The sequence below is a fragment of the Arctopsyche grandis genome, chromosome 8 (assembly GCF_051622035.1).
Source record: "Arctopsyche grandis isolate Sample6627 chromosome 8, ASM5162203v2, whole genome shotgun sequence".
Classification (NCBI taxonomy): domain Eukaryota; kingdom Metazoa; phylum Arthropoda; class Insecta; order Trichoptera; family Hydropsychidae; genus Arctopsyche; species Arctopsyche grandis.
Window position 1 is genome coordinate 1,562,818 of NC_135362.1, and position 121,498 is coordinate 1,684,315.

A 121,498-nucleotide genomic window follows, 5' to 3' on the forward strand; every position below is an offset into this window, starting at 1 on the left:
ATCACTTACATATGTTAGATGAAGTTTGCTCGTTCGTACTTTATCTACATACACACATATATATGTATGTATATCTTACAGTGAAAGCATATTTCAAGTGAAAATATATTTACACCAATTCAAGCAGTGAAAATGTATCAAAAAATGAATTTACAACGTTTAACTCTATAAATTTAACCCTAAATAACCCTTAAATAACACCAATCCTAACAATCTTATCTTAAATTAATAAAACCAACCCTGAAAATGTAACTGGTTATGATTTCACTGAAACGTCAGTGAAATAAGAACCAGCAGTGTGGCACGTTTTTTTAGCACCAAGTGATCAGTGGGTTCGATCCGCTTTACTGCTGGTTAGATTTGGGGGTATTTGTGACTCTAAATAGATCGTTTCTTATCAGATTTTGCCAATTTTATCTGATCATTGTTGTAACGGTTCCTCAAAATTGTCAAAAAATCATATTTTCTGTTGTCACAAATCTTCTGTATTTATTGTGCGTATAATTTGTAAAAAATATGTACAAAATCTAAGCCCATAGATGTCACAATGGATTAATTCTGTAATTAATTAATTAATCAATTGTTATTTCGTGTTCTTCAGCTTCTGGAAATACAGTGATTTATGTAATAATAAAATGCTGCATTGTTTGTAATTGTCCAGGAAGGCGCATTGGGGTATTTCTGTCAAGACTTACTGTTATATATATATATATATATATATATATATATATATATATATATATATATATATATATATATATATATATATATATATATATATATATATATATATGTGTATGTATATGTAAAAATAAAATGTGTCTAAATTTGTATATGTGTACACATATTTTATTTTATTTATATGTAAATTATACCATATATGCACATATATAACCAGTAGCGTGGACTAGTACTTAGCATATTATGCTTTCGAGCAGAGTTGTCACGGTTCGATTCCCACTAGTAGCTGTTGGTTGGACTTTGGTTTATAACTACAGGTCAATCGTTTCCTATCAGAGTTTGCCAATTTTTCTGATTTTAATTGAAACGGTTCCTGTATAATGGCATCTCTTTTCCAATATCTTGCAAGTCTCACGTTATTCAGCGTCTGAAGGTGTGGAAGTTTTTATAATAAAATTCTGCAAATTTCATAGATGTCACTGTGACTGATATTTGTTTGAATTTGCATTGTAAAAATGCCCGTATTGATTGTATTATTGTATTGCATCTGTATTAGTACACTCGTCGCTTTGGAGCGATCTGTAAAGGCGAGTGTACATGTTCGATTTAAATAAAAATAAAATATCTAAGCACATTATATTATACAAGGTAGGTATACAGATATTAATTACAAATTGCAAGCATATGTACTGCACGCAACAATCAGTAAATTCGTACTAGCCTAATTCACAAAAGAGGGTAGGGAGTTCAATCCACGACCTCTCTACTGATAACCATTAAGTTCTTTAAAAATCTTGTTCTTAAAAGGAGTCCATGCTGTAATTTTGGCTGCGAAAAGGTCTATAGAACAAAAAAAAAGGCTAAGAATCTGTCAAAGGGCGCGTCACACAAATAGATTGTTACTTCGTAAGTAGCGTAAGGTTACGCCCTTTCGTTCACAGAAGGAGTAACAGGATTTCCTACGTCTCACATCTCATTTTTTTTCTCCCATCTAAAAAACGACGGATATAAAAGTAAGGGAGTGCCGTCATATCCGATTCCGCTGATGTTCCGAAAAAATATAAAATATATTGTATAACAAAAAAAAAAGATTTTTTATCATTTTTATACTTAATACGATTATACTATCCTTTATTTTTTCGGAGACACTTTACGAGGGGACATTATTGCTGAAGTGTGGACCGCACATAAAAGGATTACCTAGGTAGATAAAAGTTTTTATCTGCCGATATTCGCAAGTTTATACACTCGAGAGTGACAAAAGTTTATTTTCGCGTCGAGTTGGTCCTTTTGTCGTCGCCATTCGTTAGCAAAACTGAAATTTAACCTTTTATATGTATGTATATATATGTACATATGTGTAATAAAACTCGAGGTGAATAGTGTTATAAATTATTTAAGGTCTAATGCGTCGCTCCTGTGAAAGTAAAAGCTGTCACCGCTCCACTAATATGATCGATAGTGTATAGGTGATGTGAATCACCTAATTGTGAATGTTTTTTATTACAAGGCCTCTTCTTAACTTCACTTCGCAATCGATTCAGTACCTTTTGAAACGTCATATTGTGCGGTTTGGTCAACGATGAAAATTTAAATAGTTTCTGATTGTTCGATGATGAAAAATAATCGTAGTAGACCTTATGTGATCGAATCGTGATCTATATAAATGATTTTATCTTTTGGGATGGGCAAAGTCCGGCATTCCTGGCTATGGAAAAGTCCGGCACTCCTGTCTAAAAATGTTTAAAAATGCTAAAGTTGTGACCATCTTGATGTTTACTGGTAAGTAGACTTATATATTTGCTTTTTCGCCACTCTCTCGTTTTGTCAGACTTTAATTGATTAAACGACTATAACTTTATCTATTTCACGCTATGTCTGATATGTGTAATTTGCATTATAGGTTTTCATTATTTATTTTTACTTCACTCATAGGTTATATATTGAATGTTAAAATGTTTATATTATAATGGTGATTCGATATGTTTGTTATGGCCAAATACCCCATATAACAGTGTAACGTTTGTAACTGACATCTCGCTGTACGAATCGGTCGATCTTTTTGTTGTTGTTTTTAATCCTCATTAAAACTATTAAGGCATAGACATATAGAGCTAGATGCTAGGTAACTGTAAGTTATGGATTCTCAAGCCATAGGGTGTCGACCGAATTTACCGGCCAGAGTGTACATGTTCATATATGTAAATATGTATGTGCATGAAAACGATAGTACTAATGTCTCTCTGATATTCATTACTGTCATTTCCCAGTCAACGCTGTCGTAAAATATAGGTTGAAACGCAGCATAAAGCCATCAACTTTTTTGATGGACGATCAGCGTTTGATTTATTTACATCCGCAACCCTATTTGAAAATGCCTATACATTACGTCAACCGCTGTTTGTTTGCGCTCGTAGTAATATACATATACAAGTACATATGGTTCAATTTATGAAGGGACACGTGGTAAGGATGACCGCGGTGTTACGCAGAATACCAACTTTAGCATATATGTACTCGATCCAAGCATGCCAACTTCTGCATTTGAATGCTAAATTCTACATACCGTCATGTTCCAAAACGCAGTTTATATATTTTTTAAATTACTTGGTTAACAAACCAAGATTTCTTTATTATCATAAAAAGGGTACATTAATGTTATTGGTAGATATATTCGAAAACTGCAGATTTAATTATGAAACGATGATGAATTTAAAATGAGATACGTCGAACTATGTTTCACTAATTAAATTTTGATTCACTTTGTTCTGCTCCTGTGCTGACCGTCACTTGCGGGATCGATATTAACAAACCTAATTTTAGCTTCACTTACGAAAAAAATCTGAAAAAAAAAATTGCTTCTTATCCGATCGTTTTCATACTTTGCCATATTGCTCATTTTGGTCATCAATATAAGTAAATGGATCCTTCACCATTACGATGGTGCAAAAATATCGAGTTAGACGCGTTTGAAACTTCTCCCACGAAAAAGTGCCTGACTTTTATCCAGCGTTTGTTTATACTCTTCTCACTTTTCGCCATGTCAGATTTCAATTGTTTAAACGCCTATAACTTTTTATTTTTTCACTCTACATTTTTTACAAACATCTTTTTAAATATGAAGTGAAAGTCGCAATTAAAACTTGACGAACCATTAATCTCTCTTAGTGTGGCGAGTTTCCTCAGTAATTAATAATAATCGGTTGCCATGTAACTACTTATGTATAAGTATAATTATATATAGGGTGGTTTATACGCGTGATCGATAATCGCGGGTGTGAGTTGGGCCTTTAGCCCTCCGGTATCTCATTAATAACCCGATAAATTACTATATACGAGGTCTTTACCGGATGATGTTTGTTTAATCGCTCGTTTCGAATCTCATACCCGATCGCATCGCTTTTCCCATTCACGCTCCCCATTGCTTATTTCATTCAATTCTTGATGAATACATATAATTATATTTCTAAAAAAAGTTTTACAATTTTAATACACGTTTCGTAAAAAAAAGAGTAAAAAGTCTTTCTTTGAAATGGAATTATTGAATATAAATGATGATGCTTGAAACATCTATATATGTTATACATATTTTATTTTTATTTTACATAAATATACATATATCAGGAAGGCTTGACAGGAAGACTCCAATGCACCTTCCTAGACAATTAATTACGAACAATGGAGCATTTTTATTACATAAATCACTGTATTTCGAGAAGCTTAAGTACACGAAATTAACAATTAATTACAGAATTAATCCATTGAGACATCTATGGATTTTAGATATGTGCATAATTTTTACAAATTGTACATACAATAAATACAAATGATTTGTGACAACAGGAAAGATGATTTTATAAAATTGAAATGATCATATAAAATTGGTAAACTCTGATAAGAAACTATCGACTTTGATTCACAAATACTAACCAGCGGGATCGAACTCAATAATAACTTGGTGCTTAACATACACGCCACCACTGACCCATTCTGCTGGCTTTTATATAACATATAAGAGTTAAAATTGAAAATGTTAGCTTTCCCAATATGGATGTTTTGTATGTTATTTAAATTCAATTGTACAATGGCTAACTTTGTAAATATCAAAACACGTTATATATTTACATAGATATTAATTATAAACCGCAAACTTGTGTATTGAATGCAACAATCAACAAATTCAGACGAGTTGAGTCTGCGATGCCGAGAAGGGATGTCGATTACTTTGTTAAAATAATAATTATATTAGATGAATTGACAAAATCGAGCTGAAGATGGCCAATCAGGAGAAAACTTTTAAAATTTTAAAATACACGGCCTTTTACTGGTAAGCAATCGCTTAACCGCTTAGCTGCCCAAAGTGCCTTAAGGCGCAAACAGCCGTATCTATTATACGCTCAGCGCGTCGGCTGGGCGTCTAAGCGGTTAAAGAGTGAGTTGGCTAGTAAAAAAAATACAGAAGAAAAGTTCAATAGCATCAAGGTGAAGTTAAAAAAAAATTGATTTAAAACTTGTCCTATGTCTCCTACCAAGTGATTTACTTCGAAAAACAGAAAGAAAAGAAAAAGAAAAACGAAATGAAGATTTATTGAACTTTTTTGACCAATGTACCTAGGACTGACGAGAGAAGGGGGGAAAGGAGAAATTTCTGGGGCCAGTGGTATTTGAAAGGCTTCGATTATGGAGAAAATCATAACAAGAATATATTAAAAAAACTTATTAAAAACTCGCTGAGTATTTCAAATGAAAACCTATATAATTTTATAAATGTTTATTTTTATCAAAAAAATTTTTTTTTGTATACAGTGATGCGTTTACACATAATTATTTAACAGGTCAAAATCACACAAAAATTGTAAAATTATTGCTTTGCTCTCAACTGCCCAGAATCTACCTAATACGCAAGATTTTAAAATTATTAATTACTTACAGTGTTAGTCTTAAAATTAGTATTAAAACTGATTTTGTAAGTCCTTTTAATAGACACATCACTGAAATTGTGAATCAAAAGCAGGACTTTGGAGTCGGATCAAAATTTACCGACTCCAACACCGCTCCGTCTTTTATTTTATGATTCGACTGCCACTCCAACTTCGACTCCGACTCTGACTCCAACTCCAACTTGAACGATTTTAATAAGATGGGCTTTTCTTGCCAACGTATACAATTATAAGCAGTAAAAATAATAGCGATTTTCAAAATATTAAAAAATTAAAGGAATATAAAATTCATTAAAAATTGACACGTAACCCAATTTATATAGTAACCCAATAGTTATAAATAAAAAGTAAGTACATTCATAGTATACATATGTGTATGAATTTCATACGAAACAAATTAATTTAATAAAATAAAATGTATGAGACGGAGGAAACATCGGTTTTAGTTAGAACTCATCAAAATATATGCAAGTCGGCGATTTTATTTATAATGTTATTTAAATTCATGATTTTTAAAAGAAATTATTAAATTTCAATCTGATATCAAAAGATTTAATTGAATAAAATTAGAGGCTCAAGTTAACGCATACCGTAATTATATTAATTAAATAAAAATAATTAAAAGGTCTCAGTTGATTAATTTTTTACGACTCCGACTCCACAGCCCTGATTAAAAGGTTTCCGACGTTTCTAAAATTGCTAATTCAATAGCGGAAATTCTTCACGACATCGAAAATTGTAAAATATTATATATTTTGGATTTTCAAAATGACATCCTTAAAATCGAACATTATCATTTGGAATCAAGTTGGCCATAAAAAGTACTCTCTGTTGATAAAAGAGCTAATAAAATTAAATCCTGTTTCAGTTCCAAATATTTGTGCGAATTTTTCTTTTCCAGGTTTTCTTTTCTTGCACATAATAAAATCAAAAACCAGATCTCGACTTATCAATACCAACCTTGATTTTTTTTTTACGATTGGAATTAATTTTAATTCATTTATTTATTTATAGTTTTGGACCATTGCAGCATTACAGGAAGTACCTAAAGCGCCACAATGGCCTACATTTTAAAAAGAGAAGAAAAAAAAATTAAATACAGTAACATGCATAAAATAAAAAGAATAAAGCAAAAGCAGATAAACATGATAAAAAAAATTGATAAAAACGAAAAAAGACAAAAGAAAAATAATCAAATAAAGTGAAAAAAATGAAATAAAAGAATAAATAAAATCCTCAAATCCTACTCTTAGTATCACATTGAATATAAAGTGAGTATAATATTTATTTAAACATTAGTTTGGACCATTGTGGCATTACAGGAAGAACCAAATGCGCCACAATGGCGTCCATAAGAAAAAAAGAGAGAAAAATAAAATTCATAATAATAATAGTAATAATTCATAGATTAAAAAGAAATAAAAGGTAAAAGCAGAAAAAAACTATAAAACAATAGAAAAATAGTACATACGCGAGGCAGATGGAAGAGAATAGATTAAGATTCCGCTCATACATCACATTCAAATTAAGAAAATAATGATGAGCGCAGCAATTATCATCTTAAACTCCTTAAGTCTAGGAAACAATGATATACATATAATATATTAGATATGATATACATACATATATTACAGCTTAAGCTTCTGCCTAACATCGAAAGGTGCCAGGTTCGATCCCATGAGCTGAATTTTTATATCTGTAGTTCTGCTGGTCATATTTGGATATTTTTTATAATATATAATTTTTCTGAGTATATACATATGTAGTGCAGCTGGTCAAACTTGGATATTTGTGACTCCAGGTCGATCGTTTCCTATCAGAGTGTGCCAATTTTTTCTGATTTCATTATTTAAACGGTTCCCGATTGAAAATTGGCTAAAATCCTTCCTACCTACTATGTCACCACTATTTGAGTATGATTAATGTACACTAAAATGTATGTACAATTCATAGATGTCTGGTTAATTTGCGAGTTTTCAGCGTCTCGTAATTCAGCTACTTGAATAATAAAAATGCTGAATTGTAAGGCCTTCCTGGTACAAAATGTAATGTAATAGAATAAAATATGTAGACATTATTCTCCTAAATTCCGGAACCGCACCGAATGATTTTTTTTAAATATGCCTTTGTAAGTGGTGTACATATGTCAGCTAGTCGTTTCGCTTTTTGCTAGATCGTCGTACGTTAACAAGTAATCCGAAAAGCGGTCATGTCCGTGCAAATTACGGCGTATAACGGGCTAACGTTGGGTCACCGTTGCCAGCTCACAGTCGAGGGGGGCTTGCCAGACCCCAGTCCGAAGTACTAAATTCCAGTCGACGTGAAAGCTTTGCTTTTGTGGCACACACGTAGCCTTAATGTTTATTAAACCGTAAAGAGCCTCCTCGCTTACAATACGCTCACGATTTTCAACCCCTTCACCGCTACAGGCTGCAAATTGTCCACAAAAATGTTACACTAGTGTCGGCCCCGATGACATATCATCTCATGGGTGTCGGCAAAAAATCCTGAAAGTTCCACCGTAATGGGTCGAGTGGTTTAGGAGCCTATACGAGACAGACAGACAAACAAACGCATGCAATAGCGCATGCAATTCCCGTTCCCATTACCATTTCTCGGAAAAACGCAGGCAGCGAACACATTTGTTGCGCTGCAATGACACTCATTCCCGTTTTTTTTCACAGTAATCTTCCCGGACATGCATACAACAAATCCTGAAAGTTCCATCGTAATCGGTTCAGTGGTTTAGGAGCCTATTCGAGACACACAGACAGACAGACATTCATTTTTATATATAATATAATATATAGATATATAGATTTAATTGTTTAATATGAAAAAAAATGATTAAAATTACCTACCTACCTACCTATGTACATATAAACAATATAAAACAGAGATAGAAAAATGAATTAATTAAATAAATTTTCAATAGATGGCGGTAAATTCTCTGCCAAGCGGAAAAAAATAGTAGCGATCAGTATATATAGAAGTTTTTTCTTTTGTTATTGTATTCGTATTTCGGCCTTTACGAACAAATAATTGCTGTCAATATTACGCAGAAAATCTCTATAAATACGTTACAACGCACGGAATACAATCGGATCAATTTACTTATAAAAATGTATCCCATGTTGTTTATTGTGTGTTTTTGAATGCATTGTGCAATTTTTACCGATGCTTCTCTGGGTATAGCAGTTACGTACATACATACATATGTATGTCGAATCGAAACGATTATTATAGAACGGTGAGCGTTATCTCAGACAGACAGACAGAATAGACTGATATTATATATGTTTATATATATATACAATTTTCGTATTACAAGAAATGTAAGATGATGAAGTATCGGAAAGTTCTCCTACATTTTTTACATACCTCCTTTTAGCTTCACTTACGATTACAATTCAGGAAAAAATTTGCCTCCTATCCGATCGTTGTCATACTTTGCCATATTGCTCATTTTGGTCATCAATATAAATAAATGTATCCTCCGCCATTACGATGGAGAAAAAATTTCGTTTTAGACGCGTTTGAAATTTGAATTTCTGAAAAGTACCTGAAGTTTATCCAGTTTTTAGTTTTAAACATACATAGGTGGCGGTAGTAAAATAAAATTATTGGTATTTTTATTCAAAATAATAAAATAATAATTTTATATACAAATTATAGAAGAGGTTTGTTTTTAAAAAACTTTTTTTTATTACGATATTTTTCAAATATGGGATACACCGTTATGGGTTTGGTGCATCCGCTCTAAAATTGCCAGATTAACAGAACGGCAGCTTTAAACGTAATTCTCGTTTTCTCGAATGATAGATTTCGATGTGCACAGATGCAATTATTAAAATTGAGTTGGATCTTTCTGGCGAGTTTAATATGGCAAGATTCGGAAATAATCGAATCTTGCCTTATTAAACTCGCCTGAAAGATCCAACTCAATTTTAATAATTACCATTTTAATATTTGCATCTGTGCACATCGAAAGGTTACCCGTCATCTGATGTGCAATCTATCATTCGAGAAGACGAGAATTGCATTTAAAGCAGCCGTCCGTTAATCTGTCATTCAATTTGTCTGGCGATTTTAGAGCGGATGCACCGCATCCACCGTTATCGATCACTGTCAAGAAAGGATAAACACTACATATTATACAATTTCAACGAAACAGCTCGAATGTGTCGTTTTGAAAAGAATATCCCATGAATGCCATATTTTTTTCTATATGTCCACATCCCACGCTGTGTGATTTCGCCCTTATAGTTCGGGTATGTTACAAGTTTGTAACATGCAACAGCAATTCACAAGTATACAACAAGACAACCTAAATGCATTTTAAAAAGTACAATGTCTGGTTTTTTTTTTTTTAAGGAATATAATTGTTTCGACTCTCATTTCATTCGGCCGCCTTTATATTCCGGCCGCCTGTGTGTGTTGCACATTTGTACACATGGTAGGTGCGGCCCTGATTGTGTGGTACATTTAACTATGAATGTACTTGAGAAACGCCTGGCATATTTTCTAGAATCCTTACGCACACATAGAAAGCGTTTCCCACGCTCGAATAATAATCCCCTGAATACATATAACTCGAATTGCGTAGTCCGGAAAATTTGCATACCCAGAAATTGTGGATAAAGTGACTGAATAATATACTCTGGAGCGACTAACTGGATTTTGCGCATGCAAAATTACCTCTGAATAATCTTTACATATTTAATAAATCTCTAATATGCAAGTGTGTTTCGACCGAAATGAAATGTACGATTTTGTGATATTGGATATTTTAATCTGAGAGGGGGGGAGGGATGACGAACATCAATACTGTTAACTGTTTCACCACCGATGTGATGTTGCATTAATTAAATAACGAAAAGCCTCTCTGGGTTTCGGTTATGACCGCAAGCGAGTCGGTGGATTTAATCGCCCGAATTTTATTAGGGATTCTGCCTCATTGTTGCTGCTTTTAATCCCCTCCCTTTTGGCTCCCTCATATTATGCTTAGGTACTTATACTGAAAATTTAATTTGAAATTATTCCACGATGAAAACGGTCTATTGTTCCGCAGCTGAACAAACGCTATGAAAATATTGTATATTTTTTTGAAGTGTTAACTTCAATTCGGAAGCTATGTATATATGTATATCTACCTGGTCGGCGAACAGTTGTTTAAGACACAATTCAAAAGTTTCACTTCTTCCGTGTGCTATTTGATTTTATTCAACTTGGATGCAATATATTTATGAATAAAAATTCATTCATTTATATCGATATAAAGTCGATTTCCCCTTTTATCCATTTCTTCGGTTGGTGGTTGCTTGAGTACCACTGCAATATTTGGGTGCTATTTTAGTATGCGGTCTACCTTAGCATGAAATCTACATTTGAATCGCAGTCGACTATTTTTTTTTATTTATATCGTAGCAACGACCTATGTATTTATTATAATTTTTTATTTTTTCTTGCCGCCCCATAATGTTGTCAAGGTATTTCTATCAAAATATCGTCAGCAGCGAAGAAAATACAGATCCTAACAACCTAATCTTAAATTAAAAGGGCCAACCCTAACTTAACCTAACCTTACCTGACCCTTAAATAAATAGGTGATCAAATTTTCACAAAAAAAACATACCTTAGCAGCCAACACCTATTTATTTAAGGGTCAGGTTAGGTTAGGTTAAGTTAGGTTTGGCCCTATTAATTTAATATTAGGTTGTTAGGGTCGGTATTATTCAGTCTCAGTATCACACGCGAGAACTGAGGCCGCATATTAAAGTAAAAAGTGAAGGCAGATCGCATACTAAAGTAGATATGTGAATGTAGACCGCATACTAAAGTGGCAGCAATATATGTATGTATTTATATACTCGATTTTATTCCGTACGGTACTAGACTCTTCCGCCAGCATCATACATATACATCTCAACAAACCATTTCGTTAGAATTTAGTAGAAATCATTCGTTCGCACGAATCGAAAGGGTTAAATATACGCACTACGTAACAACAAAACCCCACCTTTGCTGGCTCGATCGTCGGAAAACCTTTTCCCATCGTACGTTTTTCCATCAGGTCCGAATAGCGAAAGTAACGTAATTTAACAGCCATTGTTTGATTAGAGCCACCGCGGAGGTGGCTCGGGGTGGGTATGGGTGGAAAAGCGTACATTTCCCAAGATTAGATTGAAAAGTTTGACTTGAATGGACAAACGCGTCGGAAAACTCTCCGCTGAAGAAAAGCGATATTTTTCGCAGCGAGTAAACAAACGCAGGTAAACACATAAATTTATAACGGGGGCCGTTAAGGGGGAGGTGAAAAGACAAACAGAAGCGGAAGTTGGGTCCATCCAGTATATACTATGTACATATACATACGTATACACATATCCATGCTTAGTTGCGAGATTTGCAGAAGCTGCACGCCAAACAAACAGGGGTGTGCACTGTCTTTGAAACTTGCGAGTTTCAATTTTGTGTGATTTAATCCTACAAAGGAGTTACAAAGGATTCCCTCTCGTGTGTAAACTTGGAAGCCGCCGAGTTTTTTTTCAATCTAATTAAACGCGAGCTAGTTTCAAATGGCTCTCGTTTTAATTGAATTTCTAATCTCAATTATATTATATGTACATATATATATATATATATATATATATATATATATATATATATATATATATATATATATATATATATATATATATATATATATATATATACAGATACTCGAGTGCTAGCTCTAATTGCCAATTACGATCGGTTATATATACATATGTAGTTATATATCTAATTTATAATTTCGAAAGACACTTTGTAAGTATGTAAGTAAATACATATTTTATTTTATTGTTACAATCAATATACACTCGTCATTACAGATTGCTCCAATGCGACGAGTGTACGTTTTAACGGTCAGAAATACAATCAGAATACATAGCATATAACAATTAATCAGAAATAATAATCATAGAGACATCTATGGATTATTTTTAGATTTAGTGCACAATTTTATATATATAATTTTTATTTATTTTTATTTTTTATTTTTTTATTTAATTTACACCAAGAAGTCCTAACAGGTAAACCCAATGCACCTTCCTGGCCAAAGACAATTATATAAACATATATGTACACCATCCATATATACACAAATACTTACACGTATACACAAATTAACATACATACATACATAAATATAAAAATACACATATATACATATACATACATACACACCTACACATATATATATATATATATATATATATATATATATATATATATATATATATATATATATATATTCACATAAACATACATACACATATACATATACATATACACATACACATACATTACATACATCCATAAACATACAAACATTATACATGCATATACACATAAACACATAAATACACATAAATAAAGATAAATTACTCATATATATATAAAAATAAAAAATAGCATACATATATAAATAAAGATAAAACCGACATACATACACATTATGCTAAATAATAAAATTACAAAATGAAAACAACATGTGTAAATATGTATGTAGCTAGAAGTCATTTAAAATATGCTGCCTGATAGAACTGTATGATGAAGTAAAAACATCAAGGCTCCCAGAAAGCAGGTTAAATAGTCGAATGGCTCTTGAAAGGGGTGAGTCATCAAGCACATTAGTTCTGGTCCGAATAGGCAGGAATAGAGTTCTGGAGCAAGATTCTCTCAGTTTCTCAGGTACTCTAAGTTTAAAATTACACAGAACTTCAGGAATATGACCCCATGTATATGAATATTCACCCCTTAGAATTTTTAGAAAAAGCTTACCAAGATGATTGTTTCTACGTGAAGCTAAGGAGTCAAAGCCCAAGGAGCCCATGACAAACTTACTGGGAAATAAGTAAATACGAAATTATAGAGATGCCTATAGAGATATCTATAGATTTCAGATTACTGTGCATAATTTTTACAAATTATACACAGACAGATTTTTTTGTGACAACAGGAAATGATCTAATACCAATTTTTCAGGAAATGTTTCAGCAATGATCAGATAAAATTGGCAAACTCTGATAGAGAAACGATCGATTTGGAGTCACAAAACCCCCAAACCTAACGAGCAGTTTGACGATGACTCGAACCTTCGGTCTCAGTGGTGCTAATTATATACGCTACCATTAAGCCAAACTGCTGGCTATGTATGTGTTGGTTCGTAAATCCGTGACGTCATCGAACAAATGAATATTCAAATAAATTTAATAAAATGTTTACTAGATTGGCCATGTTTAAGCGGTTTCTATTACAAATACCGAGCGAAGCCGGGTAAAACAACTAGTATACTAAGTAGTAACACATTTTCTGTGAATGGAAACTACATGTATTAATTAATATGCATGTATGTATGTATGTATATAATTGAAAGGCGGATTGGCGGAAAATAAATTACACGACAAATGTCAAAACGACATTTAATGTCAAATTAACATCCCGACAGAATCGGCGTTCTCCCGGCAAATCAAACGTCAAACGAGTTGCCTGTAACAAAAACAAAATTTGACGTTTCAGTGAAATCATTACCAGTTACATTTTCACTGGGTAATCGTAATATCTTAATAGTCAATATTTATTTATTTAAGGGTTACGTTAGGTTAGGATAGGTTGTGTTACATTAAATGTCCGATTAAACCGATTAAGATGGAACTTTCAGGAGTTGTTGTATGCGTGTCCGGGAAGCTTTCTGTGAAAAAAAAACGGAATAAACCTCTTAATAATAATATTCGTAATTACGATTTCACGGACGCGAAAGTTTGAAGCGCCATTGTCCAGTCAAGGAAATGTGTTTGTTGGTAACCACGTTACCAGTTGGTTTATGACTACACGGCATTGAATAGACTTTAGTAGAGGTGCAACCATCACTTGAAACGGGAATGGCATGCCTTATTCTGGCATATCCATGTTCAGCGAGTAATAAATAAATAATAATATTACTTATTTTCGGTTGTGTTCGTATGTTGAGCCCACAGTGCGCCGTGGAGAATCCCATCAGAGCAATTATTCATTAAATTCAAGCGAAACAGTAACGGTCGTGTGCGGATCGCTTTAGAATTTCACATTAACCCAGATAGTAGAACTCGTTAGGGAAAATATCAGCGATGAGGGAAGTATCACGAAAAATGAATTTGTTTCACCGCAGAGGTTATCATATACATACTATATGTATGGATGTATGTATGTATGTACATATGTTTGTATGTAACGCGCTAGAACACATATAAAACTATCTTCCGCGTGTGAAACAATGAGTGGCCATTCAACCGCAAAGGGGGAGGCTTGGTTGTAAACGACCCCCCCCCCCCTTAACCAACCCCAACCCTGTCGGTGACGCTGTGTAGGGGTTTCGAATAATGGCATCATTATTACCCCGGGGGCGCAGTGGCTTCAAAAGTTATCTCGTCCGCTTTAACCTCATGGCTGCGGGACAGGGACACCTTCAAAGGGTTCTGGATGTCGTTCACTGTCTGGATAAAGAGAAAAAAAAGTGGAAAAAGTCCACGATAACACAAAAAAAATTATCGAGTTCACCTTGAAAATATATTGTGAAAAGTTTCCATGGAGCTAATATAAAATTTTATATATATACATTTATCTTTGGCTATCTTTTATATATTACAGCTTTAACTCGAAAAAAACTTTTTTTTGGTAATTCATAAGGTACTGTATACATATAATAGTACTATTAGTATCTATAAGTACAGTTTCAAAAGTTGTCAGGGCTGTACAAAAACAAGTATTAATTTTTTATTTAACCCTTTGAATGCCGACCAACGCCGATTGGCGTTTTGCCCACATGTCTATGGGCCTGAAAAACGCCGATAGGCGTTGGTTATTTTGAGCATGTACGAAGTAAACAAGTAAACGAGAATAAAAGTTAATAATAATAAAAAAAGTTGAAGGTTTTAGAAACTACAAGTTGAAGACTTTAACCCTTTGAATGCTGATGGGTTTGTTTCGCCAACAAGCCCATCAGCCTGAAAAATGCCGATAGGCGCTGTATTTTGAGAATGTACGAAGTAAATAAGAATACTACCCACTAAGCCTTTCCAGGTAGCATTGAAAAAAATGCATTGAACATAGGTCGTATAATCCGTGTCATTAATTTGTCAAAATAGAAGTAGAATGCATAGAATCGCTCTCAGCCTCCAAAAATGTTGCCACAAAAACTCGTTGTTTGCTAAACTTCGTCTCTCTCTCTCTTGTCTCTCTTCTGACATTCCGTCTCTCTCTTCGATGGCTCGCTTTTAGACGAAACTTTTATTAACAATGACCATTCTATGCATTCTACTTCTATGTTTGTCAACGTTTATAAAGACTGGTTTACACCGGAATTTCTGAATTTATAACCACAGTAGAATTTTCCGATGGAAATCCCTAACTGCTTAGTACTTTAGATTGTGGCTTCACATTTAGATTGTGAGCATTACATTTTAACAACAATTAAGAAGATGAAATTAGTTTTGGAAAAATACATTCATTAAGCCTTTGAATGCTGACCAACGCCGATCGGCGTTTTGTCAACAAGTTGGGGTTGTTTTTTGAGTTGGGGTTGTTTCTTGTAAAAAATAAACAAGAATACTATTTGCTAAGCCTTTCCAGGTGATTGTAAATAGGTTTTTGAGCTCTTTTTCCTATTATTCTTTAGATTAACATTAGAATAATATAATACTGTGATTACTAACCAAATTAAATTAAAATTGTAAAATAGAAAATGATCAGTAGATCAGTAGCTATTAAAATAGATATAAGATGTGTTGTGAACATAATTTCGTAATAATAAAAAGCATTTAAAAATCAAAAAATCAAGCCTTTCCAGGTAGCATTGAAAAAATGCATTGAACACGGGTCGTGTAATCCGTGTCAGTGTTTATAAAGACTGGTTGACAGCGGAATTTCTGAATTTTTTAACCATAGCAGTTGACTGAGTATTTTAGATTGTGGCTTGGCATTTAAATTATGAGCACTAAAAAAATATAAACTTCCAATATTATAAAATATATACGCATTCCATAAATAAATTTAAAATATCAACGTATTTGATATTAAAACTTTTATTTTAATTTTATTTTAAAATTTTATTAATGTAAATATTTCAAAACACGAAACACGAACTCATAACTAACAAAAAAAAAACTTGTTACTACGTACATAGATAAAGTAAAAAAAGTAAAAAAAAAAAAGCGAAACTGAAACGAAATGTAATTTGCCATCGCGGGTAGAGTTGGGGATGAATGCAATAGCATGTGCATTTTACGTAAGTCTCATGCTAGATCGGTTCGGATATATTATAAAAACTATTTCCAGTGACTAAACAATAATATGTAATATTTAAATATTAATATAATATTTAAATTTGAAAAATCTATACATACATATGTACATATGTATTGTTATTAAAGCCGTTCAAAGGTCAATGAAGTCAACCCCAAACAGGAGACCTCCCCCCACTCCCCCTCTCCCCCGACGAATACAGTCTGAGAGAGCCGTTCGTTTTAAATATTATTATATCCAAAACTAGAGAAAAATATACAATATATTCAACGGAACCCCTACCAACTACATATTTTCGCTTGCAAAAATCGTTTTATTCAGTATGCGGTCCCTGCAAATAATCCCATTTGATATTCTCTCACGTCTACGTATCGATCTTTATTTTTCTTCCCTTCGACACAAAAAAAACAGCACACACAAAAGTCGAATTGAAAATTCCCAAAAAGGCAATCATAACGGACGAAAACACATTCAAAGCCGGACATTCTATCGAACGCGTTTTTTACGCCGCATTAAGTTACATCAACGTTCAATTTTTGGACACTTTTTTACAACTCTTTTTACGATCCTCGAGTGGAATTATTATGGTATGGTTTTATTGTGTCGCAAAATCGTCAAATTATCGCCGAGAGATCACAGTTTGCGAATCGTACTCCCCCCCGTTCCATTCGTTCGGAGAGGGGTTTGGGGCCTTGGCAAAGTCCCAAAATCCCCCCCATAACACCCCCCCTTTGGCTCCCGAACCCCTTAATCCCCCTGTATTCCCAGATATAATGAGTGGGACCCCAGAGCGGCAGTTATTGCTGGCGATAAGCGAACACACCGCGTCATAACTCACCCTCTAACAAGATTGATGAGTCCGGTTGCTGATGCTGTAACGATGACTATTTTCTCGCCAATACAAAAGTCGCTGTGGAACTCCTTTGAGGAAATGATGATGATTTTGGAGGCTCTAATGAACGATGTACAATGAAATTAAATTACAATAGTTATTAACAAGTGTTTTTCTCGTTGATATTTTATACCAGGAAGGTCTAACAGGTACATTTGATACAAATATTATCAGTATTTTACAAAGTACATAAATATAGGTACATATCAATTAATATAAATATTATACATACTTTATATTCAATGTGGAACTAAGAATAGGATTTGATGATTTTATTTATTCTTTTATTTGATTTTTTTCATCTTTGTTCATTTTTTTATGTATTATTTTTCTTTTGTTATTTTTTTATCATTTTTTTCTTGTTCTTCCTGTAATGCCACAATGGTCCAAAACTAAAAATAAATAAATAAGTATTAAAAATAAATACCCACACAGACATCTATGGTCAAATTTGTAAATTTGCAGCATTTTAAACAATTTAGCGAAAAACATCTCGAGATTTTGGGAGAAAATGGGTAAGGTTGCGAGATTTTTTGGAACCGTTTCAATAAAAATCAGATAAATTGGCAAACTCTAATAGGAAACGATCGACCTAGAGTCACAAATGCAAGGTCTGGCTAGAAGAAACCAGTGGGATTTTAACCCGTGACCACTCTGTTCAAAGCATTATTTGCTAACCACTAGTCTATTCTGCTGGTTATTATATATAAATATGTCGTTTTGGAATTTAATTGATGTAAGATGTTTGTATTATATGTATGTATAATAAGGTAAATATTTTGTTTTCTAAATTTCAAAATAAATCCCCACCCCCCTCTCCAAATGTAAATTACATAGTATCAATTTTTAAATAACATCGACATTTGATGTGGCTACAGAAAATTTACATACATATGTACATATATAAGACTGATCATGCCAATTATGTAGTCACAGTGAAATTTCACATGAGAACAACTGGTATTATATAAACTTTATTCTATTTACTGACCATTAACCACAACAACTGTCCTAAATTATTTTAATATACTGACCGATTAAAGTCAGGCTATATGTTTTTATTGGTAAACGAAAACAAATTTGCTCATGTCGATCCATGAAATATCTGGCACTCGAATTCTCGTTAGGGTGAAAGTTCGCGTGGATGACTCTCGGTGGGTAGAGTTTTTGAGATTTTAGTAATGTGTGTGAGATCACCAACTCACAACATTTTCCATACAAATGTTCAGGAGTTTTACTTTGTTTTGTGATCGTATTGTATCGACAGCATTTCCTCATTTTCTTGATAACCAACAGCGTAGACTAGTGATTAGCATAATTTGCTTTCGAGCGCAGTGGTCACGGTTCGATTCCCACTAGTAGCTGTTGGCTAGACCTTGGTTTGTGACTCCAGGTCGATCGTTTCCTATCAATTTGCCAATTTTTCTGATTTTCATTGAAACGGTCCCTGTAAATTGCCATCTCCTTTCCAATATCTCTTAGTAAATCTCAAGTTATTCAGCGTTTTGAGGTTCGCCAATTTAAATAATGTCTGTGGACGATGTTTGTATGAATTTGCATTGTATAAAAATGCTTGTATCAATTGTATTGTATTTGTATTAGTACACTCGTCGCTTTGCAGCGACGAGTGTACTAATACAAAAAAAATAAAACAATAAAAAAATATGTATTATGTTCGCATTAAATAAATTGGAAAATTGTTGAAAATTTCTTTTAATACCGATGTATTATAAAAAATTAATTTTCTTGAAAATCATTTTATCAAATATGTTTGTACATATTATTACAGAATCACACAAACTTTTTCACATAAAATACTTATTTCTTTCTTACATAAATATGTACATATGTTGGAATGAAATACACAAATAATACATATTTGCACAAGAGAAAAACATTACCGGGGAATCTGAATAGATAACGATATTGCGAAACGAGTTTCCTTTATTGTCTCTTTTGTCTCGGCGTTGCGATGATTGTTTGAAATTTGAAAAGTTTTCCTGTTATGAGAATCGTAAGTGTTTTCCCGAAGTTTAATTGAGACGAAGGATTCTAAGACTCATCCCGCTTGCCTCTTAATTAACAAAATCACTGAATCGATAAATTTTAACTTCACGAATTTCCAATAATACACACACACACATAAACCGAAATATATAGAAAACGAAATATACATATTATATATATGCTATACGTTTGATTTTAGTATACATGTGTGGTTTTACGTGCGGCCCTGCTCGTGACAGCCGAGAAAACTTTCCCATCTCGAGAAAATATGACAATAATCCCTAATGGCCTCCACTTTCTGCACGAGCGAGATATTTCCCATTGTTGTACCGGATATTCGGAGACGTTACGGTTTCCGGTCTGCGGTTTCCGGTCGAATGGTCTATGGTTTTGCTCAACTTTTTCCACGGAAACACCTGAACTTTGTAGTGTAAATTGCGCAACGTGAAATACGAGCGCTTTGATTTCAGTAAAGTGGGGATGCTATGTGGCAACTCAAAATCTCTTTTTCTATGTAATGTTTTTGCCGAATCTTTTCACATCGGTCTTTCAGGCCGATTTCACACGGGAGCATGTACAAGCGCGGATCTACATATAATACAATTCGTCTTCTCGAGTGAGTGTGTCCGTTCTTGGGGTCACATTTTGTATACCTGTACGCGATGATAAATATATGATACCCATTCTTCGGTTGTGGATTTTTCTTATTTGTTGGCGTTCAAAAGTGCTGAGATCGAAAAGGGTCGCATCCGGTCCGCGATTTACGAGCTGACCGCCCCTGGCGCTAGCATGATTTATCAGTTGCACCCGAACGCGTAACGGTGCGGTCCAAAAACCAACGCACTTTACGATCCAATAAAAATGCAAATTGAAAACTCGACTGAGTTATGCACGGAGATTTTTCCGCAGGGGAAAAATCACGACGTTTCTTCCCACAAGCTCTAAAACAATTGGTTCTTTTTACGCATTACTTACATATATATATATATGTATAATATAATGTATGTATATCTGGAGTATACACTTTTTGGAATATTAGCATTTCATGATGCTCTTTATTTAATTTTTATTATATTACATTTCATATATTTTTTTGCAATAATAACAATTTTTACTAGCCTCTTCTTACTTGGCTTTCGATTTTTTCGTCTGATTTCGTATGAAGAAATTTGAGTTTTATCCGATCGTTTTCAAACTTTGCCATTTTGCCCGGTTTGGTCATCAATATATTTGGAAATCAAGATGGTGAAAAATAATCGTAATAGACACGTTTGAAAATACTCCATTATTGTTCTCGGTGATGTCTATTAGTATTAATCCACAATCTTCCGATCGATTCCCTTTTGGCCATCCTCTCGCTCTTAATTGTTTAAACGCCTATAACTTTTCTTTTTTCACTCTATCTACATATATATATATATATAAAATTTAATGTCTGCCTGTGTGTCTCTAATAGGCTCCTAAGCCACTGAACCGATTACGATGGAACTTTCAGGATTTGTTGTATGCATGTCCGGGAAGATTACTGTGAAAAAAAAGGGAAAAAAACCTCTTAATAATAAAATTCGTAATTAAGATTTTACTGACGCGAAAGTATAAAGCCTACCTCGCACTTGAATGTACTGACCATTCAGGGCTGTACCACAAACACACAGCGGATGGCCCACGTCAGCAAAAATATCTATACCTACATATATATAAAATTGAATGTCTGTGGAACGGGAACAGGATTTGCACGCGTTATTGTGGCATTTCAACGCATGCCGGGTTCAGCTAGTATTTTATAAAATATTTAGTTTTCTATTTCGAATCACAGAATTTGATGATAGATTCACACAATTAATTTTCACTTAACACCCGTGACTTCTATCCATGCCAATATTTTCAAAGGAAGAGCCTTCCAGCTTCTATAGTATACATATAATATATTTAACCAGTAGCATAGATCAATGGCTAGCATAGATGTGATGCCTTCAACTGAATGGTCACTCGTTCAATCCTTAGCCCGGTGTTACTGGGCCACACCTTGGATATATAACTCCAGATCGATTTTTTCCTATCAGAGTTTGCCAATTAATCGGATTTCATTGAAAAGGTTCCAACAAATTGGCAACCTTGTCCTATTTCTCGCAAAATTCAAGTTTTCAGTATATCAAATTTACCCATTTATAAAATTCTACAAAAATGTTTGTCAAATGTATCCATAGATGTATCTATAATGCTATATAAATTGCTTATCGATGTTTGTAATCATTGGGGTTTACCTTTCAGGCCTTTCTGGTACACATATTATATGGTACATACATAGATTTGGTGGTATTTGTAACTCCAAATCGATCGTTTCTTACCCGAGTTTGCCAATTTTATCTGATTGGCAAAAAATCACCTTTCCTGTTGTCACAAATCTTCTGTATTGATTGTGTTTATAATTTGTAAAAATTATGTATAAAATCTAAATCCATAGATGTCTCAATGGATTAATTCTGCAATTAATTTTTATTTCGTGTTCTTCAGCTTCTGGAAATACAGTGATTTATGTAATAATAAAATGCTGCATTGTTTGTAATTAATTGACCAGGAAGGCGCATTGGGGTCAACTTGTCAAGCCTTCCGGGTATATATCTATGTGAAAGTAAAATAAAATATATATATACATATTTATAATAAATTTCCCTTGCAAAATTTAAGAGTTGATTGATTGCTTCTTGTGATACTTTTGATGGACTTTAAACCGCAAAGTTTTCATGAAATGTTCCAGTTTTGACTTTTTTTCTAATCGCACCACCATTAGTTTTATCCCAATAACAGAACAAAAGGTATGAAAGCAACATATCAAACAATATTTCATCACCTCTAAATAAGTACCCCATATAACTTCCATATCATATCATGTAAACGTGGCGGGAAGTAACCAGACAAAATTTTGGTATTTTACATACGGAAGGAAGACTATCTAGAAATCAATAGAGGGAAAATTTCACATGTTAACTTGAGGAAAGCTGTTTCAAAAAATATATTTTTCATTATTATTATGTACATATACGAGTATAGTATACCCCGTACAACTTGGCACGTGTGTGCCTTAATAAATGGACCGAACGTGCGTTCGTAAAACCGCTCGTATATACTAACAATATATTAAGTACATATATACCGTGCGAATGTACATATGTACGTACTTTCGGTCGTTTATTTTCATTTCGGGTATTATGCGAATATAGATTTATGAGAGTTCGCTTTTCGCTAAATTCGCCCGGTATTTAAAACTGTCCGATTCGAGTGTTTGAAAGATTCCAAGGGAATATTATTGAAAATATCCTCTTGAAGATGGAGGAGGGGTGGGGGGGGGGGGGTTTCATTTGAATGGAAAATTCCCAAAAGATGGCCCATTTGAATGAAAAGTCTGTGTGTATTGCCATTGACAATCCTTTTCTGTGGATAAGTGGCTATTCTGTGCAGTGGCTTGGTTTTGAAAAAAAGGTTTTTAAAATGCTCTTTTATTATTCGTCCTGTTGTCGGGCAGGATTGAGGATTGTAAGTCGTGTCCAGGACTATGATGACTTTCTAAAAAAGTCTAAATCAAATATTGAATGCGTATTGAGTTCATTTTTAAAAATCAATTTTACATTTTATAACCCAATGGAGTGTTGTGTCTTGAGTATGCGGTCTTGAAATGACAATATCACAATGAGAAACTATGCCAATATTTAATTTTGCAAAGCAATATAGTAAAGAGATTGCCTGGAAAGATTTTCCTTGGATGTATTGCCAAGGATAGAAGCCCCCCAGACACAAGTGTTAGTAAAGATGAATTAACTAGCTAGAACTATTAAATATTTTTTACGAACTTTATTTTAATTTTAAATCTGAAATATATTTGTGTAGCAAACAATGCACTTAATACTAAATATAATTCTATAAATACATACATACATATTTCACACAAAGTCATGGAAAATTTAGTTTTTCACAAATGGTAGATGTTTTTAATTATGAGGTTTGGTTCTTCTCAATCATATTTTTAAAATATTTAAGGAAATTTGTAAAATTTTCATAAGCCCGTGCTACTGATGATGAATAAACTTCCCTTGCCAACAAGTTAATGTGTTTGTTGATTTATTTAGCATGTCATATCTTCGATAACCATTTTTTTGGAGAAAATAAAGGGCATACATATAAAGAACCGCTTTATGACATAAAAAATTCTTAAAATTTATTACGCTCATATATTAATATAAGCGTACAATATTTAGAATTTTAAACAATCATATTTATTACAGACTAGTTGTTTTACACGGCTTCGCTCAGTATTTGCAATATAAACAGCTTAAACATGGCGAATTTAATGGTAAATAATCATTTGTTTTTTTATTAAATTTATTTCAATCGAATCGTCGTCTTAAAATATACTTACATACAAAATCTCTTTTGAAATTATATATTAGATTATTAAAATTGAAAATATTTACCGCTAAAATTAATACGTTCAGATAAAAAAAAAACATTGAGATAGAAAACCAATTCTTATAAACGTGGTTAACTGTAAAATTAGCAAAATAAACTCTTTGAATCACGGAAAAAAGGATATTTTTGACTTTTATAATTCGCTAGATAATCAGTTATGAGTATTTTAAAACATTGGAAAATCGCAATCAATAGGAAAATAATTTTTACTGTCGGTTTCAATACTCACTTTGACATAGTATGCAATACTAGATTTTGAGCTAGAGATTGTAAAAGCCAAAAAACTATAAAAATTGCACATTTTTTCAAACACTCATGTCTCTCATATATAAAAATAAATCAACATGAATCATTGTCATATTTAAATTCAACGGATGAAACTTAGTAAATATAGATCAGTGTAATCAATACAAGTTTGGATTGCATCTTTAAATATTTCAGCGCTAATATTTTGAGCGATAGTCAATTTTAGAAAATAAATAAGTCTAAAGGAGAGAGCAGTGAAATAAATAACTGTCCTCTCAAATAAAGGACGTAAATATGATCAGTGTAGTCTTAAATCTTTTGAAAATTTTATTTATTGTTATAAATTTATGCTCGTTTCACATGTTATATGTATATTATTTTATTACATAATAGTAGTTAGTTAGTTTAGATAGCTTTCAGATGCTAACACAATTTATTACTCGGATAATGGATAGCTGTGCTTACATACTTTACTTTTAATTGATTTATCGTCAGTATAATGCGCCCCTGACACGAACACAACTTATACATACATATACGTATATATATGTACGTACATATTTATGAACATACATACATACTACATAATTTGATTATTTTTTTTTTTTGAAGCTGTGTACGTGCGAGTTGAGAATAATTATTAACCAAGTTAAATGAGAGACATGTACAATAACCCTAGCATAATTTAAAGAAATTGTAGCTCTGCAAAAAAGATCTAATCTACTTTGATACTATCATGAATCATGTAAATGGAATAATTAAAGAGTGCAAAAAGAGCACGACGCGACACAACAGAAAGCGTATAAACGAAAGTGTATAAATGAAATGATAAGATTTTAAAATAAATAATCAATTATTAAATGAAACGATCAGTTTTACGCACTCTGACAGATGAAGTCGAGCCAATGTTGTCATATAGGATAATTTTTGGTAGTGTAAAGAAATATTGTCACTAGCATCATCCTCTCCACCCGCGTTCGTTTCTTTGTATACGCCGGATCACGCGTTGATAAAATCTGACATTCACTGCTGTTTTGATTTCTCGCTTTTCTCCTGGATTCGTCGAATCCATTTTTCAACTGGTTTTCTTTCACTTGCTGATGCTACTGGCTTCCTGATTTTTGTTGTTTTCCCTTGGACTGATTTTTCTCGGATATGTGTTCGACCCGGCTATAACAACTTGACCATCGTTCATAAACAAATATTGGACCCCCTTTCCGTTTTCAACCCCCTCGCTCCAGGTTAATTTCAGTCTCACTGTCTCAGTTCTCGCTTGGCTGTTAAATTAATAAATACCGACCCTAACAACCTAATCTTAAATGAATAGGGCCAACCCTAACTTAACCTAACCTAACCTGACCCGTAAATAATTAAGTGTTGGCTGCTAAAATCTAAGATGGGCGACGTGCTATCATCCAACTGTCAAAAATTATATTTTATTTGTATTATTTATATGATCACTTATTTAATTAATTACTAATAGAAAAATCGTTATTTACTGATCGACAAATGAATATTTGCTGATCATTTATATTAAGTAACTGATAACTTATTTAATAAATTACTGATCATTAATCTTATTTTTAACTGATCATTTTAGTTATTTTTAACCTACCAAATAATTAGTCTCTCAATTTAAAGTCCATTTGATGTATGCAGAAGTTCGTAGCATGAAAAGAGTGAAAATTCTCTTTTTTTGTTATGTGCTTTAAGCTTTCAAAGCCCTTCCGCCGGAAAAGCTCCGAAATTTTCCAACTTTTCCGTTTTCCGTTCGAGACTCCTCCTGCCTTATCTACTTATATTCAACTCTAAGCGAGGCGTGCTGAAGTGGCGGAATAACAAATTTAACCCACTAGGCTCCAGTTATTTAAACTCCCCTGTGCTGAATAAATGCACAGTGGGCTGAAATTTCAGCGCGCTTCGCAATAATTAAAAGAGTACCGCGCACAGTACTTTATGAGGCGAAATAAGATTTTTTTTCAAGACTCGGTCTTTTGAAGCTTCCGCCGCGAATGCGGTTTCGCGAGGGAGAGAAAGACGAAAAATAAAAAAAAGTGAAAAATGTGGAGTTTAAATTAAAAAAATTCGTCGCAAAGTTCGCATTCTCGATGTAAACTCGAGTCTGCATAGCAGTCGTAAGAAACTTTACGAGTGGGGAAACTCGAAGCGTATTTTAAATTTACAACGCGAAATCTGTGTGTTGGCAAAGTTTTACGTTTCGCAAAGCGGACCAGTATATGGCCGATTATTCCGCCTTTATATTACACTGACGTAAAAATTATTACTTAAGTTGCAATAAACTGGATTACGTTTTTAAAAAAGTTTGCTTGTTGAATTGATTCCGACTTTTATAAGCTCTTCTATTATTAGATGGGAAATTGTGTTTTGAACGATAGTCAAACCAATTATTTTAAATAAAATCAATTCCTTTTCAAAAAGGTATCCATTAGCCCATCAATGGGTAAAAAATTTGCTTACTAAAAGTTTTGAAAGACCTAATAGTTCTAACCTAACAATTCTTATAAATGCTCATAATACATCTAATACATAACATTAATTAAAGACTCTCTAAATTCGACAATCTAAATCAGATTGCGTTTAGGTAATCTGTGTGTTATACCTGAAGGGTATAGACATTTTGTTGTAATCACCGAGACTCTTCACAAGTGTGTTAGTATGGTTATTAGTGATTCTATCATAGAATCTACTGGGCAGTTTGTTAGTAATGTCTGTAACAAATCGAATATTATTTATGGCATGTAGTTTTTTCAAGTTAGTATATATGGGTGTATTATAAATTATTTTCAGGGATTTATTTACACATACATATAAAGTATTTGAATTGTATGAAATATTTCAAATAAAAAATTCACCTTTTTTCATTTTAAGCAACCATTGGAATTTTCAGCATTGCAAGTGAAGTTGAATCGTCAGCTTGAAAGAGGGCAATTTGGTACATTTTAATACGTTAGCAGATTCGTTTAATCTCTTTGGTTCTTTGTTAACTCTTTGGCAGCGGACGTCCGCTCCCGGGGCCTGAGAGGGAAAATGGGTATTTTTCAGCGATTTTCAGCGAGAAGCGCCACTCTGAATGAAAAGACTACCCTTTTGTGCGCATCGAATGGAAAAATGTTCAGCATTTCAAACAACGACGTTTGCAATTTCTCCACTTGTTGTAGCCGACGATTTTCAACTCTCGAGTGGTACAAATCTGACGAAATATTGCGCTCCAATGGTCGTTCACAAAAACCCACACTTTGAGATTTTTTTTCTGGTCTTGACAAATCGACCGAAATGCAGACGAGTTTTGTACGCTGAAAAAGTTGTTGATAAACTTTCCAACTTGAACTCTCAAGGGGGGGTGTACTTACAAAAGTGCTAATAGCCCTCGAGCATTTGAACTTTCAGCATCGTCTCAACACATGCTTGATTTCGTTTCAAATGTTTCCATATGTGTAATGAAAAGTTTTCGCATGTAAACATTTTCAATAATAAAATGTGTATTACAAAGTCAAAGATTGGTGACTGTTGATTAGTGACATGTATCGAATACGGTGCTACATTTAAACAGATAATGAAATATTATTGTGTTTTTTACATTATCCATGTACGTAGTAGGGATCCCAAATATTCGTCGACTTCAACTATTCGAATATCAAATAGTGAATCAAGAGCTATTCGAATATTCGAATATATTCGAAAATTAAAAAAAAAGGTAACATTGAACCAAACATAAATTTGAATGAATCGTCTTATCATAGTTGCCATTGAATTCCTTCTCGGTTTTACAGTCAATATTAATTTTTTATTTTCTTTTTTCATTAAGATTTCTTGTAAAAATGTATATTTCGCCGGTGACTTCTTAAATATTCGTATTATTTTTCTGATGTTTTCTAAAATTTCGTAGAGATTATTATTGATCGAAAAGTGATTTTCTTCAAACATTTCCGTATTTATTGAATAACAATCCGTTTCTTCACATGCAGAAATTTCATCTTCTTTATTATCTTCATTTTTATCACATTTATCCCCATTATATACTTCATAATCGTCGGCTTTTCATGTTGATTTTGTGTATTTAGTTTATAAAAAATAAATACACGAATAATATTCGAATAGTTGATGAAATATTCGAATAACGAATGGCTGAAAAATCAGACGAATAATTCGAATACTTGAATATTCTGATTGGGATCCCTAGTACGTAGTAACAATAGATGAAGTTTTGTGATAATGCGAAAATTCGTACTTGAGATTTTGACTGATTCGAACTCAGAATCGATCACTGATCACGTTTTCATGATCTAGAAAAAATGCGTGTGTGTGTCTATGAATTTTTAACACCGTTAGTCCTATCGAACTGAAACTTAGTATCAATACAACGTAAATTGAAACTAACATCAATATTATAGCCAGCAGCGTGGCTCGGTCGTTAAGCTTCTGCTTAACACTGAGAGGCCCCGAGTTCGATCCCTTGAGCTGACCTCGATTGAAAAGAATTTTTCTGAGTATATCTGTAATGCTGCTGGTCAGACCAGGATTTGTGACTCCTGGTTGATCGTTTCCTATCAGAGTTTGCCAATTTTCTCTGATTTCATTGTTGAAACGATTCCCAATTAAAAATTGGCTAAAAATCCTTCCTACCCACTATGTCACCACTATTTGAGTATGATTAATGTAAATATTACAATAAAAATGTATGTAAATTCATAGATGTCTCGTTAATTGTCGAGTTTAAGTCAGTGTCTCGTAATTTAGCGACTTATATAATAAAAAATGCTGTATTGTTTGTAATTTGGCCAGGAAGGCGCATTGGGGTTTACCTGTAATGCCTTCCTGGTATGAAATAAAATAAAAATAAAATAAAACAATTATGTAAATTTTTAAGTTGACCTGAAATGGTACCTCCTATTATGGGCGTCCTCTTTTTTATTAAGTTTTTGTATTAAATTACCTCCCAAACCGCTCAACGGATCAGACTGAATTTATTTACATTTAATATAAATTATAAGTTTCATACACCATAATTTTTTTAATATTTTTACCTCAACCGGAAGTAATACTTTTACTCTAGAGAATCAAGGTTTTATGTTTTTTTCCCAAAAACCTTTTAGCGTATCGAACTGAAATTTCATATCTAGAAGTTTTAACTTAATACCAAGTTATATATAAAATTTAGTGAACACCCGTCAACCCGAAAGTGTCAGTATAATCTTGTTCGATTTTTCTTCCACTATATTTTTCGACCCTTTAAATATGTATGCTCTTCACGAGAAAATTCAATTATAATTCTTGTATCAATGTGATGAAAATAAAAATAAAAATTGACGATTTTTTCCACACAACTAAACCTATAAATCTGAAAATTTATATTTGTATTCTTTGTGTACTAACTTAGAGTTGCTAAAGTTTTGGTCAGAATTCGTAAACCGGAAGTAGTATTTCTTTTTAAAACAATATTTCATTATGTTATTTTCACCTTTTAAATTATTTTTATTTTCTTGATATTGTTGCGTAGGGGTGGGTGGAGGATCCAAGTAAAAGGCCAAAGTCGTTTCACAGTATTTATTGATGATTAAGGAGATATACACACTGGCAGTGCTCCGTCCAGAATGTCTTGATGTCGCCTAAGTATGTGCCTCCTTATAACTAACAGGTCGCTCAGGACATCTTCGACGTCCGGCTACTTCCCCATTGTTTAGTCACGTACTCGGATGTGCAGTCCCACGTTTTGGCGTTGTCAGTTCTAAGAACTCCACGGAAATGCGACCGATTGCCGCTATTATCGCCGCTAAGTGCATTTAGGGGTTTCTTATTGTTTAGCCGACTTGCACTTAAGCCTGGAGATAATCCTTGAAACCAATTATAACGGCGGCTCCTTTTAGCATACGCTACAATATTTAATGTGTATAAAAATTATAGTGATTTAATTATAGTGAAGTAATGAAAAATTTTGAACAAAATCCGACAGCCGGAAGTAGAATTTTTGTGTTGTGTAAGTTTCCCTACATTTGCGCTCAATTTGTATCGAAAACGCTCTCATAACTAGCATGTGTGAACGTGTATGTATGTTTAATTATTGATTTTTGTTTTTAATCCTTTTTATATTCCTCAAATACATAGATAAAATCGTGGGTTGGTCACATCCAAAATTTTTTATAGTATGTATGTTAAGCTTGACGGAGATTCATTGACCAAATTTTTCTCCTTTAAGAAGCTAAATAACCCACAGTGCTATTTCCTACAATTTCAAGAAGCAACTTGGTTAAATAAATCCATTCTTAACGTTATATAGTACTTAAAAACATGCTTCAAATATACCGCACGTTACAGTTCTTCAACGAAACCACAATGGGTACTAAATTACGACCATTTCCAACAAACTAATCCCTCTTCTTTTTCGCTTTAAATTGTCATTATTTGCTTTGTGCCCCGAATGGAATTGTGAGTCGAGTTATGATAAAATTTTTCGCCCCCATTGGTTAAGTTGTCATCAATCAAGAAGCGTTTCCAAGCAAGGAAGAGCGAAAGGAGGCGAGGGTGAAAATAAGAGGGAATGGAATAAATAAGGATTATTTTTGCGGTAGGGGAAGGTTTCGCCAACCCTCGTGGCCTCTGGTGGCGTAAGTAAATAGAAAATGCTCGGTAAACGTTTGTAGAGAGTCGCCATTATTATGCCCTCAAGATTGGCTATTTAACAAACACCAACTGAAACTCTGCAAATTTTTGTTTCGCCGTAATATTTTCTATGCTTCTCAAAGTTTTCAATTTGTTTTAATTCAATTTTTCAATCAATCATCAATTCATTTCCGAATTCACCCGTTAACATATCAACAGGCAAAACACTATTTCACAATCATAGTTCTTTCTATAGTAAAATGTGTTGGAATTTGTAAATCCAAATTGGAATTGGAAACGCTCCATCGTCTTCTCCTTTCCTCTCCCTTCGCCTCCTCTCTTATATCACAAGCCTAACCCATTTTTTATTTGATATGTGTGTGTAATATATTTTGCGCTTGGAATTCTCACTTCTCACTTTACATTATCACCTTATTAAATAGATAATTTCTAATGATTTTTTAACAATCAACAATTTTAAACTAATACTAACAACTATAATATAACATAGTTAACAAACGACACGACACGAAAAATGGTTCAGAGACAAGGTTCGTTTGTTTTATCAGATTTATTTAGAAAATTGACAGATTTTGAGACATCGACCGAACAACACCAAGATATAGAAAAATCGCGCGATTTAAAAAACACATATATCTCCGAATCTCGAGCTAATCAACATTTTTTATTACCAGATTCGTGTTCACTGGGCATAGATCTATGTATAAGAAAAGTCATATCTCGTCTCTGAGCCAAAAAAAAGTCGTCATTTGTCGAACAGTGTAATTAGTAACCCTAAAATAATATAATATAATTCCAAACATAGCATTTTATTAAACTTACATATATAATTACGTCATCTTCCACAGAAGTATCCATTAACACCCCTTAAAAAAGCAACAATCTTACTAGCACCTCCAATGTTCTCAGGAAGGGCATTATATATTTGAACACCCCTGTGAAAAAAACCTCCTGCAGTTTTTGCTTTATTAACTCTGCCTATAATTAATTTATTCCTATGTCTAGTTTTATAATTATGTATATTCCTTACTATGTGATTACTAAAATATTTGGGTAATAGATTCTTATCTAGCTTATATAAACATTTTAAAGTGCCTAATTTAAGACCCATTATCCAACCATTTCAATTCATCTAACATACTTCTAACATTCTTACGTTTCCTCACATTCGAAATTGCACGCATTGCTCTATTCTGCACTTTCTGCAATTTATCAATGCACAATCCTCTAAATAGATTAAGCACTGTAGCGCAATATACAGTATGAGGCCGTGCAATACAATTATATATTAATATTTTACTTTTTATACTTAATAAATTTCTTAACCTATAAAGCCATTTTTTTGATAATATAATAATATGTACTTAAACTGGTGCATAATTTTTTTTGGAAGGTTTCTTTGCCCTGGATTGAAGCAACAATCAATTCAGCTCCCATATAAAAATGCGAGTACAAAGAACCTTCAATTTTGGTATGCTAACCTTTCTCTCCCAAGGTTATTTTTATAACTTTAAACCACCCGAGCAACGCTGGGCACATATTGTACGTATATAAAACTACTACCAGAATGAATCAGATAGTAGTAGCACTTCGTTGAGTATATACAGTGAGCACTCTATTATCTCCAGTGGAGCTGATGTTATTGGTGAACATCCCCTCTTATAATGCCTGCTCGTTTGTTCCAGGATACGGATGGGCTTTTTTTGGAGCTGTAGCGCTCTTACCACCCGTCCTGCTCGTTTTCGGGACAGCCTCTCCAGGACCTCCGTTAGCAGCAGCTTCCGGTACTGACAGTCGGTGCAAGTTGTCAGAGTACCCCTGCTCCAACAGGAGATGCATCCCCATCAACAGGTACTGCGACAACGTCAACGACTGCGGAGACTCTTCAGACGAGCCCAGACACTGCACACGTAAGTACCTGCTTAGTGCTATATGCATTTTTTTGGATGAAACTGTAGCTACATGTAATTTGAAACATTATGGTAATATATTTTAATAGTGAAGCTAAGCGGTGATGTAGAGTGGTGAGAGCTCAACCCTTTGAATGCTGACCAACGCCGATCGGCATTTTTTCCAACAGGTCCATGGGCCTGAAAAACGCAGACAGGCGTTGTATTTTGAGCATGTGCAAAGTACACAAGAATATTACCCGCTAAGCCTTTCCAGGTAGCATTGAAAAAAAATACATTGAAAATGGGTCGTGTAATCTGTGTTATTAATTTGTCAACGTTTATAAAGACTGGTTTTCATCGGAATTTTTGAATTTATAACCATGGAAATCCTTAACTGTTTAGTATTTTAGATTGTGGCTTCGAATTTAGATTGCGAGCATTTCATTTTAACAACAATGAAGGAGATGAAACTAATTCTGGAAAAATATATTCAGTAATAGACTTTTTTTGTTCATTTTATGTTGTTGCAAGATATATTAGAGAGTCTAAACACAACTTTATAGAACTCGAAATCCTCACCGGTAGTATTGGAAAAATACATTATTTAACCCTTTGAATGCTGACCAACGCCGATCGGCGTTTTGCCAACAAGCTTACGAACCTGAATTACGCCGATAGGCGTTATTTTTTGAGTATGTATTAAAATAAACAAGAATACTACTCGCTAAGCCTTTCCAGGTAGCATTGAAAAACAATGCATTGAACATGGATCGTGTAATCCGTGTCAATGTTTATAAAGGTTGGTTGACACCGGACTTTCTGAATTTATAACCATAGCAGGATTTCCATCGGGAACTGTTTAGTATTTTAGATTGTAGCTTCGCAAATAGATTGTGAGCATTGCATTTTAACAATAATGAAGGAGATGGAACTAGTCTTGGAAAAATACATTCGTTAACTCTTTGAATGCTGACCAACGCCGATCGACGTTTTGCCAACAAGTTCATGAACCCGAAATACGCCGATATGTGTTGTTTTTTGAGTATGTAAAAAATAAATAAGAATACTACCCGCTAAGCCTTTCCATGTAGCATTGAAACAAAAATGCATTGAACATGGGTCATATAATCCGTGTCAATGTTTATATAGACTGGTTGACACCGAATTTATAACCATAGCAGGATTTCCCGATGGAAATCCCTAACTGCTGACTATTTTAGATTTTGGCTTGACATTTAAATTGTTAACATAACATTTTAACAACAATGAAGAAGATGGAACTACATAGTTTTGGATAAATATATTCAGCAACTTGTTTTGTTTATTTTATTACTAACCTCTTATACGTTTCACATGGTTTTCGTGGAAGCGGTCATTTTTTATATCCCTTATCTCTTATCCGATCGTTTTCATACTTTGCCATATTTCTCATTTTGGTCATCAATATAAGTTAAGGTATCATCCGCAATTACGATGGTGAAAAAATATCGTATTAGACACGTTTGAAAATACTGCATCGTATTACACGGTGACGTTTATCTGTCACATTCATCATTCACATCGGTAGTTTCATTACTTTTCGCCCTGCCATCTCGCTGTCAAATTTTAATTATTTAAACACCTATAACTTTTTCTTGTTTCACTCTATATTTTATAAAATTTGCTTTATAGTTTATCTCTAATAGCCAACGGTCTTGGGTGTTGCCACACCGGCCTTTATGCAGGGTGGCAACACTGTTCGGTGAATCTGACAGAATGACGTTTAACCCATAACCTCAAATCAAAACAAACTTTCTAACCAATACAGGCTTAATATATGTACACAGATCAAACAGTGATAGTTTTATTTTTAGTTATTAGTTATCAGCTGATTTAAAAGTTCTACTCCGGTTATATAACTAGTAAACTATAAATTTTAAAATAAAAACCCTGGTAAAAAAACTTTTTTAAATACTAACCTTTTAGTTTTATATATAATATAAAGATATATAAAATTATATTGTTGCACGATATATTAGAGAGCCTAAACACACCTTTACAAAACTCGACATCCTCAGTGGTAGTTATCTAGCATTTGTTTGGATTAGCTACAATTTTTATACCTGCTTTCTATTGTATTTCTGAATAATTCTAGTTGGAAATTTTGGTGAAATTTTCAGCGTGGCGGGCTTTCAACAGAACATATGTACGTCAGCACTGAAAGGGTTAAAGAAATGATCGCGGGCAAAGACGAGTGCTCGTTCTAAGGTGCTATATGGAGCAAAAGAATTTAACGTAATTGGAATAAATCCTCTTTGCGGTGAAGAGGTGTTTACAATGAAATACAATAGTCGAGACATTCATAGCGTAACTTACGCCCACACTCGGCGTAACAATCGAGCGCGTTCAGTGTGGCGTAACAGCGTCATCACATTTCGTGCTCCCACAAGTGAAATTATCCCCGGGGATGTACATATGGGATGTATAGGGATGTATATGCATACAAGTATGTATGTATAATATGTATGTGCGATTTGTGCACACTGGCACTTGAAAGCCCTGCATTAGTTCCGCTAATAGGACGAGAGCTGCGAGCATTGTTCTAACTGGATTACTCTCGCGGGACCAACTCCTACTACATTCTACAGATGTACGTACACATACATACATCCATATGTATATTGTATGTGCAATCCAAATGTATTCTTTTATTTATCAGAATTTTTACTGTATGGTAACACTGTGTGAAAATTTTAATTTTGCAATGTAGCATTTTCTATTTTCAACCCACTAAGAATGGTTCATCTAAAGCAGTGGTTTTTAACTCCATGGGGTGCGAGAAGGCATATCAGGGGGTGCGGGAGGCGTTTCTAACAATATAAATTTAGTTGTGTGATATTTGAAAACTATTTTAATTTTCGATGTTATCGGCCAATTTTTTTCGTGACGAAAGCGCTTAGGTAGCTGTCACTGAAATAATATAATTTATGTCAGGATATCGCGTCAAGCTCTCTCCCCGTTTCTTGCAAATAATAACAACAGTTTTTCAGAATTTGCATACCGTCGTCTCCATTGGTGTACTGTTATAGTAGTATAGCAAAAAACTTCTTGAGACTAGCATGTGTACACACACAAAGGTTCGATTGCAAACGTTATCTAGCATTTTAAAGCAGATCTTGTATCAGGTACTAGATCTGCAGATCTAGATTACCTGATACTAGATCAGCAGATCAGCAGATCTAGTATCAGGTAATATATGTAGAAGCTAGTACAAAAAAAAGTCAAATAACTGTATCGTTTTTCTTGATAATATGCAATTAAAAGGGATGTAATGAAAGAGTAGCATCCCTATAGACTTTCAAGACTTTCAATTTCAGTCGACAGTTCGAATCGAAGTCCACTAACTTCTCAAGTTCGAATATTTCGAGCTTAGACAAGGTACATGATCTGGTTTCGCGACAACTGGCTCACAGACCTTTCACTCAACGGCGTTGCGTGCACGAAATTTCACTCACGCGACAACTGACTCACGACAGTTATTTTGACAAATCTGCAGATTTTAAAAATAATTTATTTAATTTGTAGTACCGGTAGTTTCAAAGGCTTGTTTTCGGTCAAATACTGATACCACCAGTATCGGTATTTTTGGTAATGCCCGTGAGCCAGTTGTCACGTGAGTGAAATTTCGTGCGCGTAACGCCGTTGAGTGAAAGGTCCGTGAACCAGTTTTCAACTTTCGATGTTAATATTATATATGGAAACGCTCCTTACTTAATTTTTTTAAAAATGCAAATTCTTATATGTGCAATATTAATATTGTTTGTATTATAATGCAATTTAAAGTTTGATTTTGATTTTGAATAAAATAAGATAAATTCCCACGAACTACCGGAAAATTATGCCGGATGAGTGAGAAAATAAACAGCGAGCGATAACGGCAACTCGTGCTTGTATTCTTAAAATGTGTATGTTTTACATTTCGCTTTATACTATCCGGTTTAAATCGAAAACAATGAGCAGCCTCATTTTTAATGTATAAAGCGAATGTTATCAAGAAGCGATTACGCGCTCGGAAAATGCGATTTTCCGTTTTGTAACGACCGTTACATTTCCGTCTCGTTCAAATTTAAACCCACTCCCTCCTTCTCCCACAGACTCCGTATATGTTCAATATAATATACGTGTGTATATACATATCTTTTCAATTTTACCAAAATACTAAAAAAATACTGAAAAAAAATCATCGAGCTTCTGTTAATACATTAAACAATGTCAGGTTTCTAAAAAACAAAACTATTCCTTTAACATTAATATTTGATTTTGTACCTGCCACAGATGGATTGAATAGTTCACTCAATGTTTGGAGGAATATATTTGTCTCATTTAGTCTTGAGTGCGAGTCTAGTTTTAAGACGCTTTTTTGAGCAGTCTTTTGGATACACAGCTCCAACTGTCTTCTTTTGTTCAGTTCAGCAGTAGACAAAAGCAGTTGCTTGGTTTCAACAGGAAAAACACCGTCTATAGTAAACTCCAAGCTCCGTTTTATCCCCTCGATTTCTTCACATAATAAATGGGCAAAGGAATAGGAAGACCCTTCTAAATTTTCTATTAATTTTAGAAATTTTATGAAAATTTCACTTTTGTTTGTTATTTTAGCATCTATTCGCATATTTTATGAAATTAGCATCTATTCCGAATTTTAGCATTAATAGCAAAATACCCTAAATACGTGTCTCTAGAATAACTCATGTGATGATATTTCATCGGCCACAAAGACATACAAAGTCTCTTTCGAAATTAAATATTAGATATAAAGTCAGGATTCAGTCAAGTTAAATAGTCAGGATTCAGTCAAGTTCATAAAAAACGTTAATTCATTCAAGTTAATAAGTGAGGCTAGCCTTTTGAGTAAATGAAAGGCATATTTAGGAAATAATGTTAATTTGAGACCTATTCACTTGTACGGTCTGTGTTTAAGTTGACGTCGTAATCCGAAGTGACGTTCTTGCGCCCTCGACTCAGGCACAAAAACGTGATACGGTCATTAATTAATTCTGAGCCCACTGCTGGGCCTTTACAACCGAGCCGGACGAAGGAAAATCAGGTGACGTGCGAAAACTCGGAAAACCAGTGCTCGACCAATGCACGATGGAAAAATGATTGATCGTTGAAGAAATGCGGTTTAGTTGCTATATAGTTGTAAGGAATAGTTAATAATGAAGCTAATAAAAAGCCTGTGAAATTTTTCAGCACCAAATTAAATTATAATATACTATCAATAAAAAAATAATTGTGAAATAACTAAAATACGAGAAAGCGTATTGTACACGTGCGCACTACTTGTGTATGTTGCGCAGTGAATAATGAATCATAATTTAAAAACTGGAAAATTAAATAATACACATACAATGTTATATAAAACAAATTTATTAAGATTGATTTCATTTATACATTGAATAACCTGTTGATAGACAGGAATGAAAATAAAAAAAACATTGGCCTTTGTTTTTTATTATTTTATTGCCTCTCGTTTACTTTGACTTCATCTTCAGATTTTTCTGTGACGTTTTGATATGTGATATCCTCATCATTTCCATTGTAGATTCCTTTGAATAGAAAAAATATCATTTATAAATAAAATTCATCGTTTCCTTAATACAAAATACATATTAAATCAAGAACCTCTTCCATAGCTTGTAACTGGATTATACTCTTGTTTTTCTTCAACCATTTTTGCATCAGTAAAATCTGTTGTAACTTCGATTGGTGCTTCGTCTGGAGTATGGTCAATCATTTTGTTTACTTCTGTTGATGCCATTCCTGTTTCGTTGTCGGGAAACGATTTGAGATTGCAGTTTCCATTTTCACAGATCAGCCTCACATTTTTGCCGTCCAAACCTCGTCTGGAGTTTTTATCGATGTTTGAATAGGTTTCAAATGGCATTGCCAAAACCATTGATACTAAAGCAATCTAAAATAATAATGATTTCAATGAGTAAAAATTTTGTTATGAGAAATCAAACATATGTAGGTAATAGTTTGTAGTTGTATGTAAGAAAGCTTAAGTTTTGATATTAGGACGTGGCATATTGCCTCTACGCATTTTAAACAAATATAAAGAGAGAAACGTTTGATAATAGGTTTGTTAACTGAAATAAATAACTGAAGTGGTAGGAAATTTAATAAGATTTGTATGAATGATCATTTAGGTTAGAAAAGAAAGTATAAAAATTCTTACTAGTAGTATTGTAGTCTTCATTTTAAAAGTGGTTGATTGTTTGGATCTATGTAGTACCTATCTCGAACTGCTGTTGAGACCGAAGTAACTTGCTTTTGATCATTACCACAGTTTTATATGCAACAATCGAGATGTGGGAAAAAATCAAAAGCGTCCTAGTTGGTATTCAAAGCGTACAAACTTGTGGCTAAGTTTACCATATTTCAGCGAAGTTATAATAAGTCATTGTTAAATTATCCATGTTTGATTTTTTGCTGATGGACCACCAAGAGACAGAGGTATTGTACTTATGTACAATTTCAGATAAAACAAAATCTTAGAATGAAAAAAAACTGAAGTAGTAATTCCTATATTAGTCACTAAATTTTGTACGTATTCTTCTCATCGGAGACCGGCGGACAAGTTTGCTTTGACTAAAAAATTATTTCACTATTGTCAACCTTTTTTTTTCTTTCGCTTTGTAGGACAATAGTGAACCATTTTTTATGGGCAAAGGAAACTTGTCCGGCGATCTCTGCTCATCATCAATTCAGTTAATCGAAAATTATCTGTCGTAGGGTCTCTAGTTACAAAATATATATCGCCAAATCAAGAGACAAATCTGTCTACATACTTTATTTTTAAGAATATTTTGTCAAGCAACTATTGATCTGTAGACAAATCTGCCGACCAGATCATTGGTCTTTGTGAAAGATCTACGAGAGACTGATCTGCTGACCAATTTGCTTTTTATCTGTGGGGTGCTAGATTGTAGGACTGCTATAGTTCCATGTAAGTTCTGGGTTATTATAGAAAAACCTTCTTGGAATTTGTCTTATTTTGAATAATGAATTAAAAATGACATACACTTGGTTAGTATACATATATTTTTTAGATTGTATCAGTGAAAAAAAGGTTATTGACAGCTTAAATTGAATAATCTACGTCATTGGAAACGTTTGTCAAAATAAATAAGTGCTACTGAAAATAGAAATTTGTCCTGTTTGTCATTGTGTGCAAGTAATACTAATGTTAATCTCAATGTCGAGTCGAATACAAGCGAAACAGTGACGTATGTAAAATTTTTGGAATGGGTATAAATTGCGGCATTTTAATCATAGAATTGTCTTGGTTCGCTTTTACGTTTCATTGGTTCGAATTTAAATAAGGTCTTGTAAGGATATAGTCGTCCTTATGGAGGTATTTCTTTTGTTCGATGCAAGGATTTCTAATCTGATCCCCAATAAACCCGACTATTGACCCGAATACCTATGTTTATCCGGAATTCATTCAATACTACCCAGCGTACGAAACTCGTAAAATATAATATAAAAGTCCCTCAAATAATACATAGTTTTTAAATACACGTTTTTGTGATCCTTTTAGATATTGTTACATTTCCTATCTGTTGATGAATAATTAAGCACGTAATTCAATTTGCTGTCTTTTCTGTATATTCCGCAAACTCTTCAAACATTTCCCTCTCGTATGTTTTTAGAATATGTCATTCATGAAAGAGACTTTGGAGGCAAATGGGATTTTGAAATAAAATTATACGGCGAAAAAAAGAGGCGACTTGCCACTGTGTACTTACGTATAAATAGAAAGTGGGACTGTTAGAATTATTTTCTTTTCATAATTGTCCATTTATTTTCAAAGTATACTTTTCGCGTCTAATAACTCTTCAGTCGTTGTGCAAAAAAAGTTTTTTTATTACTTTTTCAAAGTACGCAAAAGCTTATAAAACATTTCTGGCGTTTGAAGAGTTCATCCAGGGCGTAATTCAATAATCTCTTCGGAGATAAAAGGAAGAACTCCATTAGCCGCAGGGAGAGAATCCCAATGGCTATCTTCAAACAAAATCTCACACAGCCAGCTCTATATTTATTACACTAATTTTTCTCGCATATTATCCAATACCAACGTATTTGGGTATGCTTTATTGCGTAAATATTATATTTCCACAGCTCGCTGCCAAAATTGAATTATCTGTCAAATACGCTTTCTATAAATATCTATGTACTTTCGTATATTAAAATGCTAACATCAAAAGTGGATTCTCACAATATGAAACAATATGCACAATATCACAGTTATCTCCGTACATATGTGTATATATATATTTTTTTTAAATGCTTTTTATTATTACGAAATTATGTTCACAATATATCTTATATCTATTTTAATAGCTACTGATCTACTGATCATTTTCTATTTTACAATTTAATTTAATTTGGTTGGTAATCATAGTATTATATTATTCTAATGTTAATCTACAGCATAATAGGAAAAAGAGCTGAAAAATCTATTTATAATCCTTATAAATGCTCATAATACATCTAATACATAATATTAATTAAATACTCTCTAAAGTCGATGACCTAAAGCAGATTGTGTTTGGGTAATCTGTGTGTTATACCTGAAGGGTATATACATTTTGTTGTAATCACCGAGACTCTTCACAAGTGTGTTAGTATGATTATATGTTATTTACCTATACATATATTCAAGCTAGGTAAAGTGTACTCCCGATTATCCGGGCTTATGACAGGGAAGGATAGCACGGATAGCAAAAATCAATAAAAAAATCGGTTAATTCGCATATACTCGTATGTACATATTTATTTTATTTATTTTTATTTCAATCGAACATCTTTTAAGACGAGTGCACTAATACAGATACAATACAATAACACGATTAATACAAGCACTTTTATACAATGCAAATTCATACAATCACCATCCACAGTGACATCTATGGAGAAATTTTTGCAGCATTTTATTATAAAAATTGGCATACCTCAAGACGCTAAATAACTTGAGATTTGCATGAGCGATTGGGAAGGAAATGCCAATTTACAGGAACAGTTTTAATGAAAATCAGAAAAATTGGCAAACTCTGAAAGGAAAAGATCGACTAGGAGTCACAAACCTAGGTCTGACCAACAGCTACTAGTGGGAATCGAACCTTAATCACTCCACTCGAAAGTATAATATGCTAACCACTAGTCCACGCTGCTGGTATATATACATATATGAACTGACTCAACTGTTGATCTTGGCATATTGCTTAGGAGTGACTTCAAATTTCCGACTTATATTTCAGATATGTGCTGTAGGGCTACCAAAATGCTTGGATTTGTTTTGCGCAATGCTCACTACTTCCTTGAGATAGGAAAGGAAATGCCAATTTATAGGAACCACTTTAATGAAAATAAGAAAAAATCTACAATCCTTATGTACATCCCTTACGTTTTTTATACATATTGTTATGAACAATGCAATATATCATCATCATCAAATTCTCGCGTTCTAGATAAAATTACATATATGAGACTTATACAAATCGATGAATATCATACATCGCTATTCCGTCGCTTTTTAGTTCTTACTATCTACATAAAACGTGGATGTCAGCATACCATTGCTATTTAAGCCGTACCCTTAGTACGACTCAGACTAAGCCAGTCAATACATCGATTTACCTACTACTCATTTCTCCAAGTTCATCGTTCCAAGTTAGACTTTCAAGATCGAGTTCAAAAGTGCTTAAAAAAATAATGGATCAAGTGCTGAAGGTAAGCCAGCTATCAATAGAATTTTTGTTATTAATCCACAAGAACAGTCGAAATATGATTTTTCTACGTGGAATTTTATTTAATTCTCATATAAGGACAATTACTATATTATCCCTATTAATTCAATTCAGATTCGTTTAAATACCAGTAAATACTAGTACGAGTTTTTGCTCGCAATTTTAACGATTTAAAATTCAACACACTTCCAATTAACCCTTTTAAACGAAAACAAAAAATAGTGTGGCCAGAACACTATCCCAATAAACATGTTTCAACAGAAAATACTCAATATAAAATAGTATTAACAGTGGGAAAAAATCCCAAGTGAAAATATGTACTTTTGATTTTCGATTTGAACTGGACGACCACTTGAGACATCGACCGAACAACACCAAGATATATGTATGTAGAAAAATCGTGTGATTTAAAAAACACACATCTCCGAATCTCGAGCCAATCAACATTTTTATTATCAGATTCGTGTTTACTGGGCATAGATCTATACGAAAAGTCATATCTCGTCTCTGAACCATTTTTCATGTCGAACAGTGTTATTAATGAAATTAATAAGAAATTATATGAATTATATAATTTCCGATTACTGTAATCGGAAATTTATTATTATAATCGCAATATTATTATAATTAATTTATTAGTCGATTCGATTCGTTGATAATAAATTTATTATTATAATCGGAAATTTATTTATTTATCGAGTTGTGGTTTGCCAGCCTTCGATCAATTGTCGGTTCCACTCACCGCAACAGTCGAAACTGTTGCAGACCATTGAATAAACAATAATCTATAAGGGTTTCATTCAAAGCATATATATGTAAAAAGTATATATATGTATATACTTTTTAGGAACTACTCGTTTATGCAGGTCATTTTGTTTTCAACTGTTGATTTATGTTACCCACTTACTTAATCGCCATAAGCGCACCGGTGCGCGCTCTTTCGTGTTTAAGACTATGACTCGTTATTAATTTTGGTTTCTTCACAGCGACATATGAAATATCTTGTGATACTAATGAAATTAACAAAATCCAATATTTTTACTAATTCCTTAGTTTGTTATACATACATACATATATTGCTTAGGATTGTAAATATGTTTTTGAGCTCTTTTTCCTATTATGCTTTAGATTAACATTAGAATAATATAATACTGTGATTACTAACCAAATTAAATTAAAATTGTAAAATAGAAAATGATCAGTAGATCAGTAGCTATTAAAATAGATATAAGATGTATTGTGAACATAATTTCGTAATAATAAAAAGCATTTAAAAATCAAAAAATACATATATTGCTTGGGTATAATTCCCTTGAACTTCGGAGAAACTTCTCGTTAATTCGTTTCGTTCTCCAGCTATTGCGTGATAATACGTCATGCCCGTTGTTGCTGGAACAGTTGGGACTTTATGTCCCTAATAATTATGTGCGTGGTAGACATCATCATTTGATGGTTGTACCTGCTGCTCGCACAGTTCTTTTTCGAATGGCTCCTATTCCAAGAGCTATTCGACTTCTCAATGAAATCGTTGCTGCTGTCCCTGAATGTGATATTTTCCACCTTGGGGAGCGTAGATTATCGGATATTATTTTAACATATTTATCTGGTAACCTGCGCTCATCATTACTTTCTTAATTTGAATGTGATGTATGAGTGGAATCTTAATCTACTCGCTGTGATTTTATTTTTTATTCATATTTTGTTTTATTTTTTCATTCTCCTTTGTACATTTTTATATACTGAAGAGTATTCAGAGGTAAGTGGAGTCAGGTCGAGGTACAAGAAAACACGCAGGCAGGTTCCAAGTCTTTATTAGCTGCTCGTCAGGTGGAGGCCAGGATCCGAATGCCACCGATCAAGAGCGTACCATACTTATATCATAGAGCGCTCAGCGCATACACGTATTATCATTGGTCAAGGAGTCTGGCGCAGCCATTGGCCGCAACGCCCGACTCCACCATTGGTCGGGGTCACCATGACGTCATCGGTCTACGGGCGTCTCTCTATGTAACGTTACAATACTATTTTAATTTTGTTCAGTGTAAACAAAGAATGGGATTTATGGATTTTGTTTTTGATTTTTACACTTTTGTTATTTTTTTTTCTCTCTGAATGATGTATTATTTTCCTTTTGTTACTTTTTTTATTATTTTATTTTACCATGTTTTCTGCTTTTGCTTTTTTCCTTTATTTACAGTTTACTTGTTTTTATATCATGTTTTTATATATTTTTCAAATGTAGGCCATTGTGGCGCATTAGGCTCTTCCTGTAATGCCACAATGGTCCAAAACTATTAAATAAATAAATAAATATTCAAGAGGTAGAGTCAAGGGTTGGCACTAAGCACAAACATAAATATTAGAAACGCGTGGCGATTAAGCGGTAAATAATAAAAGTAGGCGAAATCCAAAAATAAGAGATCTCAACCAATTTCTATCATACTTACTTCTTATGACAGTTTTAATAAGCAATTATTTTTATTCATAACTAGCTGAATGCCATGCGTTGCAATGCCAGAATAAGGCATTCAATTTCCATTCCCGTTTCAAGTAATGGTTGGAGCTCAACTAACGTCTCTTCAACGCCATGTCGTCATAAACCAACTGGTAATGTGGTTACCAACGAACACATTTCTTTGACTACACAATGGCGCTTCAAACTTTCGCGTCAGTAAAATCGTAATTATTAAGAGGTTTTTCGTATTAAGAGGTTTTTTCCCGTTATTTTTCACAGTAAGCTTCCCGGACATGCAAACAAAAAATCTTGAAAGTTGGGACTTCTAAGTTTTCATAGTTATCAAGTGGTCAAATTTGTATTTTATTTTTATTACATTTTATACCAGGAAGGCCTTACAGGTAAACCCCAATGCGCCTTCCTGGCCAATTACAAACAATACAGAATTTATATTATACAAGTTGGTGAATTACGAGACACTGAAAACTCGCAAATTAACGAGTCATCTATGAATTGTACATAAATTTTATTGTACATTCTTCTTCTTGTTAATGCCTTGTCCGCATCCGGACGTTGGCGACCACCTCGTCGATTATTTGAATATATCCGCATCGGTCTTCAGCGGCTCGGAACAGCTCTTCGGCACTCATATCGGTCCACATGCGCATGTTTCGAAGCCAAGATAACTTTTTCCTGCCAATCCATTTTTTCCTTCTATTTTCCCCATGGTTATCAAACGGAGAAATTCGTATTTTGGACCCCGTATCATGTGTCCGAGGTACTCCATCTTTCTCCGCTTGATGACAGAAACAAGTTCCCTGCCTCTCCCCATCATGCCGAGGACAGCTTCGTTTGATATCTTTTTGGTCCACGGAATCTTCAGCATACGCCTATAGACCCACATCTCAAAGGCTTCAATGCGGCTGATCATCTTGGTTTTCAGAGTCCACATCTCACATCCGTGTAGTAATACTGTCCAGACGTAGCTCTTCGCGAATCTCAACCGCGTATGAAGATTGAGATGCTTGTTTGTAAGCGCCGCCTTCATTTTTACAAATGCTGTTTTAGCCATCTCGATGCGGATTCTTAGATCATCATCTGGGTCCATTTCTTCATTCAGTCAGGTACCCAGGTATTTGAATCTTTTTACTCTTTCTATCACCTCTCCATCCAAGGTTAGATTCCCGGTGTCTGTTTGCATTCTATCTACTATCATAAATTTTGTCTTCTTTAGATGTATGCGCAGACCTCTTCGATTGCTTTCTTGATGTACACGGTCTAGAGATCTTTGCAGGTCTGCTAAATTTTCAGCGACTAGTGCCGTGTCATCAGCATATCTTATATTGGTGATCGTCTCGCCGCCCACCTTGATGCCCTCCGCCTCTTGGAGAGGATCGTGGAAGATCGATTCGGTGTAGGTGTTAAAAAGAGTAGGTGATAGGATGCATCCTTGCCTGACGCCCCGTTCTATAGGAATCTCATCAGACACGTACTACTGCAGTCTGATTCCAATAAATATTTCGTAGCAATCTGACATCTCTGTCATCCAGGCCAATATTTTTTAATGTTTCCATCAGGCGAGCGTGTTGGACACGGTCAAAGGCCTTTTCAAAGTCTATAAAGCAGATTTACACAGGTTTACGGACTTCTCTGCATCTTTGGAGTAGTGTTTCCATACAAAAAAGGGCCTCTCGGGTACCCAAGCCTTGTCTGAACCCAAACTGCTCTCTGCTAATCGCCTCTTTACACCGTGAGTAAATTCTGCTATTGTACATTAATCATACTCAAATAGTGGTGACATAGTAGGTAGGAAGGATTTTAGTCAATTTTTAATCGGGAACCGTTTCAACAATTCAATCAGAGAAAATTGGCAAACTCTGATAGGAAACGATCGACTTGAAGTCACAAATAACCAGGTCTGACCAGCAGCACTGCAGATATACTGAGAAAAAATCTTTTCAATCAAGGTCAGCTCATGGTGTTAGGCATAAGCTTAACAAGCGAGCTATGCTGCTGGCTAAAATGATGAAAGCTACTTTACAACTAGTATCAAATTTGCAAAGGGCTAAATTAATCAGGCAATAGCTATACCCAATAGTCCAACGCCGGTCCCTAATTCAATATCAAATATTGAATTCAATATCCAGTGGCAGACCTTGGGGGGTTGTAATGTTTACGAGAGTTTTGCTGGGTCGAATCGGTGTTTTCTCCACGTCTCGGCAAAACGATAACGCGAACGAGTTTCCGGAACAGAACCGGACTCGCTGGACCGGAATTAGATCTCGTTCGTTACCGGACCCGGTTTTCCTTCGCATACTGTACTTTGCTCTTCCGTTCGACGCTAATGCTTCGCGATTTAAGATTTCTGCTAAATTACCATCGCGTTCTCTAACCTGTATGGGTTAGCTCTTACTTACGAGATTAGATATAATAAATACTGTTCGATCTACTTAAGGTAATTGATGGCTACAAAATGTGCTCTAATGGTACCCAAGAGCTGAGCTGAGCTGAGACATTAATTTTACATTGGATGAATTAATGTTATGTATAGTAGTTTTGTCTCGAGAAAACGCTCCATATTGTCGGTGCGTCAGTGAGCGCCTTGCGTGTTCGGCGAACACTGTTCGTGCGCGCTTAATCTGGACGTGGCTTTAAAGTTGTTCTTCCTTTACTAAAAAAATGATTTTTTTTCAATAAGAACAATTTAGGGATGTATGTACATATCTAATATGAAATATCGAAAGAGACTTCTATAATAGATAAAGAGAAATATATAATGGTGACCAAAGAAATGCACTAGTGATAGTTTAACTTTCAAAGATGCTCATACAGAACTAACGCAATAGAATTCTAAAAAAATGTGTCGAGGGGTATTTTGTATGTTATCCGAGGGTGCTAACCTTTTTTTGTGGAATTCTATTGCGTAAGTTCTTTTTGAGCGCCTTTGAAAATTATGATTTCTCGAAACTGCGCTACTATTCAGTGCAATTTAGTGCATCTTTCCGGGAACCAAATATAATATAAAAAGAGACTTGTAACTATGTATGTATGTAAGGTTTGTTGGGAACTTCGAAAACAAATCAAAGTTTCTATAACGACAATATCGATATGATTGAATATTATTTTTTTTAGATTCAAATAAATTTAATAAAACAAACAAATTAATGTTTACTGTTAGATTGTTTTGCCATGTTCAAGCTGTTTCTATTACAAATACCGAGCGAAGCCGGGTAAAACTACTACATAGTAGGTTATATAGTTTATATCATATAATCATGACGCGACCCAAGGTTTTAAGTAATTGTATATGTAATTACATTAGTTTTTGTATATGATTACATTAATTATGATTCGTAAAAAAATGGTGATATTACCAGCAGCGTCGGCTAGTGGTTAGCATACAATGCATTCGATCGGAGTGGTCACGGTTCGATTCCAGCCAGTAGCTGTTGGCCAGACCTTGTTTTGTGACTCCAGATCGATTGTTTCCTTTCAGAGTTTGCCAATTTTTCAGACTTACATTGAAACGGTTCCTGTAAATTGTCATTTCCTTTCCAATCTCTCTTGAAAATTATTCAGCGTCTTGAGGTTCGCCAATTTCTATAATAAAATACTGCAAAATTTCTCCATAGATTTCACTGTGGATGATGTTTGTATGGATTTGCATTGTGTAAAAAATCTTGTATTAATTATATTATTGTATTGTATCTGTATTAGTACACTAGTCACTAAAGCCCGGACCCTGAGGGGGGCTGTATATTGTTCAAATGTTGTAAATGCATTGTTAAAGGTTTGCCGAACCTTTTTTACAAATGATTTACAACAATTGAACAATAAACGGCACGCTTCAGGTCCTACCTCTACTCGTCGCTTTGCAGTGATTTTTAAAGGCGAGTGTACATGTTCGATTGAAATAAGATAAAATAAAATGATTTGTTGCCTTTTGAAAACAAGATCGCCGATTTTGCCGAAACTTTTCATTCCCTCTATTTAAAGCATAAAAAATCCAATGAAATAGTTCTTGATCTTGCGAAAAATAATTTAGTGCGTAAAATTATCTTTGTGATTTTGATATTTTGCATCATAAGTAATACTGGATACAAGCTGTACGGTTCACTAGCTATTGGATGCAAAACACTATCACGTTTACACAAAAAGGCTTTTAAATCATCCCATTATTAATCACCTACATATATGTGTTTATAGAGCAAAGTTCGGTGTTTCGATTGTATATTTAGCATAGGCATAATATTTTAAAATACAATATGTATAATGTGAAGATGATATATGTATGTAATATACAAAAGTGGAACAAATCTAATATAATATTAAAGCTATGAATATTTTACACGGTTTTTGGTTTACCGACATTAAGGCCGGGTACATCTCCCTTGTAATCATATTACATATTATATTATACGTGTATAATATGTATATAACATGAGGGCAATTTCGTTTGAGAATTTTCGCAAGAAACGAATCCATCTTGATGTCAATACCAGATAGCTTCGTTTGATGGATCACATCCACGAGAAAAAGTGACTCGAATTTAATTTTGACCGGGAATTCGACTTTATGATGATTTATTTTACACACGGTCGTTGTCGATGCCTGCGGGATTGTATCGACTTTGCCAGTTTCAAATTTGGGTCAAATCTGCCCTGGGATACGCCGCAGAATCCGGGTGCGTAATTTACGGTCAAAGTGCGTAATTTACCTACGCGAAAAGTTCACTCGATCGAATCCGACACGGACAGGTGTGATTTCAACAAATATTCCAGGGTATTCTAATCACGAACAGATTCCTCTCGACTTTGTTTGTATTTGGAATCACTCCCGTCTCTTATTGGGACGGTCTTAGTCAAATAAAACAATCTGAACTATCCCCTTCGAGATAAGACGTGTTTACAATTGCCAAGTGGCGCTTATATTATGTGTAATTGTATATATTGACCGTACTTTGTGGTCGAGATCAGATAGTATTAGATCTGTGGTGTAAAATTTCAGTAACCCAGGAGTTTATACTTGCCTTTCATATGTATTATATGTAGGTTTGTAACAAGCTAAAGTTTAATCAGATGCATGTTTTGGTGTGGCGCAGCGTTGATTAAACTTTGCCCGAGGTACACTTTCGTGCATAGCTAATATATGTAATATAATATCAGGTTGACGTTTATTACGGTATTATATTAAAATTAAATTATGACTGAGAAATATTGTCTCAAATGAAAGGAATTATGTGTATGTAAAATCTAAACCTAAATCTATATATGTAATTATACCTATCTAACTGACAAATCGGCTTTTGAGTACTTGAAATCACATGTGACCAACACGTGACTTTATCTATGTAATTGAGGTATATAAGAAGATTACAAAAAAAAAATCGATATTTAAATATACTTACACGTTCACACATACCGGTTATTAGAGTATTTTCGATACAAATTGAGCGCAAATGTAGGGAAACTTCCACAAGACAAAAGTTTTACTTCCGGTTGTCGGCTTTTGTTCGAAGTTTTTTTATTACTTAAAATCACTATAAATATTATACACATGAAATACCAAGAAGATTAAAATAATTTAAAAGGTCAAAATAAAATAATGAAATATTGTTTTAAAAAAAAATACTACTTTCCGTTCACAAATTCAAACCAAAACCGTGTCAACTCTAAGTTAGTACATAAAGAATATAAATTTAAATTTTCAGCTTGATACATTTAGAGGTGTGGAAAGAATCGTGGCCTCAACATTTTTGACCTTTCTAAGAGGAAAAATCCCACTTCCGGATTATTAAATTTAGTGATTTTTTTTTATTTTCATCACATTGATACAATGATTATACTTGAAGTTTTTCGTGAAGAGCACACATGTTTAAGGGGTCGCAAAATATAGTGAAAGAAAAATTGAACAAGAGTAAACTGTCACTTCCGGTTGACGGATGTTTACCAAATTTTATACATAACTTGTTATTGAGCCTAAAATTCTATATATGAAATTTCAGTTCAATAAACTAAAAGGTTTCTGAGAAAAACATAAAAAACCTCGATTCTCTATAATAAAAGTACTACTTCCGGTTCAGGTAAAAATATTCAAAAAATATTGCGGTATAAAATTTATAATTTCTATAACATATAAAAAATCTCAGTTTGATTGGTTCAGAGGTTTGGGAGATAATTGAATTCAAAAACTTAAAAAAGAGGAAACCTTTATATAAGGTGTGGTACCATTTCCGGTCAACTTAAAATTTAAAAAAAAATGTATGTCGTATCGATAAGAATTTCAGCAGCCAATACTAAGGTTCAAAAAATCCCAAAATACAAAACACACCCACACATTTTTTCTAGATCATGAACACATGATCGGTGATCGATTCTGAGTTCGAATCAGTGAAAATCTCGAGTTAGAATTTTCACAGGATCACAAAACTAATACGTAACATATTGTTAATACGTATATGCATGCATATGTAGATGAAGTAAAATTATATAAAAATAATATATATTAAAGAATTTATAATCAAGTGGCTTAAGAGGGCCGTACACCCGAAACCTTAATTTTGTTACCGTTCCTTTCTTCGATATATATATATTGAGTGTATGTATATATTGAGTGAATGTGACAATATATATATACATATATCAATATATATATTGAGTGATTGTGACAGTTGCGCTTCGACCAGATAAAACGTATTTTAAATTGACAAAATCGAGGTTTCGTATTCTCCTATTTTCTCCTCCAAAACTGGACCAATTTTTAAAAAAATTTCATCATCGGTATGAGAAAGATACTTTCTGTGCATCTATCGGCGTATTTTTTTTTAAATCGATCGTTAAATAAGCACGCTGGACTCGTTTCGTGGGTGTAAAAAAGAGGCGATTTTAAAGATGTTTGGCGGTTCCTAGCTCCTATAAAAAATAATTAATCAAAAAAATAAAACGATAGATGCACCCCAATGGTGGATATCCATAGCATATTAAAAAATAATTTCTCTAGTGCCATAATTGAGGAAGGGAGAAGTATAGTACGTTTGTATGGACAAGGCGCTGCTGTCCAGCCCTCTTAAGACTCTTACTTTCATTGGTGTGCTTTAAAGATTTAACTCAATTAAAGGAAATTTTCTTTGAACTTTCCAATAGTTTCTAATATTGTAAGCGTAAATATATTTCTATGGCGTCAAAATTTTTATTGGAATCAAAATAGAATTCTATTTCAGTTCAGGTATGCATATTTTCAATAGATTAAAGGTTTTGATTCACTTTTGCAAACAAACTACCTATAGAATTGCTTTCAAATGCAAAACAAAGAGAACTTCAATAGCTCAGATTTGGTAGAATCGAGAGTGAAAAAGTTTGAATAACACGCTCCGAAATATACATGCTTTTCAAATACTATTTATATTATTTATACAAGTTAATGTGTTTTCGCGCGTAAAGCGATAAAAACAAACTCGGAAAAGCTCGCCGTTATGTCTCCTCGGGGAAATATTGAAATTTACGTTTTCCAAAAGGATTATTTTTCCCGACAAATTTTCAATATTGACCGCGTCTTGCGAAGTTTGTCCAGATATATGTAATGCACAAGTCGATAAAATTTATTTCGCAAAACGAAAACTCGGCTATGTATTTTGACAAAAATGCGATTGAAATGTGCAACTCGGTTCCAAATATAACAAAAAAGTACAATAAAAGAATTTTGTACACCAATTTGGTTTTAATCATGTGAAGTTTCTACATCCACCATCAAAACCACCTTTGCGACTAGGAGGGTTCCAATCTCGGATTGAATCTTCTTCCCAAGGTTGGAATCTGTAAAATCATTGTCTAAAATCAAACAGCCTTAGTAATATACATATAGGTTATATGTACATTCCAAGCTTTTATAATTGGTAATTATCAATTAGCCAGCAGTATGGCTCGGTGGTTGCATTTATGTTTAGCACTGAAAGATTACCGGGCTCGATCCCAATATTTAATACTGCTGGTCAGACTTGGATATTTGTGACTCCAAGTCAATCGTTTCTTATCAGGGTTTGCCAATTTATGTGATTTTATTCTCCTCCATCAAATTGGCAAACACCATCCTACCCGCTATGTCACAAATATACCTTTTTTGCTATACATATATTTAAAACTATCTAAAAAAACCCATTTGCCACATTCATCGCTGCCTGATTTCGCCCTAAAAGTGAATGAATTTTTTTTCATAAATATATTCAGAATTTTAATTGAAATCTGTATAATTTTAAAAAGTATTCTTTACTTTTCCAATGTATTTGGTTATTATCGGTGGTTGCGTTTATGTTAAGCACAGAGAGTTTGCCGGGTTCGATCCCGTGCTAATCTTTAATGCTGCTGGTCAGACTTGTACATGTGTGACTCCAAGTCGGTCGTTTCTTATCAGAGTTTGCTAATTTATCTGATTTCATTATTGAAACGGTTCCTCCTTCAAATTGGCAAACACCACCGTACACAAATATCTGAATTGGATTTATTTACAATATGTTAAAATTTATATAGTCTAAGTCTAATTCCATAGATGTCTCTATAGATTAAGTCATTAATTAATTAATTGTTAATTTCGTGTTCTTTAGCCTCTCGAAATACAGCGATTTATGTAATAAAAATGCTGCAATGTTTGTACCTAATTATCTAGAAATGTGAATTGGGGTCAACCTGTTAGGCCTTTCTGGTATATATCTATGTAAAAATAAAGAAATTCTTCTAAGACTACTTTTTACTATTCAATATTTATGCCGAAAACCAGAATACATATGTGCTTATTATTTACATACATATATGTTTCATAATCTAATTTAAAAGAGACTTTATAAGTATGTATGTAATGTTGGTTGGTAAGATCAAAAACAATTTTGTTGGTTGGTAACGATTCGATTGGTTCAATATTTTTTTTTCCATTGAAATAAATTTAATAAAACACAAATGAATATGTACTATAAGATTCGCCATGTTTAAGCTATTTATATTACAAATACTGAGCGAAGCCGGGTAAAACAACTAGTTTCATATATGTATGTATATTTACGAGAACTAAGCTGCTGTCACATTCGTGCAATGTGTTTCAACATTGATAGGACGTAAAATAATTTCTTTATTTTTATTAAATTATTTCTATATAATATTACACCAATATAATTGAATGCATGGTCTTTAATAATATTACTGTAAGTTTTGCTGTTCATAACATGAATTTGACAATAACTTTTATCATCTACAAAATATAAATTTCCATTAATATAAAATATAAATTATATAATACATTCGTATTCCATGAATAAATTTATAATATTGTAGCATATGCTAAAATGAGTCGCCGTTATAATTGGTTTTTGAGGATTATCTCCAGGCTTAAGTGCTGTCGGCTAACAATGGAGACCCCCGAATGGACTTAGTGGTCGCTTCCCGCTAGAGTTCTCAGAACTGATACCGCGAGACCGTTGGGCTGCATATCTGGTACGTGACTATAACAATAGGTAAACAAACGCGTCAAGGAAGATGCAGTGAGTGACCTGCCGTTTATAAGCAGGTACTTAGGCCATATGAAGGCATTCTGGACGGAGCACTGGCAGTGCGTAGATCTCCTTAATCACCCAATAAATGCTGTGAAGCGACTTTGGCTTTTAATTTGGATCCTCCACCCACCAACAATATCAACAACTGCCGTATTTTATATTAAAATTTTATTTATGTAATAAGATAATACCACTCTATAGTAATTTAATTACTATAGAGCGGTATTATAGTTTTTTTTTTATTTTACATTTTAGTATTTTTTTATTAAATTATACTATTATCTTATTTTTAGTACAATTTTTATTTATTTTTTTACATATACCTATAATATAATAAATTTGCGGTGGGTGTCGAGATATCGGTTATGTGTCACCGATTCATAACGTCTGATGTCGATTCATAACGATGGGGTGTAAAGGGGAGGCAGGTGTTGTTGAGGCGGGGGGGTGGGTGGGGGTGGGAGTATCTGAAGGGTGTCTCACGAAATCGAACCGAAATGCATTAATCAAATGGGAGAAGAGAAGGTATTGTTATGAGTGTGAAATATAGGGCGGTTCCGTTCCAGATTCCGCTCGCGACCCATTTTCCGAGTTTCCCGAAGCTTCGGAAAACTCTCGTCCCGGACGCTCTCAAGCCTCTCGAATCGGTCGGGTAATCCTCTTCGGTGAGCCTTTTGGACGACAGACCAATTATAGGATTTTAAGCCACACATCAAACGAATATGTAATTCAAACGCATATATACGATTTTATATTCAAAATGTTTGTATAATTGAACCTTATGCAAGTTAATTGTTTTTAACACATGTTAAGGAATCAAGTCGAGCGTATGACGTCACTTTATTGATGAGGATTATAACTTAGGACGAGTAAATCGCGCGCACAGTCATTGGCTTGATTGATGCCGCAGGTCAACTTTTAAAAGTGACTACTAATTCCTATTAAAATATATATATATATATGTAAATATATAATATATAAAAATTTATGTCTGTTTGTCTGTCTATCTCGTATAGGCTTCTAAACCACTCAACCGATTACAATGGAATTTTCAGGATTTGTGGTATGCATGTCCGGGAAGCTTACTGTAAAAAAAATCGCCCAAAAACGGGAACGGGAACGGGAAAAACGGTAATGAGTGGCATTGCAACGCAATAATTTCAAATGTTTTCGCGTCGCGACCTGCGTTGTTAGGGTAAAATAAACAAAAAATTGAACTGTTTCAAATGTGTTCGCTGCCTGTATTTTTCCGACAAATGAACAATGGGAACGGGAACGAGAACGAGAACGGGAACGGTAACAGGAACGGGAATGGTAATTGCATGCGTTATTGTGGCATTGCAACGCATGCCGGGTTCAGCTGGTGGCTTATAAAATCTAGTATGATAAAAGGTTCGTAAAATATCGCAGTATAAATACATAGGTATAATAAAATCAAGCCAGAGAGAGCCGAGCTCTCAGAAGTAATATGTTAAAAATTTGGCCGTAACACGTACATTTGTATGTACAAATATCGGAATTATAATATAAACATTTTAACATTTATTATGAGTGGTGTATTTATATATGTATATGAGATATAATGAGAGCCTATAATGCAAATGTTATAAGATATTGTTTTAAAAAGATAAAGTTATAGGCGCTTAGGGCGGCAGAAAGGCAGATAAATACGGCAACTTACCATTAGACGTCAAATTGCTCAAAATTGTAGCATTTTTTAAACTTGTCTATTGCGATTATTTTTCACCATCGTACTGGTGGATTTGATTTGAATATACATTGTTGACCAAACCGCGCAAAATGGCAAAGTTTCAAAACGATCGGAAGAACGTAGGATATCAAAACCAAAATATTGTCAGACGAAAGAAAGGAGTGAGGCTTAGAAGAGGCTTGTAATAAAAATAGATTGGTTTTGTTCGGTTTGTAAAATAATCGGTCTTTTGAGCACTCTGAAAATTGCACAGTGTGCCTGAATCGCAAAGGGGAGAGCAGAAAGTGAACAATCGCGACAAAGTAAATGGGGGAAAGACATTGTCAACAGTATCTGTTGACACATTCAATATCCGCCATCTCCATCTCCACCATCTCCATCTCCTACCCCTACTCCCCCCCCCCCCTTCTTTTGACATAATGAAATGTTCGAAGTCACACGTCTCACAATCATATTGTAGGTGTTGTATTTTTATCGCAGTATTTCTTTTCTTGTTTCAGCTTGCAACAGGACTTACTACGGAGACGTGGGTAGGACTTACGAGCTGGAATTACACAGGCCAAAAGAAGATAGACTGCCATTCATTTGCCACATCACTCTCACGGCTGGGGGTGGAATGCATGGAGATTTAATTCAAGTAAGACACACTGGGTTCATTATTCAATTTGGAGATACATACATTCTGTAACTCAATTCTATAAGTCCAGTTCCAGCAGCAGAGATCAATAGTTAACGTAGAATGCTTTTAATTGTGTAGTCACGTGTTCAATCCCTGGCTGTGCTGCTGGCCAGACCTTGGATATGTGACTCCATGGTCGATCATTTCGATCAAGGTTGATCGGAGTGTGCGAATTTATCTGATTTCATTAACACGGTTTTTAAAAATTGACAACCCCGTCCTGTTCGCTAATTTAAAAAATGCTGCAAAAATGCAAATTTATCCATAGATGTCTTTATGATACTCTGTAAAATTAAACTATAAACTGTTTATCGATGATTGCAATTGACCAAAAAGACGCATCGGGGTTAACCCGTTAGGCCTTCCTTATTTGCATTTATAAAAACATAAAAAACCTTGATTCTATAGAGTAAAAGTACTACGTTAAGTATTGGGTTATAAAATTTATAATTTCTGACACCGATACTAAGTTTCAGTTTGATAGGACTAACGATGCTCAAAAAATCCCCAAAATACACACACACACACATTTTTTCTAGATCATGAAAACGTGATCAGTGATTGATTCCGAGTTCGAATTCGTCAAAATCTCGAGTTCGAATTTTTGCACGATCATAAAACTTCATCTATTGTTACTTCGTATATACATATGTATTCTATTGGATCCGTATTGTTGAAGCGCGTGGAATCAATGGTCGACTTGGGTATCACTTTTGATCCTCAATTCACCTTTCACAACCACATCAAGACAATCGCTGACGTTTCCTTTCGTCGACTTGGATTTGTCTTGAGATATGCTAGATTATTCTCCAACCCCTTGTCTTCTCGCTTGCTTTTCAACTCGCTTGTTAGAAGTAAGCTAGAGTATAATGCAATTGTGTGGAATCCGCATGAAGCAAACTACTCTCTTATTATAGAAAAAGTGCAAAAAGCATTTCTTCGTTTTCTTTATAAGAAAGAGTATGGGTACTACCCATATCTCTATCCTACTCCTTTCCTTTTGGGCATGCTTGGGTATAATTCCCTTGAACTTCGGAGAAACTTCTCATTAATTCGTTTCGTTCTCCAGCTATTGCGTGGTAATACGTCATGCCCGTTGTTGCTGGAACAGTTGGGACTTTATGTCCCTAATAATTATGTGCGTGGTAGACATCATCATTTAATGGTTGTACCTGCTGCTCGCACAGTTCTTTTTCGAATGGCTCCTATTCCAAGAGCTATTCGACTTCTCAATGAAATCGTTGCTGCTGTCCCTGAATGTGATATTTTCCACCTTGGGGAGCGTAGATTTTCGGATATTATCTTAACATATTTATCTGGTAACCTGCGCTCATCATTACTTTCTTAATTTGAATGTGATGAATGAGTGGAATCTTAATCTACTCTCTTCCATTTGGGCCTCGCTGTGATTTTATTTTTTATTCATATTTTGTTTTATTTTATTTTATTTTTTCTTTCTCTTTTGTACATTTTTATATACTATTTTAATTTTGCTCAGTGTAAACAAAGAATGGGATTTATGGATTTTATTTTTAATTTTTACACTTTTGTTATTTTTTTTTCTCTCTGAATGATGTATTATTTTCCTTTTGTTACTTTTTTTTATTATTTTATTTTACCATGTTTTCTGCTTTTGCTTTTTTCCTTTATTTACAGTTTACTTGTTTTTATATCTTTTTCAAATGTAGGCCATTGTGGCGCATTAGGTTCTTCCTGTAATGCCACAATGGTCCAAAACTATTAAATAAATAATATGTTAAATAAATAAATGTATGTATGTACATATAATAATAAAGTAATAAAATAAAATTGTAAAATAGAAAATGATCAGTAGCTATTAAAATATATATAAGATGCATTGTGAACAAAATTTAATAATAAAGTAAACCGATTCCTATTTTATCATTTATATATGAAGTATATATTTATATATCCAGTTGCAGAGATGTCATTGATCAAAAATATTTTAAGAACACTAGTTTTCTCGGGACCCGCAGTCCAAGCGCAGACTACGTAAACACGAGAATTCTCGTGACCCGCTGCAAAGTGTTAAAAATTTGAAAAGTGGTACCAGTTACTCTTTCAATCCTTAATTTAATTTCCCATAAAAGAAAATTTGAAACAATTTATGGGAAAAACTGTTTCCTTACTATTACTAGTCTTTCACGTGACTGATTGCAATCGATAAGTCGTACGAGTAGTTGAAAGACTAGTCTTTCACTTTGCGAAATATTATAGATATAAAGCCTCGACAGGTGCGAACGTACCCAACGTTGACAAAGGACTATTCATCATCAAACATGAATTTAAAATGATTTTGCCTTCACGCAAAGTTGACGAGATCGTTCCATCACAAAAGGGACGGGAAAAATGACGAAATGCAAGCAAAGGATTGCGACAGAGAGGTGGTCGCTTTTGTGTATCGTGTTATTAATCGCACCTGTCCACGAAAATGGATCCTTGATTATTGTGTCCTGAAGAGATGGGAGACTGCAAAGGTAGACGACCTGGCGACGCCAAAACAAAGGGAAAAACATGCTTAAAGTACTTTAAGCGAACGAAACGCTTTGAAGCTAAATTTCAAAACAACTTTTACAACTCTTCTACAAACGTCCTATAGGAAACTCTGCGATGCTTAATTTTCAATAAATTATTTAAATGAAACTTCTTTACGCATGGTTGTGTGAATTAAATTTATGTGGCACTGGACGTTTTACGAAACGTTGCACCTTCACTTTTTCACATGAAGTTTCATTTTTATAGTGTTGTCGCGTATGTGTGGGTAGAGGATCCAAATAAAATGCCAAAGTCGCTTCACAGCGTTTAGTGGGTGATTCAGGAGATCCACGCACAGCCAGTTCTCCGTCCAAAATGCCTTGGAATGGCCTAAGTACCTGCTTATATAGGGCAGGTCACTCAGTGCATCTTCCTCGACACGTTTGTTTACCTATTGTTATAGTCACGTACCAGATATACAGTCCCACGCTTTCGCGCTGTCAGTTCCCAGAGCTCTAGCGGGAGTGCCGTTACCGACCACTAAGTCAATTCGGGGAGTCTTCATTGTTAGCCGACTGCACTAAAGCCTGAAGATAATCCTCGAAAACCAATTATAACGGCGGCTCCTTTTAGCATATGCTAGAATATTATAAATTTATTTATGGAATACATATATATTTTATAATAATGGAAATTTATATTTTGTAGATGGTTAAAGTTATTGTCAATTATAATTATAACGGCGGCTCCTTTTAACATATGCTACAGTGTAAAAAACACGCTCAATTTTTTTTCACAATATGGCCATTCACTGGTGTTGCTCATTAATAATGCAATTTCCATTCGAATATAATGGCGAATTTAATGCTATTTTATTCAGTTTATATACGCATAGTTGGGTTACGCGCTCGTTCCCTTTAAATAGTAAATTTTATTGCGTTGGCAAATCGGAGTGCACTCGAAACGTAACCCGCAAAAGTTATTTTCCTGTCCCTTTTATATACATATGTATATATGTATGTAATATAATGCGTATACCCTCGAGTGATATTAGTTCCGGAATATTGAGCACACGAGGGTCAATTTGACCCCATCGATTTCCATGCGTGACGCAATCCGTAATCCCAGGATATCTTGACGTAAAGTGAATAAAAATATAAAATTTGGGGTTTGTTTTTATTTAGAAATATGCATGTTTTAAAAAAAGATATGTACATACATATATTGAATGTAAGATATGGTTGTTAGAAGACATGGTTTGATTCTCGGAGCGCCACAGCGAACTGAGATCGCTCGCACGTCACATGACAAGATGACAACTAAACCATTCTTCAACTCACGCATGCCAACCTAATTAATTGTACATGCATTCTTCTATACTATAAACTAAATCCTCGCTTAGTCCCCTTGTGTCTGCACACACTGTGCGATAAAAACAGGAAGATTTACACGGTACGCAACTGATATATACATATAAATATAATATAAGTAAAATTGAGGAACCGTTTCAATAATGAAATTAGATAAATTGACAAACTTTGTTAGGAAATGATTAACTTGGAGTCACAAATATCCAAGTCTGACCAGCAGCACTGTATAAATACTTCGAATAAATTATTTTTAATCGGTCAAACCAGGGCTTGAACCCGGACCTCTCATGGGTTAGCATTAACGCAACTACCGAACTATGTTACTGCCTGTGTTAATGTGAGTTTGGTTTTCATATTTCTACTCGCACGCACGCAATCAATCTATACAGTTTGCATTCTGCTCGCACACAACTTGTATGTGCATAATTAATGTAAAATCGTTTATGTAGTTTTTGAGAAAAAAATTGGCAATTATAATATTTATATATACAATTATGATACGTCTATATATGTATGTATTATATTATAAATTGTTTCTTTGGTTTAAAATAAAACTCAATCTTGTTTTGAAGAGAACGTGTGACGTAAGAAGAACAAGACAACTTAATGTCCCCTTTGGGAAATCATGGAAAATCTCACAAGCAGTCTCTTACATTGTCGTTTCTATTCTATCGCGATTTTAATTTTTCTTTTTTATTTTCATGACATTAATATTACACGTAACGGAAAATTTTGTGAATACTGAACAATATTGAAGTCATTAAAAATATTATTTTCGTATCACGGCTTTAGAAAAGAAAATGACCCAATTGTAAATTAAAGCAATGGGAACAAAATATTAAAAATTCCAATAAAATTTTCTTCTGGATATCCAAATTAAAAAAAAAAAGTTTGACGTTAACACATGGTCTTGACCATATGTAGTTTGTCAAATATAATATATCGCGAAAACATTTTTAAAATGAGATTTTTACAAATTTCATTCAGCCTTCACGGGATACCCCAATATGACACTGTAGCCAGATAATACATAAATCTCATTTTATATAAACATACATACATATATATGTATAAAAACACATTTAATTTTATATAACAAACATTCACATGCTACCCAAAAATTTTAAAGAAAAATAAATAAATAAAGAAGAAAAAAAAAATACAAATTTAAAATATGTTCATATGTACATATTCATAGCTCATTTCTTAGCGTATAATGCTTTCAACTGAGGAGGGTTCAATCAATTGACAAGAATCAAATTTCAATTGACTAGACCTTGGATATATAAATGTGACTCCAGGTCGATTGTTTCCTATCAGAGTTTGCCAATTTATCTGATTTCATTATTGATACGGTTTCAAATAAATTGGAAACTTATCCTCATTTGTCAAATTTAAAATTTTCAAATTTATTTCTCGCAAATTTCGTTGCATATCAAATGTATTGATATTTAAAATATGCTTACCTACATTGTATGTTTCTTGCTAATTATACGAGTGTATCCATAGATGACGCTATTGTATTGTAATATTATGTTTATACAAAAATTTGACCATGTGTCGCCTTGGGGCAACCTGTCATGGCACCTATTGTATAAATATATGTAAAATTAAAAAAAAAAAATAATGTATAATAATTATCTTGGGGATTTGTTTGCAAATAAGTCTCTCGCAGGTTTACCTAGCCACGATATGCATCGTTGTTACAGACACTACGACATATCAAAAGATAGATCTTATCTGCGCGAGTGGCTCGCCTTAATTTGACGCGTATGACCTTTTGGAAGTGATCCATACGAATATTGTTTTTATTTTTGTCACACTCCAATTGCTTTCCTTTGTATGTTTTCTATATACAATATACATTTTTTTCTCGTAGTACATTTCACTTTGCAGCTTTTTCATAAAGGCGAACCCTTTTTTTCAGTACCCCGCTGCCACCAGTTTTAATTACTTCGGAGTATTTATCGCCTCTCGGCACCCTACCACCCCCTCCTCTCTCCCACCATATTTAAAAGGTTTAAACGAAGCAGTTTCATTAAATTTTATATTGTTTTGCGGAGAAAATAACAAATGACACTCCGCGAACCCGGTAATTTGTCTCGTAAAACTAATAACGAACGACCGGACGAATTAACCGGCTCCCCTTCAACTCGTTACTTGCATATTTAAAATGGAACATGTTGTAGAAATTCAAATTTTCGTTCCGAACAGTTAGCACTGCAGCCCGTTCATAAGTGTACTAAAAATTCATTGTTTCAGATATCTGTATGGTTTATTGCATACAATCCCGAAGCACGTTGGCTTACACGCCCCCTGGATATATGTACATTTACATCCTGGGATATATGTGCTTACATACAATATTCCCGCAGGAGAAATATTCCAAGGCAAAAAAAAAAAGCTCCGCGTTATAAATTATACGGGTGAGGAAACATGTACACACCCGTAGGTGCCGCGTGTAATAAAAGTTGAGAGCCGCTGTTTTGTATAATATTATATATATGTACATATGTATAAGGATAGGAACATTTTGTCGAAGTGACGCAATGCGAGTAAACAATGGTTCGGAAGTAACGCGGAACTTTATCCTTTCCATCGTAAAATCCATTAGTTTACCGACCGGAAATACATTTTACATTTCCCTCGTCGCTGCTAGTTGGGTTTTTGCGAAATGTTCAAAATTTTATCCAGATTTGCAGAATTGACAAGTTATATTTTAACCTGAAAAAATTGTACATACATATGTACATATATGCAGTGGTGTAGTCGGGCCAGGTCGTCGAGCTGGTACTTCTTTTTCAGCCAGGTCGCCGCCCTGGCACTTTGATTGATATAAACATTGTTTTTCGAGTACAATTAAAAAATATTTTGACTAAAATTTCATATAAAATTTTGTATTCCAAATATTGTGAGCATCCTCTCGCTCTAACACTCGATGACCACAATCGAATAGTAATCTGAGCACGTTCAAAACTTAAAAGACATTTAATTAACTTTATTGGATTTTTTATCTAAAACCACCCAAAACTTCGAAAGGAAACATTCTTTGAACTATTGACCATACGCACTTGAGGATAGATAAAATTAGAGGACTCAGCTTAAATGAATAGTCATCTCTAAATTCACATGTTAAAATTTGATAGTTTTTTGACATATGTACATGGTTTTAGCATTGCTAAAAGCAAATGTTGCTGTTGACACACAAACACGGGTTTTGCAAAATCAAAGATGTTGAAGAGGGTGCATTATGGAAATTTTTATAAAATATTAAAAAATACATCATAATTTCAACAAGTAAGAATATCTGTTACTTATTATTTGATTTTTTTTTATAAATATTTCAACTACCAATATTAGGATACAACTTTTTTTTAGTAAGGAAGAAAGCGGGGGGGGTCATAAAAATTGAACACTGACCTGGTTCTTTTTTATTTAGCACTACACCACTGCATATATGTATCATATACAATACAATCTCGATTTTCCGGGATAATGCTGGGGAGGAAGGTCACGGATAATTGAAAAACACGGATAATCCGAATCATCAAATTTTGACTTCGTTTCAAAAATAATATAATGTCATATTTACAACACAAATTATTTATTAAGAAAAACGCTCATAGTTAAGCAGATAAGTGGTCGTTAGTAGTTATGTAGTACTAGTGTTGTACCGTTTTATGACTAATGTAACCACTGGTATCTTCTTAACTTGTAGTGTCACTCTCATTTTCTTCCTCTTGAGAATTTTTTCCACTTCAATCATGATTGAGCCACTCCTGGATGTTTTCCTTATCCACGTTTTCAAAACATTTTCAATTTTCCAATAATCCACATATTTAAGATATTCACATTTGCTTCATTCTCTTCAGAATCCACAAAATCTGTTTTCATGTCAGGAAGAATCTTTCTACATGATCGAATAAGTGTTACTGGCTTTAATTTTGACCAAGATTGTGTTATTCCGTGTATAGCATCCAATATCGTCATTTTTGTCCAGAAATTGATCAGTTTGTCAGCTTCCTCAACAAGGGTTTCGAATTTGACAATAAAGACGTTTCATTGAGGATATAACACCTTGGTCCATGAACTGAATCAAAGATGTCACATCGGGGAGCAAAGATTTTGTAACCATAAGTCTATCGTTTGTTTTATAAGAAATAAAAAGAAAAGAAATATGTAAATTAACAATAAATAATCCACGCCCGCATAATCGATAATCGATAAAAAATATGAAAATATTTGTGTTCAAATCAATACAATAAAATCCAGCGATAAAAGTGTATTAAAATTATCTGCAAAAAATCACAGAAACACATAATTTTTTTTATAAAGCAAAAAAATAAACCAGTAAAATCCCAAAATTGAAATTTCTCAAGAAAATAATGCTGCAGGATCTCCTTGTCAGGAGACACACGCGGTTGATTAAAATGAGATTCGTTTATCGGTTTAAAACATTGTCTACTTGACAGAGCGTTACATGTTACAGATGACAACTTAAACATTCTTCAACTCATGCGTCCCATACTAATCATAAGTCACCGGAGCCTGAGGGGGCCGTGTATTTTTTTATTTTTATTTTTTATTTTTTTTATTTTATTTAAATAGGCACACATACAGAATAAAATATAAAAAGAAAGTTGTATAATGAGACAAAAAATAATAATAAACATAAATAAAAATATAATATTCCATTTACAGTGAGCACCACATGGTGATATAAAAAAGTAAAATTACAAAAACATCAAGATTTTAAAAAAAAGAAAAGAAACAGATAAAGAAAAAGATACAGATAAAGTAAAAAAGAAAAAGAAAGACTATAAGGGTGAAGAAGCAAATCAACCACATATTATTTTCTTCACCTTTGTCCTAAAAATACTAAAAGAGTCTCTAAAGAGGTCAGGACAATCATCTAAGCTATCGTAAATACGGCATATACGAACGATTGCACTATTGAAAGAGGTGTTGCTTTGACAAATAGGTGGATAAAAAAGATTTGTGCATCTGGTGAATCGGGCATTAACGTTAAAATTAATCTCGCTTAAAACAGACGTGTCAAGAATACCATTAGCAATCTTATATAAAATTAACAAATCAGAAACCCTTCTACGCTGAGACAAACTTGCAATATGGAAAAAAGAAAGTCTGTCATTATAAGATGGTAACAGTTTTTTAAGACCAGTCTTATAGGATAAATGGCGCAGAAAACGCTTCTGGATTGTTTCTAAGTGCTCAATGTAAGTTTGGTAATAGGGAGACCATATGATTGAGGCATACTCCATATTACTACGAACTAAACTGTAATAGAGTAGAATCAGAGTATGGGGATTCTTAAAGGGCTTCGCAACTCGGCAAATAAATCCCAATAGTTTATAAGATTTAGTAACAATATGATTAATATGTTCATTAAATGATAGTTTGGAATCTATAAGTATACCTAAGTCTCTGGCACAATTTTTTGCTGTAAGATCTACGTTATTAATATTGTAAGTAAAGTCAATTAGGTTACGATTTCTGGAAAGTGTCATTGAGAAGCATTTAGAAATATTGAGATGCATAAGGTTTACATTACACCATTCAGATATTATATCAATGTCGGATTGTAATTTTAAGCAATCCGACTCACTATTGATAGGATGGAAAACCTTAAGATCATCGGCATAAAGTAAGCATTGACACTTCAGTAGGGGGATTAGGTCATTAATAAAAATAATAAACAGAAGTGGTCCAAGGTGAGAACCTTGAGGAACTCCTGAAAGGATTATTTTAGGGGCAGATGAGAAACCCTTAATTGTAACCAATTGACTTCTCAAATTAAGATAAGAAGTTAACCATCTAAGTAAATTTCCATGAATTCCAAATTTAGATAATTTACGAATTAGCAAACCGTGATTAACCTTGTCAAAAGCCTTTTGAAAGTCTGTATATATAACATCTACTTGTGTACGAGTATTAAGATATTTATAAATTGTGGTAGTGAATTCAATAAGATTAGAAACGGTTGATTTTTTTTTAACAAATCCATGTTGTTCCTGTGCAATTTTAGGCACTACATGAGAATAAATATGATTATAAGTTAAACATTCAAAAATTTTAGCAAAACAGGATAAGATACTTATTGGTCTATAGTTATTACAAAGTGATTTATCGCCAGACTTGAAAATAGGTACAATATTGGCTAGTTTCCATTTAGAAGGGAATACACCAGCAGATAAAGAATTGTTAAAAATTATAAATAAGGGTTCTACAAGTTCCAAATAACAAGTTTTAATAAAGTATGGAGGTATGCCGTCAGGTCCAGCACCCTTATTTACATCTAAATTTAATAGGACATAAGTAATCTCCTTTTCTTCAACATATATTTTATCAAGGCAGTACGAGCAATTGTCAATGTGAGCGTCCACATATGAAAGGGAGCAATCATCATTGTTATGCACAGATGAAAAATATTCAGAAAACAATTCACACATATCTAAGCCAGATGAGGCACAAATGTTATTAAATCTTAAAGTTTCGGGCAAAGAATTACCCTTGCATTTAGACTTGGTGTAAGACCAAAAGCATTTAGGGTTCGATGAAATGCGGGATTCAATATACAGGCGGACCTCAACTTTCGCACATTCGACTTTCGCACAATTCGCTATTTCGCACATTTTTAAAAAATCGTTTTTTTTTTATTTTTTGGTGATAATGCAAAAATGTTTGTTTACGTGCAATTGTTTCCCTCTCCTCGATTCCCTGTCGCACTATGAAATGCGTATGAACGAGCCCGTGCTGTGAAAAGTGGTACATCCTGCTCGCACATACGTGAGTTTTGTCAAGTTGTTTGATTTACTAAATATTTCATACATTAAATATGAGTGACAAACAGAAAAACAATGAAGATACGAATAAAAATAAAAAGTCGAGAACTCATAAACTTCATACAATTGAAACAAAGATGGATATCATAAAAAGGTCGGAAAATGGAGAATCTTATGCGTCAATCGGCCGTTCGTATGATATAAACAGGTCTACGATATGTTCTATATTAAAAAATGAAGACAAAATTAAAGAATTCGTTAAAAATTGTGGAAATATATCATCAAAAATTGTTTCTAAAAGGCACGGCATAGTGATGGATGACATGGAGAAATCTTTGTCTTATTGGATAAGTGACCAAAATCAAAAAAACATCCCTCTGAGTACTTCAATAATTCAAGCTAGAACTCTTAGTTTGCATAAGGATTGGAAGGCTAGACTAAAAGAAGATTCTAACACGGTGTTTCATGCAAGTAACGGCTGATTTTAAAATTTTAAAACAAGATATTCTTTACACAATATTAAATTCACTGGAGAATCAGCTGATGCAGATGAAGATGCTGCAAAAGACTTTATTTCCTCATTGTCCAAAATTATTGAAGATGGTGAATATTCCTCTAGTCAAATATTCAATGTAGATGAGACTGGTTTATTTTGGAAGAAGATGCCTAATCATACATTCTTATCAAAGGAAGAAGCAGTTGCCCCTGGTCATAAACCTTCTAAAAACCGATTGCCATTGCTTCTTGGTGGAAATTTAGCTGGTGATTTAAAATTGATGCCAATGTTACTTTATCAACAATGAAAGATTCATGGAGAAAACTATGACCACAAATGATGGGTGATATCATAAAGTTTGATCAAACTCCAGAAACTATCACACTTGAAATAGTTCACTTTATGAACGAACTTAACCTAGATGTTAACATTGAAGATATTAATGAGATGATTGAATCTCATTCTGAACCCATGACCAATGAATTTCTAATGGACCGACAAGAGAACGAGAATGATATACATATTGAAAGTGAGGAAGAAGAACCAGAAGAAATCATTAATACCTTAACTATAAAAAATATGAACGAAGCTTTTACGCATCTCGAAAAGTTTTTGAACATTATGGAAGACTGTGATCCCAATGGAGAACGAATATCTCAAGTACGTAGGGCTATTCATAAGAGTACTGTCTGTAACAGAACTCTCTATGAAGAAAAAAAAATGTCATATTCAACCAACTCTTGACAAGTTCATTACGAGATTATAATTTGCCGTGCCTGAATGCCATTTTTTCCACCTAAGTGAGTGTAGATTATTGGATGTTATTTTAACATATTTATCTGGCAGCCTGCGCTCATCATTATTCTCTTAATTTGAATGTGATGTATGTGTGGAATTTTAATCTACTCTCTTCCATTTGGGCCTAGTTGTGATTTTTTTTTTGTTTTTATTTTCCTCTCTCCTTATGTACATTTTTTGGTACTATTTTTCTTTTGTAGAATGTAAAACTAAGAATAGGATTTGAGTATTTTATTTTATTTGATTTTTACAGCTATGTTCATTTTTTTTCTTACGTATTATTTTTCTTTTGTTTTTTTATTATTTATTTTATCGTGTTATTCTGCTTTTTATTTCATGCATTTACTTTACTTTTTAATGTATATAAATAATTTTTATTTAATACGTACATTTTTGATACAATTTTTGGTATGCTTTTTTTTTTTTTACATCCCTCTACTTTCGAACATTTAACTTTCGCACACATTTTCAGGAACCAATTACGTGCGAAAGTTGAGGTCCGCCTGTATGACAAGTAGTCAGTATGGCATTTGGACAACAGTCTCTTGGAGCGAGTTCTTAATAATGCAAAGGTGTCGTAATCTCTGGGATTACCAAAGACTTTGTACCTTTTATGTACTTTGGCTTTCTCCTTGAGACATTTCACCAATGATTTACTGAACCAGATTGGATATCGGCCAGTGTCAGATACAATTTTCTTTGTAGGTGTATTGTCACCAATAATACTGTATAATGTGTTGTAAAATACACTGACCGATTCATCAATGCTCAAATTATTAAAAAGATCAGACCAATCTATTAATGATAAATTAGTTCTGCAATTACCAAAATTACATTTTCTGTAATTCAGTACAATGTTATTACATAAGGGCTTAAAATATTTTATCTTCTTAACAACTAAGAGCACATCGAATGCTGGATGGTGTTTATCCAACTTACTAACTGGACATGCTATAGATAAGCTAGATGGTTCAAAGCTACATAAGAATAAGTCCAAAATACGACCATTAAAATTTTTTATATAATTATATTGACATAAATTACCATAAGCCATAAGATTAAATAACAAGGACGATTTCGAATCAATGGGATTGTTTATTAACATTTTAGTGCTACTAGAGTCTTTTGACCAAACAATGTTAGGTATATTAAAATCACCAACAATAATGAATTCATGGTTGGTATCAGTATTAGAAAAAATTCCATGACATTTTTCATAGAAAGCCTGTAGAAGATTATTATTTAAGTTAGGGGGTAGGTAAACTAAACAAATGTTAATAATAAAATTACAATTTAGATATATCCTAACCCAAAGATCTTCAACAGTGCTTTCCCAAGATAATAGCCTAAATGAGGTAAACTGTTTTTTTATAGCTAGGAGGACACCTCCACCTTCCTTTTTGGAGCTATTCAAAACATCTCTGTCTCTACGGTAAACTATATATCTATTATCAAACAATTCTTCGCTAAATATGGAGTTATCAAAGTTTGTTTCCGCAAGGCAGATTATATCGAAATTATTGGCAAGTACTTGAAGGTGAATATTGGAAATTTTAGACTTACATCTGTTGACATTTTGAAAAAATAAAGAAAAACCTACGAATCTAGGAGTTATATATTACACGAGTAAATAAAAAATTTAGTAAATAAAAAAAAATTTAGTAATATTACTTAATATTAGCAAGACAATTTATATCTCGAATAAATATCGAGTTCGATTTGTCGTCTTTACGCATAAATATTTTGCCAAATTTAACCCATACATATTTATAATTATTTTTTTTGGCAGTAGTTCTTGCGGCACCGTGAAGTGATTTTGATTCTGGTGATAAATGTTCAGCTGCATATATTCTAACGGGCGTACCAGAGATGCCCAAGTGAGAAGAGTTGAGTAGAGCTGAGTTGTTGTCACATTGATTTGTAGCACGCGCACTACGATTGTGGCGATGTACAGCAGACAGGATACGATCGCGGTGACGTGAACTCGGTACACTTACTATTATGTTCCGAGGGCGGTCACTGTTCTTGTTTGATTTAGCAGTTCTGTGGCAGGATAATATTAAGTTGTCATCCATCGGCTCCGAGATAGTCTTGCAAAGTTTTTTGAAAATATCTATTACATTCTCAGTGCGCTTTTCGGGTACAGCTTGCAATTCAATATTATTACTACGCGATCTGGTTTCAAAGCTATTTTGTCGAGCTTTGATATCATTGGTAGTGATTTTCTCAGTACATAGATCCCTGTAAATGTCTTTTACTTTATCCTCTACTGCACTTATTCTATTTTCAGCCTCAATAATCTTTGAGCTGTTAAATTCACATGTCGCTTTGAGGTTGCAAATATCAGTTTTTAGCGTTTTTATGTCTTCTGCAAGCGACGGTAGGCATGAAACGCTACGTTTGATATCAAAGATATCCTTAAGTAGTGTATTAAATGACGGCGAAGGTGACTCGGTTAAAGACTGAGAATTTTGTGGATTACGGCATCGTGGACACTTCCATGCAGCCCTTTTCATAGCTCCCAATCTGTTGTAGCCGCCTTCCGTAATGTTGGCACAATCAAAATCATAGTGCCTCTTACAAATACCACATTGAACACCATTAGAAAATTTCGTTTCACAAGATGCGCAACACTGCATGATTGCCAAATTTAATTGAACTAAAGGTTGACAATCTATGAAATTCACTCTGCGTACGAGAATGTACGGACTACCCACTTGAAACTTGAAATGATATTTTATGTGATTATTATGAGTATATTGAGTATATTTTATAAGTACGAATTAAAAAATAGCACTACAGGAACAAACTTTGTTGACAGATTTTTTTTAAGACCGTTTAGGTACTTTTAATTAGATATTATTTATGGAAGAGCTAATACCGGTGCGAATAGGTCATCGATCGGCAACGACCGACGGTAATCTATTGTTCAAAGGTTGTAAATGCATTGTTAAAGGTTTGCCGAACAATGGATAGCACTGTGACTATCCTACCTCTACTAATCATTCATGCATTCTTCTAGGTTATAAAACTAAATCCCACAATACTCACATATTTGTTCATTTTTTATACATGTACAAGTATGTATACATAAATATATATGTAGGATTCAATTCGTGACGGGACCCGCAATGAGGTAGGCAAAAAGCCATGTAGTAAAAAGGCAAAAAAACATGTTTTTTTCTCAATACGCCGAAACGAATTATATTTTGGATGATCTAAGCTTTAAAACTAAATCTTACATATGGATCAAGTAAAAATTTGATTTGTTTGTGTGTTTAGCTTCCTCACTGTGTAAATAACTTTTTTCTTCTTGGACTTTGTTGTTGTAGTTGCTTTCTAAATGTTAATCAACATATTTTTTTTTCATTTTCAGCTTACTCTGGAGAGCTTTACGATAGGAAGATTCGTATCTTTCACAGTAGACGGCTGTCCAGATGGATCTCTTCAAATCGGGGAGCTGGGTCGACCACCGGTCGGAGGGTCCTGGTGTGGAACCTCGTGGGGTCCCACAGTCTACTACAGCGAAACCCGTTCCATAACACTAATAGTCCGTCTGCTTCGACTCTCCAAGGACCAATCAGGCTACAACTTCGACTTCAGAATGGAATACAAAGTCCTGAACAAGGATTTGGCCACTGTGAGATACGGAGGCGCCTTGCCAGCTTCCGGTAAGCACTCAATTTTCAACTCCTGGAGGCTTAACGAGCAATTAATCAAGACACAATCGTGGGTCCTTACCGCTCGTTTAGTTCTCGCGGCAATTTATTAATTTATTATTAACTTAAACGATCCGGCTTTGGCGCGTGGAAACTAGGACGCGCGTTCCCTCTCAGGAGCACACGCCGTTAATTTCGACGTTAGCTTTTGAGCTGGGTCGAAGGATCAACTCGGGATCCCTTGGGTTTAATTAGAGGGAACTGGGCTCGCATTCATCATGGCCTTGCATTATTGAATGGTGATGTCACAATCAGGTCGATGTTTGTTTGGGTCAGAACTGCTTGAATAAACCGCAAAAATTAGCTACGCTTCGAAGTATCAGGGCCTAAAACAATTCACTGCTATTTTAATTCTACCAATTGTAATTGCGTTTTATCTTAGATTTCTGTAAATTATGAGGGTGTCTTCACTGTTGTTGAAAAGTTTCTCGAGGCAAATACTTCTGTGATGCCATCTTCGCAGATGCGAAGGATTGTGAAGAAATATATGGGTAAGAAGAAAATATAACATACAGCCAGCAGTATGGCTCGGTGGTTGGGCTTGTGCTTAGCGCCGAGAGGACGCCGGGTTCGATCCCGATCGATCTCGATTGAAAAGAATTTATTCTGAGTATTTTCTGTAATGCTGCTGGTCAGACTTGGATATTTGTGACTCCAGGTCGATCGTTTCCTATCAGAGTTTGCCAATTTTTCTGATTTCATTGTTGAAACGGTTCCTGGTAAAATTGGCTAAAAATCTTCCTACTTACTATGCCACCACTATATGATTATATGAGTCGTCTAGTTCCAAAACCCGGTAAAAGCATTTCAGTCATTTGTTGGTAAACGCAGTTTTTCTACCAACTTTATTTAGTGGATTTCATTTACAAAGTTTTATTTTGATGGAAGATATACGATTTAAAGTTATTTTGCAATTCAGTTTTTTGGAAAATTTTTGAGATTAAATGAAATATTAAGACTTGAAAACGATTTTGCCGGTGTTTGTTCCCGAGTTGTCCTTTCACGGCGATTCCGTTCCTTTGCTCACGATTTCTTTCGGATTGTTTTCTTTCTTGTATCTCCATCTTTGGTTTTTTCAATACTTCGAGACAGATCGTCCATGATAACAGCAATTACGAAGGAAATGCGGAATGACAGTTGCACCCAGGTAACCGGCCGAAATGGCCGCCATCTTGCCATATGCAGTGTTCTGATTGGCTGTCAGCAGTTTTGCCGTTAATTCGGATAAACAGAGAGAATTTTTGCCATTCTTTGGAACAAAACAAGATTTTAAATATTTTTTTTTAGTCATTTAACTTAAAAATTAGTATACAGTATTGTGTGAAAATACTCCTAGAATCGGAATACATTTTTATCTCCGTTTTGACCAAATATGCAGATCTCTTAATTCAGCGACTTGCGTAATAAAAATGCTGCATTGTTTGTAATTGACCAGGAAGGCGCATTGGGGTTTAACTGTTAGACCTTCCTGGTATATTTGTATATATACGTATATGTAAAAATAAAAAAAATAAAAATAAAGGTGTAGCCAGTATTCTCTATGCCTAGTGCAAAGATCACTAGTTATGTACATATATATAATTTTATATACAATATATTAAAAATAAGTCTAATTTTGATTCAAAGTATACATTCGGCCTAGTCGAATTTGTGAGAGAGGGAGACGATGCCGATTTTATTGGAATCGTCACAACAATGAGTCGAATAAATTGACAACTCTAAAAAGAGATGGCTGGTCGAATATTTTTTTGATTCCGGCCGGGATTCGAACCCACGACCTATCTACCGGTAAACAATTTGAACTTTGGCGAAGAACGGTTGAGCAACGCCACAATAATAAAGTAAATGTGCCACATAGTGTCAAAACAAATCCATAAATCCTGGATTGCACGTATGCTTGTTGAAAGATTGATTTTTAATTTCAGATAACAACAGGAATAAGCCTCAGATCGGCAGTAACGTCACGCGCGTCCCAGAAGTGCTACTGGGCGCTCCGCCCCCCACGCGCCCCCCGTTCCGACAGGAGTACTACCTTGGGGACCTGATCTCGGGCACGTACTGCTCGCGCATCTTCAGCGACTGCGATCGCAAAGTGTGTCGACTCCAATCACCCAATTTCCCTGGAGTGTATCCTCGGAACCTCACTTGCTACTACGCGGTGAGGCAGCACGAGGTGCCTCCGGGGAAGCACGCCTTGATCACTGTCCGGCAGAGAAAGGGTCAGCTAATCGCCATCAGGAGTCAGTCTGCTCTGTATGCACCGACCCAGCACCAGCAGCAGCAGCAGCCCTACGTGAGGACTTTGAAGGTTTGGACCGAGTGCGATGACGTTCAAGACTATGTGACCATCTATGACGGCTACACCACGAGGGATCCGGTCATACTGAAGTTTTGCGGTGGAGGTGAGGCTGTACCGGAAGCTGTGTCCAGTGGGCCGGAACTGTTGGTTGAGTTCACCACCTCACCGTATGGGACTTTCTTGCATCCAGCACCCATACAGACGCTGCATGGGTTCCAGCTGGAAGTTGAGGTATAAAAACTCCATAATAATTGAACATATTTCCGTCATTATTATTAAAGCATATTAATCTCTTGGATTCCTACTCCACTCAACTAAACCCTTTAATGTATTTGAATTGAATTTGCTTTAGTTATCTAGTCACCTTTTTATACATCCCATATTAATTGTATTGAAAAAATCAAAGTAAAATTTATCAAATCCTTTCCAAATAGTTTTCCTATCTATACCCATACTACTGTTCCCGATATTTTAACAAGCTAATAAGAGGTTAGTAAAAAATCCTATACTTTAACAACCTTTCTGTCAGGCGACGACTCACTGATACGAGTTTTTTTTTTAAGCTCCTCAATGGTTTCCTTGATTGTCTCGATTTACTGAGTAAGGTTGGTTTCAGGATCCCAGTTAGGTATACTTAAAGTGACCATACGTCCCGTTTTTAGGTAGCCTGTCCCGTTGTCCCCAAGCACAGCTTCGGGATGTCGAAATGTCCCGTTTTCAAAAAGAGAGCAACACACATAAAAAGTCGACTAGCATGATACAGTGTGTATCTGCATACAGTGTGTATCGGTGCATATGGCACAAGAGCAAATAAAAACTACAGCTGCTGAGTTCTATAAGATAAGCAAAGAATATTTGAAGCAGTGGACTTTGTTCTTTGAATAATTAGTAATATTTGAATGGGCGGATTTAACCAAATTACCTACGTGGGAAGAAATTCAAGATGTAATGGATATATTGATTCAAAAGGGATTTATTAATTTTAATCAAGATACAGAAGTATTTGATGAATATTCTCTTATTACTAAATGCATTTTATGCCTGCCCGGAACTAATGCACCCGTAGAAAGAGTCTTTTACAGATGAAAAAGTTGTGGACGACCGAAAAAACGCAATTGCAAGTCGCAGTTCTTAAAGCGATTTTGTTAATTAAAATCCATTTTAAGAAATTCTACTAAGAGTTTCATTCTTATTTAAAAGCAAACCCAGTAATACTTAAGAAAAAAATTTCATCAGAAAAATATAAAACAACATAATTTTTTTATATTTATATTATTCATTCCTGTTCTTTTCTATTCTCCATCAACATTCCTGTTCTTTTTATTAACAAATAAAAACTATGAAAAAATACGCGTTTTCTTGAATACACATACTATTACGTAAAAATTGGTAGATGTCCCGTTTTGAGGACAAAAATAAATGGTCTCATTAGGTATACTAGACCCGTTGCACTCTTTTCACTCAATCCTTTCAAAACCAATTCCCTAAAATATTTCTATCTACAACGTGTTTATCGTATGTTTAACGGAGAGCTGAATGGTGTTGATCTATTCGGTATTTCCTTACATCAATTCAGGACTGCCATCGGGAGAGTTTTGATTGACTGATCCATTTCTATTTCTATTATATAATCTTTATCCAATAATTTATCTTTTAATTTATCCAATATTAATCTTTATCCATTTAATTGTTTAAACGCCTATACATTTATCGTTTTCACACTATATCTTGTACAATTTGCATTATAGGCTCTCAATATCTCTCATATATATTTTTACTTCACTAATAGGTTATATAATGAATGTTAAAATGTTTATATTATAATTCTAATTTATGTACATATGTACATATTACGGCCAATTTTTAAGCGCGTATCTGACAACTTTTCCTTGACTGTTTTCGTCTTTCTGGCTTGATTTTATATATTTATACTGCGATATTTTTACTATTAATACGCGCGCGTGCCTATAAATTACCATTTATTATATTATATGTATATAAAACTTATAACTTTATTTTAATTCGTGTATCAATTCCTTTACGAAATCAACGGGCACAACACTAGTAGCTCTATAAAATACAAGCTATAAAGTATTTTACGTTTATTTATTTTAGTTTCCTTTAAAAAAAGTCGTTCACTCGAGTCCTTACACAGTTTAATAGTGTTCAGTCTGGAACTGTTAAGTTTATATGCTTCTTTATAGCACTAGAATTAGAGAGTTAATTAATAACTGCTCCTGAGGCAGTAAGGAGAAAAAAATCTTCACGACAACAACTATATTCTTGACCGAAACCTTTGAAATTTTGGTTCGTTCCGTCTACGATATATGTACATACATATGTATGTAGTATTGCATATATTTATTTATTGTTGAATAGCAAATTGCTAATGAATTATTTCACAATCAACAATTTTAAACTAAAATTAACAGCTATAATTAGTGACCCTAAAATAATATAATATAATTCCAAACATAGCATCTTATTAAACTTACATATGTATATAATTACGTCATCTTCCACAGAGGTATCCATTAACAGCCCTCAAGAAAGCACCAATGTTACTAGCATCTCCAATGCTCTCAGGAAGGGCATTGTATATTTGAACACCTCTGTGAAAAACACCTCCTGCAGTTTTTGCTTTATTAACTCTGCCTATAATTAATTTATTCCTATGTCTAGTTTTATAATTATGTATGTATATCTCTATTCCTTACTATGTGATTACTAAAATATTTGGGTAATAGATTCTTATCTAGCTTATATAAACATTTTAAAGTGCCTAATTTAAGACCCATTATCCAACCATTTCAATTCATCTAACATACTTCTAACATTCTTACGTTTCCTCACATTCAAAATTGCACGCGTTGCTCTAATCTGCACTTTCTGCAGTTTATCAATACACAATCCACTAAATAGATGGAAGCACTGTAGCGCAATATATACATAGGTACAGTATGAAGCCGTACAATACAATTATACATACAATATTAATAAATTTCTTAACCTACAAAGTGCACAAATCATTAGACAACCAGTTTTTGTGATCTTCTATTCCGTATCAAAATCCGTAAAAATATATTAGAATTCAATCGAGGTAGACCGTAAAACTTTCATCTAACCGAGCTATTGTTTAAAACAACTAACTCCTCCCATCTGAAGAGCAAAAACAGTTTACACGTGTAACTAGTGTTTAAGTTCTGGCGCCGAGCTCGCGGGAATCGACCCACCCGACCGCGAATGCTTACATTACAATATTTAATTAAAAGGTCCTAAACCTTCAGTGGGTATGTGGTATAGTCGAGTTAAAAGTTTGAGCATAATTTACAAAGGAATTAACATACATTTCCCTATTTGCTTTCAGGTGAAGTTCGTGGACCAGCAGTCGCCCACTTACGCGCGAAACAAGAGGGCGTGCGAGTTCTGGATCAGGGGAACGGGCAAGGGAGTTCTGGAGAGCCCTCTGCACTCCCTCTCGCCGAACACTACGTGTCTGTACCATCTTCAAGGGATAGACACGAATTTGCCGACTTCTGCAGGGCCTATGAGACCCATGCCCATATACCCTTGGAGGAGACCCGGCTATACATATCCTCCTCCCAGGTTCCGGGTCTGGCTCTCAGTGCTCAAGTTCCACGTGACTTTGGCTCTAGGTTCCGTTCATCCGGATGAAGTGTGCGCGAGTCATCTGAACGTGTGGGATGGTCCTCTGAGGATAGCACCAGGTTGCAGCGACATATTTTGGTGAGTTTGTGCCAAGGCTCGAATAATCCCTGCAAAATCGTGTAAAATATTCATGGGCTCTGGAGTGTCGCATTTACCTATATAAAAGGAGCGAAGGACGACGCATAGGGGAATAACGTTCCGCATAAGGTGGTGGGTCGTTTTGCATATTTTACGATAAAATGTATCGTGTTTTGATAATAAAATACGTGTTGATATATTCCGATAAAACGGTGGGTTTATGTGTGTATGTATGCATTTGGAGAATATAAATTGACACGATGTATCCAATCGTGTTCTTTTCCTACCTTTTTTTCTTTCTTTTTGAAGTGTAAATATGTACTTCTGTAGTACTGTAGCGGAATCATACAGGAAGCCGCCATTGTTGCGTAGCAATAGTGGTGTCAATTGTTTATTTTGAAAGTTCAACAACCTGATTTTGGATTTTTATTTTGAGCTATACACAATAGAAGTGAATCTTCTACGAAATGGGTTGGGTTTATGAATTATAATAATTGGGGTTTATGAAGGGGGAGACGTGGAGATGCAACGATTTGTAACAGGTTCAGCACCACAAATCTGATAAATTCTACTTACTATGCACAAGAAAGTTTGACTGCAAAAATAATAAACACACATTCATAATAAAAAATCCTAGTAAAGAAATCATCCTCGTTTCCTTCCATAAGACACAGAGCCAGCGAAAATCCACAAGTGTAAAAACGAAAGAGCTCTTACTTTTCGTTACGACTTCTGTAATGGTCTTGCTACTTCAATCGCACCCAAAGAAGTTTTAATTTAAAAATGCGTATACAAAATGTCAACACACAAACTAAAACGTCACTATTTTTGACCATTGTGGCGCATTAGGAATTCCTGTTATGCTACAATGGTTCAAAATTTAAATAAATAAATAAATGTAAATGTACCTATGGAGCATATGGGGAATCCGTTAGCGGACTTTTGGCCAAATGGACACTTAGCTAACAGACGTTAAGCTGACAGTCTTTTGGCTGAACGGAATTTGACCGATTGAAATTTTTAATTTATTTCTAATCAGCAGTGGATGGCGAATAGCTGTGAATGATGCTGATGATGATAAAAAATATCGTTGCAGATTATTATTTTAATTATAATGTAATTGCGTTGTTAAAATAGTATAAAAATTAAAAAAAAAATTAAAAAAAACGCAAAAATACTTTTGTTATGTTCCACCAGACCACTAGTGCCTTAAATATCGTTTTTATCTTTATTTTTTTTATATATAAAATGATATTTGTGTAACGGAATTATTCACCACTCACTAAAAATAGATACATTATTCAAAAACCAATTCAATGTACCATAAAAATTTGATATTTTTAATAAATTTAAACAATTAATTGTCCATTTGGCGAAACGTCCGTCGGCCTAGTGTCCATTCGGCAAATTATCCGTCGGCCAAGTGTCATTCGGTCAATAGTCCGTCAACCGGGAAATCAGAATCATTCATATATGTAAGTAGTAGTTTTGACCGGTGGCTTTCGCTGCAAGGAAAGTGACTTAATAGAAAGTCGAAAGATGGAAAAAAATAAAACGATTCACCGACTCATCGTTAGCGTAGGCCGGGGGATAGATAAGGGGGATGAAAGAGATAGTTAAACCCAAATCGATTTTAAATTTTTCCATCTTCCGACTTTCCATCAAGTCACTTTACTTGTAGTGACCCAGACCCAGTTTTGACATGTGTCATTTAATTTTTTCAGCGATCGAGAAAAGTGGAAAGCCTCCAAAGCTGGAAATGGTCAGCCGATGACTGTTGGAAAACCCCCCGGAAATGCGACTGTTTTGGCAAGATATTGCAGAGATCGTGTGCCTCGCTCTTGCGACCATTCTCTACTAGCTGTGGCAGGAGGAAGATCACCCAGACCTTGTGCCCTAGCTGAAAGCTTTTTGTCTACCGGTGACAGCATGACCCTGGAGCTAAGACTTGCAGACTCTACATCGCTCAAGTAAGTCATCATCAGAATATCAACAACCTATGCACAAGTATCATCATTCACTGCTTCCATTTTTCTGTATTCTGAGCAACACCTTCTCTCCTAACTCCCTACTTTGTCCAGCCATCTCAAGTTACACTCTTCGGTACTTTGTATTTTCTTCTCCACCTTTCGTCCTTTATTTTTGCTATTGTATTCTCATCAGCAGAATAAACTAGTGGTTAGTTTATTCTGCTGATGATATAATATAATGCTTTGAACAGCGTGGTCACGGGTTCAAATCCCACTGGTTTCTGCTGGACAGACCTTGAATTTGTGACTCCAGGTCGATCGTTTCCTATCAGAGTTTGCCAATCTATCTGATTTTCATTGAAACGGTTCCAAGAAATTGGCAACCTTATCCATTTTCTCGCAAAATCTCGAGTTTAAAAATTTGCAAATTTGACAATAAATGTCTATGGATGTTAATTGATATGTATTTATGTACTTTGTATAATATTAAAAATGTTTGTATTAAATATGCAATGTTTCTGGTCAGGAAGGCGCATTGGAGTTACTTGTTATGGCTTCCTGGTATACATTAAAGATAAAAAATAAAAATAAAATAAAATATCATATCGAATAATTTAAATTCATAAGTCTCAGTAGGCAAACTCTTATTATTCTCCTATTGATCCAAAACCTTATTATGAACCACTATGGCTTATATTTTTTATTGGCTGTTGAAGTGCTTCGGTAAAAAGCTTAAGAGAGATAATATCACCTTGCCTGACACCGTTTACTATGCTGTATAATATTATAATATTGCGTTATTATAACTTCCAGACCCGTGTCCTTCAAAGCCTTGTACGAGTTTGTCGATCTCCAGCAAGATGGAGAAGCTTTCGGTAGTGGACCATGTTCTCGTCGCTTCTTCAGCAGATCTACAGACGTGACTTCAGAACCTGCCCAAAGGTTCACAGCCCCTAGGGACGTTTTCCTGTACGGAAGGGGAGGAGCCAAGAACTTGAGGTATACAAATGGTAGCCATTATCCAGTTGCGTATATTATAATCAAATTTGGTGTTATGAAATTTCATCACCACGATACGTACGTACCTCTAATCTCACTTCGGAAATCTAATAACTTCAGAAAAACCCCTTCAACTAATAAACCGAGCCCCGTCTCGGGAGGAATGTGAACAGCCTCTGGCGAAATTGCTTGAGACAGTAAAATATCATCCGGTTCGCTACAATAAAACCTCGCGAGAAAGGGGGTGGATGGGTGGTGGGTGTTTGAGGTAGTATTAACCTTTTATCGCCGGGCTTACGCGACAGGGTGAAGGGTGAAAAACCCCAGGCTTTATCTGGAAATGTTTTGTATAGAATAATCAGTCAAAAGTGAGACCGTACTTAGGATGGGGCCAAATTTTCGTCTCGACAAAGAGAAACTGTGATTTTGTGGCTTCAAATTGAAATTTCACAGAAAGTACAAAAAGTGCTGGGTATTTGCGGAAGTAGTCGCGTATGTTTAAATATCCTGTTCAGAACGACTGCTTGTAAATCGTAAAAATGCTCAGCAAAAAGATTTACATTTTCCTAAAAAGCAATAATGTGACCCAAATACTTCACGATTTATCGATCGAAGATATTGCTACCATATTTTTTATGGTAGCTGAACGAAAAATGAAACGCCAAACTTTGGTTGCTTAGTTTGTTTGAAAAAATTCTCTTGTAAAATGCAATTTTGAGATAATATTTATTCAAGCCATATTATGGACCAAATCCTTAACATGAGGCCACCAATTCTTCAATATGTAGTTTGAAAGATGGTACGAAGCAGTTTCCCAACTGTTGAATTATCTGATACTTACCTACTATAAAGATAAAGTCTTTCAAACAACATATTGATTTAATTGGTGGCCTCATGTTGAGGATTTGGTCCATAATATGGCTTGAATAAATATTGTCTATTCGTAGGCTATATTAATAAGTTTTACAGCTAGTTTGGTAACCCACAACAAATTTAAATAAGATTTCGTCTTTTTTAATTAAATATTTTGTATAATTATTTTTAATAATATCCAATATTATTTATACATCAACCCTATAAGATATTCATTTATCGTTATCGAAATCCATTTAATCCGAAAGGGATAAAGGAGGGCGCAAAAGTTCAAACGAGTCTTAAATTAAGTAAAACTGATAAAACTGCCAGTCGACAAAACTTTCTATGGTAGTAGATGCGATGACAGCCCCCAGTATAATTTTATAAATGCTCCAAAGTTTTTCTTTCATCTCCGAAAGTTAAATTCGATCTGATTCCAGCTGCGTCTATCGTTTCGAAGCCCAACGAGGAGAACGCGTCAAGGTGACAGTTACCAGCCTGTCTGCAGGTGGGATTAAGAAGAAACGTTGCGTGACACGTGACAGTTCCAGAACCAATCGTTTGGCATGCTTAGGCAAACCCAAAACAACCCTCAGAGTATATGAAGTGCCTTGGCCTGGAGCTCCAGCCCTTCCTAGAGACTGCCTTTGCTCCTCACCTCCAGGCCTTCTACCCTTCACTTTCGTGTCAAACTCCCACGTGGTGGAGGTAAGATTCGAAGCCATCAACATGAGTGCAACGGACGACTTCAAAAACATGTTCTTCGAAGCCACATACGAGTTCATAAGGACTCCAGTATGCACTCGTACACAAAAGATTCACGGACCAAGCGGAGAGATCAATCTGAAAATGCCCAGTCAGATACCCGATGAGGTATGATCAAAAACTTTCATTTTCTTTTATTTTTTGTCCTATGGACCACTTTGACCTGTGAACAATCAGATGCAAAGCCATTCAATTTTTGCATGATCCCCAAGAGAAACACCAGCTAAGAGCTCCCGATTTCAATATTCATTTCATTTCAGATGAACTGCGAGCATCATCCTTGGTTGATAGACCCAGCTCCAGGTCGCTACTTATACGTCCAAATGAAAGGTACTTATATGAAGGAGCCAGTGATTGATGAGTACAATCTGTCGAACAATATAACAATCCTGCACGATGACAAGGATCAGTGTTCTACTAGGAATAGAATAGCTATATATCCAGGCACATTGCCTCCTGTGATAGTATGTCCTTGGCCTTCGCCTTATCAGCGCCATCACATCATAGAAGTGTTCTCTGAAGGATGGTCCTCCGGTGGAAACGTGGCTGATTTTCCTATGATTGCTACAATGCCTGCTATAGATCAACTGGGACAGGAGCATTCTAGGACAATAGCTGTAGAGTTCATAGGAAGGGATTCAGGATCGTATTCCATCACTTGGCTGGAATTGAGCAGAAGGTTTGTTTTTCTGTTTATAACATTACCTAAAAAAGATTCCTCGAATTTAAAGTAGTAGTCTATCAAATAAAGCTAGATCGATCTTTGAATCTCTCAACAAGGAAACATTTAAATATTCCCATCTCATTAAATATTCACAACACGTTTCAGATGACTCAAAAATTGTTCGATTCAATTGAGTTTCACTGTCAAGGTCGTACATTAAATGCAATGCAATGATGTATAAGATGACATAATCATGATTTGCATTGATAATTCGGCCGCCTGATACAGGATAAGACTGAATGGAAAAATCATTTAGCAACACCATATACATATGTATCAGTCCCCTTGCTGATTCTACATAATAACTCAGACTCATCCGATAACTTTTATCTGTTTTAAATATACCGCTTTTTTAAAAAGGATTCAAATTTGAAATATAAATAATTCAAAACAATCAACAAACATATCAAATAGGATAAAAAATTTGAAAAGAATTATACTGTAAAGAGCTTTGTATACGTTGAGACATGTATCGACACAGGTATTCATATTATACAAATAGTAGCACATTTCTTAAAATTCGGTTTCAATTTACATGTTACAGTAAAAGGGTCAAGTCTCGGAGATGTATGTATATATCAGTTTCAGTGAAATCATAACCAGTTACATTTTCAGGGTTAGTTTGATACATTTCACTGCTTGAATTGGTGAAAATATATTTTCACTTGAAATATGCTTTCACTGTAACATATACATTGTCTAGTAAGTGCCTAAAATGTCTAGTAATACATTATACATTATCTAGTAAGTGCATAAGTGCATAATTTCACGTCATGTTCTCGACTCCATGCTGTGACAGTGGGTGTTCCTAAAAACGAATTCGAGTGCAGTTGCACATGCAGAGTGCATATGATTTATTACATTTGTTCAATAATGGGATACAACGTTATCGATCACTGTCAAGCAAGTAAAAATATAAAGATAAAATATCACTGAAAACACTCTAGGGGGTGATATTTTATCTTTGTATTTATCCTTGCTTGACACGTACCACGTACCATTCGATGTGTTTTCGCCCTTACTGATATTTAATAAAATAAATACACGCGAACAAGGCGCACAGCCAATCAGAGTGAAGTGATCCACGTGGACTTAAACATTCTTACCAATGGGTGCATTTTAAGCATCCGCTATAGGGATATATCAGTGGCGTGCGGTAAACTCTCTCTCCCCCCGTCGTACATCCTCACTTAATTTTCGCGAGCAGGATACAAGAGGAACAGATTTTTCCTCCCGTATCCTGCGCGCGCACATTAAACAAGGCTGTATGACAAAAAGAGAGATAGTTTCACCGCATGCCACTGATATATATATTATATATGGGTCTACGTGGCGAGACAGAATGTTAAATGACAGAAAACGCAAATATCGGAAGGCAAAGATCGAAAATCGAAAGATCTTAAGTCGAAAGATCAAAAAAAATGGTGCATGGTAAACGGCACATACTCACTTAATTTGCGCGAGCAGGATACAACAGGAACAAGAGGAACAGGCTTTTCCTCCCGTATTCTGCGCGCGCACATTAATACGGGAGGAAAAGCCTGTTCCTCTTGTTCCTGTTGTATCCTGCTCGCGCAAATTAAGTAAGTATGTATGTACCGTTTACCATGCACCCTTTTTTTTTGATCTTTCGACTTAAGATCTTTCGATTTTCGATCTTTGCCTTCCGATATTTGCGTTTTCTGTCGTTTAACATTCTGTCTCGTCACGGAGACCGTATAGGGATATATCAGTGGCGTGCGGTATACTCTCTCTCCCCCCGTCGTACATCCTCACTTAATTTTCGCGAGCAGGATACAAGAGGAACAGACTTTTCCTCCCGTATCCTGCGCGCGCACATTAAACAAAGCTGTATGACAAAAAGAGAGATAATTTCACCGCATGCCACTGATAAACATATATATTTATTTTATTTTATTGTCACAAATCAATACACACTCGCCATTACAGATTTGCTCCAATGCGACGGGTGTACGTTAATGAAATACATAAACAATCAGAAATCAGAAATACAGTAATACATACATATACAATCAGAATATATAGAATATAACAATTAATCAGAAATAATAATCATAGTGACATCTATGGATTTCAGATTACTGTGTATAATTAATACAAATTATACACAGGCAGATTTTTGTTACAACAGGATTAGATTTTAATACCAATTTTCAGGAACCGTTTCAGCAATGATCAGATAAAATTGGCAAACTCTGATAGAGAAAAGATCGATTTGGAGTCACAAAACCCCCAAATCTAACCAGCAGTGGCGAGGACACGAACCTATGACCTCAGTGATGCTAAATATATACGCTATCACTAAGCCAAACTGCTGGCTATAATATATATATATATATATATATATATATATATATATATATATATATATATATATATATATATATATATATATATATATATATATATATATATATATATATATTATACATATATACATAGTACCGTTTACCATGAACCATTTTTTTTTTTTTTGATCTTTCGATTTTCGATCTTTTGACTTTCGGTGCCATGAGGTAGACCCATATATACTACCCCCTTTTCATATGTATTCATGGTAAACGAACATTTTCGATTTTTCGACCTTTCGATGCGGTGACGGTCACCGGTACATATTACATATATACTCTTTAGAAAAGTGCATGTCATTGAACAAACGTTGAGATTTCGTGTCTAAATGGCGATATTCTTCCAGGAAATACACCACCTATCCAGCTGTGTTCGCCATATCGGACGAGTGCAAGTACCGGTGTCCAGAGCTGGACGCGTGCATCAACTCTTCGCTGTGGTGCGACGGAGTGTCCCACTGTCCGTCAGGCTACGACGAGTCTTTGACACACTGCTCGTTCCTGCTGCAACTGCCCGCGCAGTACTTGGCCGCCTTGTGCGCCGCCATCTTGTCCGGCGCGTCCTTCTTCGTGTACTACGTGCTGCGCATGCGCAGGAGGAGGCGATCCTCGGCGTTCCAAAGGAGGCTTGAGAGCCTCTCCTCCGACACGGCCGTCTTCGGCGACAAGGAGGTGATTTGCTGACACAGCGAGGATTCTATTCGATATGTGGAGATTGACCGCGTCACGACTGTGTGACGACGCTGCTGGTCCACCCGAAGAATCGAAGCGCATCGGTGCTGTTTCCAACGGTCGTTCGCGGCGGCCATGCGTCACATCGGATGCTGAACGTGTACTTTTTATTTGTTCAGTGCGGGCTCGTTCAGTGCAGATTTGATATCGTGAATGAAGCAGCCTGTAAAGTTCGGATTTCAAAATAGTTATAGTCACGTACCAGATACGCAGTCTCACGGTCTCGGCGTACAGTCCCACGCATTGATATAGAATAGCCTAGATGCGCCTTACAATACATTTTTGGTCGGAGATCTTGTCACCACTTACTGAGCGGTGCGGGGGGTTTAACTACCGGGGAAGTTGGGACCGCCCAGCAGTGGTAGGCATTGGTACGCAACCAGTTTATGCATAGGCGTTCCATGAATATGCGCAAGGCACGGCCCATGTTTTTTGCATGTTTAAAAGTATCGAAAATAAACCACGTGCGACGTGCATCGCTGTGTGTTTTCGCCCTTAGTCTAGACCAGATGTGAAACGAAACGCTTAAGCCTAGTTTTGAAAAGTTCAATAATGCGTAAGTTTATCGCTTTGGTGGACATTTGGCCGAACGGGCATTAGACCAATGGAGATTACATCGAACGGACATTTGGCCGATGAACATTTTAATTGTTTGAATTTATTTCTAATATGCCAAGCATAAAATACAGGCAACGAAATACGTGAGTAAGAAGTGTGACAAGGGTACTGGATAAAGTACATAGATAGAGCGAAGAGATTGAAATGGCAATGGGTGAAAGGAAGGACGAAAGGTGGACAAAAGAAGTGCTAGAATGGTACCCGAGAGAATGAAAAATGGTAAAAGGAAGACCGCAGGGAAGATGGGTAGACGAAATTCGGAAAGTGTGTGGGGTGAAATGAATGAAAGTTACGCCAAACAGAGATGAATGGAAGCATGTTGGAGAAGCTTTCATCCAGCAATGGATGGTAAATGACTGTAGATGATGATGATGATGATGATTTCTAATATGAAAAAAGAGATAAAAATAATTATAAAAAAACATCGTTGCAGATCAAATAAATAAATTTAAACAATTAAAAATTTAATTTGACCAAAAGTCCGTTGGCCTAACGTCCGTTGACCAAATGTCCGTCAACCTGTTATTGCAGATATGAAGGGTTAAATGCTCGGTTTGGTAAAGTATGACAGGAAATCTGAGATATGACTAGTTATATAGTTGACAGTGTAAGGAGTGAATAGATTGAAATGGCAATTTGTAAATTATATAGTTAGAAGAATAAATGAAAGATAAACGAGAGAAGTGCTCGAATGATAACCAAATATGGTAAAAAAAGGATATAAATAATAAAGATTGGTGGATAAAGTAAGGAAAATGTGTGGGCTTATACATATAGATGAATGTTAATGAAAGCAAGTTGTAGATACCTAAGTCTTTCATTCAGTATTGGATGGTGAATAATGAAGATGATGATTTGAATAGTCTTAAAAGTACCTACCAGCTTTTTTATATAGTTTGACGTCACTATAGATACGGTTGACTTTTTGGCTGATGTTCTATACTAAAATAAGTTTTTTCAGAGCAGAGGTGCTCAACTGAATCAGTTTGCTCAGCGTAAGTGGTTTAGAGTGAGGAAAATCGAAGGCTATTAAACGATTAGATAGATAAAGAAAAAGTACTTAACCCTTAAACATTCACGCTTTAGGAACTATCTCAGCTGAGCATCTTGAGCTAAAAATGATATTTTGATCGAATCCGAACATTTTAGAAGAATATTATTGGCTCTGACCCTACGCTTATTTTCTCAAGGGTATGTAGAGTAACTTAAATACAAAAAATATATTGGATTTGTATGATGTCAAATTAGAACTCATGAATGAGTTCTTTTTCTAAGGAGCCTACAGGTGGGGTAATAATAATAAATTCATCGATCGTACTGATATTTATATCGTTCGTATTCACTGACAAAAAAATTGCTTTGATTTGGTTGGACAATTTATTCAACCAAAAAATCTTTTGACAAATATTTTTAATGATTTTACGAGTATAAAAGCTAAAAAACTTACCTACTACTAACTATTGTACATATGTATGTACATAATTGAACGATAAGTTGTCCGACCAATTTCAAATATATATCTCCCCGTCTGTGCGACAACTAGCCGTGTATATACGTACACGTGGCATAGAACCATGCGAATCTCGTATATTGAAATGAATCCATTTTTGCACTGAATGAAAAACCGCATCTATTAAAAAAAGAACAAAGCGCACAAACGAAACGCTCGATTCGAATCTCCACTTATCGAATAGAATTGTGATATTTAATAAATCGTTAAATAATAATAATTCAATTTTAACATTGTAATTAGCAAAACTAAAAAAACGACTCATTTTTATTAAATTTAATATATACATATTTATTATTATTATTATGATTATTAAACTAATTATTAGATAGACTTTATTGGACCAAAGTTACACAGTGTAACACTTATTAATGCGAAGTTCGTTGTGTTGTTGCAACATTTTCGACGACTTTGAAAATTCGAATTTAAAAAACGAACGGTATATTATGCATAATTGATGCACCGAATGCAACTCTATAGTGAAATTTTTATTAATTTTAATAAAAATTTGTTTGTTTTAATGTGTAACATAATATAAAATTCAATAGTTGAATCAAATAGGAAATTTGTACATATGAGCTATTTATAAATATAAAAAAAATACTATTCATTCTAGTGAAATTTCTTCATTTGTTATGCAATAATATTTAAATAAACAAAGTAATATTTACTAAAAATTTGAATCATTCGGACAGAACGAGGTCGTCGTGATGACGGTTAGGCCTGATCGCAGAACTTTCATTTACAGGCCTCAATTGGCCTTCAATCGCGATGGCCTTTAACAGACGTTTATGTGTATTTATATTATTATCATTATTAGAAAATTTAAATCAATTTCTTAGAGGGCTGTTTGCATATCAGACGATGCAAATTCGATTGAATAATTTTTATAAAATTTTGATGTTGCATTTGGTTTTAAAAATTATATACTAAAAATAAAAAATCGATTCGTGAATCGCAAAATATTATTATAAAATAGTTCGCAAATATTAAACAAAAAGAAAGTAGTCGATAAATTATTAACTAATATTATAATCAAATCAGACTTCTTGAGAAAAAAAATGAGTAGTTTAATTAACTATACTTAAAGCGATTTTATAAATATAATGGGACATTTTTAGATTGTGTAAATATAATTTTATAAAAATACGAAAATACGTTTTGATAGTCGATAATAATAATAAAAAGAAATCGTACGTGAAAAGTCTATAAATTTTCCTTTTCTTTTCACAATAGCTACAGGGTGTCATAGAAAAAAATGTCAATCGAAAATAATTTTTCACATAATATTTGTTCAATGTTACGCCCATCATACACGATCGTTCATTGCATTGAAAGTTCAATAGTGTAGTGGAGCTTGAGCTGAGTGAATATTGAATTCATAATACAAAGCTTCTATATTCGCATAGCCTTATTTATATGCATATGTATGTATATTGTTAATTATATTTACTGTTACATTTTTATATTATATTCATGCAGAGCAATATACCTATACGTTTAATAGGATTATTTCATTTGAAATTTCATACTTTTGCAACAAAATGTTAAACCATATCTTAGATTTAATAAAAATTGAAATATATATTTTCAGTCACGTATAGAATGTTTAAAAATACATGTTCGAATTGTTATTTAATTCAAAATTTAAACAATCACAAAAGTTTTTAATTTGAATGCATAGATAGTTTAAACGATGGATCAATTTTATTTTTATTTTCATAATATTTTAAACATTCTATACAAAGTATTTTCAAATATGAAGCCTTCAAATTATATACATATTTAAATTGGCTTAAAAAGCATTTTTTATGTTTAAGATATATTTATACATTTTATTTGCCATTTTAAGGAGCAAAGTCGTTCATAAAAAAATACTAAAAAAAATATTTTTTTTATTATTGAACTATTCAATATCAAAGAGTGTAAATAATGAAATATTTAAAAGTCAGTATTTTAACTTAACTCCGGACAAAAATAATATGTATGTAAATATTGATTGAATAAATAGAAGTCTTATATTGATATAATCAAAAAGTTATCACAATTTCAAAAATACTTCAAACGTTAATTTATCAAAAAAAATAATTTATATAAATTATACATACATAGTACATATATTATATGAAGAGTTTCATATTTGAAAAAAAAACGTACGCTTGTTATTCTAAGTGATCATAATATATGTACATATGTACAACAAATAGGTTGTTCTTAATTATTACAAATGAACATAATAAAAATACAAACATCACACAGAAAAAGCAGATTGCGTATAATCATTTATTCATTTGAAAAAAAAATACATTCACTAGTACAATGTAAATAATAATAAAACAAAAATTGTATATGAAACGTTAAAAATAATAGATTGTTTTTCTCATTGATAAAGATAAACCAAAAAATATTTATAAAATATTCAATAAAAATAGAAAAAAAATATTCATTACATACATAAATATAGTTTAATTTATAAATTGCTCAGAAAATTGTAAATATAGGGTGTTTCAAGCAAGCAATACACACATACAAACTAAGTTTAAAAAAAATCGTATTGATTTCAAATGCATAAAGTTTATATAAAAATATATTTATTATTATCGAATTTCACCGGAAGTGTGGCATCGCTAGTTAGAAACACTCTGTATATTATTATATGATATATACATATAACATGTAAATATGATAGATTTCAATTTGTATTTGAACGACATGCACGTGGAAGCGTGGTGTTAGATTCAGAGATGTTTAAAATGAAAAAAGTGAAAATAAAAATATATACGAAATAGTTCTGTAATACCATAAGTTTACGACTACTGGTCAGGTGCAAGCCGACAATAACCTTAATAAAAAAAAATTGCGAAGCGAATTTTTTTAGCATAGAAACTCGACATTACTATGCTAAAGTAGACGGTCACTTTGTTGTGTTCAGCATTATTGTTCTAATGTGGACTGCGATATTATCTATTATATTATATTATAAATACTTATCGTTGAATCATATTATTTATTGTATTCAGAAAGGTTCTATGATAAAAGCACACAAAAATAATCCACACAGAAAAATGTGTACGCGAAATAAACGCATATAAATAAAAAAAAACCACACAAAAACACCGCATATAGAAAATTTCACACACATAAAAATGTTTCCTATAACACTGTTCGACACGAAAAATGGTTCAGAGACGAGATATAACATTTCTTATAGATCTCTTCTTGTGGATTAATAACAAAAATTCGTTTATTTTATCGAGGTAAGCCAGTTATCAATAGAATTTTTGAAGAATAGTCGAAATATGATTTTTCTAGGTGGAATTTTATTTAATTCTCATATAAAGAGAATTTAATATATTATCCCTATTAATTCAATTCAGATTCGTGTAAATACGAGTAAATATTAGTACGAGCTTTTAACTCGCAATTTTACCGATTTAAAATTCACCACACATCCAATTAACCCTTTTAAACAAAAACAAAAATAATGTGACCAGAACACTATCCCAATTAACATGTTTCAATAGAAAATACTCAATATAAAATAGTATTAACAGTGGGATAAAATTCCAAGTGCAAATACGTATTTTGACTTTTGATTTGAACTGGACGACTACTTAGAGAGATTTGAAAATTGAAAAATACTACAAATGAAAGATAAAATACCCGACTATAGATTCCAATATTCATTTGAACAGAAAATTGACAGATTTTGAGACATCGACCGAACAACACCAAGATATAGAAAAATGGCACGATTTATAAAACACATATATCTCCGAATCTCGAGCCAATCAAAATTATTTATTACCAGATTGGTGTTCACTGGGCATAGATCTATAAGAAATATCTCATCTCTGAACCAAAAAAAAGTCGTCATTTGTCGAACAGTGTAATCAAACATTTTTTTTTCTAATTTCGTCACAAGTAAAATATCATAAAAATATTTTACACTTTACTAAAAATGTTCACATTATTTAAAATCAAAAATAAGAACAGAAAAAAAGAGTATTATACACATGTGTGCTTTTTTCCATGTGCGGTTTTCTAGTCTTTCGCCTTCGAACTTTTTGTGTGCCCTTCTTCGCATTTTCTGTGCGGTTTTATCCAATCACCATTCAGGAATAGTGAAAAAATTTCACACTGCAATAATTCTACACCAATGATTATTATTATTTGTGTCGAATGTTGCAGGGCTCTTAGCTTACATATCATCTATTTATTCCATTTATTTTTTTTTGTTTACTTCATATTTTTCTGTCACACCTGAAAGAAAAAGGTTGGTGATATGCGCGCCCTATAATATTATACATACAATGTTTTGTATTCATTTGTATTTATTTTATTTTGTAAAATTCAGAACATACAGAGGAGATGATCAAAAACAAAGCTGTACAATTCAGCAATAAATAATTGAGAAAAAAATATGCTTATTTATTATTACCCAGTGTTTTGCCCGTTGATGTTTCAACGAATCGTTTTGGATTTGATAATTGATCAAAAATTAACGATGATACTTTTGTTAGGATGAGTAAGTAAGTCACAAGCAAATTTATTAAAAAATTTGTGTTGTGCCGGATGAAATACCATCGCTATTGATTAAAAAATAAATAAAAAAATGTGTCGGTCGAAAATACGACCGCTTGCGGTCGTATTTTTTCAAATATGATTTAAATATATTTATATTTAATTGTTTAATATGAAAAAGGTGGTAAAAACTACCTACATATAAACAATATAAAACACCAATAGAAACAATATAAAACACCAATAGAAATTAATTAATTAAATAAATTTTCAATAGATAGCGCCAAATGCTCATAGACTTATTTTCCTATAGAAAACGTTGGTAGCAAACAGTATACGTAGAAGTTTTTTGTTGATCTGTTATTATGTTCGTATTATATTCGTACGTTATGTTGGCAGTGTTTTAACTGTGATGTACATATTTTATTTTATTTTACATAGATATATATATACCAGGAAGGCTTGACAGGAAGACCCCAATACGCCTTCCTGGACAATTAATTACAAATAATGCAGCATTTTATTATTACATAAATCGCTGTATTTCCAGAAGCTGAAGAACACGAAATAACAATTAATTAATTAATTACAGTATTTATCCATTCAGACATCTGTGGATTTAGAATTTTGCATTATATATGTATATATGTATATATACTATATATATATATATATATATATATATATATATATATATATATATATATATATATATATATATATATATATATATATATATATATATATATATATATATATATATATATATATATATATATGTATATATATATATATATATATATATATATATATATATATATATATTATACTAATCTAGTCATAGTGGTACATTGGGGAATCTCGCGATGTCAACATTTCGATGATTTACAAAATAAAAACAAATAAGTGTTTTCAAACTTTTATTTATCCTATCAAATCTATTAACTAAAAATCACACACACTATTCATACAATAAACAGAAATAAAAAAATATATCACAGTCGTAGAAAAATACTGACATTCATAATTATCAACTAGTTCCATTGTGTGTAATTTACAAATTGCGAACTGCGTTTCTTTTGTAGACATTATTTTCCGAATTTCCATAAAAATTTTCCGCATTTCCGCTGTTTTTCCTCGTGAATATGTAGGGGTTGCTCGGGGTCGGACACGAGATCTTATCGAATAATTTAGGCCAATTTGTTGACTTGTTTCCAACCGGTTCCATCATATTTTTCCACAGTCCGTTAGCAGCTAAACAGCAAATTAAAAAAAATATATAAAATTTAACTCCATTTTTTTAACTCGGCTCTTAAAATTAAACTCACCTCTAGCATGTCCTTTTTGGCTGAAATGAAAACAATCAGTCGACAAATAGGCGTAATCAGTGTTTCCAAGCCTGTCCATGAATTTAATGTCCATACTAAATGGTTGAGAAACCACTGCAAAGTCCTCTCTCGAAAACTCTGGAGCATCTGGTATCTAGAAATATTCATAAATTTACTATAAAATCAATCAAAATTTCGATAGTCAAGTCGAAAATGTTCTTACTTCCAAATGAAACTGGCGCCATCTTTTGATTACTTCTCTAAATTGAGGCCAGGAAGACTTAATGACGTCATTGTGAAAGCACGGACAGAAAATTCTGTGTGTCAATGTGCAAATTGGAGATATATTTGTGTAGGCTTTGATGATCTCCACATCTAAAAACAAATACTTTGATTTACAGCCATAACTCCTATAACACGTTTTTCATCAACACAGAGTTCCTACAACAAACTCAATATACCCCTCCCCCTCTACATAAAAACCTTTCCACCTAACGCGTCACTGTAGCCAGTTACACAATCATAACACCAAATAAAGGTAACATCCGTGCTTGAAATTTATAATTGATAAAATCAACCCCGGGCGTTGCTCCACAACTACTCAACCAGTTCAGCACAGATTACATTAAACATACATATGTAAATTTTTACATACATACATAAATACATATGTAAATTTGTACATTATTCCCAGGGGCGCATTTCAGCATTTCCCAGGGAGGGGAAGCATTTTTGATCAGTATAGAATGACTTTCTAGGGGGGGGGGGGGGTGTATTATATTAAAAAAAATGAGTGTATATAAATTTTAACTATTTCTTTTTTTCATTTTCACTTTCTATCATTTTTTTATCAATAAAATTAATAGTAAAATAATTTTAAAAAAATCTATTAAGAGATTTGGGTATAAACCCACATTTATAAAATACAAAATAATCTCCTGAAAATACATTGAACGTTTTTTTTTTTAAACTAAAAAATATAAAATTAGCATTAAATAAATGTTGAAAAATATAATGTTATTATTATAATAACATTTTATTTGCAATACCTATTATATAATATTTATTTGATACTTTTACGTTATCCGTTATTATTAAATGCTATTGTTTTTTTTATAATTATGAATAAATGTATTTTTGTCTGTGTATATACATATGTATGTATGTATATATTTATTTTTCTTTCTCTATTTTTTTCTTTTTATAAGACATTCCCCTCTTTGTTTTTTTATAATATGTAATTATTGTTATGCGCCATTTTATAGCTTATTATTTGTTATGGTTATATTAAATGTGTTGTTTCTGTATATATATATATATATACGTATATAATTATGTATATATGTATATGTTTTGTTTATGTCATGTCTAATTTCTATAGTTATTATTTTGTTTCTTTTCTTTTCTGTTATATTTTTGACCATTGTGGCGCATTCGGAATGCCTGTAATGCTATAATGGTCCAAACTTTAAATAAATAATATAAAAGAGTTTCAATATTATATTTTTGTTGGTTTAGTATTTAGTATTCAAATTCATAATAATACAATTAACAACGTGGATAATCTCGTTTAAATAACGCCCCTGATTATTCCCCCCCTCAATAACATGTTTACTTAATTGAATTTATCTGCCATGTTATAGAAAGAATGATTTTATTTTTAAATTAACCCGTAAGATGATTTTGTTTTCATACCTGGGGCTGGAACAAGATTAATCATTGTCCTAGGCAGATGTTTCATCAAATAGGTCAGAGTATAGTTGAGCTCTTTCTTATGCTCATCTAAAGCACTCAAAGGATCAGAGTAATAGCATATGTTGAAGCAGAAGTCATTGGCTCCCATCATAATGGTAATAAGCTAAAAGAAAATAGTATACATGTAATTAGCCCATTCCAATATCAAATTTGAATCAACTTTCAATTGACATACTTTCCAATCGTTCTGCAGGTCAACTCTTGGGTCTTGTTTGATACGCTTGACTAGCTCGCGTACCATGAAGGGCAAATCCATCGAAAAGGCTCCAGTTTCAGCGACATTGAACTGCGATGATCTAGAATAGCTCAACGAATCTCCCTTTGCGAAACCCACCAACTTTGGATTGAACTCCTTGATGATGTTGGGCAAAGTGAGAAACTTGCGCCAATTGCCCTTGCCACCTTTAAATTTTAAGACCTTGCTCGACTCAAAACAATACAATGGATGCTGTTACTTTGTGAATTTCACAAACCTATAGACCAAGAGACTCCTCTGTTTTCGGTTATGATTTGCAATACGTTCGAAGCACCAGCTCCGTTGGCAACAGTCAAGGAATCGCCCAAAGCCCCAATCAAATCTATATCTCCAGGTCTCAGAGTGTGTACTGAAGTTGGTTTAGTCTTGGATTTGAACAGGCTCTTGTCTGTGCAGGGGAATTTTACCGACTCTGGGATGGTATCTTGAATCTTCTGCATTTGGGTTTTTAAAAATATTAATTGTCCAATACAGGAAGGTTACACTTGGTTCTAAAAGTTTCAATGTGGGAATCTCACGATCGAAATAGAAGCACATTAAGTTAGTATGCAAGTACAGTATGGTAATGTTGAAAGAAACGGTAAAGCAAGTAGACCGCACGTGAAACCATCAGCTTGATTAAAATTAAATTAAAATCGGTAAAAGTAGCTCACTACATGTGGTAAGCATACCGCGCGCGTATTCATAAGATGTATGTACATAACTTAGGTAGACTAATCTGAGATGGCTCAATCTACATACCTCCAATTTGCAATTAGAGGATACACAAGTAGAGAGCTAAATAAAGTGGAAAGTTGAAACCTAAAACATAGGGAACTGAAAAAAGTCAATCCTATGATAGTGTCTTAGGATGAAACTACACAGGGAAGAATGGCACGTCGTGTGCTTGGCTCCCCGCTGTGGGGGTTCTCCTACATTTCTTCAAATATGGGATACACCGTTATCGATCACTGTCAATCAAAGATAAAATTTCACCGAAAACACTCCAGGGGGTGATTTTGGAACGGTGGGTGCTGGACGTGCCATGAATATATGCAAGGCATGCCATATTTATTTCGCATGTTTTAAAGTATGTAAAAAAAGCCACGTGCCGCATTCCTTCCAGTGTGATTTCGCCCGAATTGGTGGTGGTCACGACATGCGATGAGTAGATAGCGCGTGGAGTCGTCAACTTGATACATTTCAAAGATTAATCATATTTCGCAAACTGTAACAATTGGTGACAAACCAAAAGATGGATTCCTCTTAGAACTGAGTAAAATTTGCAAAGCAATAGTCGCTCTTACGTTATTGCTGTTTGCAATTTGCAGCCATCTTGGATCGTCTATGCTCTTTCCGGATACGTCGATCACAAACTGTCTGAAGATTCGACCCAGTCTAGATTGAGGATTGACGTTTCCAACCAAACATCCGCTGATGATGACGACGGCTACGATCAAACCGGTCGAAATGCTATTGAACCTGGAAAAAGAATAACAACATAATGAAAGCCCGGGAGTGTTAAGTAATGGTCATGGTTGTGAGTTGGCCATGAGCAATGGAATATTTGATGATTGAATTTGATCCGGAAGCTTGGAAACATTTTTTGTGGATAAATTAATAGTAATTACGCTGTTCGCACGATGTGAATGTGCATGTCTCATGAGATTGCTCTTCCTTTCTACAAATTCATAAATAAATATAATTGTTCTAAAACATAACCTTGATTTTGCCGTTTCTATTGGATTGTGTGGTATGTTAGTAAATGTACCGTATTGAATTTTTAATTACTTAATGGATGTGTTGTGCACACGTGTTTTTCGGTTTTAATTGATTGTACTTAAGCCAGCAGCATGGCTCGGTGGTTGGGCTGTTGCCTAGTGCCGAGAGGTCACCGGGTTCGATCCCGTGAGTTGACTCGATTGAAAAGAAGAGTCATCTGTAATGCTGCTGGTAGGACTTGGATATTTGTGACTCCAAGTCAGTCGATCGTTTCCTATCAGAGTTTTCCAATTTTTCTGATTTCATTGTGAAACGGTTCCTTCATTAAAATTGGCTAAAAAACCCATCCTACCCACCACCATGTCACCACTATTTGAGTATGATGTATGTACAATAAAATTTATATACAAAATTCATAGATGTCTTGATAATTTCAGTGTCTCGTAAGTCAGCGACTTATGTAATAAAAATGCTGCATTGTTTGTAATTGACCAGAAAAGGGCATTGGAGTTAACCTGTTAGGCCTTCCTGGTATATATGTATGTAAAATAAAATTGCAATCGATTGTACATGTGTTTACAATGTTGAATATCAACAGCGAATTTAACCTTTTTTACTTTACCTTCTATGTGCAGTGCCGATTTTAGGGGGGGGGCTGGGTCGGGTGGCACCCAAGGGCGCCACTCGATGCGCTGAAGACGCTTTAATATTTAAAATTAGAGCGCCAAAGGCCCTACAAAATTTTAGATTAGAACGCCAAAGGCGCCTCTACTTTCTAAGCTCAAACATTTGTACTTAAATTCTATTCATTGGGTGAAGGCTTATTAATTTAAAAGTTTTTCTTTCAAAATTGTATTAAATTTTATAAAATAGCATAATTTACAAGAATCTAACCGAACATTTGGGTTGCTAATCGAATTTTTCTCGACACTGCCTGAAACTGTAGCAAGTGGTAAACGTAGTTTTTGAAACTTGAGTTAATTAAAACTTATCTCTGGTCTTCAATGTCACAAAATAGACTTTCCAGTTTTGGAACTCGATCTATTGAAAATAATATCGCTGAAAATTTTGATTTTTCAACTTTAATTAAAGATCTTGCTGAAATAAAGGCTCCGAAAGTTCACTTCTGAAATATAATTTTATTTATTTATTTTTAGCTATACCTGGGCCCGGTAAGAGGACGATGGTAACCCATTTTTTTATATTTTTTTCTAAGGGCGCTTAGAAAAATTGCCCGAGGGCGCCATAGGGTCTAAGGCCGGCACTGGCTATGTGTACAGGTGAAGACATAGAATAAATGGTTCGATTACTATTTCGCACATGGCCATCTCGCAAACGTCACTTGAATCTCGATCACGGAGATCTGGCACTCGAAAATTCCACCCACCGAGAGTCATCCACGCGCACTATCACACTAACGAGAAATGAAGTGCTGGATATTCTGTATTCGCGATTTTCGTAGCAACGCTTGTCATGTGCGAGATCGCCATTTGCGAAATTCTCCGTTTATCCGAAAAAATACCATTTATCTCTACCTCTATATATGTCGTGACTTCACAAGCGAACCGTTTATGACGTCATAGTGATATCCATAGTTGGCGGATCGCGTAAATGTTTGCCGTGATGTCAAAAATCTTATTTTAATATTTTATTATGTAGGCCATTGTGGCGCATTAGGTTCTTCCTGTAATGCCACAATGGTCAAAAACGTTAAATAAATAAATAAATGGTTGTACATGTACAAATTAGAGCGGCTCAGAGAAACGCTTGCAGAATTGTTGTGAACGTCGTCGCGAGCTGTTTTTTTTTTCCAGCTGTGTCTCGGCGTCTTTACTTCATTTCTTCAAACTCGAACCACTCTCTCTATTTAAATTCACTGTTTTTGATTGTATGAATCGCAATTTTTATGTAGTTTAGTCGCATTCACAAACTATTTTACTAACTGGTGATAAGGTTAAATTTTTGTATGAATATTTGTTTTAAATTTGAATTTAAATACAAATTTCAACATTTTTTAATATTATATTAAATCGAATTGAATTTAATAAACAAAAATATGTTATGATATAATAAAATTATATAATTTAATGTTTCAGAAGTTGTTTTTTCACGGCTAATGAATATAATCATATGTTCTGTCGAAATTAAATTTAATCTGCATATTATAATATATTTTAAAGACAAGTTTATGATAATTTGTCATTGATGACTCGTCACGCAAATTTTCCACCTACGATCAATCAATATGCGGATACTTTATTATTATAGATACGATAACATATTTTTAACTTGAATTGAGTCATTGAACTGTGCAATTTATGTTATTCAATGGCAAACGTCATGAGATCGATTTTCCACTCAATGCAAATGTCGGATTGAGACAAAAAAAATCACTTTCTTGATTACCTCCGTTAATAAATTTACAACAATATAAAAAAACGAAGGCCTTTCTAACCGAGAGAGCAGTAATTGTAAATACTTGCAAACAATTTAAGAAACCTACGTATATTGGAATAATATTTGCGAACATGGGTGTGTTAGCCTACACCACTCAGTTTTGGAATTAATTTCGAAATCAATTATTATCAAATTATATATTAGCAAAGATAAAAAAATAGAGTTGAAATATATCCTTGTTCCTTCATCAAATAATTTAATACAAATAAAGCCAATTATGTATCGCAATTACACTTACAACGTGCTAAAATCATTCATACATAATTGCTCTCATCGGATAACTCGTGCGTGAACTATGATTTAATCTCAATTATGTATTCAAGTTTGCGTGTTGTAATCTCGTTTTGCATTAATATCGTCGATTGATTTATTCACCAGCTTGACTAATTTTTATTTTTATTTTAGACGTTTTGAGGTGCACGTGGTCGAACCTTTCCAAGGTCATTAAACGGAGATATTACAGATATTCTCAAAACTGGTCGTTAACTTTTTATTTACAAATTATAACTGGAATGCGGAAATTTTCATTTTTGAGTATATCAAAAGTTTCGGGAAATATACATATAATATAATTAGCATGATTATTAACATTTACAATACATATTATTTCTAAAAAAGACATTGAAAACTTATGTTTTTATGGTATAGTATATTAAATAGCGTATAAAAATTTGCCACGTCAATATTTATCTTTGATACGAAATATTTACATAGATATGATATTTTTTGTCTTAAAAAAACAAGCATTTTATATAAAATAAAAGTGACCCAACAGGTATTTTATTAGATCTTATAAGGAAAATTTTTATGCATTCCGATTGTTTTTTTTTTAAAAAGTTTAATCAATAAATACATGTATAAAAATATTCATTTTTAATATTTCAAACAACACTCGACAACAGTTTAGTTGCAAATATTTTAACATAATACACATGTATGTATGTATTTATTTTATATGCATACATATTACACACACATGATCAGTAAAATAAATAAAATACACATTTTGATCAAATAACACTCAAATATTGAAAAAAAATCTTGATATTTGTGGGTTTGAATTGATAGTCATTTTTTGAATTTAAAAAAGTACAGTCAAATATTACCTCTAAGATTCTTTTGTATGCAAATTAATAAATTATACAAAATAATTTTTATGAATTTCAATGAGTATAAGATTGAGATATGACAATTTGCATGATAGAAGATTACATACAAAATGTTTCCTGGGTATTTAAATTTATTACCAATCATAAGATAAAAGTCGCTTGCCTACGAATTTAAAACATCTTTTTGTAGATCTTCAATTTATTTGTTGACAATGTTTGTGAAGCATTAATTAACATTAAAACTAATTAATTTATTATTGAATATATGTATTTCAATCTGAAATATTGACTTGAAATGAACTTGACTCTTCGCTATTTTTATGTATGTACATACTAGGGTTTCTGACCCGGGTCGGCCCGGGACAAACATTCCCGGGAATTCATGAAATTTTTGTTGTCCCGTGTACCGGGAATTCTTATCTCGAATCCCGGGAATTAATATATATATTATATTATGTATTGTTTACTTTTTTTTATATTTATTTATTTATTTTATTTTATTTATTGAAAAATCAACAGACAGGATGTACATAGATATGTATAAAAAAACAAATAGTAAATAAATAATATATGTAACATCCGAGTCCAATAATAGATTTTTACAAAAATGAAAAAGATAAATATAAGGAAAACAAATTAAAAAGTAAATAATAAAGGCATGACAAAATATGTAGAACATTGCATAATTAAACTATAGTATTAAAATATTTGGAAAAGGTTATAAAATAGAATAAGAAGAAATTGAAATTTACAAATATAAAACAAATGAAAAAGGTAAATACAAAATAAACAAATGAAAAGGAAAAGAATGAAAGCTATAATATGATTAAATAGCACATTACATAACTAAACTATTTTGTATATAGATATTTTTTAAAAATAAAAAATGTTTTTTTACACGTGTCCCGGGATCCCGGGAATCCCGGGAACGATCCCGGGTTCCGTCCCGTGTCCCGGAAATTGAAAAAGTCCGGGAATACAGAAACCCTAGTACATACGTATTATACAATAAATGGTCAATATTATTCGGTCAGTATTGACTTTAAATGTTTAATATTAATTTAAGCAAACTTAGCCTCGATTCATATTACATAATATACTGACAAAATATTTAAATAGCAACAAATAAGCATTCAAATATTCAAATACGTATTCAAAAAGTTAAATATTTAAGTATGTATCTTCCAGTATACGTATATACATACTAACCTAAACTCAAGCATTGCATCTACTTCTACAGTGAGATGAAATTCCATACTTAGCAATTGTAAATGAAAATATATAGATTTGAATAGTGATTAAAAACAAATAAACATTCATTCATCATTCGAACTTGAAATAGTTTGGGAAACACTTTAAATATTAGTATACTGTGACCTCTTTTATTGATTTATTGTTGGTCATTATCACAAAATTCAAAGAAAAAATAAATTGGGTAAATAAATTTTTAAAAAGATATATAAATATATTTATCTTGCCATACCTTAACATGTTTGCGTTTATGTAAATATTTTAACAGTAGACGTCTCAAGCTCAATCGAGTTGTAGCACACCTTAAAAGCGAGACTTATCTGATGAACAGTCAACAGCCCAAATAGAACTATCCGAACATCTTAAACTAAACTGAACAAAATAATAAGATATTCTGTGAGTGTGTTTATAAGTATGCTGTGCACCCGATGGTGGGGTGACTTGCTAATGCGACGTTCAAGGTCTTGATCAAATTCAAAATCAAAATTCGCCAATTGAACAAGTCTACCGGTTGCTCTGCATCACTGGCAAGCCTGCTCGGATACCTATAAATCGCGGAAAAATGTCACTATACTGAAAATTCTTTTGAATGTCATCAATAAAATACAGGTTTTGTTTAAAAAAAAATGTTTGTGAAGTAAAAAAAAAGTTTATTCAAAAATTTACATTTCATAAGTGAAGGGGATTGATTAGCATTTTCATATTTATATCAATTTTCGTTAAGTTTCTGCAACTCTTCCAATCTCTTGTCATCCAATTTATTAAACTTTGTACAAATGTTTATAGAGTCACAATTCTTTGAAGGTATACGAATATTGTTTTCTAGTTCTGTAAAAAAACAATTTTTTAATCATATAAATGCATGCAATATTTCGATGATAAATCTCAGGGGCGTCATTTCAGCTTTTCCCAGGGGGGGGGATTTTTTTTACCAATAAATAATGAATTTATAGGGGGGGTGCAGTATATTAAAAAAAATGAGTGTATATGAATTTTAACTATTTCTTTTAATCATTTATATTTTTTTTTTTCAATGAAATTAATAGTAAAATAATTTTAACTATTTGGGTATTAACGCATATTTATAAAGCACAAAATAATCTACTGAAAATACATTAAAAGCTTTTTTTTAACTATAAAATATAAAATTAGCATTAAATAAATGTTGAAAACTATAATGTTATTATTATAATATCATTTTATTTACAATACCATTTTATTAATAATAATACAACGTGGATAGTCCCGTTCAAATTAGGGGGGGGTTGTTCACCCCAGCCCCACAATGACGCCCCTGATAAATCTTTTTAATCAATCTTCGTAAAGTTTTGCATACACAATTTTCAATATATTTCAGTTTATCAATCAACATAATAAAACTGTGGTGATAGGAATTTAATTTTCACTTTAATTTTTTTAATAATCCAATTTTACATGTAAATTTTACATGTAAATTTTACCCAAACATAGCTGGGTGATTTTTTAGTTATATGTAAATATTGTTATTATAAATTATTACTTATTATCAGGGGAACAGCTCTTCTTTAAGGGCAACCAGGGCACTGCCCCATACACATTTTTCCTAACCAAAAAAATAAAAATTAAATTTTATATTGTTGTTGATTCAACAAGTATTTCTTTATCCTGTTCACCACACGGTGAGCACAACTGGCTTATGATTAACTTTGAGACAGTTGCTTATCTACCGTGATCCCGTGATCCCGTGATCCAGTTTCAGTTTACCTGCTACTCTGGCACTTGTGAACTGTACTGTGTGTAGAGTGTAGAGTCTACACTCTACACATAGTACAATTCTACACTGTAGCCAATCAGTCGAGACAGAGAAAAACGTTCAGAATTTCCGTACACAAGGTCGTTTTTAGTTGCGTAAAGGTCTCCTTGGGGCAGAATATATCAGCCCCGATTGCTTATATGCTTTATACGATTCGGAAAATATACTAACACCCCCAACGTTTTTCAACATTTCAAATTGTTTTGCAAGGTATGCTTAAATTGTCAATCAAAGTACGTCAATTCTTTCATTTTTATTATCATTAAATATTATTTATTAATTAAATGGGGGATACTGAGTGTGGTACATTATTTAGTGTGGCAGGATCAAAATTTAACCCAGAGCCGCTCTAAGGGGTTATTTGAGGATGCAGAACACCCGGGCGCCAAAGCCCAAGGGCGCCAAGCTCCATGAAAAAAATATATATATATATCGACAGTTTCCGTTAATCCTTTGAGTGCTGACGTCTTTTCTGTTGCAAATTCCGCCACGCTGAAAATTTCGCCAACATTTCCAACTAGAATTATTTAAAAATCCAATAGAAAGCAGGTACAAAAATTGTAGCTAATCCAAACAAACCCTAGATCACTACCCTAGTTAACTACCGCCGAGGATTTCGAGTTTTGTAAAGGTGTGTTTAGAATATCTTATATATCTTGCAACAATATAAAATAAATAAAATAAGTCTAATTAATGAATGTATTTTTCCAAAACTAGTTCCATCTTCTTCATTGTTGTTAAAATTTTATGCTCACAATCTAAATTCCAAGTAACAATCTAAAATACTAATGATTATAAATTCAGAAATTCCGGCGTAAACGAGTATTTTTATAAACTTTGAAAAATGAATGACACGGATTACACGACCCATGTCCAATGCATTTTTTTTTCAATGCTACTTTCAAAAGCTTAGTAAAGGCAAGGTAGTATTCTTGTTTACTTTGTATATGCTCAATATACAAAGCCTATCGGCGTTTTGCAGGCCCATGGACTTGTCAGCATTCAAAAGGTTGATAACAAAGTCGATAATTTGTTAAAAGAGTAATTTTCCTTACATAAAATGTTATAAAAAATATATCAAGTTAATTTTTTTGAAAAAAAATGTAGAGCTTTTAAGATTTTTCGTGCCCCACCTGTTTTTAAAGTCATGAGCTGCTCATGCTTATTATTATAAGCCTTTTACATAAATAAATAAAATAAAGCACAGCACAACTTCACCATGAAAATCTTAAAAATGTGCAATGTAAGAAAACTTTATAACTTTATTATATATGTATGTATGTCTATCTATTTGTATATAAAACAGTTCAATAAGTGTTTATCCTCAAATCAATGCCAAAGCTATAAGAGTAATTTTGAATTAGTTGCATGACATTGATGTCCGTAATAATAGTAATTAAACAACATATTGCATTAACCTACTTTCAATAGTTGGCAAAAATGTTGAATTCAATGATATGTTTGACAATTTTTCGGCAAAGTGATATTTCAAAATGCTACTCTTTTCATTTGATTCTCTCTCCATTCGTTTAGCTTCCAATTTCCTCAAATCTAAAAAAATATTGACATTAATAAAGTTCATTACACATCTTCTTGTGTTCCTCTTATCTCGGAACAGTTCCATCAGTTGATCCTGTCTTATGCTACTTTTGAAACATGATTCCAATTAGATTCGCTACACAAATTAAGATCGTCTGCTATTTCTAGAATCTTTTACTCTTTGAGAATCCTCTTCCAAAATTCATTGGTTAAGATCAATAAATCAATTACTAGGAACTTGGACCTAGACTCTGGAGTTGACACTTTCCAAAATTGTAATAGAGCTGTAACGGGATTTCAACGCTTCCAAACTCGACAGTTTAAATACATTTATGTTGCAAAAAACATATAATGCAAACCTCTCTCTTTAGTTTTGCGTATTTTATCAAAACTCTTCTCCAACTTATCCATTCTGCAAATCCAAAGACGGTCTGGCTTTCCGCTGTCTATTTTAGACATGATGTTTGGTATATGTTTTGGAGATTCAATTTGTGATAAAAAGTAGTCTATATCCTAAAAATAATACTAATTATATTCATACAATTATACAACAAATCGAAGTTTTCTTAACTTTAATACCATTTCTCTATGCTTCTGTTCACAGTATTCTAACTGTTTCAAAATACTCGTAGTCGGCTCTACGTCTAACCAAGCTTTTTTTGCCCATTGTCTATTCACCCATTGTACCATTGATTTATCAACTCCACTTTTGATATCATGAAAATCTGTAATTTGAATCATCAAATTTAATAATTATCAAACACATACATACATAGTATTAAAATCAATGTAATGTTTCTCACCAATCTGTACATTTTCTAATAGAAGGACTTCGGGTAATGTTTTACAACCTTCTTTTATTATAAATTCTGGTTGATAAGGGTCCGTTTGTGTATATTCTTCTCTAAAATTATAATATACATATATATACATACATATGTAGGAAAAAACTTATTAATTCATTTAATATTAAAATACCTATAAAGTGTTTGAACACATTTATCAACAAATATTCCCTTCGGTGAAAACTGTTCAGGCGAAGATTGTGAAGCAGCATTTAAAGGTTGATCCATCGGAATCAATGAAATCATTGCTTTTGGTCTGTTTTATTGAAAAAAATATAAATTCAACTAATTTTTACATATGATAAAAAACGCAATTATAAAAACCCACGTGGCATAAAATTTAAATCGTTCTTTTCCGCATATCATCGCCGATGATAATCTGATGTCATCACATGTCCGGACCGAATAAGATAAATTTATATGCGATGGCAAATGAGCATTGGGAATATAAACTACGAAAAATAATGTAATCGATTATATTAAAAAGATACACATTCATTCTGTGTATTCTATGTTGATTTACCTCTTCGTGTGTTTGGATAAGTTCTTAAGTCACTAAACATATGCTCAAAAATCGGCACAACAGTCTAAAATGAATAAGACAAATTTGTTACACTGTGTCTATGTTTCTATGCGAATTCATTTAATAATAATAATTTTACCATTTGAGCTGTGGCGATAGCAGCTTTTGATATTACTTTATTATGATCCTTTTCACCAGCAACAGCGAATGTAGAATCTGTAATCCAAAAACTATTTATATTATCTGCTTGGCAGTTTGAAAATTCATGTAAATGACTAACCGAATAAATAATCATGATCTCTCATCGGTTTGTATCTGCTTGGTTTACGCTGTGAAACTACTCCAGCCATTTTGTAACGATTATATACAAATATAATCAAAAGGATATGTTTAAAAAGATAAATCTGTACGCTTAAAGATTTAACTGGTTGTATTATACATAAGTGTATGTATAAAATAGAATGATTATATTGATTAAACGGTAGCTTAGCGACTATTTATTCCTTATCTAGTATGTATTATGCGTTCTTCATAATCCACAGCATGCATTCTCAGCTGTAATTTATCTCAAGCTTAGTAAAATTTTTATTAAAAACATTATAATTTGCTACAAATTATTTTAATTCAAATACTTACCAAGTACAAAATCAATTCTGTCTACTTAATTAAATCGATTTAAATAATGATAAAAGTAAATAAATATTAAGCTTCATAAAACAGATGTATTCAAAATATGGAAAGATTTTTATTTTATTTTACACAAATATATAACCAGGAAGGCCTAACAGATAGACCCCCATGCGCCTACCTAGATAATTAATTACAAGCATTGCAGCATTTTTATTACATAAATCGGCATATTTCGAGGCTGCAGAACAAGAAATTAACAATTAATTAATTCATAGACATCTATGGATTTAGACTTGTACATAATTTTTTACATATTAAATCAAATTCAGATATTTGTAACAGCGGGTAAGATGATTTTTGCCAATTTAATGGAGGAACCGTTTCAACAATAATAACAATAAAATAAAATAATAACAATAATAACAATAATAACAATAAAATTAGATAAATTGGCAAACTCTGATAAGAAACGATCAACTTGGAGTCACAAATATCCAAGTCTGACCAGCAGTATTAAAGATTAGCACAGGATCGAACCCAGTAAGCTCTCGGTGCTAAATATAAACGCAACCATCAAGCCATACTACTGTCTATGTATGCTTAAAGATACGTGGGCATTATTAAATGTTTCTATGTATGCTTAAATTGGTAATTGGACTATTTGTCACATGGCGGTGGTCACAAAGACAATTTTTGCCATGAAAATCGCCAATACACAATATTTGGCACTCAAGTTCTCATTAGTATGATGGAGTTTTCGGCTGCCAGATGTTCCGTTATAGAGATTTTAGTGACTTTGTGACGAGTACTTTGTGACCAGTAATCACCGAACCCTTAAATTACAATAAGCATAGAAGTAGAATGCATAGAATGGTCATTGTTAATAAAAGTATCGTCTAAAAGCGAGCCATCGAAGAGAGAGACGGAAAGTCAGAAGAGAGACAAAAGAGAGAGAGACAAAGTTTAGCAAACAATGAACAAACTCTGCCGCGCAGAGTTTTTGTAGCAACATTTTTGGAGACTGAGAGCGATTCTATGCATTCTGCTTCTATGAGATTAATTAAGATACATGGGCATTACTAAAATACAGTGGTGGCTCGTCTATATGGGCTGCGGGGCTACAGCCCTCCCAGTACAGTACAAATGCATGCTATTTTTGCCGTCCATATGGGCTGCAGGGCTACAGACCTCCCAGTATAGTACATATTCATGCTATTTTTGTCTGCATTTAATTATTGGTATGGTCAACGAACTATTACATCCCGATTAATCTCTGCAGCCCCCCCCCTCTATGAATTCTCACGAGCCGCCACTGCTAAAATAGTAGATAAGGCAGTGCATAAAAAGTTTAAAGTGGACATAAAAAATGTAAAATGGATAAAGAAAGTAATAGACTCAAATACAATAACATTGACCAACAACTATAGCGTTTCTCTTTACTCAAATTAATTATATTTTTAAGAATCAAAGTAATGAATTAAATAAAATCTTTTATAGATTATGATCTTTTATTACTTATTATGGTTTATAGACGTGAATTTTAGCGCGAGAAACATAGTTTTTATCGAAAACATGAGATATGGTGTATGGACGATTTTTATGAGGTTACGGTCTGCAAAAACTAGTAGAAAGTGACAATTGACGTTTGCAGGTGACGTTTATCAATCGCTATCCCGCGAAATTACCGTAATTTTTTCTTTTCATTATATTCTAATATATTCATACATATTTAAGCATTTATTGAAAACATATTTCGCATTTTTATGAAAACTTCAAGAACTTTTCATCAAAATAAAAAATACGTCATCCTAGAACATGCATGTAAACGAAACTCCTCAAAACCGGAACTCTAGTATGAGTCATACTGCATGATGCAAAATATAATTCATCTAAAAATATAATTCATCTTATTGTATTTGATATAAATTCAAATGCATTCCTAAATTTTTCATTTGTCATGGGTTTTTAAATAAATTGCGCATGTATTTCGGAACACGACATTTGGGTTGCCGACTTCAATAATAATTTTATTGTCATTTGAAAATGGCACTGACCAGTTATCCATCAAAATTCAGCATCCTAATGCTATTTTTGTATTTCACAATATTTTTATACTGAGTATTAAAACTATTCACTTTCATTTCATTTTCAACAATTCACTACATCTAACCCCGTGAATTTCCCCTTTATATACATGCTAATTTAAACCGACAGATTCAACAATGGAAGAAACACAAGACAAACTAATTAACGAGATTGACAATGAGCCGGAGAAATTTTTGCCTACTTTCAACCCATTCGATACAAGTATAATATACTTCCTATGTAAATAAATTACATATCATATTTTTACTAATATAAATACTCATTATATATAGTATTATATTTGCTGGCTGCGTACGGCTGGTGGATTTTGGCAATATCCACACTGTTATATTGGGCTTACAACAAAAGCAGACCGACTTTAGAAAAATGGAAGATTCAAAAAGAAGACGCTGAATATCACAAAAGTATGAAAACAACGAATGATGTAATGTATTTTTGCATTGAATGTGTATGATTTGATGTTTGTTATCAGATCCGGACATCGTTCTGAAGAGATTGGAAGCCATTGAAGCCGCTCGTTCGAAACAACAGCACATCTTAGAAGCATCGGCCAGAGAATATCAACAGAGAGAACAAGAAGTATGATTTAAATATATTCATTCATTTGCTTGTATATATAGGTAATATATTAATGTATTGTTTGTAGAAAGCTGAAAAGAAGCGGCAAGAATTTATAGATAAGAACACGGGGAAGAATGCTGGGAATAAGCTTGGAAGTAAAACCGGTATGAGTTTTGTAATTATATTTGATTAGAAAAGAATAGATTGATTGTGTTGTTTTTATTTGTAGATTACTTTCCTCTGTGCGGACCGGGTACGTCCGGAGGTTATAAACCTCCGAAGAAATCCAAATGCCCTGGAGGAGGGTGTGGACGTTAAAGTCTTTTCGTATAGTCGTATAATTAGTGCAATATTCTTTTGCCATAAACATGCCTTCTTATTAAATATTCCTTAGTTTGTATTCTGATAATTTTAGACGGTGAATGAAAATACACGTAACATATTTAAATTAATATTTATATGATAATTTAAAAAAAAAAAGACATTTCATCATTAATAATTGTAATTTTGCGTGCCTTGAATCTCATTTGATCAAATTTTAAAACGTGTTTTGTTGCAAGGCACTGTTGAAAAATATAAATTGTGTTTAAAAAGTGCAATATTGAGGTTATGTTGTGTAATACTTAATAATGTAACGACCGTGGACGCGGATTTGCGTCATGAACGTTTGGTTCGATTGTTGATATAGTTTATATTGTTGGTTGGTTCGAATGTTCTTCGAAAGATTGTCGTACCAGTCGGCAAAGTGTTACGGTTTAATTCTAATAATGGCTTTCTCACCGATGTTAACCAATTAATATTTTAATAAATATAAATCATTGATTAAAAAAATTCATTATTATTTACAAACAAAATACTCCATTTAATTATTTTATTATATATTTTGCACTATCATATATTATTTACATACCTTTCGAAGATCAATTTTTCTATTACATAATATGTATTATATTTACATATACACACCTAAGAATTAAATTATTTACACTAGTTATTTAACACCATTTTTTTTTAATATAAAAAATATATACTGACAAGTCTATTTTTTGCGCAAAATAAAATCGAAAAAATATGCAAGATTATAAAAAAAATTTCACTAAAAGGAATGTTTTCCAATGTAATTGTTTTTTAAATATTATTCATGCATAAAAGTCTTTACAATCATACAGAAAGCATAGTTGCTGTGACTAGACTGTAAACTGAATGTTTTACAAATGTATTTTAGTGTTAAAAATTCATCAAAAAAATTGTCTTTGGTATACACATTAATTTCACAATTATAAATTTAATACATAACATTGATTAATTCAGCGAGGCAAGACATTAAATTAAATGTGGTACAAAAAACGTTCATGTATATATGTTAAATCATTAATAATATTATATTAAATTGGCCATAATGTATTGGAGACTTACAAGTAGATAATCTGGCAGTACAGTTCAACAGTTTCGAATCAGCAATAGTTCATTTTATAAAAATATAAGTACAAAAATTTTATAAAAATTGTCTTTGGATACAAATTATAAATAGTCCACCAAATTGTCGTGCATTTAAAGGAATTTTAAGTACTTAAGACGTTACTCAAATTATAATAATTAATATCGCTAGCACCGATTATTTTTATCTATCAATTTGGAACAATATATACATAGATACCTACATACATATTATATTCAACTCTTACCGTCATCGATAACAATAACTTTCAAATAAAACAAAAAAACTACATATATAAGGAATGCAATATAAAATTCTCACAATATGTTTGCAGCACAACAGTCTAAATGAGTCATTCAAAGCATCGAAAATTTAAAATTAAACACACTTCAAAACCCCATAACCTCGAAAGCAAAACCCGAATGAACTCAATAAAAGCAAAACATATTTATAATAATTGTGCGTTAAATCAATATGAATAAAAGTCGACGTAAGTCATGGTTGAAAATACCGGTTTATACTGGCGGTTCTTAAAACATTTTTTTTAATATCCAATTCACAACCCTAAAATTTGACAGATTATAAAATGATTAAAGCCACAACTATTCATAAAACTATTATGAATAATTGTCAATAATAATAATCACTGGTATAACTTTATTATAAACGATGTAAATATATCATTGGGTCTTCATTTGATCAAACTATACTAAAACGACTATTCAACAAAAATAATAGCATTTTAAAACCATTGTGTCAAATTTCGAATTGTCGCAAATCAATGCGGTCTACCTTAGCATGCGATCTACCTTTGAATGGCAGTCAACTATTTTTTTTTTTTTGTATCGTAGCAAGAACCTGTTTATTATAATTTTTGTTTTTTCCTGCCGCCCCATAATGTTGTCGAAGCATTTCTATCAAAATATCGTCAGCAGCGAAGAAAATACCAACCCTAACAACCTTATCTTAAATGAACAGGGCCAACCCTAACTTAACCTAACCTAACCTGACCCTTAAATAAATAGGTGTTGGCTGATAAGATTTTTTATTTCAGCAATATTTTCACAAAAAAAAAACATATCTTAGCAGCCAACACCTATTTATTTAAGGGTCAGGTTAGGTTAGGTTAGGTTAAGTTAGGGTTGTCCCTATTAATTTAAGATTAGCTTGTTAAGGTCGGTATTATTCATTCTCACTCACACGCGAGAACTGAGACCGCATATTAAAGTAAAAACGTGAAGGTAGATCGCATACTAAAGTAGATATGTGAAGGTAGACCGCATACTAAAGTGGCACCCTCCGGTCTATATATACTAATCATCAAATTACAATACATTACATGAGAGAGCCCAAGAAAATACCTTGTAAATTCCAGCTATCGTATCATATATGGAAATGCCACATCAAAATTCGGCCAAATCTTCACTTGATCTAATTTTGACGTGGCTTAATATTAAAAAAAAGCAATGGCGAACTATTTATCGTCGAACCTTTACATTCCACAAAAAAAGGGAATAGTTCCACCGAAATTCAACTACCACATATTGACTTAAAATAAAAATAAAAATCTAAATTTTTTATAATCACTGGTTTGACATTTTAGTACATACATACATATATTGTATCATGAAAACATGATGACGGTGGATTAAGAGCTTTCCTCACTATCACGGTAAAGCTTTTTATAAATACAGGGTATTAATGTTTAAAATGTCAATTAGAAAACTCTATAGCTAAAAACATACAATAAATTAACCATTGTTGAAAACAAAAACGCTTTACAAACTACATACAAAAAAAAAAAATGAACACCAATTTTAAAACTGGCCGTTTTAATAATACAAATTTAGTCCGACTCGGTTGCTTCAGCTCCACATGGGATCGTAGATGAAGTTCGGCTTGTCGGGAGCGATGTACACTCGGCGACCCTTGTAGAAGCAGTTGACCACGCCAAGGTAAGCCGTTCTGCCCACTCCGCTCTGAAAACAACGTACACTTCAGTACAGACCGGCATTCAAAACGGTATACAAACACTATGTGTATGAATCATACTCGGAAGTCTTCCATGAGACCCAAATGTCTAGCCATCTTCTTGTATTCCTCTTTGGAAGTGTATGTGAGGCGAACTGTGGCCAAAGACGGATCCGTAACTACATCAGTCATTCCACGCAATGAAGCCAAAGTCACCTCAGTGGCCGAATTGACGTCCATCATGAATTTTTTATCATATTCACTCTGAAATTAAATCAATTATGAAATTATAAATACTGTAGAAATACATTGTATCTGTATTGTACACTCAGACGAGTGACCTCGTCACACGACCCTGCACCTGGGGGAAAATGCTGGGAAGCTGCACAGAAAATGACCTCCAAACAACAACCTCTAGACACTCGTCAAGCAATCCGGAATGCGCCAACGTACAATAATAACATCACGCGACATCCATACAATGACATCAGCACATAGCCGTTTATCGAACTTAAGTATATAATCCAGTGCACCAGCCCCAGACGCCAGTGAGCCTTTGGAGTTCAGCCAGCCCACTCTTCCGAAATCGAGCAACTAGCTCCTTTACCATACATACTTGTATATTGAACAATAAATAAACTTCTTCCAAACACAAACGTGTTACCATAGGTTGGGACATTGGTCAACACACCTCCCAGCCTAAAATACTATACACACTAAACATCCAATATTAAACATTTCAACTGACTGAGCATATTTGATTAAAGTCAGTTGTGTCGCGTCGCATAGATCTGGGCTTGGGTTAAATACATATTGGGTCACTGTAAAAGTAGTTTTACTCGATAAAAGTAGCAGCCTAAAGCAACACCAGCGCCAAACTTTTTTTTTAAATACACCTGTATTACCACCCATGCTCAAATAAATATGTCTATTATAGTATAGATTACCTTCATTAGATAGCTTAGATTGAGTTTTGTGAAAGGAACTGATTGATCATTCAGTTGAATGTATTTCAAATATTTTTCGAAAAACAGTCCATTGCTGACACCAATCTGAAAATAAAATCATAAAAATGTATTATAATACAATATTTAAAATTGCATGTCTTACATATAATTTCATACGGTGTATGTGGTCAAACATTTAATGTACCTTTCCGAACGTCTTCGTCCGAGGAAGTTCAGGTCTGATGCACGCCCTGTCTTTCCTCTGTTCTGGCTTCCGTATCCAGTCATCCCAATACCTGAACAAGAACACAATTAGAATAATACATTAAGTACCCATTTTGTAATGCCCCATGATAATATAAATATTAGGCAAATCGTTAAACTAACGCAGGCGGCCATTTCGGCTGTAATTCATCCCAAAGCTGCTTCCTCAACATCCATCCGAGTCCTGGGAAGAAGTCGGACCGATGCAACAGCTCTGGCTTTGATGGGTCTACCAATCCGACTTTACCATTGTCATTCCAAGCTGACACACACCTGAAATCAGAACAAACCAATACATAAAACTCTGAGGTTTTCATTCAGTTTCGCGTTATAGTTTGATTTCTGTGTACTACAGATATAGGAGGACAACATCCATGCATATGTTTACAATATAGTTGAATGGGTCATCAGTATTTATTTATTTTGGATCCAGACCCTCTTCAGATTCAGTTTCCCTATATTCAATTAATTGCGACAATAGCTTAATTTTAAATTCTGTTATACAAGTAAGCGTATTATTACATAACTAGTGTTAACTAAATGCTCTAGAGGAAACATTGGTAGTGTTACGTACACCGCCGAGTAAGTGCAATCGGATTAGGCCGAGTAGCATCCCAGAGACTGTGTGACCGTTATAATTGGTTTCAAGGATTATCTCCAGACTAAGTGCAAGTAGGCTAAACAATGGCCACCGAATTGGCCGCTATTGGTCCCTTCTCAGAAGTGACCGATACCGTGGGACTGAGTGTCGTGGGAATACATATCCGGGTACATGCCTAAACAATAGGGAAATGACCGGACGTCGATGATGCCCTGAGCGGCCTATCCGTTATAAGGCGGTACTTAGGCGATATCAAGACATTCTGGACAGAGCACTGCCAGTGCGTGTATCTCCTTAATCACCAATAGATGCTGTGAAACGACTTTGGCCTTTTACTTGGATCCTCCACCCACCCCTACGCAACAGTAGCAAACAGTATGTATAGAAGTTTTTTCTTGATCTGTATATTGTATGTATATTATTTCTTGATCTGTATATTATTTTGTCTTGTTCGTATATTATATTCGTACATTTTGTTGGAAGTGTTTTAACTGTGACGTACATATGTCGAATTGAAACGACTATTATAGTACCGCAAGCAGTGCCGTAGCGAGGCTATGGCAAATGGGCGAGTGCCAAGGGCGCTCGATGTGAGGGGCGGCGAAGGCGCCCCTCGCCTGTTTTTAAATTTTTTTTAATAAAACATAAAATTTGAGATTAATCCGATGTGTTTTTGAAATATCCATTTGTATATACATATGGTATTTTTAACTGGTGAGGGCTTATTGACTTTACTGAACAAAATTTAGAAAACCAAGGGATAACATGTTCTCAAAAATACTTGGAAATAGATTGTGATCGATTTCTAAATGAACTTAAATGTTTAAAACATCAATTACAAACTTCTTACGAGGGTAGAGACCCCAGGAGAATGTATCACATTGATATTTTAAATATACTATGTAGATAGATAGGAGTTACAAGAATCCTATCTCAATACGTATGTATGTATATTTATCACTGTAATGCCTGCAATAGAGGCGTCAATTAAAGGCTTTAGTCAAGAGCGATTATCAATTCCAAGTATATTATCAATACAAAGTGAATTAAAAAGTAATATAAATTTTGATAATATAATAACAGACTTTGCTAACGCCTAATTCACGGAAAATTCGTCTTCAGTTTTTTCTATCTGTAATAATTAATAGTCAAGTTGTTAATAATGCAATAGATTACCGTTCTGGACAAATTTATGGTTTTAGATAAAGAAAAATTTATTTGAAACAAACATTAATAAAAAATATAAAACACCAATAGAAAAATTAATTTTCAATAGATGGTGCTAAATGGTCGTGACACTATTTTCCTAGAGGAAATATCGATAGCAAACAGTATATATATACAGGTTTTTTCTTGATTGGCGAGCGTTATCGCAGACACACAGAATAGCGCTATTATATATGTATGTAGTGTTGGAATTAAACGAAAGGCTGATGTATGGGCTATGGCTGAGAAAGGGTATGTTACGACCGATTGTAGAGAGGGGATGGAAAGTGGCAGAGGGCGCGAAAGCGACCGCTATTTTATAGTCAGTAGAAGTTAACCTTCCACTGGGGGGCGGTTGGTCGTTAAACCACCGCGTGGTGTCGTTTTAATAAACAACATGACTGAAAACGCACGTGTTTGATCTTCAATTCCACCGCCACATCCCATCGTGGTCCTGAACAGCGTCAACTGTTTAGGAATTCCACCCACATGTATATGATATGATATAATGGATTTGTAGATATCTACAATAAAAATACCATAGTGTAGGATCGTTCTTGAGCAGGGCGTAAGTGCCGAGGAAGTATTCATAGAAATCGCTGGAGATGTCCAAGTCATCCTCTACAATGATGACTGACTCATAACCGAGCACGTGGAACGTGTGGTTCAGAGCGAAACGGTAATGTCTGGCTATGTTGAAGTAGCCACGGAACTTCTTCTCCTTCGGCGGAACGAGAATGTCGGTCAGGTCCGGCTGCAAAACCAGCGACACGCCGGAATCCGGAGCGTTGGCATAACGCTCCAACACTATACGGGTCGGCTCGTGATTGCAATCCTGAAATCAATCACACAAAAAGTGCATAAATATATAAACAATGACTGGTTTTGTATTTGTATTTACTAAACTTGTATGTCAATTTTATTTTGAAAACTGAATCAACATTTCCGATGAAAAAACTGACTTTGGAAAGCTCATTTAGAGCAACAATACTAAATCGAATGCGAGAATAGTTTTACGATTTATTTTATAAACTATGTAGATTTATTTCACTGTGCAATTACCTGACTGATGATGATGGGGAATTTTTCTTTGCTTGGTCTGTATTGTATCAACAGATCAAGGCATCTCGTTACGTTGACACGATTGCAAGCCAAGACCAAAATTGGAATTTTGTCCTCCAATTGAACTGTAACGATAATAATAATGTTATATTTTAATGGAAAAATAATAACAATGTACAATTTTAATAAAACCTACAATGCTCGTGATCACTAATACGTTTGATATTTTCATTAAGATAACTTTATTTTATTTTAACACAGATATACCTGGAAAATTAATTACAAACAATGCAGCATTTTATTATTACATAAATCACTGTATTTCCAGAAATTGAAGAACACGAAATAACAATTAATTACAGAATTAATCCATTGAGTCATCTGTGGATTTTAGATTTGCACATAATTTTTACGAATTGTACATACAATAAATACAGAAGATTTGTGACTGCAGGAAAGATGATTTTTTGCCAATTTTGAGGAACCGTTTTAACAATGATTAGATAAAATTGGCAAACTCTGATAAGAAACGATCGATTGGGAGTCACAAATACCCCTAAATCTAGCCATCAGTATATTTAATATATTATCCTTATTAATTCAATTCAGATTCGTGTAAATACGAGTAAATACTAGTACGAGCTTTTAGCTCAGAATGTTACCGATTTAAAATTCAGCACACTTCCAATTAACTTTTTAAACGAAAACAAAAAATAGTGTGGCCAAAACACTATTCCAATAAACATGTTTCAATAGAAAATACTCATTATAAAATAGTATTAACAGGGGGAAAAAATCCCAAATGAAATACGTATTTTTGACTTTTGATTTGAACTGGACGACTACTTAGAGATATTTGAAAGCTGAAAAGTACTACAAACGAAAGATAAAATACCCGACTATAGATTCCAATATTCATTTTAAACAGAAAATTGACAGATTTTGAGACATCAACCGAACAACACCAAGATATAGAAAAATCGCGCGGTTTAAAAAACACATATATCTCCGAATCTCGAGCCAATCAACAATTATTATTACCAGTTTCGTGTTCACTGGGCGAAGATCTATAAGACGTCATATCTCGTCTCTGAACCAAAAAAAATCGTCATTTGTCGAACAGTGTTATCATTGCAAAATGCAGCGAGCTCACAATCTGACTGTACAAAGTAATGTAAAAAGTGTAATCTAAAGCCTTATCATAGAAATAGTAAGCCTTTACTTATAGACAAAGTAATACTAATTGGTGCACCGATTAGTATTACTATATAATTGGTAATATGAAAATTGAAATAAAACTATAAAAACAGATATGAACCAATTTGTTCGGGTTCGTCGGTCTCCTCCAAAAGCTTCTGTTTGATCTCCATCAAAATATTCTTATTGCTCTGCAGCTGAATGCTGAAATCCTTCTCGAGCTGTTCGACGCGTTCGGCCAGCCGGTTCCTGAAGCGGTCCTCCTCGGCAGAGACGGGCCCCTCTCTCGGGCGCGCCTCCAGCGGACCTCCAGCGGTGAACGTGACGTACGTGAAGATGAGCCACAGCGTGAGGCACACCAGCGACCCGATCACGGCCTTCTTCGCGTACAGACGCATGACGACGTTCACTGACACTGCCGCTGGTCATATCCCAACAGATTCTCCATAGAGTACGTGTATAACCTCAAAGTGCGACACCTTCGAATGGAACGGGCTTCGAACTTCGACTAGCTCATATCTTCGGGGACAGATTTCTGGGGGGAGGGGGAGTGAGGGGGGTCGGGGGTGCGGGGGGAGACGGCCTAAGTGGCGACACGTCAAAATAAAAACATCTGTCAACGCGTTTTTAATTTCGCACTTTGGCCGCAACACACCATTTAACTATTACGTCTATTAAGCCGGTACTGACGTTTCATTCTTTTTCATTTGATTTGTTTAAAATCTAGAAACTGTGTCATACGTCACCGGCGTTCGTTATCAAAACTTGAAAAAAATCATTAATGATCAAATATTTGTCATCGGTAAATTACAAAATATTGTGTTACAAAAACAAAACAAACGTGTCGAGGAAGATGCCCTGAGCGACCTGTCTTTTATAAGGAGGTACTTAGACCATATCAAGGCATT

At 33.7% G+C, this 121,498-nt stretch overlaps 6 protein-coding genes across 7 annotated transcripts; 2 read left to right on the forward strand and 4 right to left on the reverse strand.

Moving 5' to 3' along the window:
* Positions 1-11,040: 11,040 nt before the first annotated feature.
* Positions 11,041-121,257, reverse strand: Mgat1 (alpha-1,3-mannosyl-glycoprotein 2-beta-N-acetylglucosaminyltransferase). 2 transcript variants are annotated; one of them, XM_077437255.1, is made up of 9 exons: positions 120,712-121,257; positions 119,394-119,518; positions 118,871-119,166; positions 116,648-116,797; positions 116,466-116,556; positions 116,261-116,365; positions 115,395-115,577; positions 114,170-115,321; positions 11,041-11,455 (listed from the first exon to the last, which is right to left on the reverse strand). In XM_077437255.1, the coding sequence occupies exons 1-8, from the start codon at positions 120,986-120,988 to the stop codon at positions 115,208-115,210; spliced, it is 1,341 nt and encodes a 446-aa protein (XP_077293381.1). In that variant the 5' UTR covers positions 120,989-121,257; the 3' UTR covers positions 11,041-11,455; positions 114,170-115,207. The 2 variants fall into 2 exon arrangements, with proteins under 2 accessions (XP_077293381.1, XP_077293382.1); XM_077437256.1 differs by having other exon boundaries at positions 120,435-121,219.
* On the forward strand, positions 31,709-87,351 carry LOC143915579 (uncharacterized). The gene is made up of 13 exons (XM_077436278.1): positions 31,709-31,724; positions 32,880-33,104; positions 57,079-57,215; positions 72,597-72,891; positions 73,897-73,981; positions 74,032-74,138; positions 74,865-75,469; positions 78,606-78,985; positions 80,710-80,955; positions 81,769-81,954; positions 83,250-83,682; positions 83,835-84,253; positions 87,015-87,351. Exons 1-13 carry the CDS (start codon positions 31,709-31,711, stop codon positions 87,349-87,351), a joined length of 3,471 nt encoding a protein of 1,156 aa, XP_077292404.1.
* LOC143915372 (uncharacterized) lies at positions 38,306-39,394 on the reverse strand. Its single transcript, XM_077435989.1, has 3 exons — positions 39,304-39,394; positions 38,748-39,036; positions 38,306-38,671 (listed from the first exon to the last, which is right to left on the reverse strand). Exons 1-3 carry the CDS (start codon positions 39,322-39,324, stop codon positions 38,583-38,585), a joined length of 399 nt encoding a protein of 132 aa, XP_077292115.1. The 5' UTR covers positions 39,325-39,394; the 3' UTR covers positions 38,306-38,582.
* On the reverse strand, positions 94,956-104,457 carry LOC143915355 (phospholipase B1, membrane-associated-like). Its single transcript, XM_077435968.1, has 8 exons — positions 104,141-104,457; positions 98,677-98,851; positions 97,608-97,824; positions 97,310-97,536; positions 97,075-97,237; positions 95,603-95,754; positions 95,380-95,533; positions 94,956-95,305 (listed from the first exon to the last, which is right to left on the reverse strand). The coding sequence occupies exons 1-8, from the start codon at positions 104,146-104,148 to the stop codon at positions 95,106-95,108; spliced, it is 1,296 nt and encodes a 431-aa protein (XP_077292094.1). The 5' UTR covers positions 104,149-104,457; the 3' UTR covers positions 94,956-95,105.
* LOC143915725 (cilia- and flagella-associated protein 91-like) lies at positions 104,541-109,077 on the reverse strand. Its single transcript, XM_077436486.1, has 10 exons — positions 108,888-109,077; positions 108,747-108,823; positions 108,608-108,671; positions 108,413-108,536; positions 108,218-108,340; positions 108,043-108,143; positions 107,819-107,964; positions 107,599-107,752; positions 107,123-107,251; positions 104,541-104,736 (listed from the first exon to the last, which is right to left on the reverse strand). The coding sequence occupies exons 1-10, from the start codon at positions 108,955-108,957 to the stop codon at positions 104,618-104,620; spliced, it is 1,107 nt and encodes a 368-aa protein (XP_077292612.1). The 5' UTR covers positions 108,958-109,077; the 3' UTR covers positions 104,541-104,617.
* Positions 110,847-112,754, forward strand: LOC143916245 (selenoprotein S-like). The gene is made up of 6 exons (XM_077437273.1): positions 110,847-110,923; positions 111,452-111,544; positions 111,616-111,747; positions 111,816-111,922; positions 111,990-112,068; positions 112,134-112,754. The coding sequence occupies exons 2-6, from the start codon at positions 111,460-111,462 to the stop codon at positions 112,220-112,222; spliced, it is 492 nt and encodes a 163-aa protein (XP_077293399.1). The 5' UTR covers positions 110,847-110,923; positions 111,452-111,459; the 3' UTR covers positions 112,223-112,754.
* Positions 121,258-121,498: the final 241 nt, after the last annotated feature.

Bases quoted from the DNA above. Each gene is read 5' to 3' on its own strand.
- LOC143916245 (XM_077437273.1), top strand. From the start codon at position 111,460: ATGGAAGAAACACAAGACAAACTAATTAACGAGATTGACAATGAGCCG. The intron at 111,748-111,815 runs GTATGAAAACAA...GTTTGTTATCAG, and splicing joins AGACGCTGAATATCACAAAA to ATCCGGACATCGTTCTGAAG. The intron at 112,069-112,133 runs GTATGAGTTTTG...TTTTATTTGTAG, and splicing joins TAAGCTTGGAAGTAAAACCG to ATTACTTTCCTCTGTGCGGA.
- Mgat1 (XM_077437255.1), bottom strand. From the start codon at position 120,988: ATGCGTCTGTACGCGAAGAAGGCCGTGATCGGGTCGCTGGTGTGCCTC. The intron at 116,798-118,870 runs GTATTTTTATTG...TTCTGATTTCAG, and splicing joins AAGAACGATCCTACACTATG to GTGTGTGTCAGCTTGGAATG. The intron at 115,322-115,394 runs GTATGATTCATA...CGTTGTTTTCAG, and splicing joins GTCTCATGGAAGACTTCCGA to AGCGGAGTGGGCAGAACGGC.
- LOC143915725 (XM_077436486.1), bottom strand. From the start codon at position 108,957: ATGGCTGGAGTAGTTTCACAGCGTAAACCAAGCAGATACAAACCGATG. The intron at 108,341-108,412 runs GTGGGTTTTTAT...TCAATAAAACAG, and splicing joins CGATTTAAATTTTATGCCAC to ACCAAAAGCAATGATTTCAT. The intron at 107,965-108,042 runs GTGAGAAACATT...TTCAAATTACAG, and splicing joins ATTAGAAAATGTACAGATTG to ATTTTCATGATATCAAAAGT.
- LOC143915355 (XM_077435968.1), bottom strand. The intron at 97,537-97,607 runs GTTTGTGAAATT...TAAAATTTAAAG, and splicing joins AGGAGTCTCTTGGTCTATAG to GTGGCAAGGGCAATTGGCGC. The intron at 95,755-97,074 runs GTATGAAAACAA...ATTTGTTTTTAG, and splicing joins TAATCTTGTTCCAGCCCCAG to ATGTGGAGATCATCAAAGCC.
- LOC143915372 (XM_077435989.1), bottom strand. From the start codon at position 39,324: ATGAAGACTACAATACTACTA. The intron at 39,037-39,303 runs GTAAGAATTTTT...TTATTATTTTAG, and splicing joins TGAAGACTACAATACTACTA to ATTGCTTTAGTATCAATGGT. The intron at 38,672-38,747 runs GTTCTTGATTTA...TTCTATTCAAAG, and splicing joins AGTTACAAGCTATGGAAGAG to GAATCTACAATGGAAATGAT.
- LOC143915579 (XM_077436278.1), top strand. The intron at 33,105-57,078 runs GTAAGTACCTGC...TTCTTGTTTCAG, and splicing joins CGAGCCCAGACACTGCACAC to CTTGCAACAGGACTTACTAC. The intron at 80,956-81,768 runs GTAAGTCATCAT...TATAACTTCCAG, and splicing joins GCAGACTCTACATCGCTCAA to ACCCGTGTCCTTCAAAGCCT.